The 124,902-nt window shown below is 39.5% G+C and overlaps 9 protein-coding genes across 27 annotated transcripts; 7 read left to right on the plus strand and 2 right to left on the minus strand.

The window, feature by feature from the left end:
* The first annotated feature begins 20,529 nt into the window (after window positions 1-20,529).
* LOC124299608 (uncharacterized) lies at window positions 20,530-30,060 on the plus strand. The gene is made up of 7 exons (XM_046752874.1): window positions 20,530-20,665; window positions 21,649-21,911; window positions 21,974-23,066; window positions 25,544-25,806; window positions 25,919-26,981; window positions 28,195-28,457; window positions 28,542-30,060. Exons 1-7 carry the CDS (start codon window positions 20,587-20,589, stop codon window positions 29,634-29,636), a joined length of 4,119 nt encoding a protein of 1,372 aa, XP_046608830.1. The 5' UTR covers window positions 20,530-20,586; the 3' UTR covers window positions 29,637-30,060.
* Window positions 25,261-42,964, plus strand: LOC124300056 (sugar transporter ERD6-like 4). Its single transcript, XM_046753691.1, has 4 exons — window positions 25,261-25,445; window positions 25,544-25,806; window positions 25,919-27,413; window positions 42,953-42,964. Exons 1-3 carry the CDS (start codon window positions 25,364-25,366, stop codon window positions 27,020-27,022), a joined length of 1,449 nt encoding a protein of 482 aa, XP_046609647.1. The 5' UTR covers window positions 25,261-25,363; the 3' UTR covers window positions 27,023-27,413; window positions 42,953-42,964.
* Window positions 34,218-36,520, plus strand: LOC124300057 (facilitated trehalose transporter Tret1-like). The gene is made up of 3 exons (XM_046753692.1): window positions 34,218-34,361; window positions 34,501-34,769; window positions 35,119-36,520. The coding sequence occupies exons 1-3, from the start codon at window positions 34,283-34,285 to the stop codon at window positions 36,214-36,216; spliced, it is 1,446 nt and encodes a 481-aa protein (XP_046609648.1). The 5' UTR covers window positions 34,218-34,282; the 3' UTR covers window positions 36,217-36,520.
* LOC124300058 (facilitated trehalose transporter Tret1-like) lies at window positions 37,361-40,156 on the plus strand. Of its 2 annotated transcripts, none has more exons than XM_046753693.1 (3): window positions 37,361-37,500; window positions 37,579-37,841; window positions 38,036-40,156. In XM_046753693.1, the coding sequence occupies exons 1-3, from the start codon at window positions 37,422-37,424 to the stop codon at window positions 39,131-39,133; spliced, it is 1,440 nt and encodes a 479-aa protein (XP_046609649.1). In that variant the 5' UTR covers window positions 37,361-37,421; the 3' UTR covers window positions 39,134-40,156. The 2 variants fall into 2 exon arrangements, with proteins under 2 accessions (XP_046609649.1, XP_046609650.1); XM_046753694.1 differs by having other exon boundaries at window positions 37,362-37,447.
* On the plus strand, window positions 42,708-45,698 carry LOC124300055 (FAST kinase domain-containing protein 5, mitochondrial-like). 2 transcript variants are annotated; one of them, XM_046753689.1, is made up of 7 exons: window positions 42,708-43,902; window positions 44,005-44,187; window positions 44,261-44,416; window positions 44,489-44,714; window positions 44,795-44,881; window positions 44,965-45,261; window positions 45,348-45,698. In XM_046753689.1, exons 1-7 carry the CDS (start codon window positions 42,878-42,880, stop codon window positions 45,423-45,425), a joined length of 2,052 nt encoding a protein of 683 aa, XP_046609645.1. In that variant the 5' UTR covers window positions 42,708-42,877; the 3' UTR covers window positions 45,426-45,698. The 2 variants fall into 2 exon arrangements, with proteins under 2 accessions (XP_046609645.1, XP_046609646.1); XM_046753690.1 differs by having other exon boundaries at window positions 44,026-44,187.
* A 21-nt stretch (window positions 45,699-45,719) lies between these two features.
* On the minus strand, window positions 45,720-55,433 carry LOC124299609 (uncharacterized). The gene is made up of 12 exons (XM_046752875.1): window positions 55,302-55,433; window positions 54,070-54,229; window positions 51,649-51,835; window positions 49,844-50,003; window positions 48,846-49,021; window positions 48,551-48,646; window positions 47,770-47,916; window positions 47,252-47,416; window positions 46,480-46,708; window positions 46,313-46,396; window positions 46,152-46,205; window positions 45,720-46,028 (listed from the first exon to the last, which is right to left on the minus strand). The coding sequence occupies exons 1-12, from the start codon at window positions 55,431-55,433 to the stop codon at window positions 45,720-45,722; spliced, it is 1,899 nt and encodes a 632-aa protein (XP_046608831.1).
* A 3,848-nt stretch (window positions 55,434-59,281) lies between these two features.
* Window positions 59,282-95,751, plus strand: LOC124300289 (titin). 3 transcript variants are annotated; one of them, XM_046754220.1, is made up of 5 exons: window positions 59,282-59,528; window positions 85,613-85,745; window positions 85,826-86,114; window positions 86,231-93,355; window positions 93,958-95,751. In XM_046754220.1, the coding sequence occupies exons 2-5, from the start codon at window positions 85,633-85,635 to the stop codon at window positions 94,420-94,422; spliced, it is 7,992 nt and encodes a 2,663-aa protein (XP_046610176.1). In that variant the 5' UTR covers window positions 59,282-59,528; window positions 85,613-85,632; the 3' UTR covers window positions 94,423-95,751. The 3 variants fall into 3 exon arrangements, with proteins under 3 accessions (XP_046610176.1, XP_046610175.1, XP_046610173.1); XM_046754219.1 differs by lacking the exon at window positions 59,282-59,528 and adding an exon at window positions 78,451-78,812; XM_046754217.1 differs by lacking the exon at window positions 59,282-59,528 and adding an exon at window positions 78,452-79,080.
* Window positions 95,752-96,891: 1,140 nt separating this feature from the next.
* On the plus strand, window positions 96,892-112,728 carry LOC124300871 (uncharacterized). Of its 14 annotated transcripts, none has more exons than XM_046755317.1 (7): window positions 96,892-97,281; window positions 99,786-99,848; window positions 101,669-102,020; window positions 105,198-105,313; window positions 107,145-107,420; window positions 110,218-110,863; window positions 111,230-112,728. In XM_046755317.1, coding segments are annotated over exons 3-7 (1,044 nt in total). In that variant the 5' UTR covers window positions 96,892-97,281; window positions 99,786-99,848; window positions 101,669-102,019; the 3' UTR covers window positions 111,235-112,728. The 14 variants fall into 14 exon arrangements, with proteins under 14 accessions (XP_046611273.1, XP_046611275.1, XP_046611277.1 ...); XM_046755318.1 differs by lacking the exon at window positions 96,892-97,281 and adding an exon at window positions 100,244-100,406 and having other exon boundaries at window positions 99,787-99,848; XM_046755319.1 differs by lacking the exon at window positions 105,198-105,313.
* On the minus strand, window positions 112,465-115,327 carry LOC124300870 (26S proteasome non-ATPase regulatory subunit 4). 2 transcript variants are annotated; one of them, XM_046755313.1, is made up of 6 exons: window positions 115,205-115,327; window positions 114,227-114,367; window positions 114,011-114,122; window positions 113,346-113,720; window positions 112,989-113,271; window positions 112,465-112,817 (listed from the first exon to the last, which is right to left on the minus strand). In XM_046755313.1, exons 1-6 carry the CDS (start codon window positions 115,228-115,230, stop codon window positions 112,627-112,629), a joined length of 1,128 nt encoding a protein of 375 aa, XP_046611269.1. In that variant the 5' UTR covers window positions 115,231-115,327; the 3' UTR covers window positions 112,465-112,626. The 2 variants fall into 2 exon arrangements, with proteins under 2 accessions (XP_046611269.1, XP_046611268.1); XM_046755312.1 differs by lacking the exon at window positions 115,205-115,327 and adding an exon at window positions 114,469-114,539.
* Between the last annotated feature and the right edge of the window lie 9,575 nt (window positions 115,328-124,902).

Raw genomic sequence — 124,902 nt, forward strand, 5'->3', positions numbered from 1 at the left:
CTCGTTTCTACGCGAAGGCAGGATACAGGCGGAACTAAAAACCACCAGGTCGAGGAACAGAGAAAAATCGAGCATGCATTTACGGTGGCTTGCAGGTTATTTACGCGAAGATTTGTCAAGTTTTAACATTCACCTATTCTTTACCCTTGCTGCAACTCGGGGAATTTAAACGATTGTTCTTCTTCTTCGTAATGTCAGAAAGGACCCCGCAGAATCCTTGTGGAAATTGGCTGTATTTTCGGTATGTTATAACGTACGTAGCACATATCCTCCCGTTCCAAAGTTGTCATAAACACAAGTCCCAAACATGTGTACTTTCTGAGATATAGGTTTCGGAAAGGGGGTGTAGGGGGATCTTTTTATACCAATGGATTACGCCTTTTTCACGAATTACGAAGCTTTGAGGGGGACTCGGAATCAGATATATCACTCAAAAACTGCACATGCGATTCGCAGAGACTCCGCGCACGCGTCAAAAACAGGACAGGTCGATTATTGCAAGAGTCGGAGGGTCTCGTTCTTCACGCGAGATCCGACGTTGCGCTTCCTTCAAGCGAAGCAGCGAGTTCATGGATGGAATTTATAATTCTTCTAATTTTACTTTATAATTCATGAAAATCACGAAATCCGTAGGTATAAAAAAATCTGGACACCTTGCTTCCGAAGCCTGTAACTCGGAAACTACTGATTTTTGAAACTTGTGTTCATGAGAATTTTTGATCACGAGCATGTGCACTGTGACGTACTGAAAATCCAACTAATTTGACCGGGAGCCAATTTCCATAAGGATTCTGCGGGGTCCTTTCGTTTCAATTTTTGTAATACTTAATTAAAATAAAATTGACTTTCAATCACGCCGGAAAAGTACCACATTCGATGGATTCTAGCGACGTTCGTGTATAATATCTAATTTCATATTTTCTTAATCTTGTAATATAACATAATATTCTCGACGTTTTCGTCCTCTACACCCTCACCTTTTGTTTATTGTATCGTCAGCAAATTTTTTGGAGATAATACCCTTAAAATCATCAATTTCTTGACTCGGAGAAGACGAAAATTGGTAATAATTATTGCACCTCAGAACGTTGTTAAAAACGAATCGGCCGCAGTGTTCGAATCTCAAGATCAAAAAAATAAAAAACCGTTTCAAATATCTTCAGTAATGGTGTTTGATATAATGGTGGTGAACATGAAAGAAACAACATCACTTTTGAGCGATAGAAATGATTCTGAGGAAATTCCCATAAGACATTCAAAGTCAACAATTTGACAAAAGCTTTTATAATTAAAACGATCAAAATCATTCGTCTCTAATTTCTTGCATACCGATTACAATGTTTTCAGGCTCAATTTCCGCGCCAACCAGATCCTCATAAATTGTCTGAAAAGAATTCAAGAAAACTTAGATTGCAGTATAACTATGCAGATATATATTTTTGTCCACGCTAGAGATAAATGTTCCTAAAAATCATCTCAGAGAATCTGTGCGGGAGATTTCTATGGTTAACAAAATAAGTCTCCAAACATTGAAATTGAATTCAAAACAGCGGAGTCGAATTATTCCAAACATTCTGATTTGCATATCTTTTCTCTTTTTGAAATAAATCTTTTCTGAAATTGTTATTATTATCTCACAGTTTATATTATTTTAATTTTCTCTAACCCCTCTTTTATTAGATAAAACTTGTGGCGTGTCATTCGCATTGAACATCATCGGAGCAAATAACATTGCTGGAGATTTTCGATAGAGCTTTTGCGCTTTTTTTTAACATCGTAAAAAATTGAAAATCGGGGTCATGAAGATTCTTGTGGTGAAATCACGCGCGCCGCTAGATATCCTTATGAATTTATTGATGAGGAAGGAACCCTCGTCAAAGTTTCAACGTCCGCAAGTTGACGTGGCTCTGATTCCCACGCCTCGACCTGGCCGCGAAAATTTCGCCCTCTGTTCGTAAAGCCAATTTGAAGGTTACACTGGCGTAATTAATGGAGCTTGAAATAATTCTTCCGGTAAAATTTTCACCCAGGATCGTTGTTCCCGGTATTGAAACAGTCGAAATCATCGCCGTGATTTGAAACGTACCTTTTTCCTCACGTCTCTTTAATTTTCCTTTATCTAAGTAAACGCCGATCCGCATTGTGAGCAGGTAAATCCGAGGACATGTCACTAGAGTTCCCATTTACATCCCAAACCATTTAGGAGTTCCGGACGCAATTTCCAAAGCCTCGGGATTTCGACCGCGTTAGATTCGATTCCGAGTCCGATTCTCGAATCGATTCACGATTTCGCGAGAAAACCGATCATCGGTTCGATTTCAACCAATTCTGGAATTCCGGATCGTGATTAGAAACTCTAACGTGGGATTCGAGACCTCGGCCCGGAATGCTAACCACGCGCTAGATAACTTAAGAGCTATCTGAATCATCCCTATCCCAGATAGCTATTAGGGATATTCGACAACTCGAAAATAATGCACCGGATGGTACGAAATGACCGAAATGATACGAGTTTCGCTTTCGAAGATAAAACGGACGAATTATCAAACCAAAAAAATGCGCTGTTGTTGCATAGCAAATGCAACGCAGTTTAAATTTAGGTATATTTCGATGGTTCTCTGTATTTTTCAATAACAATTAAACATCCGAAGTAAAATCATGAATTTACTGGCAACTATTATTCGAATTTACTTTGATTCAACATCCTTCTCAAGTCCCAGCACATTATTGTCATTATTTACACCTTTGATAAACAATTTAGTTGTTGTTATATAAGCATCAATATGAAGTAACTCTGCACGCAAAGACGGAACACCGAGTAAAATATCATCTGATTATAAGAAATTTTATACCTGACTGAGTATCCATTAGTTTTTCTTACAGATCACGATGAAGTAACTTTATTATTATCGTAACATGGAAAGTTTAACGGTCCTGTCACTTTTGTATCTGAGTGCTTGAAAAAAAAATTCTGTATAATATTTCCACGTCATGGATCTTTGAAACAGTTGTTGGAAAGTGATTTAAACCATAATTATCCAGTCGGTAAAAAGTGATCGAAGATGGACACAAGCGTTTCAATCACTTTTTTACTTTTTCATTTATTGGAAACTGATATTTCTCCGATAAATTGTACCTACAACTTTTTTCAAACAAGCCCGTAAAACTTACTTTTGTTTTACATTTTAAGAATTTATGTATTCACCTTAAAACAATTAGAATTGAGTTTTGCTGCTGCACAATAATAATGTACAAGAATTTAAGGAACATTAGTTATTGCAACCCGTCAATAAAGTGTTCATTCAATCAATGTTTGACATTCAATTTTGAACAAAGTCTTAATGAAATACCTTATACCTGAGTTACGAAGCGGGAAGTTCTCGGCCGACTTTATAATTGACTAGGCGATGACAATAATACGATAAAATATTCAAGTATAAGGGGCTGATGGAGGAAAAAGGCGGAAAAGGGAGAGAATGTTTTTCGCTGGTGTTATGAAGACAAATTTCCTCATAACGATCTCATAAAACCGTATCCCTCCTCTTTATTACATCCAGAGGCATAAGGTATTTTCGCACGTACATTTTTTTGTGAAATTGACAAAGCAAGTCCATTTAAAATCGTTTTGCAAAGCAACGAGCGTAATAATTTATTGGAATCCTCTGTAACACCCGTATCTCAATATTCACATCTACAAGCAGCCTATTGCTGACAAAGCATTTCATATGAAACCGCCGCCCGCGCCGTTGGTTAATAAGACGATGAAATTCTGTCAGGATTTGGTCTCGAGTCAAAAATTTTACCGATTCCTTTCCTCGCCCCTTTGAATCTACTTCTAATCCCTCTCTATTTACCTCGAATCAGGTTGAAGAGTTCAATTTTTTTATTTTTTATTTTATGCTACGATTTTTTAGGACTCAACGTGATGTTCACGTGCAACGAACACGCCGTGTTTATAAATTTTACCGCATCGATGACCCTTTTTAAAGTGATTCTATAGCTTTCTGTAATTTCCTTGAAAAACTCCAGTCTATCGTTTCTTTCTCTTGGCTTAGCTTAAAGACTGAGAACCTTTTCTCAGACCGACTATTTCTGGTAATTTACCCAGATAATTTTCAGTTCACAAAGTAAGCCAGTGTAAAATCATTTTTCGCGAAAGTCAATCAAAAAACTGTTCGCATAATATCTGGCAAAAAAAACTGTACCTGAGAAACGTATGGAAAAAAAAGATGTTTTGCCCAGAGAAATTTCGTACGATATGTGTCCCAAAAGTTACAAAAGAATGTGAAAAAAAAAAATTAACACATTTTATCAGTTGTAACGAAACAGTCTGTCCAAAACCGAAGAGGCAAATGCTCCAAGGTATCCAGGGACCGTACAAACGGGCCTACTTGACGTATCAGAGGGTGACGACTCTCTGGAACGAAGCATCCCCGCCTTTCTAACCTTTCCGTCGAGCACCAGGTCGGGTTTTTTATTCTGACACAGCCCCGAACCAAATTAGAAATCCGACAAGTAGCTCGACGTGACCCGAGAGTCGTGTGTCCGGTCACTGTAGCACGGCGAATTTTCATGGATAATCTCAAAGGTGTTTTTTAAGAAAAAGAAGAATAACGGAATCGGAGAGACAATAGATGACGGTGAGAAATCGAGAATTTGTTTCTTACCTTAATAATCTTTGAACGTTAATCCTCGACGAAATTCGTCTCTACGCTTCACTCCCCAACTCACAGACAACACTGACCTTATTTCGCACAACAGAAACGCGTCGTAATGCAACGGGTGTTATGATTTGACCGAATCAATGTAAAAACAAAACAAAAAGATAGACGACTGAAAGATTTGGCGCGTTTTTGAGAGATTTTTTTTCAACAGAGAAGCTCTCACGCGTTACTTATCGAATTGGAACGCTTCACGCATCTCATCACATACCAACCGTATTTAATCATGCGCTTTTCCAACGTGCGAACGCACACCGATCCGTGAACACCGAGCATCCGACGTACTTAAAGCTCGTTAAAGCTTTAAAGCGTCACTGCGGCTATAAGCAAAGCACGAAAGCAATTAGTTTCCATTTGCAATTCGCGGGGATATTTGATTTTCCCGACGGGCTCTGAAGAGGGTCCAATAACCGAGTGCCCGGTCGGGAGGCAGCTACTCTGGTCACGATGTTCAATATTTAAGGGGGTGCACTGGTCGATTTCGACGTTGACGTATATACCTGCAGGTATCACAATCCGCGTATCGCAAAAGCGAAAAAGGGCTTAACATTGCCTTCTATACACAATTCTGAACAAAAACATTCCAATAGATTTTCATTTGACGCAGAGATAAAAAAATTACATGCATTCTACGAATTTATTATTGTGATTTCGTAGAATCCGTGCCATTTCTTTATTTCCGTGTCAAATGAACATGTATGTGTTAGAATGGTTGGGAAAAAAAACGAGACTCCAATAATTCTATGAGTATATTTAATCTATAGAAATACGTTAGGACAAAATTTCAAATTTTCTAGACAACACCTGACATTCGTGGCGCTTTCTCTGCGATCTTGTTTTCGACTGTCTTTGACTCTAAATACATACATACGTGTAGGTCAGATTCGATTTCTTCAATGTCACTATACATTACAGAGTGATGTGTGTACAATATAAATGTATAGTACATACATCAACAGTATGAGATTGTTTTTGTTCGTAATTGCGTATAGAATGGGGCTGTTAAGCCCTTTCTGCGTTTGAGTGTACTTCGTGGACTTCGATATTTGGAGATATATATACGACAACGTCGAAATCGACCATGACACCCTCTTAAGCTCGTTAACAAAAAGAATTTTCATTTCAACTCACCGTTGAAGCGTTGCGCTTTCAGTCGTTTCAAACACTGCCAAACGATTACACAATCCTGTGTAAGTGAGCGACGGAACGTGGTTAGAAGTTGAAGAGAATTGTTTTTCACCCGGCTTCGCTATGGTATCTCATAAACTGGGCATACGTCACAGTAACGAATGAACGAAAACATCCCCCCCACTTCGCGCGCCAACAGCAGCGTATATTTAAGTCGCGTTTAATTTACACCCGGAACAGTTTATATCCCGGGTATAATGAAGTTCCTGAATAATTGCTCCAGAGTGTGAAATTCATTATAGCAGACACTCGTCGCCGTTCCCTGAGTCGCAGGATGAACCGGGAACTGCGACGATTCATCGGCTGCTGCGAGTTGCAGGTGAGAGCGAAAGAGGGAAAAGAACAACGCCGAAGGACGTTTCCTTCATTTCTTGGGTACAGAGAGGATCAATCGAGTATTATAAAAAATGAGGACGAGGCTGCCCCTTAACCGCCCCCTGAATCTCTCCGGCCGATGTTTACTCGCTGATTGACAAAACGCTTTTGCACGATGTACCGACGCCATGTTTGCCAGGGACGTATATTTACCGAGTGAGTTCGGTAGATAGTTAGGCCGTTTGGTCCGATGATACATTTGATTGTCTCATCCCCGACGTACAACGCAAGGACAACCAGGCTCCCCGTCATCGGCTTTGCCGTGTACCCGATGCAACGTGATCACCTTCCTCTGTCCCGCCTCGTATCAGTGTTTGTACAACCACGTATCCTAAGCCACCGGTCCGAAATTCGACGTAGTCTCATAGTCTAATAGTCAGCTGGCACATGCTGGGCGCAGTCGAACTCGGAAGAGATGATTAGCGCCACTGAAGGATGCGGGTGAAAATTAACAATGGTAAAAATCCAAATTAACCGTTACATCTCATCGGTAGGAAGCTAGTAAAAATCGAATCACTCTGATTTTCTTCACGTTTTATGAAAAGACCAGAATCAATTCCAATTATTTGTTGAAATTCGCCGGCATGAACTTTACTAAATAATATTTTTTTCGGCCAGTTCGGAAACTTGGCTTGAGATAGTGTTACATTGACGACAGATTACACTGATATCAGATTAAAAGTTTAAACTGACATCGGATTATAGCGTTAGATTAACATCAGATATTGTTACATTGACATCAGATTGAAATGTAAAATTGGCATCACATATTGTAGGATTGATGTCACAGAGTATTACATTGACATTAGATTGAAATGTCAAATTGGCATCACACAGTGTTGGATTGACATCAGATTATAGTGTCAAATGAATATTACATAACAGTAGATTAACATCAGATTGAAACGTCAAATTGGCATCACATATTGTTAGATGGACTCCGTATTGTAATCTAGTTAAAGATTCGAGCCTGTCACAGCGTTTTAATCAATACTAATTTTGTGGCCACTACTTCAAGTTCAACCTCTCAGTGACATTGGTGGCTTGTAAATTCTAAAAACGAACGATGATTATTTTTGAAAGATGACATAACATTAACGATGAAAATCAGTAAATCACCAATAACAGCACTAAAACCGATATAGGTGGAAAGCGCGCACAACCATGCATAAGTAATATCCATTATTGAAAAGTACGTAAAACAGTACCTAACCGAACTCGATAATCGACCGTAAGACGGCACACGTAGTTTAGTTCCAGCGTCACAGATCCCTCTTGCAATTCTATAGTGCTCGCCGAGCAGAGCGATAGATGAATAAAAAATAAGAAACGATTTAGAGAACGAGGGTCGTTTGGGGATAAACGTTTGTCTCTGGCTTCGCCGTAGTTCGGGAAAATCAGGAGGGACTTCTTTCTGCGGCCGAGTTTGCCGCGACGCGACGCGTCGGTTCGCCTCCATTTATTTCTCCCCTGAAATGGTAAGCTAGAGTTGTGTCGATGCCCAACGATTAGTCCCCAGGACAACCGATTCCGCGGAATCGGACTCACCCTGTTGCCACTGGTTACCATCCCCTTGCTTTGACGTAGATCAAAGGCAGCGCCAATGTCCATTCGGAGCGTCGCTGTGGCATGGACACGTTGATTAAGCCTCCTACCGACGAGAAAAATTGACTCACGTCAGTTCGTGCTTTTTTAGAATTATACATCGTCCGCCGTATTTGTTGTCGCCCTACCTTACGCTATGCGCCAAAGCGAAATGACGATCGATGTTCAAACCTTGCAGAAGACCCACTGACCCCAACACATAATCATTACGCTACTGTTCAAATTTCAACAGACTTTCAAAACGTGCTACCAAGTTCGAATATCAGTGAGGACCATGTATTCTACTCACTTTATTTCATATCTTTTGTTTGACGTGATTAGGAGATTTAGATTTTTCTATGGAAAGTAACTCGTCAATTCGTAGCCGGTGAAGTTCCTAAACCATCGGAACTCGTATACCGTCTGAAAAGTCGTAAAACGTGAAAAGTGACTTGCTAAATTTTTTCTAAAGCTCTTACGATCAATTCATAGTACTGATTGATAACCCGAATGGCACTTGGTCTCTATAAATGAAATAACCGATGAAACTGATATTCAGTAACCAATATTACGTTTTTTCGGGTAATTCCGTGGTACCGAATTTTCAGGTGCCATTGGGAAAACGATTGTTCTGCGCGAGATCATACGAATGGAATTTCACTGAAAGAAAACAGATAAGAGTGACGCAATGAAAAAAAAAAACCTGTAAATGTGAGCCGTGAGGCACTCGCGAGGTAGGCACTCATATTTTCGCTTCTTCACTACACTGCACGTGTCATTCATATTCATGAGCAGAGGACTAGGGGGGATGTAGTCTGTGAGAGTGGCTCAGCTTCGGCTTTCGTATCGGGTTCCTAATCCCCGACTGAAATGAGGACAGGGTTCCAAAACTGAAGAGTTTGCCGCCAGCAGAGGCAAAACTCAAACTCGTTAGGAATTTGTATCAGAGGAATTACCCTTCGCGTTTGATAATGGAAAATGTTTTGTTTGCCTGGATTTTATAGAATTGAAATTTTAAATCTATGGTACCACGTCTTCGCCACGTGTCTTTCAAATTAGGGGAACGAATCGAATCGAACGAACGACCGAAAAGGCTGGCTTGACTCACTCCGAGTGCAGACTGTGACTTGAATTTTGACCGACATTTTCCGCCCTTTCCTCTCGTCCTTATCTACCCTAGTCGGGTATCCCATCGGTATGGAGCTCTCAGAGTCTTCGACAACTTATGAGAGAAGATTCTCCGATACCGTAGGTCGAATTCGACGCAGGTATCCTGGTTGGCATCTTCAATAACCGTATTGCTGTGGGTGCCAAGGTAGAATAGTCACCGAAAGCTGATAAAAAAAAAGAACTCTTTTCGATTTTACCTCGATTTCCTCTTCCTTGTAAAAAAAAGGGGAAAAACACAGTTATGCTAATGATGACCTGCCCTGCGGTCCGCTAATTTTAACACAAGTCACCTGATGTCGTTTCAACTAATTTCCTGTACGAATATTATTTGACGCGTTCGCGGACTGCAGAACGACGAGATATTGAAGCCCTGTTTTTCGGTACAGAAAATGACGAGAAAAACGACATCAGACGTACGATGTAGCTAGAGTCAACACAGTTATTGTGCAAGATTTTACCGGTACAGTGGGATTAAGTTTGAATAGGGTTATATTTAGAATTGTGCAACCAAGTACACAGTGATAAATTCTCCCGTAAAGCTTTCCGATGTGCCTTCATCTTATCGGCGTTATCTCGATGATCCTATAGGGCTAAATCTCGTGTATAAAACAACGCGTTGCACAAGTGGTTAGTTAAGTCTTACAAAAACAGCACGCGACTACAACAGTGCACCCCAACGCTAGAACATTTATACCAGGATCATGGCCATGGACGCTGAGAAAGGGAGTTACAAATCACCCGACGGTTCCTACACTTGGGAATATCTGAGCACTTTCTGTTCTCAGGAGTACATAAAAACGATCGTGCAGACCGGAACTGATCAATTCAGATGAAGAATCCTATGAAGTTTAGCATAAATTTTCTCTATTGAGACACTTCAAGCAACCTACCGATGCTGTGCTTTGGTAACGTGGTAGGATGGAATTTTCTGAGTTTGGATGAACTCCGGGTCGGAGTTTTCATGACCAACGTGGTCCCATACTTGACAGTGCGAACATCGGTGTGCATGTGCAAGACTGAGGAAGCCGAAGGCGCGCTGGAAAAACTCCGTGGAAAGACAGACGTCTCGGAGGAAATGGAGCTGATGAAACTGACCCTGCTCCAGGGGGAAAAGCCCCTCGGTGGGTTAAAGGGGACGAGAAGTCGTCGATTGATACTCCAAAGAAGTTGAATGCCTTTCAGCAACTATACACGGTACCGGGAAGCCGAAAATATATGTATATAATGATGCCCTTCTCGATTTCCCACCATTTTGGAGGGTTCATAACGATCACGATATACGGATACATCGATTCACGGTCGTGGGAATCGGGATCGAGGCTCAGATATAATGTACCATGATTGCTGCCGGGCTTCGGTTCACCTTCCTCGTTGATCGACTAGGTCGTAAAGCGCCGATATGCGCCTCGGGCGTGGTCAGTAGCATCTGCCTCCTGATTATCGGCGCCTACTTTTACCTCATGGAGTACATGGAGATGGACGTAATGAATCACGCTATGATACCTTTCTCTGCGGTCTTCGTTATCTTTTTTGCTGCTAACTTGGACCTGATGCCCATACAGCACGTCGTACTGTCGGAGATATTTGACACGGATATAAAGACCCGTGTGACCTGCATATTCGGTGTACTTGGGGGGGCTTATAAATACGTTCACTGTCAACTCTTACCTCCTCGTAGCGACAGTCTGATGCTTTGGCCAATCCGTGGACTTCTTGTCCTTCTCCATTATAACTTCGTTCTGCACGGCGAGCCTCATGTGGATACTGCCTGAACCAAGGGTAAGGCGTTCCTGCACATACAAAAAGACATGAATGCATAAACGATGCATTGAACGAACTGAGTCAACATCACAGTTCTCAATACAAGTATTGATGCCCAAGGAGAAAAAGCAGATTTACGGTTGCTTCAGCCTTGAAGCATACTTGTGCTGAGAATAAACAAAACCACAAATACATACGGAGAGAAATTTTTAGTTTCGGTTACCGCTCTGTCATTAACTATTTTCATTTTTTACCACAATCGAAAAATATAGTTCTAGGCAGAAAATGAAAATTAGGTTTCTAGCTGTTACCAGAAAGTCTAGTATCCGTTACTATTCTTTCTCATTATCATCACTGTTACTATATTTTCTTGTAACTGTTGCGAAAAATTAATGCTTGTGCAAGAATAATTGATGTTAAAGCTTTGTTTAACTAAAAAAGTAGAATAAACCGAACAAACTGATTTTTCGTTGCAATTACCAAAAAAGGATCGACGATAGCGCAAAATGGTTACGCGTACCTCGTTTTTCGTAATCCCAACAGTATTCAAACAGTTTTTTTTTTAATGATGCCTATTTTACTGAATTCTTCTGATTACTGTAGCAAATGAAATTTTTCTCAGTACATATAAATGTAACGATTCAAATCTCATTTCGACAGAATTCAAACATCCATTTAACTAATATCGTTTTCACAACGGCATACTGTGTAACACACAATAGCCTATAAACACGGTAAGTCAAATGTATGAAAATTCGCTAGGTGCGAATGAGAAACAAAGAGGTAAGAGAACTGCTGACAACGCGACAAACAACTTCTGGTCGACGAACACGAAAATTGATAGACCTCTCAATGCATATACTTGCCGAAGTTTTGCAAATCCACGAGTCTCTTCACAAATTCAAAATCTACGAACCCTGTGGGGATTTTAATAATGAAAAACTTAACAAAATAACAGGAAGATGATTCGAGCTATGTGACCCGTGGAAGCCCTGAATCAATGATATAAGCTAAGTTAACATAATCTTGATATATTTACATACATTTCTAGTGAATAATCTTTATAAACTGATTTTATTTATACGAATTTATAGTTCAATACTAACTTTACCGTCGAATGAATGGTGACGGACGAATGTTATTCTGATTGAAATAGTGCTAGAATTTACCGGGATTAACAATTTCGTTTGTAAATCTGATGACGGGTTTCATTAACTTCTGGCGTTAATAAAATAAAAATCCTAAGTCTTTATAAACGAATCGGTTAAAACTGCGATGATCGGTAGTTGAAAAAGTCTCTAAATGGTATATTTAACCTACATGTCATAATCAATGCTGTCGCACAGTTTCACCCCGAGTACCTACACACATTACAGAATAAGTATTACATTTTTTCGAATTGAGTTATCTGGTATTCTGCTAATTCTAACTTCTTCTATTTATTCAGACACATTTTCCCGAGCAGAGTGCCTCTCTGGGATTATTTTTCTCGCCGCTGGAGAGGTACGTGTGTCAAAACATGTTAAACTACGTAAGTTGTATGATATTTGTATTGATATTTGTTGCATGGCACTGTTTCCTTGATTTTTTTGGATAACTTACCAAGTAACATACGGTCGATTTATATTTTACTCATTGCCCGCGGAAAATGAAGTGAACTAATCGAAGTGGGCGCATTTTAAGGCCAGAGTTGACTCCGTTTCAAACATACATTCACAAATGACTGCGAGGTTATCAATTTATATAAGTCAACTGTATGGAAGTCAACTCTAAATTGACTTGTCAGTAAAAAAATCGTCGAATAGATTTTGAAATTTGATGATTGGCAGATTTTTTTTTTTTGACTCTACGGCATTTTGATTTATCTCAAGTTTGAGTGAAAAATGATCAGCGTAACGAGTTGACAAGACTCACTATTAGGTAATAACACCAAATTGTTGGACTCTGTACCATTTCTATAGTTTCTTGCGGCGATAGCAAAAGTCTGACTCTTTGGTCTGACTAACAAACACTAGACGAAATCCCTAAATAAATAATAAACCGTTAATGGCACCAAGTACATACTGATGAGAGCTAACTAAGTCTGACAAATGCAGAATGTATATATAAGAGGCTATAAGAATGAATGGACAATTAGGTACGGTTTTTTGGATGCATATAGTGGTACAGTACCTACTCATAATTAGTGTTAGGTCAAGTTGCCGTACACCCTTTGCTATTGATCTGTGCAAAACGAGACACGTCACTGAATACATTCTCTTTTAAGAGTTAAAAGTTTGATCAAAAGTGTTTCCGATGATTTCTGATATTGTCTGTTACTTTTGTTTCCTATCAAACCCACTTCGTTTCCACTCGCTAACGATAAGTTGCAGACTTGGTCAGATTTAGCGGAACAAAGGGTCAGACTTCCCGAAGATTGAAAGACGTCTGAAAGTGCTGAAAGACTTGACAGCGACTACGCTTCGGATGGCTGTCGGAAACAGATTACTTACAGTTTTTATCTTTGCCATGATCGATCAGGAATCCGATCGAAGGTCACCAAAGTTCAGATATCGTGGCGCGGTTAGCATAAAAAAGACTCGTGTATGCGACACATCAACAGACGGCAATAATACTGTGAGAATTAGTCACTGCTGCACGCCGTCACGAAATAAAACTTTAATAGATGAAAAAGTCGGTTCGCTGGAAGCGTTTGAACCATCGTCACGTGTCTACTTCAATCCCAGATCTTGTACTCTTATTGCATAAGTCATAACTTTTGATAAACGTGGAAAATTGCTATCACTGATTATACAATAAAATTTTCCTTCCACAGATCGTAAATTATTTGTTCAAAATTATGCTCAACTTATTTCTTATCCGAGTCTTATCGGCATCGGCTTAACACAATTGGTTCCTCTGTGAAATGGGAAATATTCCACAGGGTATGGAAAGTTACCTAAAAAAGGTAAGCGGAAGATGTCTCATCATCCAAGTGGAAAAATGCATTGGCAAAATTTGACTCAAAATTGTAGCGCTGGCGTTTTTTGGAGGTGAAAAAAGTGAACAAACAATTTTCTGAGGTAGGGACGAGGGGTATTTTCATTCATAGATTGGATGACAAGCGATTGCAATGATTTCAAGCGATTTCAAGTGATTTGCGATTTCATGCCATTTCAAGTGATTGGACGTGTCTTCAAGTGATTTCACGCAATTTTACGCTATTACGTATGATTTCGACTGATTTCAAGTGATTTCAAGCGATTTCAAACGATTTTAAAGTGACTGCTTTCCAAAGTGATTTGTGATTTCAACAAGTGAATACACCCTCGGGTGGAGATCAATCTAAGTGCAACTAAATTTAGAACCAAACAACGCGTGATAAATATTTGCACTAAGTTTTTCGGTACGGTTTTAACTTATCGCCACTATTTGTTGGTTGTATGAAGTAGATTCTGAATAAAACAACGTCATTCCTCGTGATAACCTGAGGCTAAGGAAAACAACGCGCCACTATTAGAGCTTTGCTCTGGTGTTGAAACACCACCGACCTACTGATAACAGTCAAAAATACTGCCGAATAGTGGTACGAGAGACCCGTAGGAAATATACCTAATTTCGTTCCGCCATCTGCATGAATCAGTGAAAACTAACGGCAAAAATTAGCAAATCTTTGTAAGCTGCCACAAGCGGATGTCGACGTTAATCCATCCCTCGTCAATTCGTCCACGCTGAACGCCTTAAAGCGTCAGCAAAAATTTCTTACATAGAAGAACATACGTAAAGAAAAAAAAAAAAGAAAAGGTGATGAGATGTGAAGGTAGGTCGGATTGACTTGGACAACCCCATAAGCACCTTCGATATATTTTTACCTTCGCATGGTGGTAATCTAGATAGTTTCAGTCGTTCCGTTTTCGTGTTATTCTTCGTCATGATCATTTGAAAATTGTAAAAGTAGTTAAATTGAATTGGAAAATTTAGAAAGCCAGACAATTTCTTATCAACTAGAGAACAGTCGGAATAATAGACGAAAAGTCGTGCATACTGAAAATGTACACAGACAAATGATATTCTAACAATTGTAGTGCAAATAATATAGTTGAGCATCACATTTGGCGAATGAATGTAATTTACAGTAAATATGGATCACATACTTTGCTGCAAAAATAGTATACAACAAGGATTCTTTCAATGATTTTTGTTCTCATGGAAGATTTGTCATTTTTGTTCATAAAACAATTATTGGTTGTTCAATTCGCTATCATAATATATTCGCTGAATCATATCGGATGATGAGTGAATAGATAGAAAATCGACACACTTATTTACAAATAGACATCAGGCCTCGCCAGAAATGCAATTAATGTTTACTTTGAAACCAACTGCTGTGGATCGACGTCGTGATATGTAATTTTCAAAAATGTAACGAGATTACTGCTGGATTTTTCACTACAGCAGATAGAGATGATATTTTACGATTCTTGTTACTTTCATTTTAGTTCACATCGATTGTTTCCACTAAAACCTCACCTCCTCTATTTATCTGTCATCCATGCTGTACAATTTCGAATTTATTCAACTTCACACCAAATAATTACCCTCATAATTGTTCTTCTCTTTCTACTTATTCTAACCTTGCTGAAAGTGACTGATTGAGATATATATATATATATATATATATATATATATATTGTAACGGGTACGGTTTATCTTGAGGCCAGATCCTATGAGATAAACCCGTTATTGTGTGTTCTTTGTCACTTTATAATGAAAAAGTATGTTTATAATGGACCCCCTCTGATGGATTAAAAGCAAGATCAGCTTACCAAAAACCTTGAACAGTCGAACTATACGGACTTAGGTATCACCAAAGCCGCCTTGATATGTGAACAGGCCCGTTGCTCCCTTCGGAAAGACAAGGGCTTGTTCGGCCGTTGCTTACAGCTGGAGACAAGTGAAAGAGGCGTATGTCACCTATTCGGAAATACGGGCTCACCAGTACTCTCTTCTAATAGCGAACTCGGAATAAACAGAGTCGCCTGCCTATTTCTGTTGTGGTTTACTGACCCCAAACACTTCCAATCCTCCAGACCAGGGATTACCTTGGCTGGCTGTTGGTTTACTCCCCCTCCCTTTTCAAACTAATATGTTTGACAACGAGACAGACGAGTACATGTTTAGACAGTACGTAGTTTTCAATAGCAATAATTCCAAATACAATTGGTATCGTTCGTAGACGGCTATATGGTTTATAAAGTTAACCGTAGTGAACAAAAATAAAAATAAAAATAAAGAAACAATAATATTCAGAATTTATCGGTTCTGCTCCTAAACAATGGTTCCTACAGCTCAAACGTTCTAAGTACGCGGCTCCAATCTATTCTTTACTAACTCCCTTTAGAAGTCCCGGGCTGTCGTAGACTCTAATTTTACAGTACTTTTCTAATTTCGGACGAAGCTCTTTGCTTGAAATTCCTCTCTAAAATCGTGAAGCTAAATTCAATAACAATATGACGCAGCTCGGCGCTTTACCGGACAACTGGTACCCGCTCTTCGTGGTACTCCAGTTTCATACTCTTCCAGGGCTGTGGTCAGGTTATCTTGTTGACGTCATTTCCCTATTCGTGTGTCCTGTTATGGGTCATCGTCCTGGTATGCGTTGGTCCGTCGTCTTTGTTTATTATTTTGGGTTTATGTAGGTCACTATCGATGTCGATGGTGGTCTCGATCAGCTGTCCGTTACAGTTGTGTCGTGATTTGTGTATGTTACGGGCATTATTGATATATTGCGTTCTTGAACAGCTGTCCGCTACATTAAATATATATATATATTTAAATGATACCGCTTATTTTAGTTGTGATTTTGAGATCTTTGGTAATTGATACAAAATTTTATAAATTACACGAATTACACTTTATTTTGACTGTATCATAATCTACGTGAGGAAACCAGTGCAGCTGCCTTTCTAATAGCGAACCAAATTCACCCACAGCCACATTTCAATTTAATTAAATATGTACTCTTTAATACCTGACTAAAACATTTCATTGTCAACAATAGTTTTCATAAAATTCTTCTACATTACGCATGTTCTATCTCAATTTTATTATCATGATAATTAGTCTTGAATGAAAAGCTCATTGTGAATACCAGCTGACATTTCACATTTACAAATTGCACCGAAGCAATTTCAAGCAATTTCGAAGCAAGTTTATGAAAACGATAAACGATTAAATTACGCAACGCATTTTTTTCAATCATCTCATATTAGAATCGTTTACTGAGATACGACAGGATGGGTAGATTAATTGGATTAGCTCATTGTAAACGTGTTTTTTGATATGTATTTCACAGTGATCTAAAAATAATTGAAGTGACTTGCAACAATGCTGCGGTTTCTAAACTGTGTCAAAGTAATTCAAATTGAAACGATGCTGCGGATTTTTCGGTTAATTTTCAGACATTGGATACTTATTTCATTCTGCATTTTAATCATAAACTATTCATTACCTACACGAAACCTTTTAGCGGTTATCCAGTGCCGAATTTCGAGTTAGCGTCGCTCTAGGCTGAGAACATTTTGTCACGCCATACTCAAGTGGCTATATTTAAAAAGTATACGTATTCTTTCATTACCTGAAACTGTTTTTGGTATATTCATACTAACAACAACTTCTTTTATACCGATTTTTTTTAGTACTGACAAATGAGCGCATTATATGATAAATCAGAAAAATTGTTGTGCCCTGATTAAATATTCCAATAAAATAGCAAATGTAGATATTTTCAATATGATCAAAGGCTTCTCTATTCGAGGAATAGGGTCAGTATCACAGAAAGAAAAAATGATGGAATTAACAGCCGCTACTTTTTTCCTGACTACTTTTGATGTTTTCGCATTTTACTCACTTAAAGCTCGTATTGAAAGCATCAAATCTGAATTTTTTCAGATTTTCCTAACCAAGCATTTTCTTACCACAGCTAGTCGAAAAATCAGCTTTCGACGACTTCTCATTTTTTCAAGTCAACATAGTTTGAAATTCAGATGACATATGGAAAAATTTCCTATTCAAAAGTTTCGCATCTTTGTATGAAATTTCTATAAAGAATTTTGTGCGATTTTTCGTGCCCCGTTAAAGTATAGTTTTGATGAAAAATCTTCGATAATCTTCTGCATCAAAATAGTGCCCTAATCGAATTAGCCGAAATTTTGATACAGCATGTCCTTTTCAATACTACCAAAGATTGTCTATAAGTTTCGTAATGGGCGGAAAAGTAGTACAAAAGTTACAAGTAATAGTCTACGTGAAACTGCGAAATTTCTCATCCATACGTACCATAATGCGGCGGTACGAACGGTAAAAGTTATGCAGTCGGTATTACGATAAGCGATACATCTGTGAATTCTTACCTTGGATGAATACGCTTCAGAAATATTGTCCGGCAGTAAGGAACTAACGTATCGTGTCAGGAATCTTAATAAATAACAGACTGAAGTACGCTCCTCAAGAAAAAGTCGTCAACTGTTATAAACAACACGCGCAACAATTGACGATCGCGCTCGACTGCGCGGCAGCGCCACGCGCAGGGCAAGCAAATTGCTTGACGCGCGGCGAAGTTTGAACCGAATTCTCGCCACTGTGTTAATATTTCTTGATATATCTTCTGAACCACTGCACCGCCTAGGATGAAATTTTCAGACAACCTTCCGCATTGAAGAAGGCATGCTGTGTATAAATTGTAACCCATTCGATCAAGGCACTTTTCAGTTACGAATAATTTGCGCGCATTTTGTATCAAAACTACACTGAAACGGGGTGTGAAAAATCCGTAAAAATTACTCTCGAGAAGTTCATAAGAGAACCTAAAATTTTTGTGAAGGAACATTTTTCATATGTCCTCCAGGTTTTAAGCTATATAGGTGCGAAAAATCAATTTGTTGGATGAGTTCTGAAGAAATCATGCGTCGAAAAAATCTTAAAAAACTCGAAGTTAATCCTTTCAACATTTACTTTGATTATGTGAAAGCGCAATCGTATTAAAATGGGTCAGAGAGACCGACCGTATACATTTGATGCTCCACAAAAGAGGTCACGTCAAGTTATGATCTACCTGCCGTTGTTTAAGCACCGTTCAAGACACAAGATACAGAAGCATATTTTTTCGAGATTTTTTCCAGTCATCAATATTTTATTTAAAAACTAATGAAGACTGGATGTCACGAGCGGCATGATATATTATCTACGTTTGGCGCTAGCTCGTAGTGTTATTTTTTTTTTTTATACTACCCACAATTAATGTCGTCTAAGGCTCTAAAGTTGTGTAAAGTGACTGGTTTATGCGTCACAGGCAGAATTGTTACGCAGATATCTGAACTTCGAAGTGGTGAAGTTAAAAATGTGTCATTTTGAGCCAATGAGTCCACACTAATACATTGTTACTGTATCCGGATAATTTTTAATTTTCGTGACGAAATTAATTACAAAATGGCGGCGCGGCGCATATAAGTAGCGAACGACTCCTAATTCGAGGGCGTTTTGTGGTAACTTGTCACAGATGGAGAAATTTTTCCGAGTTCAAAACACCTTTTTGGGTTTGAGCACGGAGCCCAAATATTAAAAAAAAAATTGTAATCCATAGAATTATGACCAAAAAATTATTGAAAAAGAAATCTAGCTACGAGTTCGAATCGATAAACAAGTTTAAAGATTGTGTTAACATTTCAAGTTTATCGGATAAAAATTATCCAAGGAATCTGCGTCACCTAATTAAAAATGTGGTCGTTCGCTACTTATATGCCGCCATTTTGTTATTAATTAACAGTCAAAAAATTCTAATACGTTATTGAAACTATAAATAATAAAGCCCTCAAACTCAAATTGCTGTGTTTTCATTTTCCGTAAAAAAAAACTCTTAAAAATAGGTCGGATTTTATGCCCTCCAAGCATGTCGCTCCTAATTTTACCGCCCCGTGTAACGGAACTTGTGTTATTGAACAAATCCGTATTTGTATTTCTGATTCAGTACAGATTAGTTTCCAAATCTTTGTATTAATCAGAACCCAGTCCAACTGAGAGGATTCGATTATCCCTTTTCTGAAAGATTTGCATGACACCTTTACACCGCTACCACTTTACGTGATAGCTCCAATCAACTGATGGTAAGTAAATTACAATTAAGATGGAGTTAAAGAGTAGTGCTGACTCTACTCTACTCGTACTCTACTCAAAAATCCCAATCTCTGTAACTTATTTATTTATTATTTGGTTCACAAAAATCATTTGAACCATAATAAACGTCGAAAATATTGTTTCGATAATTTTTTTTACTCTAAAGATGGTTTCGTCGACATCCAACCGCCAATTATTACGTGCTGAGTGATTGAACACGATGAAAAAGTAATATGCCGTAAGAATACATTTTAAAAGCTGTAAAATATCGCACAAATCACATAAATTTAACCGAATTATTTGTACATGGTTAACTTTAACGCATGTTTCAATTTCCATATTTTTTCATCCATCAATTCATTTTGCGATAGAACTAGGTTAAAAAAATTCACTGAAGAACCACGAGATATAAAAAATTCGAGATATTGTGACATACATACCGATCTTTGCCGCACTCAACAACAGCTTACAAAATCTTGACTAATTCCTAACTATACAAGCAGATTTTATCGCACTATCACGCATCAAATTCATTTGTATATAATGAGACTCTTTCGCCGATTCGTAACAGTTGCTCGAAATTTTCTGCGACGGGTAGATAGCTCTTGTGTGAAAAGTCCAAATTCAACCGGACAAAATGGGAGACACTTCGAACAGAGGCAAATACACCAATCCCGAAGGCTCGGCTACGTGGGAGTACCTATCGACCGTGGGATGTGAGTGAAGAACACTAAAATTTCACTTTCGTGTAGCAGGGTGGGCTACAAATGTATTTTTTCAAAGGAGTAAAACGGTTTTATGATATGTACGACGAAGTATGCAAATTACAGTAGCTCTTGAACAATACCATTATACGCGCGCACAAGTCAGTGTAATTCCGAATAAAAACCGATTAAAAGAATGGTTTCGGATAGAATGCTGTTTTCTTTACGAAAAAAGCCGACTTACGATCATCTTTATATTTGTAACGGATTGGTTTATTAAGGCCCAAGATTTTTATTTTACATACAGGGAAAAAATGAATAAAGTCCGTCAACTGACTTACAAACGAGATTGTTGATCGCTTTTCTTTATTCTAGGAAACTGTAGCAATATTTCAATCACAATAACATTCATACGTCACCGTTCATTCGATACTGAAGTTAGTATTAAACTATGTATAAATAAAATCAATGTATAAATATTATTGACTAAAAATGTGTATAAATGTAACAAGATCGTGGTAACTTAGCTTATGTCAGCTTTATGTAATTGTCACTGATTCAGGGCTTCCACGGTTCACAAATCTTGAATCATCTTCCCGTTGTTTTGTTAAATTTTTCATTATTAAAATCCCCGCAGGGTTCGTAGATTTGGCTGAACAGTTTTGTTATCGTCACAGACTACGTAGTTTAAATCTTTTAATAATACTGAATATTGAATTTGCGGAAAGACCCGTGGATTTGCACAAATTCGGCAAGTATGTACTGAGATCTATCAATTTTCGTGTTCGTCAACCAAAGGATATTGTCGAGTTGTCAGCAGTTCTCTTATCTCTTTGCTGTTCATTCGCACCTAGCGAATGAGCGTCGCACATTGGGACTAATGGCGCTACATTTAGATTCCCGTGATTCCGGCCTATTGCCTGTTACATTTCGTACGTCTGAATTGATTACAAACCCACTTATTGTTAAAGCAATAACGTATTCGCTGATTACAGGTGCCCTCCTTACATTTTGTATCGGTTGCATATGCGGTTGGAGTTCACCGAGCTTGGCCATACTGAGGAAGCCCGATTCGCCAATCACCCTCAGTGACGAGGATGCGTCTACTATGTCAGCCTTAACTGCTATAGGTCACATGCTGGCGCCCGCAATAATCATTCTGACGACTGACAGACTTGGCCGAAGAATCAGCCTGCTGGCTTCTGGTCTCCCAATGTTGATCTGCTTCGGGCTCATCATAGTTGCCAAAGATTCTTCGGTAAGTCATGCTCACACTGCGACAATTTTCACTGTCAAACCAACCTCGTTTCTTTCCAACAGGTAATCTTGTTGGGAAGATTTTTCGGTGGTATTTCCCTTGGCTTCGGGACGGCCGTTGTACCGATGTATCTCGGTGAAATTGCGTCACCCAAGTTACGAGGGGCGATAGGAATCACCATAAGCACAACGATATCCGGCGGGACACTGTTCATGTCCATTATCGGGCCGTATCTGTCATTAAAAACTACGGCTTACGTGACATTGAGCTTCGGTATTGCCGCTTTGGGCGGCTTGTGGTTCGTTCCAGAGTCCCCGTACTTTCTTGTGATGGTTGGTAAGATGAAGCAAGCAGAGCGCACCCTGGAGAAGCTTCGCGGTAAGACGGATGTCTCGGAAGAGATGAACCTGATCAAGAAAACCATCGGTTTCGAGAATAACGCTGGGAAGGGGTGGGAAAGAAGAAGAAATAAGCCAAACCTAAATGTAATCAACGCCCTTAAGCAGCTCGTCACAGTGTCGAAAAATTTGAAAGCACTCATAATTAACTTTCTATTTATATTTGTATCGCATTTTGGTGGATGTACGGCCATATTGGTATACGGGCAGATAATATTCGCGGACATGAAAACTGCCATCCCCGGTCACGTATGCTATATCATACTTGGTATCCTCCAGTTCATCAGCACCTTTCTGGCTGTGTTCATCGTTGACAGAATTGGTCGGAGGCCTCTCATCTTTATCTCGGGCATAATTAGTGGCACTTGCTTCCTTATTGTCGGTGTCTACTTCTGGCTCATGGAGTACGGTCACATGGACGTTGTTTCGTACTCGATGATCCCTTTCTGCGCCTTGCTAGCTGGAATGGGTACTTTGAGCATTGGTATACTGCCAGTAACGTTAGTCGTACAGTCCGAAACGCTCGACACCGATATCAAGGCAATTGCAACCTCCTTGCTAGGTGTTGGCAGTGGATTGCTGGCGGCCATCACTTTAAAGTACTACCTCATGATTGCAACGGTCTGGAACTTCGGTCACTCGGTACCCTTCACTGTTTTTGCCTTATGCATCTGGTTCTCCACAGCATTCATACTAAAACTACTTCCTGAAACGAAAGGCCGAACCTTCCTCGAGATCCAAACAAACCTGGCCGCCTGATATGGCAATAGCTGTAGCTTCAACGGATACCGCAACAGCTTGCAGCTTTTGTCTTCATTTATAGTATCGACAAATTTAAGTCGGGATTGTCGGAGCGTAGACATTTTGGTGCAGATAAGGTCAAGAATATTCACTTTCGTGATATTTTGTGCAAAGTAATAATCTAACGATCGTTCACTGTCGAACATCGAATGACTTTCCGACATGTACTTTCACAAATATGAAAAACTGAAAAGGTTTATACGCCAAACTACGGCATAGACGTTTGACGGCGTGCTGAAGAACTCTTCCATCACGTAATCTCGAAAATACGTGTTAAACGAAAAATTATATGATTACCTCTTGTACATATAGCTCTACCCTCTGAATACCTGGATAAATTATAAAACAAAACCTAGGTTGCTTATACATTTATCATTTTTTATTTTCTGATAATATACCTAAATTTTAGTTACTCGCGGAAATACTGTTTTTTGATAATAAGTAAAGTGATTGTATAGAATCAATGACTGCAGAAAAACAATTTCGCCGTCGCAACACAGCTTCAAAAAATGATCTGTTGAGTGAGAATCAAAAAATCCAAAATTCATTATCAAGCTAATCATACCCGAAGTAAGATTTGTAAATAAATTTATTAACGCGTTTTCCAAATTAGTCAGACCATTTTTGATATTATCATCGAATTGAAAACAAAATGTTATATCTCCAAATTTAAATTCATGAGTCGTTAAATGAATTACAATATTTCTGGGTTGCAGCTCAGATGCAGCCGAACAATCTTGTTTCATTGTATTAGGGTAAGCTTCATCGCGCGAAATTCTGCTGGTAATGTACAAATCACCCCTAATTTCAAGGGGATCGTTGAAAATTTCGCTTATCCAAAATAGTGGATTCGTTACAGCAGAAACTACCACAGTAGCATAATTAGTTGTGCATTATTTTTCCCTGCAAAGATCATAAAACATTTCGTTATGCCGACGAAACGACCATCTTTTAATTTCGAATGATAACGTTTTGACACGACACGCGCAGAGCAGAGATCGAACAGGGATAGGCATAATGAACACGCGGAGTACACTCGTCTTGGGTTAACTTAGAAATAATTTCAAAAATGAGGACTGAAAATATAACTTATCAGACGTGACATGATCAAATAGTCTCTGTCAAAAAATACACAACAAAATATTCTTTCACGCTAAGAAATCACGGCAATCCGAGGAGGCTCGAAGGAGGTATACTCGAGCAAAATTGCAGAAAAAGCACACAAACCATAGCAAAATGCCAATAATATTGTAAAATTTCCCATGAAGTAGACGGCAGTTGTAAAAAAATGTCCATCTACTGCTTAACATAGAACTAGATATGACAATTTGTCGGCACTGTTGCGCTCACGTCCATTCTGTCATAGTTCGGTACAACGTCATCAAGGCAACTATATAAAAAAGCCGTCTTGTTCTTTAATTTGTGTGGTTATAACCATTATCGTGTACGGCATCTCAAAATGTGTGATTTCTTTGGAATTAGTGTATCATTGGCATTTGTTTTCAGCTTGTAAGCTTTCTTCAACTTTTTATGATAGGATAATGACTGTCATTATTATTTACAATTTTGGGTCATATAAAGATGCATGAGCATAACGGCGCGTCAAGTGTCAAACTGACAGACCACACACCGACCAATCAGAAGAACCATTAAAATGCCAACAATGCGCTCGATATATTTCAATAACTTTGAGATTCGATCGTCCCATCAAATTTTTAAGAGGATAACCCTGATCCTTCTTACTTAGTATACTGCACGAATCGATGAAGAAAGAAGAAAGTGTGAAAAAATGGGGGAAATCAATCTGACTCTGTTTAAAATAAAATAATATATAAATAAATTCCTAGTTTATAGAACGTACAATACAATGGTATTTAGATACAGTGTCGATGGGCTGCAAATATTATAATTAGGATTGTCTTCTGTATAATTGCTACAGCAAGATTTGCAAGTCAGACAGAACAATGTAAAAAGTGACTAACACAATCCACAAAAACCACAATATTTTACGTAACGTGAGACAAATACTGGTAAACGGGTAAAACGTAAAAATTTCTTCTCAGCACATCATAAAGTGATCTTCAATTCTTAATTACACATCTGGCTAGTCTTATCAGATGGAACTTGCCGCACGAATGTAGATACGTTTTGCGTATATAATAACAGAATATCGTCAACGAGTGTCAAATAGTTTCTTGAACGAAGAAAATCGGAGACCTTGCGCCGAACCAAACCAATATCACGCTAATTTCCATGATGAGCAGGGACTCGGACAGAGGGAGATACTCAACTCCTGAGGGGTCACCAATCTGGGAGTACTTCTCAACCGCATCTTGTAGGTCACGTATAAGAACAATCCGCATTGACCCGAATTTAACCTGTCCGAAGACATATCCGTCAACTTATTATAAATGTGATATTCTCTGTCGATAGGCGCCATGTTATTTTTTGCCATTGGATTTGTGCCAGGATGGAATGCACCGACCCTAAACATGCTTCAGAAACCGGGCTCTCCAATAACCATCAATGGTTCGGACGTATCTAATATATCAGCCGCAATGGGTTTCGGTTACATGTTTGCTCCTACACTCACCGTACTGATCACTGACAAGCTTGGCAAGAAAAAGTCTCTTCTAATTGCCATCGCAGTAACGAGCACCAACTGGGGGTTGATTGCAATCGCTCAAACCGTTAATGTGAGACATCTTTTCACCTGCCTCTGTACTCTGTCGCAATTGGGCCCTTATAGTATAGGAATTTCGATGACGAGAGAAACTCGAGATGTAAATCATTCCACTACCATTGCAGATTCTAATCGTGGCGAGATTCATCAGTGGTTTCGCGATGGGCATGATTCTGGGCATCGCACCTATGTACCTCGGGGAAGTAGCTTCAGTGAAAATTCGCGGAGCAATAGGAATGGTCTGCAGTGTGACGATGAACGCTGGCATACTATTCACCTTCGTTGTGGTACCGTACCTGTCCGTACGAATGGTAGCTTATATATCCCTGACTTTGATCACCTTGGCCGCGATGTGTATCCTGTTCATCCCCGAGTCCCCGTACTTTCTTGCAATGGTTGGCAGGATCGCGGAAGCCGAGGTCGTTCTGGAAAAGCTTCGCGGTAAATCGGACGTGACAGAGGAACTGGATCTGATAAAGAATACCGTCACCGATATGGACAAAGGTGCGAAGAAGCTGAATAAGGGCAACGAGCCAAGGGCACCAAAGACATTTGGCATCTTCGAGCAAATCAAGCAAATCGTGACTGTACCTGGTAACCGAAAAGCATTTTTTATCAACTTCTTGGTTATGACATGGATGGAGTTCGGTGGTTACATCGTTATCATGATATTTTGCACGTTTCTATTCGATGCGATGCACTCTAAGATTTCCTCCTATACGTCGACGATCATTCTCAGTGCGTGTCAACTCGTTTCCAATGTCTTCACGGCCTTCGTGATAGACAGAGTCGGGCGCAGGCCTCTGATCGGTATTTCAGGGGTTCTAAGCGGCGCTTGCCTCATGATCATCACTGTGTACTATTTCCTGATGGAATACACTGGAATAGACTCCTCTCCGTATTCAACTTTGGCCGTTTGCGCGATGTACGTCAACATAATCGTGTTGAGCATCGGTCTGGTACCACTGCAGACGATCCTCATGAGCGAGACAATTGCTTCTGAAGTTAAAACGCTGGTGAGCAATATAATCATCTCGATGGGCGGCCTACTCGGTTCCGCTGCGATGATGTTTTACAAACAGACTTCGGAAATCTGGGGATTAGGCAACTCTGTGCCTTTCTTTGTCTTTACCATCACTACTTGGTTCAGCACGATGGCCATCATGATGTTGCTACCCGAAACGAAAGGCAAGACTTTCTTGGAGATACAGAGAATACTTAACAAATAACAAATAATCATGAATGAGTCATAGATATGAAGCTGGTGCTCCCGATCGTTCAAAGTTGAAATTGTTTGTAAGTTATCGTGTTATTATAAGATTATAAGACTGTAAGTGAACTTGATGAGTGAAACTATACCGTGATTAATTGCTGAATTTCTGGTTGAACATCCTGCACTAGTGTTTGATCGTTGAACCGCAAGAATGTAAACCATTCGTACGCTCTGACGCTGTGTGAAATGAAGGATAAGCGTAACAAATAAGAAAGAGACATGTGCCTACGCTGATAACATCTGAAATAAAGCACCGTTATCATCGATAGTGAAGAGTCATGTTCTGTTTCCACAAGTCAGTCCGAAATACGTATAAATGAGATAATAGCACGAGCGTAAAAAGTCCTGTACACACATATAAAATTTGTATGCAAAAAAAAAATAAGAACATTCATGATTTGAAAACCATATTCACATTTTTCCCCTTGTCATTCTCTCCCAAGGCCGTGATATGAGCACGCTGTGCAAACCACACATGTATGACACAGAATAAAGTACACGTGGTGGTCCTAGAAACCTATAATATGCGATTTTATTAATCAAAATATGCTGGATTTACTGATCACGTCCTCGTAATGATACTGATTTCATTTTCTGATCGACAACTAGATTAGAAGGCGCTATGTGGCTAGCACTCGGTGGTGTAATGAAAGTAATTCCGTAGGCTTGTTCACATAAGTTTCATTTCCAAACAATAAGAATACTACGTCATTCACCGGTGATATATACATTACGAATTAATGGACAAAACGCAAGATCTAAGGAGTGGCACGTACATCCACAGGTGCCATCTCATAAATTCTTAGTAAATTCCAAAATACACAACTTGATCTTATCACCACTACGTAATAACCACAATGGAATACTCCTGCCGACCGAGGTGAGGGACGCAATAGTAATTGGTTAGGTCTTCAAAAAATTTACTTCATCTCAGAATATTGCTAACGACAACACACGATGGGCAAGGATTCCGAGAAAGGAAAGTACGCCTCTCCAGAGGGCTCGCACATCTGGGAATACATCATTTGTGCTTTCAGTGAGTAGCATTCATTCATTTTTGTTCCACATTACGTCAGAAACCAATTTATAAACATGTACTCAACCACTCTATGTATACCTTTCTTGCAGTTGCGACGTTGGCTTTCGTCTTTGGCCAAATGATGGGATGGAATGCGCCCAGCGTGGTGGAACTCAGGGCTCGAAATTCGACATTCCAAATAACAGATGAACAGGAATCCACTTTGGGGGCATCAATGGCGATAGGTCAATCAATAGCACCTCCATTCGGCATATTCATATTCGGCAGTATCGGCAGTAGAACTGGTATACTGATTTCTGCGATTCCAATAGCCGTAAGCTGGATGGTGATTCTACTGGCCAAAAATATTACGGTGAGTATTTCCAGTCCACTGTCAATAACGTGGCAATCTATTTTAGTCACGAGCTAATAATAAATAGCAATTTTTGTGCGCCAGGTCTTAATTGTGGCAAGGATAATAAGTGGATTCGGGGTGGGTCTATCGATGTGCGTGATTCCCATGTACACCGGTGAAGTTTTATCGAAACATTTACGCGGCACGCAGGGCACCATCACAATAGTCATGTACAACGTTGGGATGCTCTTCATTCTCGCAACCGGACCATACTTTGGAATTCAAATCTCGGCATTGATCGGCCTTATTTTGACTATAGCCTTCTTCGTTAGTTTCTGGTTTGCCCCGGAGTCCCCGTACTTTCTCGTCAAAGTTGGCAAGATTGAGGCAGCTGAAGCAGCCCTCGAAAAACTTCGCGGGAAAACGGACGTGACGGATGAGATTGCACTGATCAAAGCCACGATCGAGCATAAGGGAAAGACTTTGCGAGAAACAAACGTACGTGAGAAAAGTGTTTCTTCGAAAAAATTGAATGCGTTTCGGCAACTTTTCACAATTCGTGGGAATATCAAGGCGTTCGGTATTTCGATGACATTGTCGATAATGGTGCACTTCTCTGGAATTTCGGGGTTAACAAACTACTGTAACTATATTTTCACGGACATGGGTTCTAAGATGGATGTGAAAAATAGCGTTACATTGTTTGGTGTTATTCAAGTAATCAGCGGCATCGTAACTATAGCCATCGTCAATAGGATCGGGCGCAGGCCAATACTCTTTATCTCAGCCGCAATAAGCTCATTTTCTCTTCTTGTAATCGCCGGTTACTTTTTTCTCTTGGATCACATGGGACTGGACATGAAGCCATACTATATAATCCCGTTCGGCACTGTCTTCATCTACGTGATGGCTGTGAACGTCAGTGCCATCACTGTTCCCGGGATCATAATATCCGAGATATTCGCCACTGACGTCAAATCACTCGCCTCCTGCTTGTACTCCATGTTAGGTGGAATGATGGCATTTATTTCTCTCAAAGCCTACATGTTCATTTATAAGACTTTGGATCTGGGTCAGTCAGTGCCATTTTTCATTTACGCGTTGATGACAATCATCTGCTTAATACCTCTCGTGCGTCTGCTTCCCGAAACGAAAGGCAAGACTTTCTTAGAAATCCAAAAGAAACTGAACGCTTAATTCACCCGATGAATGACAACAAATAACAGTGGCCGAAGCAGGTTTCCTCGCTTTACAATGTATCAGCTGTACCTCGGAGTTCGTAATTATACTAAATTCACGATCGATCTGAAATAATATATTCGTTCACGCTGGAATGTATGATATCCTATGATTGAAACGACATCGATGGGCAATGTGAATTAATATTTGAAACAGAACTACGCCATTCCATTCGTCAAATTGTTAATACAAGCAATTGTGACCGGAGTGAAAAGAGGCCTAATAACAGATGAAATTACACATCAGTGCAAACTCAATATCTCAGGTCAAGGAAACAGCCCTGGAAGTTTAAGCAAAATCCATGATCGAGAGACATGTCACTCTCCTTGCGAGTTGACTTGGTTTTTACTTTCAATAAACTTGAAGCCTATTCGCCTCACTATTTTTATTTTCTTAATACCTGAGTCCTCTTCCAAGTATCTCTCCTGTTTCCTCCCTTCCCTCGACTCGCTCATCTGCTATGACAGCTGAAATAGCGAAAGGAATTTCAAAATTCATCGTCGATGTTAACCACGAGCCATAGGTTCGTGCGGTCTGAAAGCACGCTGTGAATTCCCATAGAGTACGACATCGCTTTGCGTTATTTTCGAGGTATTCGGTCTTCCGCTGCGTAGGCGCGCGGCGAAATCCGCAGAGCGGAGAGAAAGGTCGAAGTTCGGAACAGCGGTTGGAGATGGCGGAGATATTGCTGGAGGATGAGTGCTATCTCGAGCATGGAACGGGAAGCAAGCATCGTTTTCACCGAAAACCTCAGCCCACTAGAAACCTCTCGATCAAAACAGCGAGCAGGGATATATAGTTTCGAGTGCTCCGGGCTTCCCAAGCTAGTTAACCCATAACTCGGCGAAACGTGACGCCGTAAAACAGAACGCTAAGCGTTCCGACGGCCCTGTGCTACTTTTATAGCTCGCCTCGCCATTTCCGGGTTGTTCTTTATACACGGAGCGCGGCCGAAGTCTGTTAAAAAAGAGGCGAAAAGTACAGTGCGAAGAAAGCAGAGGGAGCAAAAATTTTCCCCATTTATTGCCCTGAAATAAATGCATCAACGGAATAGGCCCGCGAAGCTCTAAATCCGTCGAGCGCAAACTCGGCTAGAGCGTATAGTATAAAAGTTTCCCGACTTAACAGCTGAGAAACGCTATTCAGTCTTGCAGAAATTGCTATTGGCAGAACCATTAGAGGCTGAAATTAGTTTTGCGATCCTAGATATCGCCCCCGTGGTACTTACGATCTGCAGACCCCGACACGGACCACTTATCTCACTTTATATCGCGAATTAATCTCCTACTCAATCTCAAACCGCGGCTCCGGCCGCAACTTCGGGGTCACTTTTGTCCCCACGCTGCAACTGCCTCGAACGACATACTCCTCCTTTACACAAATCAGCATTTTGGATGTTTCAGGGTATTCGCTACTTTGAATTTCTATCTTTCGTTATGTTCTCGTGCGATAACGTGACCAAAATGGCGTAGAAGACGAGCGGTCAACCGATCGTTGAAGATTAATTGGTGCCAGCTGTTGGACCGTCGTTTGACACATCCCAGAACGACACTAAATAAGACCGTATGAAATATGTCCGCGATGTATACCCAAGGCTGAGAGTAAAAATTCCGTTTTCAAATTCTCCTGCACCGTGTGGCGTGTTCGCAGTCCGTAAGAAATGATAACACACGGGAAGCACGGTGCTGAATGTAGCGATGTACGATCCGCGAGATATTTATGCCCGTGGTTGGCGTGATCGCGAAGCATACCGCCACCAGAACTCTATGAGGCAGGTACAACATCCGTGCTCATAAATCAACGGATTACCATCGGATTGAGTAATTTGACTCTAATTGCACGCAGCCGATTCACCTGCAGCACCGTCCAATTCTTCGCCATATTTATGCTGCACGTGCCTGCGTGGGAAAGACGCTGACGGAGAATGCATGTTACACGAATCAGTACCAGAACGCGATTGTAGATTGTTCGAAGGAAAATCAAACAGGGATGTGTTCGAATAAAATACCTAATTTTGAACGAGCGGTATAAAGTGTGCAAAAATGAGCTTTGCTCAAGTAGCGCATAATCAGCGAAACGCTGGTAATATTAAACACTATTTTGCCGTTATATAAAGACAAATCGTGAAATTTTCTTAACCTGTAGACTATTCAAGACACGTGTCTACATGTACTCTTGAATCGCAGCCAATTTTGAATAACTGGAATTTATATAGGATAAATTTTCGCGCACTAAAAATGAGTGAGTCGTTCGTTCTATTTCCATTCAACGTTGTTAGAAAATTTCAAAAATTTATTCGCATATTTATTTGAGGGAAACTCTATCGATAATCATCGATTCTGTCCATAATAGTCGTACCATCGCATGAGATATTAGAACAGGCTCGACAATTGTTTCCAGATATTGTTGCTAACGAGGAGAGGTTACGCAATGGAACGAGCTGATTTCTGTAAATAAAATTTTTAAACACTCTCGGGCCCAAATAAAGAGACCCGCGTTCCAACGTTTCACCGAATGGACATTTCTTGCTGAGGAAAAAAAACATTGAAAACTTGACGTTGTTCGAAATGAAAATGCAAAATTATTTCTGTACAGATAAATTTGCACAATATCGATTAGGACATTTTGCCGACAAGATTGCATCTTCAGTCAATGATTATTATTTTGTGCCCGTTGTGTTGTTGCAATCACTACGAATACAAATGCTTGTATCCTATAGGACAAGCAGATATTATAGTTTGTTCCTTAAATATCTGTGGTACCTACATTGGGTGTAAAATATGAAGATAACATTAAGAAGTTGAAAGAAATTACCAGCACGTTTTGAGAAGACTCTCAGAAAAATAGAACATTTTTCGAAATATATCGAAAACAAGTTTCCAATTTTATTTCTTCTCGCAAACAAATGGCTGTTCAGTAAATCGTCCAAACGCGGGTCTCTTTATTCTTGCCTATAATATGTCAGAATCTCTTTGTTGAAACCGCTCTGTGCCATTCCGTGACCGTTCCCTGTTTAGCTTGAGTATGGTAAAAACCATTACGCCCATAAGGCAAGAGAAACATTTGCTGCAGCAGCCGGAAGATCTTGAAGAGAGCGAAAAATTAGGGCAAGAGTGATGTTCGAACTTCGCATGTGCAGGGTTTGTTCGGGCGGTAAAGGAATAAATTCGGTTAACGAAAGGCACTCGTACCGTTGGGTGAAACTAACGTTGAACTAAGACAATTACACGTAATTCCTATTTGTCGCCAAGTAACCTGTGAGTGAGCAACTTTATGCGGTAAGAATACGGGGAGTTTAACCGAACAAACTGGGTCAGCTCCATGGAGAGAAGTTCGGAAACGACGAAAGACCCGCGATCTATATCTGCTTCTCGATGCCTATGTACGTAGGTATATGTATGCAAGGGTGGCACGGATAGCCGTTGAACAGCTTCGTTATCAGCGTGAATACCAAACAAATTTCAAAGGACGGCATCCCGCACCTCCCAAAGGGACTCGTACTTCGTTTATACCCAAAAATCAGAGACAGAGATATGAAGTAAATTTTTCATTATTCCTTTGGCTCCAGAAAGCCATACGGAATCTGGTCGAAGCGATTTTTGTTGCCTACAAAATACGTGACTACAGAAATTGGCGAACCCGTTCGAACAATATTTATCGTATTCTTGAGAGACCCGATTTTTGTTTATCAGCTTAAAACGGAAACAAGATTGTCTCTCTGTTTTCTATAGAGATCATGATAATACTGCTGAATCGGGATTTCCATGTTTGCCTAATTAAAGTATCCCTTAAGACCGTAGTTGTTTGTTAGAAAATATGCGAAATTGAAACAGTAGCGTGAACGCTCACGTGGCGTAAATCCAACAGTGAGCAGCGCGTCAGAGAGGTAGATATGGAAACAAAAATCACCCAATAATAATCTTAATTCATATAGATAACACAAACACACATGCGTGTAGTTCATTATACAAGCGCACAAATTATTGCGATAGCGAGGAACAGGAGTTGCATTTTTCTTTCACATGATTACAATGAACTTCTGCACAAATATAAATATTTCGTTCGATGTATTTGCAGTCTGTAATTGTAGATAATTAGCACTACAATTCGTACTTTTAAAACCTTATCGCTTCTTTCTCATTCTGCGGCTGGTTGCGAATTCATTATACTTGGCTTGAGAATATTTGAATCTACTTCTTTCGTCAAAAATTTCAAATTTCATCTAATATTGAGTTACGATTAATCCACGTTAGTTCGATCATCTTTACTCTAAGCCGCAGAATGTTATTTTTCTTTCTGTTTTGCTGCGTTTAGCGCTATTTTCACTTCCAGAAAACTAATGCGCCGCTTCTAAGCAAGTAAACAGTGTGCTTTAATGAGTGAATGAAATGTAAAAAATTAAGAACACACTAAGCTTGATGGGCGAGTAAACGTTATAATTTTTTTTCAGAATGTCGTCTTTCACATTGTGTAAATTTCGGAGATAAAACAAATTATTCAAGATAATACTCCGGGCATTTCGGCTGATTCAACAACGAAATTGCGAACGCTTCGCGAACTGGAGCACTGGTTGGATCCGCGATTCAAACACAAGACCGTCGAAAATGGGAAAAGACGCCGAAAGAGGAAAATACGCGTCTCCCGAGGGCTCGCGGACCTGGGAATACCTCATCACTTTTTCATGTGAGTGCAACGCGTTGGTGGGAAGCTTCGAAATTGACCGATGAACGCCAGCTATCCTAGTTAAAATTCTGTTTGGCGCTGACGAAAGCGTACAAAATTATCAACCAGGGATATTAATTTTCTCAACTGTTGTCTGCAGGTGGGATCGGACTATCCTGCATTGGAAATCTGCAAGGATGGAGTTCGCCCACCATCACCGAGCTCAAGAGCCCGAATTCCCGAATCCAGATCACGAACCCGGCTAGCCAGTTATCATGGCTGGCAGCCGCGCTATCCACGGGACACATGGCCGCGCCCATATTCAGCCTCTTACTCATCGACAGGATCGGAAGGAAGAACAGTTTCCTGCTTTCCGCAGCGCCGCTGGTCCTCAGCTGGGCGCTGATTGTGGGGGCTGAACACATAAATGTGAGTTTCGATTGAATTATGCTTTGAGAAGGAGGCAGAGAAAAGATCGGTTTTTTGAGATACGTAGATACAATATTCGAACAGTGTTTTTTAACGATACCTGTTTTACTGAATTTTTCTAGTTACTGTAACAAATGAAATTTTTCTCGATGCAAGAAGTTAAAAATACGACGCTTATTCCGCTTGAAATTGTTTCAAACTTTTTTATTTCGAAATCACCGACAGAAGTCCCAAATTATTTAAGTTTGAACGGGATTGATATTTTGTTCTTGCAATATTCGTTCAGCTAAACGTTCCGATCCTTACATCCATTACGTAGATTACACGCGCCATTTCTCTCATACCGCAGGTACTCATCGCGGCAAGAGTGTTGGCTGGTTTCTCCATGGGCTTGATGATGTGCGTCTATCCGGTGTACTTCGGGGAAATTTTTTCGACGGAGTTGCGCGGTTTCTTGATGTGCATAACTATAGCTGCATACAACTTTGGGGTGCTCGCCATGTTCGCGGTGGCCCCGTACCTCGGCATTCGAACAACGGGAATCGTCTGCATGACCATAGCAGTAACCTTCCTGATTACCTTCTGGTTCATGCCCGAGTCGCCGTACTTCCTCATGATGGTCGGCAAGACGGATCAGGCCGAATCTGCACTCGAAAAGCTAAGGGGCAAAACGGACGTCTCGGACGAGCTTGAACTGGTCAAGGCCACCCTTCGCGAAAAGGGAAAGTCTCTGCTGGGTAGCAATGGTGCCGAAAAGAACGAAATGGAACCGGGGATGCTGAACACTCTCAAGCGACTTTTCACCATTCGTGGAAACCTCAAAGCGTTAATAATCACAATGTTGATCGCGTTGTTATCGCATTTCTGCGGATTTGGTTCACTCATGGCGTACTGCCACGTAATATTCACGGACATGAACGCTGGTATCGATGTTCAAATAACCACAATATTTTTTAGTTTACTTCAGCTGATTGCTTCTGTCGTTGGCACCATTTTCGTGGAGAAGGCCGGACGTAGGACCTTCATATTGGGCGCAGGCGTGTTGGCAGGATTTTTACTCACCATCGTCGCCGGGTATTTCTTCCTGATGGAACATACAACGGTCGACGTAAGCGCGTTCGCTTTGTTCGCGGTCTTCGTCATCTATAATTTCATCTTCGTGGCGCACATCGGAATACTGATGGTACCTGGGATCATAGTATCCGAGATATTCTCATCAGATATTAAAGTGCTGGCCTCCTGCATCGGCGGGATATTCGGCAGCGCGGTGGGAGTCGTCTCTACTAAATATTATTTCTTAATGGCCAAGTCTTGGGGTTTTGGACATTCGGTCCCGTTCTTCATATACGCGATAGTGACGTGGCTCAGCACGGCATGCATTGGGTATTTGCTTCCCGAAACGAAGGGCAAAACTCTGTACGAGATCCAAAAGATCCTGAACGCCTGATCAACGCTAGGCTTAAGTTCACATGGAAAGTACAACCATTTATGCAAATTCACTTATGCTCTGACTGTAAGCCATACGTCGGCTTTAACCTGGCGTCAATATCATCAGTAATAATTAAAAAAATATTTCACAGAAATCGATTTCTTTGAAGTTTTTATGATTATAAAACGTCACTCGTCGTTCGGTTGACTATTAACGGAATCCCTGTTATAGCAATTCAAACAAGTTGATTCCAGATAAGGCGACATCGGCTGTGTGTTGCTTTTCAACAATGTAAAGAGTATTTTGAATAGATAACAAGAGTGTGCGATAAGAAATTAAAATTCGAATGTTCACTGTCGACATGAATGTAATTAGGAGTTATTTTTTCTTACAGATTCTTTTATAACAAACATGAAAATATTTTTTGCCTTGAACTTCCCCGCGCCTCGTTCCAAGTCTTTATTTAACGTAAATGTGATATCATAAAGACTTATCATTTTTTATCAAGTTTTATACCGGGAGTTTTCGGTGTAATCGTGATACGAACGATGTTTCGGCAGCGAATAGGCAACCGATGTTCTATCGTGCATAAAGTAAGTGCCTAAAATGTAACTATGGTCTTCTATCTGCCTGCATAACATCGCGCTGGGACATTTCACCAGCAACTACAAGTTTTGGGAACAAACGTGGGAACGTGGCTAACTAATATAACGGCAGGAACTGCAGGCTGTCAGCAAGTTGCTTCAGGTCAATTTTTATGCAAGCTGTGAAGCTGCCAGGAATCGATGTACCGAAAAAATACAACGAAAGAAGTCTTTCAAAACGTGGTATAGCCCACTTGGAGTAACGCATTATTGTGCAACCAAATGTCACTGCGCCGTATTTTTGTTTCCAATATAAGATCCACCTGCGATACGGAAATCGCGATTCGAAGCAAACAAAATCCTCTTGGAAGTCCCCGGAACCCTGAACCATGCTTTCTAATTCAAATATGAGGAATCCATTAATTCCAGTATGATCGTGCCATAAATTTCGAGAGCAGAGCTAATTACACATTACAATCTTATCACATGTACTTCTCATCAGCAGCTGCGGCACAATACTATCTGCATAAAACAAGCTGTTGCTACATATATACTTCAACACCAGGCAGACAGTGACTCGAAGAGTTGCCTTGAAGGGATTCATACTCTGCAATTGGAATTAACGAAGACCATACGGGAATGGCCAAAGATGTCAAAAAGACCAAGTACGCTTCTCCGGAGGGCTCGCAAAAGTGGGAATATCTCTGCGCGTTTTTCTGTGTGTGATAATCTTCGAGTCTAATCTACAGTGAATTGGTCTCCTACAGCTGTCTCATAATCGTGTTATAATTACCAGGCGCGATCAGCTCAGCCTGCACCGGTAGCGTCCTAGGATGGAATTCGCCCACTTTAACCGAATTCGAGGCAGCAAATTCGCCGTTCTCGTTGAGTGTCCCGGAGGTGTCGACCCTGTCAGCCGCACCGTCATTCGGCAACGCAGTCTCTCCGATATTCTGCGTTCTCACCATAAACAGGATTGGCCGAAGAAATAGCCTCCTGCTTTCCATGATCCCAATGACCGTTAGCTGGGGTCTAATTCTCATCGCTGAAGACGCCAGGGTCAGTATCGCGCGAATTATCATGTATTTTACATTATACCGAGAGGATATGGTGACATTTAGCAGAAAGATCGTCCGAACGCGTATGCGGAAGCTTTGTCGGATTTTCATCTGCCGAAGACGCTGCGTCGAACACAACTTATGGACTTTACGTTGGAAACGCAAGTTTTCTTTATTTCTGTCTTGACCTTGCAGGTTCTGATCGCGGCAAGAATAATCGCCGGATTCGCAGCGGGCGTAATATTTTACACGATTCCAATATACAAGGGGGAAATTCTCTCGTCGCACTTGCGCGGACCTCTGTCATCCGTCGGCAGCATTACGTACAATATAGGCAATGTCTTCATGTTCGCGGTGGGTCCATATCTCGGGTTCCGAATCACGGCAGGCGTCTGCATGGCCGTGGGAATCTGCCTCCTGATTTCCTTCTGGGTCATCCCCGAGTCACCCTACTTCCTCATGATGGTCGGCAAGGAGGATCAGGCCGAAGGTGCGCTCGAAAAGCTTCGGGGCAAACCGGACGTCTCGGACGAGCTTGAGCAGATCAAAACTACCCTCCGCGAGAAGGGAAAGACTTTGATGAAATCGGAGAAAACAAGAAGCGAAGTACATCCGAAGAAGTGGAGCGATGCTCTCGTACAGCTCTTCACGATACGCGGCAACATAAGAGCCTTTTTCATCATAGTCATATTCTCCGTAATGATGCAGTTCTCCGGTCTGGGTAAAATCATTACTTACGGCCATATTATATTCAAGGATATGGGCTCTCCCGTTGAACCGGCCACAAGTACGACGATATTCGCCGTACTTCAATTGGTTTGCAACGTGTTGGGATTCGGGACGGTCACCAGATTCGGCCGCAGGCAGCTCGTCTTATTCTCGGGAGTATTATCCGGTATTTGCCTCATGATTATCGCCACTTACTTTTATCTCATAGAGCACACGAACATCGACGTTAAACGATTCGCTGTCATCCCTTTCTGCACCGTGTTTATTTTTATCTTAGTGCTAACTACCGGTTTCAATGTCGCATACGGTGTCATAATCACTGAAATATTTTCCACTGACATCAAGGCACTGGCTCTCTGCATTATAACAATATTCAGCAGTAGCATAAGCATGTTTTCCATCAAGTATTATTTACTAATGGTCAAGTCCTGGGGCTTTGGACATTCAGTACCATTCTTTATTTTCACGATCTCAATGTGGCTCGGTACCGCCCTCCTCTCGTGGTTGCTCCCTGAGACCAAAGGCAAGACCCTTCTAGAGATTCAAAGGAAACTCAACGACTGATAAACACGTCGATTAATGAACTCATAAATAATTTATTCGATAACCAACGTTTGATAAGCTAATGAAAATTAAATAGTTTTCTGAACGCAAAACACTTGGAAGATTTGATATGTGAAAGACTGTTTGCGACGACGATTGGATAATCACGTGCAGTTATGACTGACAGTGAATTTTATAATTTTTTTAATTATTTGAGAAGATGCATTTTTGCCTTGTGTTTTAGTAAGTAATAAAAACTCTGAAAGACTTTCGAATATAAGAACATAATAGGACACGTATTTCCTTGGAATAAACCAATGCCTAGCTATGCGGTTTAATTTTTTGTAATACTAGTTCACTAGTTGTATCATTTGTATCTGATATATATGTGAATAATCGATAAGATCAAGGTCTTGTTTTCCTTTATTTTTCCGAAAGCACGACGAGGGCACCTTATTTTCATCTTCACAATAGAACTTACTTCACTAACTGCAAATAGTTGTACAGTTTTTGATTACTACTCTCCTTACTGGCTGTCTGTCAAAAATTTGCCTCAAAGTTCCCATTTGCTAAAAGTTTCCGGTACCCTATATGACTTAATCTCAAATTTACTATTTTTTAATCGGTGATTAACCACTTGATTAAATGCCAAAGCGTCATAACGACATCAAGCGCGCCCGTGACATTAGTGCCAGAAATCGCGAAATGGCGTTATGAAATAATTCAATGTTTTTGGTGTCTCGGAGAGATATTTATTTTTAAAAGCATGGGTTTTGATTATATTTGATGTCAACGAATCCGATTACGACCATAAAAAGTGATTTTTTTCCGCGCAATCAAACACTTTTGAACTCTCAAAGTTGACGAATTTTTAATCGTTTTTTCAAAGGGCGTCATAGAACAAACTATCTTTTTTATTCGGGATGCATTTTTCCTTCGAAAAACACTGAATTATACTATTTTCGAGTTCAAATCCGCAATTTAAAAAATTACCGAGTTAATGTGATTTATTTTACACACTAGGAAGAGTCTTGTTACAGTGAACAGGACTTATGTACTATTAACAAATCGTATATTTGCATATATTTATACATTATATATTATATAATTGAGTATAATAAATATTTACCGCGCATTTGCATATACTTCTTTGTGTGAAATGAAGATTTGTCAATAGTTAATGAGTCATCTATTTCGTTAGAAACAGTATCCTGTTACATAAAACAACCGAACACAATGTTCAACTACTTAAATATTGATGCCGGATGAATATTTATTAATAATTAATCAATGATCCGTTTTATTGAAAATCCTATTTAGTGATGTCAAACTACGTACTTGTTGCTTAGTTACCGTAGTACGAATACATCCGCTGTCACTTTTTGCAAACCAACTCACTGTGAAACGATCAAAAAGCGCACGTCGTTCTTGGGGCATTGTGACGATGTATATATTTAGATCGACGAAAGTAAGAACCGAAGGTCGGATGGATCAGCGGATCAGCGGATCAGCCGATCGGCAAATTAGTAGGCCTACGACTTTAGAAGGAAAGAGTTGCGTATTGAGGTGTCAGGAAATTATAAAGTGTGAAATTAGCTCAAATCCTGATCAGGTAACGAATTCAATAAATAACTACGAACTAAAACAAGAAAGAAAGTCACACCATCCTAAAATTATAAATACGACACATCAAACACTCGCCCTTCACATACTTCGAATAATTGTTCCGCTCGATTTTATCTACACACACTTTTACCGTCCGTTTTTATGTTATTGTTACTATTGGTTTAATTCTTACTCGACTATTGTCTCATATATCTTTTAACTTATACACCTGTGCTGTCCACTTATAGTTATTTTAAACGATCAAACCACGTTTGTTGGGTTGCGACGTGCAGGGACTAGAAATTAGGGAGTTGTACTATCAAATTACCGTTTATTTTTAAACCAAACTGACCCCAAATACATGCATAATTTCCTCTCTGATCGTCAACACCCATTTCCCGTAATTGTTTATTTATTTCCCTTTCTTTTATATTTTTGACTTATGATCCACAAATAAAAATTCATTACAGCATGAACATTACCCATTGTACCCTGTGTTTGAATCGAATCGGTGAGACGAACGTCCGAAAGTCCCTGTGTGGTCGGAAATAAATCTTGTATCGCACGCACCTAACGTTAAACATAATTTCGCATACCCATGTCAGGAATTTATGAATAAAAACACACTGTACTAACATTTGAGTGTTGGAAGAAGCTCGGATAAGCCCCAAGATTGTAATATCAGCTCCATAACATTACTGTTGCACTGTCGAACTGGCTTTTATTATACATCAACCGCTCGGCCTACAAATTGCGTGCAAAATGTAAAGAGAACTTGCTTGAAACGTGCGATTGGTGGGTTTATGAACTTCGAATCTTCCAACAAGATTTTTCAACTTTTAATAAATCTTCATTTGGGACAAAATGGTGTGAAATTCCTTGCAATTAGTGCTAATTTTTTAGCAAACGAAAAAAATGGAATCCATTCTTGGTTTATCTCCCACAATTTTAAAGTATGTTTCAATAATTAATAGACGTATTTTAGTGAGAGGTTAATATTCTATTTGCCTCAAGTACTGTAAAATTTCGATTGCAGTTGTAACAACACGCATATTTATTACTCGTTAAAAAATGATTCTTGAAAAACGTCACCGAAATATATATTTACTTATTATAACAAGACCTTTTTCACAGTGCAGTATACGTATATTTTATATTAGAAAAATTACCCAGCGTTTATTGAAATTGTATATTTGGACTCAAAACTACGACAAACCAATGTTATTCAACAGAAAAATACATCGCGAAAAAAGAAGACGATTGTTCTATGACGCCATTTTGAAAAATGATTAAAACTTCGTCAACTTCAAGGGCTCAAAACTGCTCGGAGAAAATAAATTTTTACGGTGATAATCGTATTCCTTGTCCTCGAATATATTTCAAATACATACTTTCAAAAGTAAATATTCAACTGATACGCCAAAAACATTGAATTATTTCATGACGCCATTATGACGCCTTGCCACTTAAGTGGTTAACGTTTGAAGCTGAAAAACAATTTTCACACAAATCCTGCAAAGGTACTTACATTTTCAATTCTCAAAGATTTTTGACCACCTTGTCGTGCCTATTTCACCAATCTCCCAGAATCCATGTAAACAACACAGTTACAAGTAAACTACGAAAGAGAATGAATGATAAAATAATTGTAAATCGAAATCGGTGAATATTCGTCACCACGCACTCTTCTCCGTACTTTTCGCGAGGCCCCGAGCTTCCTGATTCATTTCATAAATCGACGCACGTCATTTGGGACTTGCGGCACTTTTTGAGCCACCTGCTAGCGACACCATACGGAATATTTTCGAACAACTGAGACGCCAATCGATAGATAACACTGGTTCAATATAGAATTCTGTGGGTTGAATTTAATTCTACCGAAGGCTGCCGCAACAGTAATCGAAGCACACGATTGGCTGCTTTCTAATTTATACTTGAAAGCCATTGGCGTATTGGCGTTTATTGTCGAACACGATTGGCAAACACAAGTCCATGGACCGCAGCGTTTAATATCAGCTGTGAAATGACATAACTGGACATAACCTCTCGGGTATTTAAAGCGCATCGTGCTCTGCGGGAATGTAGATAAAGTGAATAAATACTATGTCTATTAGTGTCGAAAACGCCGGCGTTTGGGTCGCATAATTAGATGGATTCATAATGCACAAATTCATTTTGTCATATCGGGGAATAAAGTTCCTGCGACAGTTTGGGGTTAGATTGGACTCAGCTCAGGATCTGAAGAGCCCACAGATTTTAGCAGCATGTACAACCAGTTGCAATTTGCCCCAGGTGCAGTTCTACAGCGCTTGGAAGAAGGCGAACGATGCGTCGATCAGAATATTTTACGAGTACGAAGAAGGATGCGACAGCGACGCAGACAACTCGCAGGCCAAGTGGGATAGCGTTGAAAACAGGTATGCGCACCGCATTCTGGAGCAGAGAAAAGCTTACAAAGCGACAATTGTCTATCCACCCAAGGGATTTGAAAACCAAATCATATCTACGGACGAGGTGGACAAGTTAACGCGGACGAATTGGAGGCTCGAGAGTATCGCGAAGCTGGTCGAGAGCTTCAGGAAAATATCTCAATACGCCTTTCAGAACAACGAGAACATATACGCTGAAAAGTACCAGCTCATCATGCTGACCCTGGCGACAAACTGCAAAATATTCAGCGACGAACAGCTCAGCCATGTCCTCCGCTCGCTCATGCTCTGGTTCATAGAATGCAGCGAACAGGATTCCAACTTTTCACATCTTTACAGAGTCCTTGACCAGGAATGCATGGCTCGAGCCGAAAATTGGTCTCATTCACAGCTCCTTCTGATCTCCGACCACTGGTACAGACTCAGATTGATACGAAAGTCAAATTTCATGAAACACGCTATAATCAACCTCGGCAACAATGTATCGGATCTTTCGCAATCTCATTTAGTGCAGCTTTTGTTCTACATCGGCATAGCTCGCAGCGGACTTGTTAACTTTAAGGAAATTCAAGTCAGGCTCAACCCCTTGGTGTACAATTTGGACGTCGACGAATTAGCCATCATTGCACTTGGGTTCTTCAAAAGCCAGACTCCGATTAGGGATCGTATGCTGCTCACAACCATGATTAAGAAAACGACTCAAAAAATTGACGTCATCGAGGACATCAGTTTGGCTGCTATGCTCAAAATCACTCGGTAGGTTCATTTTCGATGAACTTGTGAAATAAAAGAGGTAAATTTTTGAGCTTGAGAGCCAGGTAAATTCGAGAAATTTCATGTCCAATAAAATGATTCTAGTCTGTTTCGTGTGTTTTTCAGCTTTAGCATCCACCACAATGACCTCAGGCACCTCTGCAAATTATTGGAGTGCACGATACCCCAGATACCACGACTCTCGATGACCTGCTTGTCTCACGTTGTATTGGCTGCTGCGACTAAAAGCTTATTTTATGCAGAATTGTTGAATGCCGCCACAGTGAGGTGAGCGCGATAATTACAGTGCAATGACGTCAGTCTATTGCCTAACTATACCTGTACTATTTGATTTTTTTAGATTCTACAGGGAAATGTCCAAGGTCAGGATGAAGGATATAAATTCGTTAGTTTTTGCTCTTTCCTCGTTTCACTACGTTCCCGAAAAGCAACCGAACATCCTTAATGCGATCATAGATGAACTGAACGCATCTAAACGTGAGCCTGAAATGAAGAGGTGTGTGTTCGATTCATGTGCTCTTTGACGAAAAAGAAAATTGCCAATTCCTGATTGAAAACTTTTATACAGGTACCCGGACTGCCTTGCAAAGTGCCTGCATAGCCTTAGCTTACTTAACAAACACCCGAAAAATTTAATAGCCAGAGTGCTGGATCCTAAGAACATCGAAAAAGTGTACGGATCGAACGTGAACATAAGACGGGAAATATTTGCTCTAGACTTGGATGTCGAGACTGAAATTCCAGACTATAGCGGCCCGAGACTCGACATGCATTCGCGGGAAAGCATCGCCATGGTAAAAGCTCGCGGAAGACAAAACCTGAACCATTGTCTCCAGTTCCTTAAGTCGATGTACGAAGTTTTCGATTTTTTCAGATGATGACGGACCCTCTGCCGAATTTTAAGGGTCTGCAACTCAACTTTTCCGATTACTTGATGTTAGATGTGATAAGAATCTGCGAGGTACATGCTTCACTTTACTCAGTTTTCAAACCTTTCTTGTCATCAACTTGTCTAAAGTGAATGTTGTATTCATCTGTTCCAAGGAATACCTAGGCTCGAAGAAAATGGTCCACGTAGATCACGTACTGCCGCAATACTACCACCCAGACATAATCGTTTGCCTGGACGACAAGAAGCGTCCTGTTCCCATCAGCTCGGTGTTGTCAAAGATACCTTTTGGAAGCGTTAAACGGGCTCCAAAAATCGACGCAGATGGTACCAAATGGTTAGCTGTAGTGATAGGCACCCGAAATGCGCTTGCGAAAAATACTAACCGTGTACTAGGACATTTTTGCGCTAAGCAGAGGCAGCTTGAATATATCGGCTACGATCCTTTTTTGGTACGTTTCTACTGTAGATCGATATTCTCATAATGGTACTAATTTTGTGTAATAACTGTTTCTTCAATGTTGTGTTATTTTTACAGATATTTTGGCAGGACTGGAGCCAGCTCAAAAACGACGAACAGAAGTTCAAATACCTACAGTGCAAAGTTTTCTGCTAATCTGAACACTCATCGTCATCAGTATCGGTACGAATTTTATTGGGTAATTTTTTTCTCTTTTTTTCACCTTCCGTCATCATCGAGACACCTTTGAGTGTTCAAAATTTTGTCCGGGAGCACGATGCCGCCATTTGTATATATATACACACACATATATATATATATATTACATACATATATATATATATCTATATATATATAGAGAAATATAAAGTAATGTAAAGAAGTTTAAAAGTCTATCACGTACACTTAATAAACTTCGTTCGTAAATAATTAATATAAACAACATACTCGTTATATTACGTCGAAATAGTTTACTTTCGATCGTTGCGCGTTGTTCCGCTCCTTCACGATTATGAAGGGTCTGGAAGGCGAACAGATTTTCTTCTTATCCGATGACGCACTCTTTTTATCACCTATGCAGACTCGCGGCTTGCGTTCTTTCGCGGGTAAATTAACTGGCGATGCGGACGCTCCGCATGTCGATTTCTTGCATATTCGGGCCTTGAGTTTTTTGCACACTTTTCTGTCGCACACTTTCTTAACCAGGTAAACCGGCGACCTGGGCGGTTCTAATGCCGGTGAAAACAACAGGTCTCCAACCTGCAGGAGAACGTTATCGATACCAAAAATCGGTTGGTCAATTCATTGCAAAAAATTATCAGAATACAGGAGGATTCATGTTTTTTACAGTAGCCATAGTTTCCGAAAATATATAATACGTGCCTTTCGCTGAAGAAGCTGATCCGCGTTAGTGACGTCGGGACACGGCCGTTTTTTCTGTTGAGATAAAAAAAAAATGACAATTAGATTGTAACAAAATCGGCGCAAGACCCGAAAAATCTTGATTGCATCGATCAAAAAGAAGAGAGAAAAAGCCAACTCACAGGCAACTGCTTTTTGGGCCGAACTTTTTTAGAAATTTTTATGTTTCCAGTTCTCCTTCTGGAAACAGCTAACTTCCGTTTCTTCTGTAGAAGAACAGGGGGTTACTTTCCAGATATTTATAATACTATGTTCGGCATAAAATCGAGTCTGAATCTGTTTTCCTCACCCGTAACGACTTGGATTTCAAGTCGCCGAGGTCCTTGCTGGTCCTGAGAGCGTCAGAGTAAGAACGCCAGTCTTCAACCTCTTCGCCCTCTGCCGATTGCTTAACTTCAACGTAATGCGAGATATCGCTGTGATATGAGCTGAGATCCTTCGCCGAACCCCGATCACTTGTCAAACTGTCCTCGTCCTGTTCCCAGTAAATTCCCGCCCCCTCACCGTCGTCCGACATCCTGGGAAAAATCAACATCATTGCAAACTTTCATAAATTTCTGACAGCTTCTCGGATTTTCTGAAAAATCAGTGTCAAATTTCAATGATTTCTAGTCAAATTTTTGTTGTGATATCCCAATTTCTATGCAGGGAATGCATTTTGACAAATTCCAATCTCTCTCAACGAAATCTATCCGAGTATTTTATAACCCGCAGTACCATCAGAAAGAAAATATTACGCATAAATGCCAGAAATCTTTAGATTTGCGATGCAAAGTGAAATTCTGAGAAAAAATATGAATCTTCTCTTGAAATTCGTCCAAATGCCATCTATCACTCGGCTTGATGAGGATAAGCCTGAAAAATTAAAGCTCAGAATTTTTCAGGTTTTCAGCACAAAGTAAAAAAGTAACGAAGGAACGTGAGACTCTGTAGAATTTTTTAAAATTCGTATCACACTGTCAAAATAAGTCAAACTTTTTCAAAAGTGATGCAGAATTTTTCTTAAAACTGGCTGAAGCATGGTATACTTCTGAGCAATTAAAAAAAATCATTCTTTTCACCAGTCTGATGATCGTGATACCAAGCTCTCCAGAGTGCTTGCCGATCGTATCCTCCGCGTAATCGTGTAGGTTCCTTTCGGCGGAACGCAGACCGTCATCATCAGGTTGTCGGGATCCTCATCTTCGTATTCGCCCGACGACATTGGTTCACAGACGACTTCTCGACTTGAATAAAGAGCGAAAAATTATTCGGGTCTGAAGTTTGACAATATGGCGTCGACCCGAGTGAACAGCTGATCATTCTGGACGAAGCAAAGGCAAATTACAAGTATCTCAAACTATGGAGAACTTCATGCAAGCCGTTAAACTTCTGCTTTATCACATTCGTTGCAAATTGTAGCAAAAAAGTGGTTCAAACTAGTTTTATAATTAAATATGAGCTGCTTGATGCATGATCGTAGTTTCTGAAATCCGACGGCACCTTCGGAAACGTCGAATATCGATAGAAAATGGCGGCTCAATATCGTTAATTCGTCACGTAGACTTGAATTTAACTTTTAAACTTCACTGAATCTTACAAGACTGCCATCTCCGAGTCGCGGTCCCCTCCGCAGACGTCTAGGACACCACACACGGGTATCAGATTTTCTGCATCCGACTCTGCTTGAGGTCCGTATTCGCCTTGAGATTTGGAAACGCATATAGAGTATTCCGCCGGATCAGAACTGTGGGATAAAATGTTTTTAGGCTGGAAACCTGATTTTGAATATTAATGAGAATTTTTTTAGGTACGAACAAAATGAAATTTTTGCTTTCAAAAGAAGCATCCTGATATATATATATATACACTCATGAAAAAATAAACGCAAGTGTGACAAAGAAATTTCTGGCGCGTGATTTAAAAAAAATGATTGAAAAAGAGTCAAGTTGGTGTAGCTTCAAGAGTGAACCAACGAATTCGCCGATTATCGACGAAGTCTATAATGTTCACGATAGCTGCAGGTTACTCTTTTATTACATAGAATTAATTCGATCGTTGTATCCTTTGCCAGAGTTATTGAAAAATAGATGAAAATTTAGTTTATTTTTCACTGTCATCTAACAATCGACTTCCTTCTCCCTCAATCCTACGGCTACAAAGGCCCGTTGCAGCCCTGCAGCGTCCTATACGTATCGGTTATAATACCTTTACATAATTTTCCACTTAGTAATACTTTCTCGCAGTCGTAATAAAATTGTTTAGATTAAATTATCGACTGGTATAGAGGTATCTCGTAACATAGCCAGGTATACGAAGATTTTGGTTGTCGCTTCTCGATAATAATTACTATGCGTGCATGTATATAATGTGGGACCCACCTTCCTCCCAATTCCGTCTTGGCGTCTTCACTTTCCTTCGAAGATCGTCGCCTCGTGTCAAGGACGACGCTCGTATCTCTTTCGAAAGTGAAAATTCTGTGGGGGAAGCGAATGCGGGGTGGGAGGGAGAAAAGAAATAAATTAATGCAGGAATAAATAAATAGAAATAAAATCGAATAGAAAGTTCTTCTTCTTCCGTACGGCTGTTTAGCCGAGGAGAAAAGTCGTTTCTGGTACTTGGTCGAATTCCGTGAAAATTTGCGTTTTTTACTGGTAAACAAACCGACGGCCTCACCTTTTCCACCAACTCTCCGGCGAATCCGTCGACATTGGCAACCTGTACGGCAGCTCGGGAGGCTGCGACGACCAATTTTCATTGAGCCAAGGCTGGTATCCTGTCGGCTCCAATTCCCCCCTTCGACAGTATTTCATTATCCATTTGATCTCGTCTGCCGTTGGGATTCTGATTGTCTATATTAATTTTTGTGTTTCTTTATGCATTTATTTCGTACGTTTATGAATTTTCTTGTTCATTAGAACTCGGTATTGTTGAGATTTTTTTTCGAAAACTTATACATGTTTGCAAAAATATTTAAAATTAATCAGACGAATTTTTTGGATCTACTTCTGATAGCTTTTTTTCTTGTGATAATCTCTAATAAAGCGACAAGATCGAGGGACTTTTCCCTTCGAAATCGAATTGGTGATTCCAATTCACAAACATTCATCCCGATCAGTGATTTCTATCTTACTATGTGATTTTTATTAATTTCAAGTGTACCGAGTGATCATCGATGATATCCGAGCGTTCTAAGCGATTTTCAGCAATCAGCAAACTAGTTAGAATCACAAGTAGTTATAATGAATCACCATGAGTATCTTAGAATTGGTGAACTGGATCATCAATGAAAACGCGTAGTAAGATGGCAATCAATAGAATCTTAACGAATTGAAACCATTTGTCGTTTACCGCAAAACATCCAACGAATTTCATGATTTCCAACCCTATCATGAGATATTAAGTAATCCGCGATGATTTAGAATAGTTTCAGCTATCTCGATTGATCCCTAAGCATTTCAAAGATAAAGATAATTTTTTTTTAATTTACGATTTGATTTTAAAGTATTCAATTTATGACTTCCTTGACTGAATATTTCTCACCTTGGAGAAGATTTTTCGAAAAAAATATCATATAACGCTTATCGCGAATAGAAAGTAAGAAATTTATAAAGAACTTTTTAAAATAGTCTGCATCCGAGTAATACAGACAGCTTTGCCACGAAAAATATCACCTTTGAAGGCCTATCGAAATTCGTTACGCAGAGGGTCGAGGGATCGAAAATTCCATCGCCCGTGTCGTAACAGCCCGCAGGAATCACTTTGGTCGGTTGATGCTGCGTTTTTAGGGACCTTCCAGCCGGATTAAGGCCGTTCAATTTCGACTGATTGAATCTGTGAAAAATTTTTACCCGTCGTCAAATGTATCTGAATATGGTAACATGATTTTGTAAATTGGTACAAAAGACTTTTCGGATAGAAAAAAAAACTCTTTGAAGTTCGTAATTTCCTTCTTAATATTGAATCTACGTGACTACAAACTTTCTAAACATAAACGGAGAGTATAAATAAATGTTCACTTTATTTATAACTATCAAATTCCAAATTCGATTTAGCCGAGACGAAGTTTCTGGAATTTCATGGATATTAATCGTAAGCGTAATTTCTCAGGCTTGTTGAGAATTTAGTGAAAAAAGTAGCAGACGGAAAGGTGCGATTCTAAAAATTTCACAGAATCAAGAAAGGTTTTAACAGCGAGCATAATTTAAAATTCAGAACTCCACGGATATTATTCGTACAAGTTGCAGACATTTTTTTACCGACAATTAAAAAGTACATTGTGAAATGCAGCATGTGAGCATTTCGATTTAAACAATCACGAGCGATTTAAATACGCCAGCGATAAAATATGGCTCGCCTGAGAAATTGATCATCTTGAAATACATCGTAGAATAATTATCGGTAAATCATATTCAATGCGAAAGTAGTAGTGCTTTCGCCTGGACCGAGGAGCGCCGACCCTGAGGTCTCTTAGGGCAAAAATCAGGGGAATTTCTCTGCACGGAACGTGAAAGTCTCGTAATTCAACTTCCTCCTCCCCCCCCCCCCCCCCCCCTGGCCGCATAATTAATCTGTCAGTAGCGACGCGTTGATTAAACCAAACGACGATGAAGAACGAATTTTTGCGATGCAGTCGCGGGGCAATTTTGCAGACCCTTCGAAAGGTTCGCGATTGCTCAAATGCTGCGAAGAACGAAATAAAACAAGAAATTATGCCTCGCGATATTTCGATTTCTTTGAAGGTATTAGTCCGAAGAATTTGGTGCTCCATTTTTGTGCTAATTTTGAGTAGCGGCTATTCATACAAAGGTTTCTTAATAATCAACGATTATACGTTTGAACCATCCTGGTTTAATCTTGATTTTGAACTTAAAAATTCGAAACATGATCTGTTATTGTTAAACTCTGTATCTGCTTATTTTCCTCGAAACGTCGTTTTTCCAAACGTTTATTTTTATCTGATACTTAGTATTGAAATAAGATAAAATTACGAGAATCGTGGTGAAATAGTACATTATGTAACAAGGGAATAAAGTCGGAGATTATTCCCGCGGGTGAATTGCGCTCGGGCAGTAATCACCCAAGGGAATAGGGAAGAAAAAAAATAATATAAAAAATATAATAATATAAAAAAATAATAATAAAAAAAAAAGAAAATAATTTAAGGGAAGTAGACTTTTATTCCTGTGTTACGTATAGGACTTTATTTCCGACTCAACTCTGGCTGGAATATTTATTTGAAAATTTGGATTTTTAAATTGGGGCAATTGTCTGCTCCCGCTTCTTCTGGATTTGAATTCGCGAGAAATATGATCTCATATTTAGGAAAAAATATTCCACTTTCGTACCGCTTTTAAGGTCAAAAAATTTAACATTATGGTTGCGTCGAGAATAAAAGGAAATTATCACTTCTCTTAATCAATTGGTTAGAAGGAAAACAAATTTCAATTCGCGAAATATCGGCGTTCTAACGGCTCACCGACGATCCGGAAATTTGCAGTAGGCCCAGTTCTCCGCCTCGTATATCAAACCGTCGCTGAAAGTGTATCTCCACTTCTGAAGCTGACCACGACTCCAAACTCCGTCTATCTTCTGCTTTCCCGGATACTCGAGCCTCCCCTGACCATGCTGCATGCCATCCCACATTTCACCCTCGTACAGAACGTCTTGAGGGATTAAAATGCGGTTGAAAACTAGTCAAAATCAAGAATTTTTTCACGCGACAAACAAAATTGAAAGCATTTTTAAAATGAAGTTTGAGAAACATTTTCACTTGATTTTCACTGACGATTTTAATGATAAATTGCGGAGCCTGGTCTTGCAAGCGAAAGTGGAAGTAATTTTTATATTTTTATAGTTTTTTTTTTTATAGATTTTTATTTATTGAAACCGAGAAAAATATTTTAAAAAATTCCATCACTTAAGGTTTTTTCTTCAACTCGTGTTTGTAGTTTCATTCAGAGTGAAACTCCCGTTTAAATCGAAATGTGATATCCTATTCTTGATTCTAAAAATTCTATGCAAAAGTGATTACTTATTTTCATTTAATATGTATTAGAGTGAGACTCGAGAATATATAGAAACAGGGAAACAGAAGTGTTCGGAGAAGTATCAAAGAGAAGAAGAAAAGGTTTCACAGGCAAAAAGGATGAACACTGAATGTTGAATACATTTCAGGAAGAAATTATTTGTTTAATTTTATAAGAAATATTCTTTATTTCATTGTAATTTAATGGTGGTTTTTTTCACTATTGTTATCCTTTTTTTATGCAAACACCTTGTACTCCGCAAAAATACTGTACGTGATGGAGGGAAATGGAAGTCATAATATTTACCAAAAACATCCCATAAAGCTGAAGTAAAATATTTTTTGTGCAGACTTGCGTAATGAAACCAACTTGTGACACAGATTTACAGTAATAATGTTTTCAGAAGTAAATATACAGTCTTTTACATGTTAAATGAATTTTTGGTAGATCAAACGAAACGAATAGCCAAATTTTCTCCCTCGTTAAAACCTCTGATATCATTTCTATTTATATACCTTTGAATAAAAATGTTGCAAACCGATAAAAGATCGATAATTATCTCGAGCGAAAGAACAAAGTTCTCTAAATCCTATTGCATCGTTTCATCTCTATAATTCAATCATGCGATTCGATCCGTGAATACAGTCAGTCGCACAAAATTTATTTTGCAAGGTTCGAAAAAGTTAAAGTAAAGCAAACAACGATAGAATTCCCGCCGCCGATCCTTAATCCAGGATCAGCGATTAATAATGTTTCGAGTGAGACTTTTCTTGTCATTTCTTCATGATTTGAACAGGTAGCAGCGTAAGATGAATTGTAGCGAACGTTTTGTTGAATAATTATAGAGATCAAATTTATTTTTATCTCCTCAAACAAAACATGTTGTGATTGTAATTAGTAAATAGTTGATAAACTGAATATCTGATCTGGCTGTAAATAAAAATTGTGTAAGAAAAACAGTCTCAGTGACCAAGGTAAGCTGTATAGTTTATTATCACACGTGAAAATGATTTTATGAAAGAGTTTTTCAACAAATTTTAATCAACAAAGTTTCACCTATTATAACTTCTAACATTGCAATTGGGTTTGAATTATGTATTAATAATTTATTATACCCTCACGTTTAGTGATTCGATGATTGATGGTATTTGATTTTTTTTTTTTTTATTTCACATTGAATCCTGACAGAATTTTTTATTTGCCATATTGTTGAAATCAAGTGAAATATTTTTTCCAGCGGAATTTAACAACATATAAATTCACGCTGAGCGTATTTTTTAAAAAGTTTTATTCGCTTAACCGTTAACTGTTACAGTCAAGTATTTTGAATTTCTTAATTCGTCGATCATAAATTAAGGCGATTTCCTGTATCAGTGGCACGTTTAGACAATATAACCGTTATTTGCAAACATACCATAAAACTAATTCGTTTAACAAAATATGTATCCGCAACGTATGAGTTTATCCGAATTAATTAACATCTCGTATTGATATATGCGTAAGGATATGTTTCATAAGCGCTGCGGTTTTGACATGGGTATAAATTCTTTTCGGCTCTAAAGTAGAAGGAAGAAATTAATTACAGAATTAAAAACCGTACGTGAACGTGACTGCGCGGCTTAACTCGCGAAGCATGAAGTTTGTACAAAAAACTTATCAACTCTCCGGCGTGGAAATTAGAACAGCTCGCTATCCGATTTAAAAAAAAGACAACAAATTTGCAATATTCAGACGTTAGCGAAAACTTTTGCACAAAAAAACTAGAAGAGCCAGCACTTTCGGGTTTGCCCGCGTCCAAACGATCGCGATGACATAATTTTTATTTATCTTACACAATTAATCAACCTTGACGGCGGGTTCAACTTTCTTACCGTGCGGCATTCGGTATCTTCCGACTCCTGCCATGCCCAGAGCATCCCAAGTTCCCTTGTATCGAGATCCATCGACAAAAATCGCCTCGCCTTTTACCTCCCTCAAATCACCGACGAACTTGCGACTAGTCTCAATCGGTTCCCAGTTATAGTTGGAACTCTTTTGAAAACAAGGATTCAAAATTGAAAACTCGTATTTACCCTTGGGAATTTTTGTAAAAAAAAATAATGTACCTCCTGATAATTCAAATGATTATGATTCGTGTCCACAGATTGGAATTTTTTTTTAACGTCACTATTGCCGATTATTTGTAAAAACTCTGCAGAGAATTCTGCAAACAATTTTGCTATAATTTATAAATTTATATCGTTTATGATGTATGTATGAAATTCTTAGTTATCGTTAACTCTTCTATGATATTCTGTTAACATTGTTCCATCAATTCTCCGAATTCTTCGAAGCTTCTTTTTCATGCGATAGCTTATTTCTGAAATAAGTACACTGAGAGAAAGTTTTAGTTCCGGTTACCGCTCGGTCCTTAACTATTTTCATTTTTTACCACAATCGAAAAATATAGTTCTATGTACAAAATGAAAATTAGTTTTGTAAATGTTACCAGAAAGTCTAGTATCCGTTACTATTCTTTCTCATTACCATCACTGTTACTATATTTTCATGTAACTGTTGCGAAAATTTAATGCTTGCTCAACAATAAATTGACGTTAAAGCCTTGTTTAACTAAAAAAGTAGAGTAAACCGAACAAACTGATTTTGCGTTGCAATTACCAAAAAGAATCGACAATAGCGCAAAATGGTTACGCGTACCTCGTTTTTCGCAATTCCAACAATATTCAAACAGTTTTTTCAACGATACCTGTTTTACTGAATTTTTTTAGTCACTGTAATAAACGAAATTTTTCTCATTGTATCAATGTTTGTGAATTTTCGCAGGGAAATCATGCGCGATTCGCCGTCAAACTTTCAGTCCTGGGTAATTTTTGAGAATCCCTGAACTGCTGTTCCTTCCTTTTCAAAATTGAAACTCATATAATTTCGCAGAATCATAGAATAAAAAAAGTCCTAATTGCGTTAACGAAGCTGCAACGAAACCACAAAACCTTTTGCAAAAATTTTCCCTTACGGAGACTTTAGTGGATATTTGTATATGAATAGTATAAATGATCTTAAAGATCGAATAACTCAAGACAACCATCTCAATTTTTTTTCTTACTCGGTCCGACGAGTTCCTCTGCGAATTCTCCTCATACTCGAATCCATCCGAAATTCGTAAGTCATAACTCAATTCCCCGTTTGGCTCACGACTCGATTCCCAACTCGTGTTCGAATTTTGGCCTGGTTTCATTTTCTCCGGCTTTTCGAAGCGAAAATCGCGGTCCTCTACATCTGTAACTGTAAAATCTGAAGATAATTCACTCGACTCGTGGTAAAATATTTCGAGTATTGACCTCTGCTGGGAAGAAAAATTCCCCGATAAGTTTTAGCGAATTATTTCGCCCAGATTTTCTCATCGTAAAATAAATGTAGGTGGGGCAAATCGTATCGACAAAAATAACGCAATCATTGATTTCATTTTAAATTCAACTACATGTCAACAGAGCGTTAAAAAATTTTGAATGTCGTTTTAGTCGTCGAAAATTAATTTTAAAGAGAAAATCGATATTCCGATAACACGAACATTTTTGGCTAAAAAGTTGGGTTTCACGAAAATCTTTGAAACGGTAAAAAACTTGAAGTGCTTACTCGAAGCAGTATCTTCAATGGCATACAAGTTGAAAATTCTTTAGAAAGAATCAAAAGTCAAAACGGTATTATTTTTCACTGAGAATTTCGGATAATGAATATTTTATAATTTTTTGTGCATAATTTCCAGTAGCTACGACACAGCTTTTTTACCGACGAGTGAATTCAATTCCAATGAATCCAAAATACCGTAGCGTACCGACTAAAAATTATTCAACAAACGATAAGACAATCGTTTTTTCGAATTCTAAGAGAAAAGTAATGAGGTTTTGTAAAACACATTACTCTGTAAAAAATTTATAACTTCCAAATCATTTAAAACGCCTTGTTGAGTAAGTGCTTGAAATTTTTGACGTTCGTTAACAGATTTTTAGGGAAGACATTTAAGAAATTAAAGATGTCCAAATTGTCGAAACATCGATTTTTCTCTTTCAAAGTAATTTTGGTTACAGAAAACGTGATTCACAAATACCGTTTTCTTGATACCGAACCGTTGGATTCGGAACAAATCCAATGTTCACGTTATTTGTATTCATGTAACTTTCCAAGATATCGTCGATTGAAATTCTTGGATTGCACGAATTACCAAATCTTTCATACTAAGAATTCCAAAACGGGAATCCGAAAAATTTTGAAAAAATCAGGGAATTTAGTCTCACGTAGTACTCGAAATATCGGAAAGAAAAAAAAATCGAAATTATGATGTCTAGAAAGCGATCGAGCTGAGATGGATCCTCCCATATAAATATATCATTTAATGTCACCGTTTAACAGACGATGTAGAAAATTATCTTATCGGTTTACGGACGCATGTTACTAAAAATAAAACTGATTCGGATATGAACGTGGTGGAAAAATTATTTAGCCAACAGAAACTTGAAAATATTCAGTAGATTTAATCAATCGGTAGAATCGCTTGTTCTTTTAATCAAAATTCACAATCAGGTGAAAATTATTTCATTCAAACACACTGAAGAAACAGAAACTGTTTGGTTTTTTAGGCAGACTGATCCCCGAGAGGTTAAGAAAGAAGTACAGAAATTGTTTGTTAATTAAAAGACAAGCGTATAAACTTGCCCATTATATCTTCGATTATCGTAAATCGATGTGTAACTACGCATCCAGAATTAATGTCGTTCAAAAGTTTGTGACATAGTTATTTTCCTGGCTCTCACATCTACATTGACTGTCGCACATTAAATGTCACTTTATTATATACTTTTATCAGTAACATTCTTTTATTCCATCGTTACGATTATACGGCATTAGATCCCGACGCTCACTCGATCTGCGATCAGTGTTCCCCATCATCTTTCAACATCGTCTGATTTTTCACTTCCTTTATTATTAAAATTGACAATCAATGAATGAGGAAAAATTATGCCTTGATATATATATATTTTTTTTAATTGTATTCGATTACATTTTTCAAGTGGTTTAGAAAAATTCATAACTTTTTTCGATTGGAAAACCAGTTTCGACTCTGCGCATATAATTTCATTCCACTCGATGTTAGTTCGACATCCTAGCCTGATGCTTATTACTGTTCACCGGTCGAGATATATTATGCATATATGCGTAAATAATTTGAAAAAGGGAACCCACAAACTTCCCTAATTGGAATTAAGTGTTCTCCATTAATAGCTGCATAATTAATTGACCGGGTCGGCGCCTGCAGTAGATCTTCGAGTAGGCATGCATGCACTGTCGAAGCGTAAGCTTCATTTTGTGTACAGTCTCTGATACTTGAGCTGTAAATTATTCATACACTCATCCACGGCTAAACTGCATATTTTTATTTAGTCATTTTTCTGTCAGGGTCAAATTATTTTCACGAAAGATTGTATTTTTAATGAATTGCATGTGTGTATATACGTGCAAATATGTACTGACTTAGAAGAAAAAAAATTGAATATTTTTATATTTATTTACTTTTTTTTTTTTTTAATTTTTTTAAGAACAGAGTTCGGTTCGAAGTTTGTTAAAATTCGTTAATTTGGCCAAAATCGCCATGATAAACGTACGCTTCCATTTTCAAAACAAATTTTTTCATCAAAAATCACTTTTTATCCGGACAGTGATTTCGTAACGCGCTAATAGATAATACAGCTTAGCCGTACAACGAATAATGAGTATCGCATAAAGTCGAAAAATTTTTTGCTAGATTTTCTCACTCGATAAAATAAAAATAAGTACAAAAATATTGAATTGGATTCTTGGCTAATTACATCCGATTCAAAATTTGAGGATGCGAAAAAGCCGCGGTAAGCGATATTTTGAATAAATAAAATGAATAGTAAAAAAAAAACAACTGAAAAACACTTCAATCGAGAAAGTACATCAATGACCGTACACTTTCCGATTTATTCTTTTTTTTTTATTCTCCTATTTTCATTTTTCTACTTGCTGGACGTTTTTTGCCTATTTTCGTTTACATTCCGGTTTCGATGGACGCATATTATAACGGTTCGATAACTGTGAACACATGCGGTAATATTGTATGAATATATGCGTGTTTGAAGATTTAAGAAAGCTGCTGGGATGAATCGTGAACCGATTTGAATAACTACGAGGCAAGAAAAATAAAACACAGCCATTTGTTTTTTTTTTTTTTTTTTTAATCTTTTTTTCGTTATTTCACTCATTCCGAAACGTTTATTTTATTTTCGAATCCGTTTCCGGTACGGTTTCAGGATTAGAAAATATTTTCACAAAACGTCACCGTGGAGAGAAATTTGTCAAGATTTCACACGCACAGTTCCAGTTTGGGAATCGAACGCTTTTCTACGCCTCTATTTATTCATGCGCGTGTAAAGATACAAGATACAACATCTGCAGCTGCGGTTAATAACAACGAACATCATGCGATTGACTGTTAAAAAAATGTTACACTCAAGCACGCGAACAATTAATTATTAACAAGTTAATCGGTAAAGGAGAGGAGAAAAACGAATGAAATAAGAAAGTAAAAATCGAAGAGAGCGGGAAAGAAATTTAAAAAAATTATCCAACGCCAATTAGCGGTACAACAAACACATCTTTGAGCTGATCGTTTATTTTTTATTTCCTGTCGTTAGATACTCTTATACATTTTTCTCTAGCGTTGACGAAAAACGGTGTAAAAAAAAATTATTTTACCGTCGTGACGTTTTTTTTTTTTTTTTTTTCTTTTACGTATCGTGCAAGTTCTTTATATTTTTTAATCTCTTGTTTTTCGGCGAGGACACGTCTGTTCAACGGTAAAATACATAATAGCTCTTGCACCGAGCTACGCGTGTAACAGACAACTTTATACGCATCTATATTCAAAAAGGCAGGTGAGTATGATCAGTAAAAAAATTTATAGCGAGGTCGTATATGTACATATAGTAATGGTAGGGGTTATAAAAGACATACAGATACTGTTGTGAGAGGAGCTCAGTAACACCGCGCAAGCCAAACTGTACGTACACCCATCATTCAAATCGGGGTGCAGGGATTAATAATAGTCGCAATTTTTATCGATGGTATTTAGTCATCGATCGATCGGTGCCACGACCGAATTAACAATCTGATTCAGTGATTGAAACAACCCTACGTAAATATATTGACTGAAAATAATTAATCGCGCATAATTATTCAGATAGTGTGAGAGGTACGGTGCAAGTGTGTGAAATTTTTACGGGCATTCGCATCGATCGCACAAAAGAGAGTTCAGGTAGGACGTTTTTGTTTTTTTTTTATTAATTACATGCATTTTTCATCGGTGAAAGGGATTTCCGTACAGTTATTGCAAAGGTTTACTTGTGGTACGGTTGTTTTCAAAATTCTGTAGAAGAATCGTAAGACTGGGAATGCCGGAGAATTGTGGAATTTTAGCGAAAGGTGATAATTGCTGAAATTTCATTTTTCTTCTCCGAGTTTTGAAAATTCCTGAATTTTGATTGTTTCGAATTTGAATAATTTTTATTGATGTTCGTGTGTAAGTAGACTCATCCGCAACAGCGTGACAGTTATACGTGAAATTTAAGTGACGAAAGTCTGCGTCGTTTCAATTTTTCCAACCGTAGTCGAAGAAATTAAATTAATGGCGGAACAAAACTTGACGATGATTATTCATTACTTCCGTATTCTACTTATGTCAATTTTACATAATTTTCTATATAAAAATAGTTTCAGTTTTCTAAAAAATTCTTAATTGGATTTTTGACTTGTTCAAATGTGTATTAGAGAAAAAAATTCTGGGCCTCGGGGTGTTCCTGCCATTTCAAGATCACGTTATGGGTGATTGATAATTCAATCGAGTTCTAAATCGGTTTAAACTTAGTCGAAGAGGATTCGGACGGGAAATCGCTTAATTCCAACTCTGCGTCTACTGTTTGAACATCGTTCACAGTGTCATTTTAGATAACAACCAGTTACGAAAACTTTCGATTCAAGCGCTGTTTCGAAGATATATTTTTTGTAAATCAGATTTTAACCATCACTTTATAATAATAAGTATCGATAATAATTGCTCGGAGCCAAAAACACTGGAAACATTTTCTTTCCTTCGTCGCGTTAAAAACTCTCAATTTGTTTGTGAATCTTTATACCGGACGATCGGAAAAATTGTGTGAAATGTAAGGAAAAACATATCACGTGCTAATTCTTCATACAATTTCGAAGTAAAAAATGAAACAAGTGCAAAATGACAATAAATCTATATATTTTTATTTACCGTCTGAAATTTCTTGATCATTTTCTCTTTTCACTCCGAAATAATATCAGAGCAGTGACTCTAAAAAACAAAGATAACACAAAATGAATAGCGATAAATTTGGAAGAAAAATAATTGGACTAAAAGCAGCCTATAAGAATTTCAAAATCTATAAATAAAAATCACACATTGTATTCTGAGGCAGTGTATTATACCTACAACGTAGCGAGTTGTCGCATAAAAAATTGGCTCAGTTAACGAACCGTGTGAAACAAATGTTGAAGAAAAAAAAACGGCGATACAGGAATGAAAAAATTGAATAAAGCGGAAAAAATTAACTTTTTTTATTTTTTATTTATTTTATTTCTTACTTTCATGCAGTAAATGGGGGAGATACGAATACGCATACACAGACAATTATATCACACGACTCGACTGTTTACTAAATTTAACCGAGAACACAATGGCAACAATACACGAAACGAGGCGGGAACCGACGCTGCGAACTGCTGTTAGCGTAATTGAAACTCACGTTATTACTTAATAGCGGATTCCGGTCGGGGTTGGTATGCGTGTTATACCTGTGTTCTACCCATTGAGCGCGCGGCGCTAAGTCGCGAGTCAGCCAGCACCTTATTAACTCTCCATTTATAAGTCGCGGTAATTAATTTCATTAGACAGAATCCGGGGTGATTACAAACAGATTTTCATCCACTTTAATTCACGTCTATTTTGTAAGATTTTCTGCACCGTCTAACCCTTATTCTCACCGCGATACTGATACCGAGAGAAAACGGTGAAACTTATCGGTCTGGGTGACCGACCGCGCATGCGCAAAACAATTGAATTCTATTGGTCGGCGTGATCGCAGCGCGACAATATCTTCGTCTGTCGGGCAGGGCAGCCAACTTAAGTGAAACGGGGCGTGAGATGTCCAAACTCACGCGCGTCACGTGACTACTTGAAATTAATTTGTTACGATGACTCGTAGCAGTGATGAGTCATCAGTCAGTTGACAGTAAAAGTCGGCCAAGCCTTCTCGAATCGATACAAGTATTTGAGATGTGTTAAATATGAAAAAAATTTGCCTTACCAATATAACCTCCATAAGCTGCATTAAACAGTTGAAGCTCAGGATGTCCGCTAAGTTTCACCGTTTCTTATCGGTATGTTTACCGATTAATTCGATTTCAAACAATAAGATTTTTCACTTTTTTGTTTGTAATCGTAATGTTTTATGCATTTACATCATCTGCCTAATTACCTTCCTTCATTTTAAAACTAACCGTTATTTCAGTTTAGGAGTTGAATAATATTCAGAAGTAAAAAACACGGAACGCAATTATATGCATGCACGGTAGGGACAAGTAGCAGGCAAACGTTGCTTGCATTTAAAAAATGAATTACAGTTATATTTCCTCGGGGTCTCGAGTTATACTGGAATCGTTATACGATCGGAAGGTATTTAGGTATTTCTGAAAACATTTTCAACGTTCAGGCTACATCCGCTCGATTTTATCGAAGGTAAAATTTGTAGCAATTAATCAGATCTACGTATCTAATTATAGTTAACATTTATTCATTGACAATCGTTTCAAAATTATTAATTTATCTTATTTTTCGTCAATTTCTCAGCACGATGTTACGTATACGTGATCGATGAACATACACGCATGTTTATGCATGTTTCAGCAATTTCTCCCAGTGAAAGTTTTTGAGCAAAGCGAAACATAAAAAAAAAAAAAAACAAGAAGAGAATCCCGATAAATTATCAAAGATCAGGAAAGTTAACAGCTTCGCATAAGCAAATTATGTGCCAGATCGCAGTGAATTACAGCCTGAATTTCGAATCAAAATTTGGATTTATGGCATCGCCGAGAAAGGTCGAGCCATTTTTGTTTATAGTGGAAGTTGTAATCCTCACCGTTACATATGTACTACCGATGTTGATGAAAAACATAAACAAACATTCACGTCAACTCCTCTTGTAGTCAGAAATCGAATGAGAAGCACCAACCGGCTTTGCTTCAGTTTCACTCCACAGTATTCGCGGAGCGGCAAGTTGTTGTGAAATATTGAGTGTATTCTGGTTTCCTTGCGGGTTTGGGATACCAGGATATTTTCCGGACAATAGCTACACACGTAACCGTGAGACAGACATGCCGCCTTGTTCTCAAGTTCATTAGTTTCGTTACTAATTGTTAATTGGACTCTTTGTTGCGTTCTCCTAAGCATGACATGTACAATGCCTATAACTACGATGCAGCATTGACGCCCGGAACCAGGAACGTAATCGCCTAGTGAAAGGTTTCCAAAATATACCGTAAGTAAAGTTATTTCCACGTCGAGAATTTTGATGCAAAAGAATTTCTCAGAATTTTTATTACGTTACAAATTGATTTATAATTTGGAAAACTCATATCGTTTGGATAATTACGTACTTGGCCAGCTGTGATTCAACGTATTATATGCCTACAAGTAAATTAGAATGTAGAAATTGCCGGGCCCTTTTTTCCATACGCATATACGTATACCCTTTCGCTTTCTTCATTGCATCACATCTTTATCAACTCTAGGTACAAACATTGATTACCTACAAATACGACAATCGCAACCGATTTCATGCGAGGAAATAAAATTGCGTAAAATTATTGCATATTATCTCCAGGTTGCGCCTGATTCGGCGATAGAGAAACGAATTTGTGTAATATCTGATGAAATTTTTTGAGGATAGCGTGACTCCCGAACACGAGATGTATTAATCGGTAAAAAAAATGAATTTCTAATGTCGCAATTGAAGTTTCTGCGCGATCATTAACGATTACCCTTTCGATAATGTAGCCAATAATAAATTACCGCGTTACATGTGAGTAATTGTTATTACACGCGAAAGTGTGTGTAGTCATTTTTTATTGTTTGTTTTGTACATCTTGTAACGATAGAATGCTCGTTAAGAAGATGAAGCTTGCAGTAAATTTTTATTGTCGAACCCACGTGACTAATTGCAAACATCAGAACGAAAGAAAGTTGCGTTAATTATTTTTTTTACGATCATTCGTAAGCCCGCCTTTAGCCTCCAAATTTTGCAATTTTTTCCCGTCGCAAATTGCTGCGCGTGATTGTATAAGCGGCGTAAAAGTTTTTATCTTTATTTATTTATATGCATTTTAGCGATTGTCGTGACTGTTAACGTTATCCACTGTCGTCAAACGTAAGACTACAATATTATAATACAGGCGTCGCGTGACAGTGACGCGAAACCTGAGAATCTATTGTAATCGAATGATCTATAAGTACACACTGGTAAGTGCATCGTCATAACATCCGATTTGCTGTAGGCATAATCGCGCAGTGCAGTGCAGCAAAACCCCCATAGGATAAATTACATGTAAGTAATTACTTACTCAGAAACCTCAAGTAGGGAAATTTTCAAATTTTGATTACAATTTTTTCTGGTTTTGGATGAATTTTTTTGTCACTCATCAGTCTCGGAAATGACAACGAGTTATACTGAGAAAAATTTCATTTGTTATAGTAACTAGAAAAATTCTGCAAAACAGGTATTGACAAAAAAAAAGCTGTTTGAATATTGTTGGAATTACGAAAAACGAGGTACGCGTAACTATTTTGCGCTATTGTCGATTCTTTTTTGAAGATTGCAACGCAAAATCAGTTTATTCGGTTTACTCTACTTTTTTAGTTAAACAAGGCTTTAACATCAATTTATTGTTGCACGAGCATTAAATTTTCGCAACAGTCACAAGAAAATATAGTAACAGTGGTCGTAATGAGAAAGAATAGTAAGAGATACTCGACTTTCTGGTAACAGCTAGAAAACTAATTTTCATTTTGTACCTAGAAATGTATATTTTTCGATCGTCGTAAAAAATGAAAATAGTTTAACTAAAAATTTCCTTCAGTGTACGGTAAATGGCTAAAGCTTTCAAATAAATCTCATCACATGCAATACGGAAACTGATGTATCATATTTTTTTTTCGTTTCCCAACTTGTTTGACGACTAATGATTCAAATTGCCCTTCCCAACAAGTCTTGCTGCAAAATGACGTACGTCAGTATTTTTTGTTCTCACTAGCAGAGATGATTGTAATTTTTTCTGTTTTTCCATTCTACGTTTCTGTAACGTCCGATTACTATTGCAGCCATCATTTAATATCTACAATCACACCATGAGTTTTCTACGAAATTTCCCGCTCGACGCCAGGAAACACGCAACCAAACATTTATAACAATACAAATATGACATCGGTTGCCTATCTGCTGGCGTGGACTGGCCAGTTTCACAGAATACTGACGTAACGTCTAACATAATTATATAAGTTCCTTAAGACGACCGGGTTGAAGAACAATGATGAGTAAGAATGACAAAAAAATGGCAAACATTTTTCTTAATCATCAGAGATCAGAGCTGAAAATAACGGAACCGATCGCTCTGTCTTTAGCTACCTCTGCCTATCCCCTTCCATTAAGCGATCTCCGATAAAAAATGATATGTGACACGGGTAAAAAGAGGACAACATTTCTTAGCATATCGTACAGGGGACAGAGAGTTACTTAAGTGTGTGCGTGTAATGAAAGGAGGAGACGGAGGTGAAGCGCGTGGTGAACGATGATCATTTGCATTATGATACGTGTTTGCGATCCGAGCCGTCTGCCCGCAAGGTGTCGATATCACGGGCGCGTCGAAGATCGGTATGCCCATAGAGTCTAGACCCACGCCCGTTATGTAGGAACAATTGCATGCAAAGAAAGTTCATTCAAAGTCCCCAGAGTTGCCGAAGCTGAGGGAGCTCCTAGCTGGTGAGGCGCTCTGGAACTCGGCACGAACGCACGATAAAAACTGGGGCAGATCATGATCTGGTGCTCAAAGATGCTCTTACGAATGCCAATTGTCGAGCGTCGATGATCGCTCGTGTTCTTCCTATTTTTTTTTTTTTTTTTTTTCACTTCTCCCTCTTCCGAAGCTATCGGGTACAAAATTACGCACGCGTTACGCCGTTGGAATTGAATTAAACTCAATTTTACGTTTTTCAGACGTCAATTTAACACATTCGGTAGATCTGAATTGAAGAAGCAAATTTTCAATCGTACGAGGTTTCAAAGATCCTTTGTTAAGAATGTACCGGCTACACATTCTCGACCAAAAGTGAATCTCGTCGACGATACTGAATACTTTACGATAAGATAAGAATCGGAAAAAACATCAAGCACGATAAAGAGGGTAAGAAAATTAAATTTGAATAATAGTAATAATGACCGAAAGTTATCAATAAATTGTTTAACAAATTTCTACGGAATTTTTTCTTGTGTAAAATGAATTCGTTGATTTTTATGAATACATGTAAATTTTTATAGAATTCTCTTATTCTTTTGAAATTTCCATTTTCGAAAATTTGTTGAGGCTGTATTTAGGAAACTATTCGTTCAAAGCCCCGGAAATTTCTTAATTTTATGTACAACGTTTTTACGAAAACGTATCCAAAATTCACGATCTTTCCGCCATTTATCAAAATTTAAAATTCCTGAAAACGGAAATTTCAAAATAACGAGAAAATTCATTAAAACTTCATGTGTAATCAGAATAATTCTCTGCAAATTTGTTGAACAACGTTTTAATTGAGCAATTTATTCATAACTTTCAGGCATTATTGTTATTGACATTCAATTTTCTTATCATCTTTATTGCGGTTGATTTTTTTCCGATTTTTATCTTACCATGAAGTATTCAATATCGTCGACGAGACTCAATTTCAGTTCAGGATGTATATCTAGTACATCCTTAAAAGGGATTCACTTTGCAGTAGGATCGATGATTTTCAACTATTACAATATCAGTTTATTTCGAGGTTAGGCGATATCTGAATGTTCGCACCTCTATTTACGAATATATTTCAGCTAGCTTGTACGTAGGTATTTCTTGCGCGAAGATGTAGCTCCTGTCCAAATTTGAAGGGATTTGAAAAAAATTTCACAGAGATATAACCGAAAGTGCTTCTAAATACGGGATAATCCAATATCGTTCTGTAAGTCACTAAATCGTTTTCAAAACTTGCGAGAATAAATTTCGATTGAAATATTTACTTCAATTTGTACTTCAAATACACCTGTATCATAAAATTGTCAAAAAAAAAAAAAAGGATCAGGCAAAACAATAACAGATAACAAACGATACGGAAGCATGAGAGCGATGATAATGAGGTAGGCGTATTAATAACGGATGGGAGATAGAGAAAAAGTATTGAGAGGGGAAGAAATAAATTGAGAGACAAACGCGAACGTGGAGATACCTATAAGCGAGTAGTGGACGACTTTCGTGGGAACATAGTACCGACATAACGGTCCCTCCCCGCGGTCCCAGCGCAGCAGCAGCAACAGCAGCAATCCGAGTTGCCAGGCGAACCCGCAGCTCGGTTCTCGGCTAATTCTTAGCTCGGCTCTGTCTCTGCCCTTCGCTGAAGGTATTTTCATCGGTCCCCGACACCAGACAGTCGCACATGCCCCTCAATTCCTCGGGGCGTTGGGGCCTTGGGCCCCGCGAGTCCCCGATGTCGACGCGCCGGAGAAAATCCCATTCATATTTATACCGCGAGGAGGAATAACGTGCGGGAAGAACGAACGAACGAAAGAACAAAGTTTGTTTAGGTCAGGCCACCGGGCTTCGCGACGCGTCGCTAATCGGCTCGTGTCAGGTCAATCGGCCACCGAGACGCGCTCCAGCGTCCGGGGGCCTCAGCCGATCTTTGCCGAGGGGACCGATCTTGAAAGGAGAGGTCGTGCGATAGAACCGACCGATTTTAACGAAAATTTTTGCTGCCTACTCTTAGGCATGAATAAAGACACCTGTGTCTCGGCGTTTTACTCAATGGGTATTTAATTGCGGGGAAAAAAAAATATCGAAAACCTGTTTTTTTCACCGGACAGATACAAACTGAATTCCTAACGACCGAATGGCCTGTCGTTTGCTGAAATTGAGAGCGTACGCGCTACGATTCGAGAGAGGTTGTTGCCAGGGCGACCAACCGTCAGAAATGTGAGTTCAAAAATTTTGACAGTCGTCCCTAGCAGTTGTGCTCAACACCATTGTTTAGAATTAACTCTCTATATGTAATTTATACGTACACATGCGTAATGTTATAAAAAATTCGAAATCGAGAACAGTTGTTGGTCCGTTTGAAAGAATAGGGAGGATACGGATTATAATATGGTGTAATTGTCTTCTGAATTTGAAGCAATTATGTTTCTAGAGCGATGTGGAAAATCAGTGACAATTCGGGCGTTCGAAATACGAGTTTAGCGGAAGCTTCAATTCGATTCCAAACAGTTTCAATTTCATCTTGAAAACATGGAAATCTTGGAAGTAAGTCGGTTAAAAAAGTATCGTTAAAATACACATCATAATCATGTGATTATAAAGATTTCCTCTTATACTGATTTAGGAACCCTGAAAACTGATAGCAGACCAAAAATCGTTTTTGAGACCTTATGATAACATGTATCCGTTATTTGTTGAAAAATGGCAGTTTGATCCTGTTCGTACAATCACACAGGCTATCGTATGAAAAATTTTTGAGCCTCGTTTTCAATCGAATGACTTTTTATTATTTATTTCCCGTATCTTGAACTCCGAAGTGTCCGCATTTTCCTTCCATCACATCTGGTCTTTCTACAAAATTAAAAAAATTTCTGGGGTATGTTTTTTAAATAAAATCAATTTAATTAGTTAAAAATATACTTATTCAAGCATTTACAAAGAAAACATCAATGACAATTATTACATTTCGATTTTTCTGAGTGATATCTTTCGCGTTTTTCCATAAAATTCTTATTGATTTTATCTGGAACATCTCGTTTTAATGACCAACAGTAATCAGCCATCGTATTTACATTCCATCGACCTTGTTATCTTGTTCCCATCGTTCTGGTGTCTTGGAATTGTTCTCCTTGTTCTTCACTAAAATCACCAAGACTTTCAGAAAAAAATCTCTCTTCGGATGTGAATCTAAGAATCTAAGTCAAGTTTTATACACATTCCGCGTCCTAATTTTTAATATTTATCTAACAACGTCGTCGTCATATTTTTTTTACCCAAAAAATTATGTGCAACATTTTTGAACGCAAGCCAAGCTTCTAATTAAGAAATAATTATTGGTAGTACATAGCAAAATGTAGCGGTAACTGAAAATTATATTGACTTTATTGAAAACCTGATGTGATACGATAAAACGAGTAGTGAATTCGTAATCAGTGTCACCGAATTAGTGAGAAAAGTTAACAACATTTCAGCAAATAAAAATCTCGACGGCCTGTGTTATCGTCAAATACAGGTTATCAATAATCTAATTTAAGTTTCGGCGAGCTTCATAAGCCTCATGCATAACGCCGAATTTTTGCATTATATTCTCGAAACTTCAATTAGGCAGACAATTGTTGAAATGAAACTGATTTTTCGATAGATGGTACGACAACGGTATTGAGTAAGAAAAAAAATAATACATTATAGGTGGTTAAGATCGACGGACAGTCACTTGCATGCTTTTTATTTCATTTTACTTCTAAAATCTAGACTAAAAAACTAAAATCATGGTCGATAAAATTCGATTCACTTCGTCTCTGTATCGCCGTAAAAACATCGGCAGGTCACGCCTCATGAACGCGAAGTTCGAGTTACATTATTGGCAAATCAGAAAAAGAATCTAATTTACGACAAAATTGTCGCCTGAAAATCATTTGAATAGCGTTCCATAGATATTAGATAATTAGGTTGACAACGACTATTCCGTATTAATCTATCGAACCGTTGGACTTGAAATATCAGTAGAAGCATTATAACACGATTAAGCTTCTAGACTGACCCGATTTACGATCCCAGTCTCACATTTTTTCGTCAAACTCCAGTCAGCTTACGAGACAAAAACGTTGGTACAGCAAACAAGTTTAAAGCCGTTAATTACAGTTATCTATAATATTGAAAATTTAAGCTAATCGGATTATCGTTTATCCTAGAATCTCACTCATCGCCTTGTGGAAAATGGATGATTCTAGGCGATGGCAAACATTTCGTATTTTCCGTTTCGGCGTGAAGTGCATAGTCAATTTTTTCCCAAAAAATCGACCACTTTCATAAGCTCGCGAGCACCAACGCGGTTTAAAATATTCTGCAACTGCCGCAACGACATTGGAATTGTAATTTCGTTTTACACACGCGCAATGCATCAGCTGGCCTTCGAGATACCCGTGCAAAGCAATCATACGTGCATCAACAATCTGGGTAAGGTAACGAGTATAAACCGCGGCGGTAGTGAGAATCTAGGGTGTAATTTGTGCCCCGCGTATAATGCCAAAGATTCCAGGAACGAATTACGACCTGATGATCCTGATGCAGGGGCCCCCTTAGAAATGTGCAGGAGCAGACATCTTGAGTGACGTGCGGAAAAGAAAAGAGAATGATAAAAGCAAAGCACCAAGAACAACAAAAATCACACGCGTTCGATACACTTTAATAACGATCAGCGAAGACTGTCCGCGAAAGAAAAAATTATGCCTTTACTTCTGCCTGCTGCACGCGAGATAAGAGATGATCCCTCCGGGATACGAGAAACACGTTGCACGACACCGTCACGCATTGGTCGGGACCCTGCCGTAACCAGATTTTGCTTCGTCGTTCTTTTAATGGTGTATAAATAGCCTTGGCTAAAATACATAAGCCGCCGATCGAGTCGCGCGAAACTTGCGGGAAAAATTTCAAAAACACTTTAATTGGTTCGCGTCGAAAATTGGAATAAAGAAAGTTTTCCGTATCTCGTTGGAATTTTTTTTTTCCCCCTCCAAATTCGACGCAAAATCTGTTCTACAGTTTTTCAGGTTGCCCTAATCTTTTGGTTGACTGTTTTATAATATTTTTAAAAATGTCGTTGATCGTAGATATTTCTAAAATACTCCGTGATTTTCTAACACAATTTCGGGGCTGTTAGTTGCAATACTTTAAGAATCTAGTCAAGTTATTTGAACTAACGAATTAGTTCGATTAAAGCGAAGTAAAAATTTTCAGAATTTTCTGAATGATTAATAGAACTTACCGTAATCATTTGATCAGAAGAATCGAAGAAGCATCGTTAGAAAAAGTTCAAATCAGGCAACTTTTTCTAGATATGCAAAACCGCAAGAGGAGTCAAAAATAAAGAGGAAGGAATTAAAAATTGAATTTCATAATAAAAAATGACACTTTATGAAAATATAGATACCCATTTCTAAAATAATATATTGTATAAGAATTAAAGGAGACAAACTCGGTCTTTTCGAACCGAGCGTAAGTTTGCAACCTGAGTCGTAGGTGAGCCGAAAACGAATATTGCAAACACGCGAAGCGAAAAGACCGTTGCCTCGATGTTGCACACGATTCTTTGCGTAACAAAAGTATGTTGCGCGTTTTTTCACGAAGCATGAAATCGAGGTTAGGGTTTCGTAATATCATATTTGTTCACGAACGCGCATGCGCGCAGTACGGAAAATACAACTTTTAACTCTTCAGAGTTGAAAGTGGTCTTTTCCGTACTCCGCGCATGCGCATTCGCAGACTCGCTCTACCGTCATAGAAACGGATAGTTTGCGCATGAAAAACCGCGTAAAACATGCCCGCGTTATATAAAAACGTATTTCACAATCGCGAAGAGAAATTTACGGATGATAAATTCACCACAGGAATGCCTTGCAAAATGGTCTAGGTATGGGAATCCATCCCACATCGTCGTTTCCACGTACCCTGAACACGCCTGGAGCAAGCGGCATTTATTTTCCTCCAGGTCTCGATAGCTATGCGGGTCGCGTATCCCGCCGACCTATTCGATGGAATAAAATTACCTCTTCAGGGTCTGGGTGACCGGGTCAGAAGCTGTTCGCGATTGGCAATACTCGCCGCGTGCTAAGAGGCGTCGAGAAATGCGCTGCAAGGAGAAGGAGTCGGATGCATTTTCGAGCCGATCCACGACGCGGTTTCCACGGACGCTCGTCTAACGCGCGGTTAAGGATTCGCGGGACGTACAGTCGGGTCGAAAAACTGGTTGAAGCAAAAACGCGACGAAACAAAGGCTCGGAAGGCTGCTCACTTAATGCTAGTTACGTGTAACTGAAAAGGTCTTCCTGACGTAGATGAGAATTTTTTAATTCCAGATTTCGAATATGAACACCTCGTCACGTTGAGAATATCAAATAAATTCATAGCATTGTTCTGTCATTGTTTTACCAAAAAACATCCGCATCGATTGTTCGATTCTCATTAAAATTAGCCTGTTTTATTCGTCGATAAATTCTTCTTTTATTTCAGGTAACAATAACGTATTTTCTGATTAATCACAGGTTTATCATCTATAAATTACAACCATTGTACGTGTCGGAATTATTCTAACATCCGACGCGTTCGAGAGAATAATTTATATCGGAAGATTTTTATTGTATTCATTTGTGAATGAAATATGCTGTTGTTCAATCAAATTCCGACAAGCTGTATAGATTTTTGGGTAAAATATAATTGAATAATGTGATTTCTCTGACGTTGTTAGTGAAAGGTTGTTTTGAGTTGAAATTCAATGTTTAAACTTTTTTCTACTCGTTAAATTATCATATTCGTAGCTTAGGAGTAGCTGTTTAGAATTGTACAAAAATTAGAGATACTGGAATATTTAAAAAAAAGCTTAAATATCGATACTTCACTTCACATCACTTCCAAATAATCCAAATTCTAATTAATTCGTTTGATTTCACTCATCGATGGCTCATTTTATTCGAGACATTATTTTCTACGAAGTAACTAAAAGCAGATTTTTTTCAGTAGGCAATTCAATATTGTCCTTTGTCGATTTTAATCAATATCGGTGCAATCAAGTAAAATTGAATATCACCGATGCCAAGGTGAAAAAGAAAAAATTCATCTACGAAGACGTATTAATTTTTTTAACGATTCTGAAGCGGTTTAAAATGAAACATCGATATAATCTAATCGTAATCCTTTGTTTATAATTCCAGAATTTTCGATTCTAGTATTTTTAAATACATCTTAGCTGACTGCGGATATAACGATTCGATAAATACTCAATGCACGACTATGTCGTAATGAAATAGACAAGTAGTATCGATTTTTATAGAACCAACCTCGTTAATCCCAACAACTGTGCAGTGTCGCCTGGAAAGAACAGTTAGACGCGTTATGCTCTCGCCACGATCGAGGAGTGCGCAAATATTAGCACAAGCAGGTGAAACGGGGAAATAAATTGGCACGGTACATCGAAGAGTGTGTTGTCCTCCTCTGATCTCCGCTCTCCTCGCATCTCGCACTTCATCTTTCTGCTTCTGTTTGAATAACAAATTGCCGGTTCCTATCCAACCTCCGCAAACGCCAGATTAGGATTCGTACACACGGGTTTGCATGTTGGCACTGTACGCGTTTACAGAACCGCGTTGACTGTAATTTTGCCTAACTGTACAGATATCTCTGGTAAATTAAACCTGCATTCGGACTCTCAGGGTACTAAAATTCGTAGGCATCTGAATATAATCTCCTCGATGACTGGTTCCTGGAATTCTCTTTTCTGATCTATTTTACTTACAGAAATAAAAAGTTCTATACTAATTATTGGTATAGGATACTTGTCAATTAAGAAGTTATCGTAAGAATCGTACGACGAATGTGTCTTAGAAATCTCATTTACAGCTAACAATAATTTGAATTTGAAACTCGTCGTATAATCGCGGTATAAAAAATCTCTACATGCAATTATGAGAATACCATTTACGAATACTATAAAGTTTAGCAACTTCGATATGAGCTTTCTTATTAGTAATAATTTTGACTATTCATCAATTATAGGTTGATATAAGAATACATTTTTTTTTTCTCATTTCAACCAAATCTTTACGTTTTCTGGCCTCTGTAATGCTATTCCAAAACACCGCGTTACCCGAAAGATGGCCCAAAAACTTCTCGTAATGAGGTAGAAATTCACGCAATGACGCGCGTGAAAAATTGAATTTTTTTTGTTAGGTGATGACAAATGTCGTCAAAAAAAAAAAGATTATTCTTACGGCGTGTTTCAAAACGACTCGTCAACACTAATCGCACTGGGCGTGATTTCGTCTTCTTTGGAGAATTTCGTGTCGATATTTGAACAACGAATCGCTTGTCCTCGATCTTACACTGCTACTAAACTTGACTCGTTGTGGTTCAACATCAGATAAGGGCGGGGTTGAAATTCCGAATTTGAAAAGTTTCAAAAGCGCCAAGTTCCGATTTTTTCGGCGGCGAAACTTAAAGTAAAGAAATCAAACTTTGACAAAACATCAGAGTTTCGAATAGTTCCAAAGTTCCGAACGGACAAAATACCGAAAGGGCAAAACTCCGACAAGTCAAAGTTCCGAAAGTGCGAAAATGATAAAATTTAAAAATCTAAAACATCGAAATTCCGAATGATCGAAGATTTTCATTTCTTTTAATCACTGGCTTGGTGAAATTTCGCCACTTTGATCTTTATTAGTTTTCGACTTTCGACATTTTTACGCTCGGAATCCTGGTCATACTGATTTTACACACCCACTCGTCGAGTTAAACTACGCTGCGTGAGCATATGTTTCAACTTTCAGAATTTTACTCTATCGAAAGTTAATTTTTCGGAATTTCGCTCCATCAGAACTTGAATTTACGGAATCCTCCAAGTTTGAAAAATTTGATTTCCTTACTTCAAGTTTCTCCAGCAAATAATTCGGAATCGGACGGTTTCGAAACTTTTTTTGTTTTCAAAAAATTTGGAACTTCAACCCCGCCCCATCAGATCGACATGTTTTCTTCTGTAACCGAGTGAATTGCAGGAGAGTAAACGCGTGTTTCGCAGGGGCTGAGGAGCTCCTTAACCCGCGATGACGACGCGAGCTCATCGCCGTCACGGATGATCGGGCTGGCATGACATTCCAGATTACGTCTTCGCGGGCGGATGCAAGAGCAATGCCCTAACCGGGTAGTGCCGGCAGACTCTATTCAACCTGCAGACGACTCGGCTTATAACTTTTCCGGTTTTGTACCATCAGGTTTCACGGTTGAATCTTACAGTCCCACCGTTTAATCGTTCCTACGCCATTGAAATGTATAATTACGGATACGCGACAGCTGGAACAACACCAAATCATCGTTTATCGGAAACGATGTAAGATCGCACGTCGCAGGTTCCTTCAGAAAGTAATGGACATTTTTTTGCAACAAATTGTTTTCCCCGCAAATTTAAAGAATGTCCGTGAGTCATTCGTTTAAAGTAACAGCGCAGAAATTGATCGATTCGCGTAAATTTTAAAATATTTATATCGACCAAAGTCAAGGTTGTAATTGTAAAAGAATTCTACGGTTTCTTCGTATCCTTTTCCTGCTTCTCCGGGAAAGAGGAGACTCCTGAATTTTATTTTCACTGCACGAATTTTCCCAGTAAAGGATCGAAGTGCATGAATGCTCCCGATCTTCTTAATCAAGGTGAAGGCGATCGGCGACCGCGAAATGGGAATACCGAGTGCGATCGTTTGCCAGGTGATCGGGAGTCGGTGGTTCTCCTCACGGAGTTAGATCAAGCGTGAACTTCGGTATACCTAGCTGTGAATAATTCAGAAGTGTGAAGGTGGCGTAAATCATTCGGCCAAAGCGGAGCGGTCGCTTTTTGAATTTCAATTAAGGAACGACGTCGTCACCCGCGTCACCATCCGATCGAATCTCACGTATCTAATCGTCCATGCATCTCAACGAATTCACCGTTAAAACGACGACCTTCGAATGCTCTTTGCTCCAAATACTGCAATTGCTGCACTTGTAGAAAAAAAACGCAGTTGGAAATTGAGATGATAAACACAAAATCGTCGATCGTTTCAATCGGTCGTCTCTTCCCGTTCTTCAAGTGCTCAACAATTAAGCTAGACCGGGAGTTGGTTTACGGCTTTTAAAGGAAACTTAAATTGAGAGGAATAAGGAGACCAGGAAATGGAGCTATCATTTTTTTACCACCGATCCAAGCCTTGCGTCAAGAAAAGTCAAGAAGAGATCACTCTCTGTGAAACGATACGAAATGAGGCTGAATTGAGGACTGGAGAATTATGCGCGGATCATGACTGAACCGAATTTTAAAACTGTCGGATAAAGGCCGAAATGATTAGAGTAAGCACGCATGTGCAACGGTTACCAACATCATCATCGGCATTACAGTGTCCGGTAAGAATATGGTCTCTCTCTTTCTCTCTCGTAAAACGGCGACGCGTGGCATGCAAAACTCGTACAAGTGACGCAACGTGACATTAACTTTGCTGGAAACGATCACGCCTCTCCAACAACCGAGGTCTACAACCTCGGATTAACTTTTTCGAAAGAAATTCAAGAAGGTTTGTTCAAACGCAGCTGTGCTCGCCGTCTCCACACGCGCATACACCGAAAATTAGACAAAAAGAATGGACCAAGTGTAAATGGCCCGGGTACCGTGTGTTTTTATCTTTTGGCTTTCTTCCTTGTTCCACACTGTCTATCCTCCGGATCCCTGCAGCTTCCTGTTATACACACAGTGTTTTATCAAAAGAGAATAACGAATAAAACACCGGCCTCTAACTCTCGGCCAACTACTTCGACCGCTCACCACCATTGTCGTAGAGACTCGGATCTACGAAGATAACGTCGCGTCGTTACAAACTATGTACCTAGATATGCGATCATTCCGGTACGCGGTGTGGATAATTGTGTGTAAACTGAGAAAACTGTTCTATTCGTTATGCGCCCGCGGAGGGATAATTTCTCGTTTCAAGTCCAACCAGGTGAAGATGTTTTTGTTAACTTAACGGAAATGTTCAACGAGTGCCGGGTATCCTGCAGGGTGACTTCAATTAAACCAGCGGTAACCCATATTCGGTCTTGTTCGTCGCATTAACGAGGTAACGGAAATCGGAGATTTTAGGGAAACACTTAGCGACGCTTGGATAGCGTTGAAATTGGCGAAATTCTGCTGGATTTACCGTTCAAACATACACTTCAAGTATAATTGACATAGATGCACGATCAATGTGAGATCCACTTGGCGAAAACGTGTTAATTTTAGCAACCGAAACTTTAAACGTTAACGTTTGAATTTTTTTTTTTTTTTTTTGTCGAGTATCATCAATGGCGAATTTCGGTTACTACAAATTGTTTGCATAGTTTAAAGTACACCCGGTCATTTCGACCGAGTAATTTTACTTCTCAGCGCGCGTAGTCAGACAATTTTTGTCTCGCTGTTCTGGCATAACGGGTAATGTGAAGTCAGTTCTCACGACGCTTACACGATGTCGTGACAGTGGGATTGTCGTGAAGAATAAGATTCAAAATTCCCGGACTCGTCCGTCGAGACCTTCAGAATCGACTTTTTGTTTTTCCCCGCATTATTTGAAAATGGGGAATTGGGATCGAACAGTAAAATGAGCACAAAATAAAACAATTGTCACGATATCGAATTATCCATTCACCCGAATAGCTGATTCGTGGAATTTCAAAACAGAGAAAAACGTGAAGTTAGTAAAAGTTATAAGATATACGAAGAAAAATCTTATCTTGTCACAATTCCTAGAACAATCTAGTAAAATGAGTTTCGATAGAATAAAGATTTAAATATCGTTGAAATTACAAGAAAATTTGGTATTAGTAACTATTTGCTAAAATTAAATTTGCCGATCACTGCAAAGTTGAATCGTTTTGTATGGTTTGTTACATGTTTTTATTCAAATAAGGCTATAAAATTAATTTATTCTTGTACCAATATCAAATTTTGAAGGAGGATTTCGGTGCAGACCTGTGTAATAGAAATATCGAAGAGTCGAGATATAGAAGGATAATTAAAGCACGGAAACCAAAAATAGAATCATCAGACTTTCTATATTCTTCTTCATTCTTACGATTCTACATTGTGGTTTTCCGGACTCTAACCATTCCAGATTTTGATTTCTATATACTTCACCTTTCTACATTTCGATTCTCGTATACTTCGCCCTTCCATACTTTGCAATTCTATGAAACAGATGTTCGCGTTTTTGACAATTCGGCATTGTCACCCTGCGATCCATTCCACTTTCTTACCCCCACTCGAGGATTAGTATATTTGAGGGACCATAAACTGAGAAAAATTTCATTTGTTACAGTAACTAAAAAAATTCAGTAAAACAGGTATCGTTAAAAAAACTGTTTGAATATTGTTGGAATTACGAAAAACGCGGTACGCCTAACCAATTCGCGCTATTGTCGATCCTTTTTTAGTAATTCCAACGCAAAATCAGTTTGTTCGGTTTACTCTACTTTGTTAGTTAAACAGGGCTTTAACGTCAATTTATCGTTGCACAAGGATTAAATCTTCGCAACAGTTGCAAGAAAATATAGCAACGGTGATCGTAATGAGAAAGAACAGTAACGGATACTAGACTTTCCGATAACGGCTAGAAAACTAATTTTCATTTCGTACCTAGAACTATGTTTTTCGATTGTGGTAAAAAATGAAAATAGTTACGAACCGAGCGGTAACCGGAACTAAAAATTTCTCTCAGTGTACGCTTGGAATCGCGATATTCGCCCATTCGACGGAAAAACCCCCGACAAGTTCAGTTTCGCCGGAAGCCCGGCTTCCACGGATTCGTCGATACGACACGTAAACTCGTGCATCGTACGTACGTCCCGTTTCCGTGGGTCGAAGAGAGGGCCACCAAATCGCTTGGATCGGAAGAAGCCGGGGACAATAATCGCGCTCCTTTCACGCGACGGGCCATCACCGTCCTCCGGAGTTCCGGGGGGCCGAAGAAGGGGGCAGCGAGATGGGCATTCGGACGTAGTAGAGGGCGGCGGAGGCGCACCTGTAATGGCCCGAGGACTCCGGGGGATCCGCCAGGGAGGTCCGAAGCTCTCTTTGTGGAGGTAAGTGCCCGCCACTCGCCACGGTTAAGCCGGGCAACGTGCAGGTGTGTGATACCAGTCAGCGAGCTGCCGTGATCCAGGACGGCCGCTTCTTCTCCCGTTCTTATTAAGAGGACCTCAGGGAGGCCGAGAGGCTCGTATATATAGACGGTGAAACGGTCTGCCAGAAGGCTGGATAAACAGCGGCGTGAGGAGTGCAGGAAAATAGCCGGGGCCGCTCTTCTCTGTCTCTTTATACGCCGCGGCGAGGAGGCTGCAGGGAGGCAAAAACTATCCGAGGGAAATAAGCAAAAGGAAGAAGAAGACGAAGAAGAAGGTCACTACCCTTCCGAGAGCGGCAAGGCCAGCGGTGAGATTACACGGATTGCATCGCTACAACGGACACTTGAAAACTCTGTCACAATTTTGCCCGGACGAAGATTGAGTCGTACACGCTAGTAGAAACGCACGCACGCACGCCTGAACGCATGTAATTCTCCTTAACGGAGGTTCGGACCTTCTGTGATTATTTGTGTCCGCATATCCGAAGTCTGCCTGAAATCTATATCGCGAGTACGATCCGACAGGATCGGCCTTCTTTCTTGGCCCTTTACCGCAACGGCATCGCTGAGTCAGCTGTAAGTTTTGCAACCTCTGTTTGTTATAACCTATAAGTCGTTATTGGTGCACCATACGCATCGTTCGTGCTCAGACGCGATTCGCCGTTTAGTCCTTTCTCCTTTCTCATACGCAATTTTTTTAATCTCTTCCCCGAACGATGACAACTATTCTCGTTTGCGTCATAGCGATTTTACCGCAGCTCGTTTCACGCTTCGTTTTATGCAATTCCAACGATGAGTTCTAAGGATATTTCCGTATTTCAATACGGTTAGCGATTCGAATTAATTCTGTTGTTTCATCGATTTACAAAATATCAACTTGTGAGGCAATTTGGTGCAACGCGTCATCAACAGATGTCACCGAGAGCTCGGCGTTCCCGCGACAAAAGAAGTTCGAAAATTTAACATAACCTCTAACAACGATCGTTAATTACTACGAGTCCGCGCGATCTTTGACGTACTGGCCACTACATGACTTCGACTTCAAAGATTACTGCTTTTGTAACAGATTTTCGAAGGGTAAAAAAAACTCGCAAAATATCTCATTGCATTATCAAATCCAAGTATCAAATCACGTCATACGCGCTCCTTTGGTCACGGTGCGATTCATCATCGATTTTCATCCTCGTCGTATCTCATCTCCGAGTCCATCGACCTTTACTTGAATCTTAGGAAACCTATTTTGCTGGTTTTACCGTATTATTATTTAAAAAAAAAAAAAAAAAAACAACAAGAGGAAGCAGAGGTCGAAGGAATTCCGAGTGCCGATTATGTAGATCCGAAACTGATCGCGTTCATTGGGTGGTGAAATTAACTCGCCCAGTCCGTTCGACTTGACGTCACAATATCTCCACTGATCAATACGGTATAAAAACACCCAGCGACGCGTAGCGGCTTGTATCTTTTTAACGGGGGTTTCTCGAATGGTGTGAAAACCGAGCTCGAGCTTCCGAGAATCTCACTTGAACGATGTCAGTTTTACCTGAAATAACTTTCGCCCGAACGATTCGTACAGCGTTTCCCAATCGAGTCTGAACCCTAAATCGTAGACTCGTACAATTTTCCGATTTTCCGCTTTTTTCCTGGCATCGCGGTAAATTGTCCCACCAAGTATATAATGTTATGCATCCGAGAGTCCGAAGTCTCGTGGTGGTCAAGGCCATCAGCTCGGGCAAGAAGAGGGAACGCGCGAGTTCCAGAACTTCTGGTCCAGTATTTTCCTGCCGAACTACTTCCACTCTGTTTTACATGCAGAATCGAAACCAATATTCCGCCAGCTCTGCCCACTTCCGGTAAATTATTCAACCACGTTGGCCGTTCGCTTCGCCATGTCGATCCTGAAATACGAGAATATATGTATCTACAAATGTGCAAAACAACCTTCTCAACTTCGAATATATTCACTTGAATTGTACCGGCTCACTTCGAAAAGCTGTGCGAAAAAAAACCGGTTTCTAAGTTATAGTTTGAAGTAAATCAATGAGAAAGAGCTGTTTAAAAATTTGTCGAAAAGTAAACTATCGTTCGCTTTTTCTGCCGTGCCACATTCTCGCGAAATTTAAACCTGATTCTGCGAAGATGTTGAGCTTGATCTGTGCCAAAAGAGTATAAGATACCGACATAAAATGTAACGCTGCTACGCGGGGAACCAGTTTTTGAAAACACGTGTGCATTTGCTACAGATTTTCAAGTGATACTCCGCATTTGAACAAAAGTTTTTAACGTCTTCGTGTATTGTGATTCGCTGAAACAAAGTGTGAACATATTCTACAAGAAGTACGAAACTTTTGTTGCGGGAATTCGATTGGCAGGAAATTTTTTGAATGTTTGAAAATTGTGGACATAGAAATTTGCCGCAAACATGGCCGCGCCTACGAGTAATCCGTATAGACTCGGTTTTGGGATATCGCCTAGAATCTGGAATATGCTGACGAGTGACCAGTGACCGGTGACCAACGCGGTATATGACTGGACCGTTCATAATACCGTTACACTCTTCCATTCAGCGGGTGTCTAGGATTACGCGAGAGAGAAAGAGAAAGAGAAAGAGAAGAGTTCGACCAGCAAATGAGTCCGTGGTTGGAAACGATGCTGCTGTTTGACTGCATCGCGCGCAATTAATAATCGCCCGGAAATAGCGCGCGAAACCTAACGCGTTGAGAAAACTGCGAATTCCGCAGCGTAACTTCCAACAACGCGATTACATAGTTGGTTGTTGTAATTTTGTAACCGATCTGGCGAGGCGTTTCGTGATACGGGGGCGTAAAAAGCGAGAGGAAACTTTCGACGCGGTCTCCGATCAATCAGAGCATACGATTTTTTACCAAAATACGTCGTCGCGTGCTGGTTTGCCGATATCCGAAGACACGTATTTCAGTTCAATCACACCCGATCACCGAGTTGTCACGGTCAGGCCGCGCCGTTGCTCGAGGGTTAAATTTCCCGCCGACTTTCGTTATTCCGTTATGTACTTTCGACCGCGATCGTTCACTCCGAAATATTTCAATTCCTAGTGTTTTCGTTGATGCCGCCCGGAGCATCGATCAAGCGATTCCACCGCGGCCGCGCGAAAGCGGCCTTGAACAAAAGTACTCGTACTTTTAAGTGTTCGGAACTCGGCGACGGCCACGGTCATGTGCGTTACTGTCATTCGGATTGAAGCAAATAACGAAAATACAAACAAAAATGGGCAAGAGTCACTCGCCTCGCGCTCTCTCGACGAACGTTCACCGCTATCGGCCGATCGCAGCCCACCAAACTCGCTTTACGGTCCTGCGGTTATTTCTGTTCATTACAGTTACTTCGATCTTGCACAGAACGCGGCTACGTCTTTGTGACACACTTTCGGCCATCGCCCGGCCCGATTCTATAGCCACGACCTCGCCCACGTGGAATTCCAAATATTGTGCGAACACTGACCGCGAGTGAGGGCCACGTTTCTTCATTGCGGAACCAGGCAGCTTCCGGGATGTGCGGGTCATGATTCAATCGAAATTTATACGCGAAATATAGGTGCATGACTAAAAAGAGAGATTGCATTTTTTTATTTGTAACCGGAGACAGTTATCAGCGGTTACAATTATTTTGAACAATTGTTCTCAGAATCAAGGATCCACGTAATCACATGTTATTTGAAAGTAAGGAAAACTAATTTCAATAATTACTGATTATTATCAGAGCCTAGGATGTGGTTGAAGTTAGCAACGTCACTCTAACAACGCATGTTTAGGTGAACTCGTTACTTTGCAACTCTAGGATCGTCTGAAATTTTATAAAGTATGACGAACAAAACATACTCACATCTTTAAAAGCCAACTCCTTGAAAGTTTTTCAGAAATTGCACAGTAATTATATTTTGCCTGATGTTTAGTTATGTTAACGTTACTAACTTCAGCCTCGTAGCTTAGGCATATTCTTCTACTCCGTAGTTCATCCTTTTTGAAACCAAAACCGTTGAAATCACATTATTGTTATAAAGTTATCTAAATATTAATTCAAGGTTAATAATTTTTATAAGTTTTTGGCAGTTTTCACTACATTTCTTGCAAACCTTAATTCACCAAGCCATTTCTATAATAATCCTGAGGATTTTTGATGTGACCTGGTTGACTAATCCAAGATTTGATATAAATTCGAAAACAGAGGATTTTCGACGGACAAGTTTCGGTTAACTTTCTAAACAACCTTTATAAGATGATTCTTTCGATCGGGATCTAAACGAATTTCTGTACACTCAAATCAGTCAATTTTTGTATATTCCAATCTATCGGTAATAAAAATGAATTATTTTTTTCGAGATCCGCACTAAAATTGTTCCTGGTGATTGCTTATGGTCTGTATAAATATTAAATTAAATTTTACAATTTAGCAATTACAATTTAAAGTAAGTATTTTTCAAAACGAAAGACGATTTTTCCCGCATTATAGTTGCCCCGTTATAATTTCTAAACATCGCGAAGTTCTAATCTCGAAGTCTGGAAACATCTGACATCATGTGTCGATCGTAAAGATTTTCAACGCCCAGCGACAAACCTGCGGTAAAAAGAAAAAAAAAAAATTTTAATGAGGTAACGGTGTAGCGCGGGAATAGTCCAAGGTAACTGTATAACCAGTCGATCGCAAATCATTCATCACCGATCGACCCTGTACCGTTTTCGGTATTTCCCTCGTCCTGGTATTCACTCTTGACCGAAACCAAGAACCCATACACGCATAATGAAGTGTACTATTTTCCGCCTTGGTTATGTGCAACAGCAACAGCAGCAGAAGCAGCAACAGCAACGTGTGCAATACTCAACTGGATGTTAAAAAGTAACGGGGGTTGACGACGCGTTGTAAATCGGCTTCGCGTGGCCCCGTGCCCTCTTATAAGCCCTCTCTCGGTTTGAACATTAGCAACTGCTCGAAAATGAGTCACGAATATTTGCGAAGTCTCTCACGGCCCGCTATACTTGGCGATATTATTTACCCACAGGTGTAGAAATCCCGAACGCGTTGTTAATTCGTCGATAAAAAAGTCATTGTAACCGGTACGATACGCCGGCGCGAACAGCGGGGCAACCGGTCCTAACTTGTCCAAGCCAGACTTTTTTTCTCACCAATTTTTGGGGGCCTCAACCAGCGATCGGTCAACGTCCAGCCCGCGGCCTCACCGCGAGCTTCGGCTTTGGGTCAGTAGTGCCTCACGGAAGCCGCATGCGTTCCAAATCAGACTCCCACATCAGTCGGTAACCTGCACGTCATGTTTTACGAATTCGATATATTGACTCGCATCATTCGGAGACGTCTTCGATACTTCTGACAAGTCGGTGAATTCTGTAGTACCCGTTGCGTTAAGCGATCTGAAATTTTTCCAGGCTCTTGAACCCGACCGTTTCGGAAATGGACTTTGTCTTTAGAGTTCAAGTGCCGTGCAAATCGAGTTACGTAACCGAAGCATAGGGATAAATGTTCGAGAAATACGGCCTTGGTTTTTACTTCTTTCTCATCGTTTTCAGGGTGATTTTAATTTTAACTTTATGATCGATGATCTTGGCCGTTCGAAACCAGAGATGCTTGCAATGTACGACACGATGGTTGTGGATTACTGTACAATAATTTTTGTGGGCCATTCGAAAATTCAACATCAGATGGGGTTAAATTCATACCAAATTACAGTCTTTACAAGTGAATGCTCAATTTTTCTTAACGGTGTGTGAAAAATATTTTCGTTTCGTCCAATTCGTCACCTTGGACACTTTTGGAATACGAAACCGAAATAAGCGATAAATCGATCATTGCTAGATTATTGGAGAGAATCTCATTGGACCGAACGATAGTTATAAAACCGAAAGAGATCACGTGGGTCGAAAAAGTAATGATTTCCTAATGATAATTTACTAACGGACGTGACAGGCGGTGAGCCGACGTGAGCAATTAGCTAGGCGGGAATTAGAATTCTTCCGACAATCGAGTCGATTGGGAAGCCTAACTATTATACGTGTTAGGCTGCCGCCCCTGATCCAAGTTTGCATTTGAAATGACTAGGCAGACGTTGGCACCCACCTACTTTCTTTTCAGCGTAATTGTTAGAGTCGTCGGGTGTATCCCACGCCAGGTGAATAAAAATCACACCTCAAGCCGCGGCTCACCTATCCGTACCTGCCTACGTATGTGCGTCAAATGCATACGACCGGCTCACTGGGTCGCTTTTGAGAAACGTGGTCAGAGTTTATTAGCCTCTTACAAATTTACGAGACGAGAACCAATTCGGAGCATGTCAGCCACGTACCGACTGCTAATTGCCGGCGCGGTCGTTGGATTGTCGACCATCAACAACTCCGATTTAGTTAATTACAAGGTTCATCAACTCAGAGCTCAAGATTTGAATTAAGATGACATTAACAAATGTTGAATTATATTTTTTAAATATTGTGCAAATTGACAAAACAGGTGAGGGGTCCGATCACTTTTCAAATACGCGAGTTTTTGTGAACAACTCTTTCGAATTCCGATGGAATCCTTGAGAAATCCTGTAAAAGCCAAAGTGCACAATATTTAAAAGTGAATATTCCCTCGTGAGATGGTAAAAACATGTCTTCAAATCCAAGTAGTAGATAATGCCAAATAATATTCAACTAGTTAGAAGAGACTTATAGTGGACATGGAAAACTCGCAGGATTTGCACAACCTTGCCGATAATGGATCTGCTTGCCAATTGATCCGACAAAGACTGAAACTGGTCCTGAATTTGACATTCTGTCTAATTCATGTTAACGAATGCTTAGGAAAAAAAAACATCAAAACACTTAACCTTCTTCAATTCATCTGTGACATGAAAGCTAATGACACTCAACAAATTTCTCAGTGACTGTGGTGTACTTTGACAAATTCAAGAGACATTGGCGCACTTGTATAAATTATTATACTAGTTAACTAACAGCATAAATGTATATTTTTATCGACTGTCATCATTACAATCAATTTCCCGTCACTGGTTATTCTTCACATTACAACACAATCAAGGTCAATTGAACACTCACTTAAACGTTTATTTTCTTTCCGTTTCAAGGTTAATCGAAACCGCTGAAAATGAGGTGGGTCTGGAGATGGCTGCTGTTATTAGTGGCCTTAGGGGCGATGACGAGTGGACTTCCGGTTCCCGACGAGAACGTGGACACGTCAACGGAGGTGCTGGGTTCCAGGTAAGTGATCGCAGGTCAAATCGTACATGAGTGAACGATTAGGCTGCAATAAATTTTTAAATTTTATCCATTGATCGTAGCGTCGTCACCTCCGTATCCGTGGTAATGGGAGATGAAAACGGCAGTTCTGAGAAAGGTACTGATAAATCAGGAACCAAGAAGGTGACCAACGACCTCCCCGCTTCTACTATCGACATGCTGAAGCCCGACGGTTTCCAGTTTTACACAGTCGATGAAAAGGGCCAACTGATCACCCGCCAAATGACCGACTCCGAGATACAGAGCATCATCGCTGCCGGGGGTGGACCATTTCCAATTGAGACTCAAGACCCTGAGAAGACCGGAGAAAACATAACTGGAGAAATGAAGGTAGGAGGTCAAGGCCTAGCTTGGATAGACGACGGATTTATTCCATCGTGATACGCACTCTTCAGACATTGTATGTACGTGATACGTAACCATCATTATTTTTTCCTGTATTGAAGGTTGCTGACGTCGTTCAAAACGTGCAGAACGTGCTGAAGGAGGAGCTCAACAAGCCAGCGACGGTCATGGGTACCATGCCGACGATACCTGGTCACGCGAACGCCGAATGGAGCAGCATTCTACCCTCAATACTAGGAGGAGAGGCTGACTCAGCGCCCATGACGGTACCAGAAGCCGATATGCCTGTGCTTTCCGTCCTTCCTGACCCAGAAACTGAGTCGAATGTCAGCACGGTTGTGAAAAAGCCAGAAACCCCGGAAGCCTCTGCGGTAGCCAAGCCTCAGGAAGAGACTGCAAACCCAGCAGATGACAAGAAGCAGTCTCCTGCTTCACCTTTGACTACTGAAGATGCTGCAAAACCTGTCAAGGAGGATTCTACATCGCCCAAAAAACCAGAAGCGGCGAAAGAGCCTCAGCCAGTCCAGGAAAAACCCTCAGAGAAACCGGAAGAAAACCCAGAAAGGCCCATGATCCCAGTGCCTGTGATAACGGCCGATAGTGTCCACTCGACACCGGAAGCCCCGTCGACTACTGAGTCGAAGCCAGTGTACCAAATACTGAACACGCTGTCAGCCGACGAAGTGAAACACGAAGCCGAAAAGATTGAACCCAGCACTGTTTCCGAGAAGGAATCTGAAATTCCGAAAGGTGAACCGAAGAAGCCTGAAGTTCTTGAAAGATTACCTGCCGCTGACATGCCGAGCATGACGACGCCGAAAACCATCGAGATGGAAGTGACGTCAAGCTTCGTCTCTGTACCACAAAAAGACTCTGAGAAACCGATGACTGCTTCAGATGTCAAAGTAGTTGAAGAAGTGGCGGATTCCAGGCCGATTAGCACGCCTCAAGGAATACCCTCGATCACTCTTGAAGCTCCTGCAGTCGTCCCGGAAGTACCTATCAAAATTATGGAGTCTGTTGAAAAACCTGAACAAAATATTCCAGTGAAAATTATGGAGACTGTTGGACAGCCTGCACAAAATGTTCCCGTAAAAGTTACGGAGCCTGTTGAACAACCTGCACAAGATGTTCCCATAAAAGTTACGGAGCCTGTTGAACAACCTGCAAAAGATGTTCCAGTAAAAATTATGGAGCCTGTTGAAACACCTATGCGAGATGTTCCCGTAAAAGTTATGGAGCCTGTCGAACAACCTACACAAGATGTTCCGGTAAAAATCATGGACCCTGTCGAACAACCTACGCAAGATGTTCCCGTAAAAATTATGGAGACTGTCGAAAAACCTACGCAAGATGTTCCCGTAAAAATTATGGAGCCTGTTGAACAGCCTGTACAAGATATTCCAGTAAAAACTGTGGAGCCTGTTGAACAACCTACGCAAGAAGTTCCAGTAAAAACTATGGAGCCTGTTGAAAAACCTACGCAAGATGTTCCCGTAAAAATTATGGAGCCTGCCGAAAAACCTACGCAAGATGTTCCCGTAAAAATTGTGGAGCCTGTTGAACAACCTACACAAGATATTCCAGTAAAAACTATGGAGCCCGTTGAAAAACCTACGCAAGATGTTCCGGTAAAAATTATAGAGGCTGTCGAAAAACCTATGCAAGATGTTCCCGTGAAAATTATGGAGACTGTTGAAAAACCTACCCAAGATGTTCCCGTAAAAATTATGGAGCCTGCCCAGGAATCTGTACAAGATACCCCAGTGAAAGTTATAGAGCCTGTTGTAGAACCAGCACAAGATGTTCCCGTCAAAATTATGGAACCTGTCGAAGAACCTGCACAGTATGTTCCCGTTAAAGTTGCCGAGCCTGTTGAAAAGCCATCAATAGAGTCTGATAACAAGGAGCCCCTTTCCACTCCTGAAGCAACAACTTCAGCTATGACTATGGAGCAAGAGATGGTGAACATGCTCCCTCAGTCGATAGACACCATAGTTAAAGAGCTCATTTCAGAGAATACGAATGATATGACGAAGGGGACAACTGATAGCCTTGAACCTGAAAAATTATCTGATTCTGCAACTGTTCCTGCTCACGCGAAACTCCCTGCTCCTAAACCAGTTATAATTGAAGATACGAAGATGGAAGAAGCTGATATGAAGGACACCACATCAACTGACAAAGTTCAAGGGACTGCTGATTCAGCTACAAAGAAACCTGAAACTTCTGGAGAGGCAAAAATAACTTTGGCCACAGAATCGAAACCAGAAACAGTCTTCCAAATGCTACCCGAAATAACTCCCGAACCTACAACTACGAAAATCGAACCTGAATCTCCGGCACCTGCCGAAAAAGTTGAAGACGTTGAGCCTGCAAAAACGAAGACTCATTCTGAAATTTCGGAAACCACCAAGAAAACTGAGAATTTACTTTCTGTTGAGTTAGTGGCACCGGCAACAGTCCAGCTGGATGCTGAAGCAACTGAAAAAGTCGATACCGTTGCTACTTCCGGTGACGCGAATAATGATCTCGTAACTAAAACACCGATGGAGACTGGGGTAAAAACTGAGCCAACTGCAGCTGCGGAGAAAAAACCAGAAACTATGTTGAACGAATTAGCGGACTCTGTATCGAGCATGATATCCCAGATTTCGGAAACCATGAATTCCATGGTCCCGATTCCTGAGCAATCGGAGAACAAGGATGAGCCTGTGAAGCGAGTCGAGGATGGAATGAAGGAGGAAGCCACTATGGTGAAGGTCGAGATGCCGGAGTCGATGGCTACAGTGACGAGCGAAGAAACTAAACCTGCAGTTCTAGATTCATCGAACAAAGAAGATATCGTAAAAACTGAGACAACCGAAACTGAAATTAAAATTGCAGCCAGTAACCCACCGACAACCTCCGAGGTAGCATCCACTGAACCCGACCTGAAAATCGATTCGCAAAAGCCAGAGATTCCAGTAAACAACATGGTTTTACCTGTAGTTGATGATACTAAATCTGCTAGCCCTGACGCACCTAAAGCAGAAACAATTTTTGAAGGTGGTACCAACCCCAACAGAGCCGAGGCTGCATCTGTAGTGGACGATAAAACAGAAATAGTAAAAACTTCTGTAGAGGATCCTGAACCCATAGCGATTAAACCAGAAGCAGAGGATGTGATGACCGGGCAGGCAGTGTCGAATCCTGTGGAGAAATCTAAGCCAGAAGTTGTCGTAGACAAAATGGAAGTTACAATGAATGATGAAAGTAAAAAAGAAACTGCAACCGAATCCAATGGACCCTCGGACACAGAGACGCCGATAGTAAGGATTGACATTGATGAAGCAAAGCCGACAAATTCATTGATCATGGACAGTCCAAGCCCAACCGAGTCACCAGTTGTGAGGATTCAGATGATGAATCCCGTCACTACGATCAATCAGATGATCGACGCAGCACCTGCACAGGATCCCTCAATTGTCAACGTCGAGCCGATTTCTTTCAACGACAAAGACATGCAGACTTCTTCACCTCAAAACGTTGGAAGTGATTTAATCGCGGGTCCTCAACCAACGAATCCAACCGAAGTAACAAAGCCTGAAGTTTCATCCAAACCGGAAGTTGTACCCGTAGTAAATCAGCTGCCTGAAAACACAGTGTCAACTGATCAGGAGAACACCAAGTCTGAGCTTGAAATTACTTCCTCTGTCATTTCGAAACCCAATGCCGAAATTAAACCGATGAAAACCGGTGACTCTGACGCCGTGCAAGCAGAAGGTAAGCCTCTACAGGCAGACAAAAATGAGAAACCTGGAGCGGAGACACTAAAAACAACTGAGGAATCGACAGAAATGAAGCCAGAGATTCAGGTCACGGAAGATACTGCAGCTTCCAACGAAGACGTAACAAAATTGGAAGCTCCCATGGAACCGGTTCTCATGACTGAATCTTCAGAAAATACTCCTGAAAAATTGGCCCAAGAAAATGTTCCGACTGTTAGCACGGAAACTTCTGCTATGGTACCACCAGAAGTTGTTATTTCTACGACCGTCGAGGTGGAGCCAATTAAAGATTTGCCTGAAACTAAACCTGAGTTAATGAAAGACAATGCTGCAAAACCACAGGTGCCTGAAGTGAAGCCTGAAATGAGTGCTGATTCAACTGAAACTGCAACTGACACAATTAAAACCACATCTGAAATTAAAACCGATTTTCTTTCAGACAAAACTGAAAGTAGACCGGAAGCAGTTGAAGCTCCCGAAACCACGACAAAAACCATCGACAGTCCTAGTGACCCGGCTCAACATATGATGATCGTTGAAGGGGCTACATCTACTGCTACACAAGTCAATGCACAAAAGCCTGGCGATAGTTCTGATGTTTCTACGCTGGTAACAGCGAATGGCGATAAAATGCCCGAAAACGCCGAGTTCGATGGTTCGAACGAGAAAATTGAGATGCTGACCACACCAGCAAGCAAACCACTAGCAGTCGAAGCTTCCGCTGCCGAGACTGTTGATGTAAAAAAAGACTCCGAAATGTCCGAGGTCAAAGTGACCGACGATTTACCCGCTGGACCTCAAAGCAGTGACGCGGTACAGGATATGAAAGAATCTAGCAAGCCTTTGGCCAAGCCTGAGTTAGTTGAAACCCCGGAGCAGAAGCCTTCATCTGATGAATTGCAGAATTCTAAGCCAACTCTAGAAAAAAAACCGGCATCAAGCGAATTAGAAAATCCTGTGCTTATCGCAACTATAGAGAAGGAGCCTTCATCAAGCAAATTAGACAATTCTGAAAATGTTCTAATTGCAGAGAAAAAGCCTTCATCGAATGAATCGGATAATCCTGTGCTGATTGCAACTCCTGAAAACATACCTCTTTCAAGTGAATCAGATAAATTTGAGCCAGTATCGACACTGGACGAGAAACCATCGTCAAGTGACAAAGATGTTTCCGACGATACAAGCCCTATGCAAGCGAATGTCGAAAAAATTTCAGTTCCGGCAGTATCCCCTGAAAAACCTGAGGAGAAACCCGTTGTTACTGAAGCCGTAAATGAACAGGACTCTACAAAGCCTACGGATCTCTTAGTGAAAATTGACGTTACTCCTGAAAAGAGTAAACCTGAAGTCCCTACGGTTACTGACTCGTCTATGGCCATGCCTGCTACAGAGAAGTTAGAGACGACATCTGAAACCACAAAAGTTGATGATAAGAAGACTGCAGAGAATCCTGAAAAAATAGCTGTGGCTCCAGAAACTACAGTTGCCGCAATGAATTCGCCCGAAAAACCCCAAAGCGATTCCGCAGTGAAACATACTGACACTCAGCCTGCAGAAGCAGTAAGTACAATTTTGTCGGATTCGTTGTCCAAGGCTCCAGCAAACCCAGAAATTCAGATGGATAAGGTTGAGACACCTGCGGTATCGAAACCACAAGTACCGAAAGAAGACGAAGTGAAGAAAACGGCGAACAAAGTTGAAACTAAACTTCCGGAAGTAGCCACAAGTCCAGTAGTAAAAGTTGAAGCTCCAGAAACGATGAAACCCGTAATGAAGATCGAAACAACTCCTCAAGCTACCCCGGAAAATAGCCCCATGAAAACACAGGAGGTTCGTGTTCAAGTAAATGAGACCGCAGTACGAGTAACAAAACGTCCAGTTTCGCAAGAAGATTCAAAGGTATCTGAAAATGAAAAGGAAAAAGTTAAGCCTACGAGTACTCCGGACTCGGTGATTACAACAGTTGAAGTTGTGAGCCAGCCAATTGAAGCTACAAAGGCACCGAGTGTTGAGAAGCCTGCCTCGGTCACCGAATCGCAACAAAAACCGCAGGAGAGTGATGAAAAGAATCAGGTAACTGATACCGCAACCAGTCAGGACGTGCCGAAGATTGATGAGAAAGTGAAAGATTCCGAGTTAGGATCTGTGCAGAAGAAACCGGTAGCAGATCCTTACGTCAAGCTTGGTGAAGCACAGAAACAAAAACCTGGCAATAACGCCAAACCAACGAATCTAGACAACAAAAAAGGAGAGACCGAGGATAAATGGAGTCTGATACCACAAAGCACACCGTATCCCATCCTTGAACAAACTGCAAAACCGATTATGGCAGAAGCCGCGTCGAACAACAAAAACGACGACGAATCACAGCATGTTTCTGTGGCACTGGAAGCGCATCAAAGCGCCGTGAGTCTAGATGAGAGTACTCGGCAATTGGACAACGACGTCAGGATGTTTTCAACCCTCTGCAATGAGCTTTCGTTCAGCTTCTGGACCGCGACTAACAAAGGTCTGAGCACAGCCCGATCCCTGGCTCTGTCCCCATTCGGTATGACGAGCATGCTCGCCATGATGTTCCTTGGGGCCAGGGGCCCAACGTCTGGCCAGATGAACGACATCTTGAAGCTCGATGACGTGGTGACGTTCAACCCTCATCTCGTATTTCAGAACGTGACCGATAGCGTGAACCTCGCAAGAGGCCAGGGCATCGCAAACGCTGCCTTCGTCAGGGAACTCTTCGCGGACCGAACAAAGGCCGGGAGGCTTCTGCCCTTCTACAAAGAGCGAGCCCAGCAGTTCTACGATGGACACATCGAGGAGGTGAACTTCGCAGCCATCAGCGACCTCGTCAGGCGCAGAACGAATCTGCTGATCAGACGCCAGACTGGAGGACGGATCCGCGACTTTGTCAAGGGCAACGTCATGCCCCTCAGGTCACCGCTCGCTGCCCTCTCTGCCAACGTCTTCCAGACCGACTGTACTGGCGCCAGTTCCGAAGGCAGAGACGGCGAAATGTACTTCGCAGTTCTGCCTGCGGTGAGACAGAGGAAGCTCATTCCGGTACCCGCGACAGTCTGGAGGTCGGGAGTACTCGCTGGATACGAACCGGGACTTGATGCTACCGTCGTGTCCATCGGTGGTGTCAGCGACTTGGTCTCCACAATCTTCCTTCTGCCTGGCCAACAGGGTCTCGCCGCACCCGGCGACAGTCTTGATCACCTCGAGCGAAGACTTATTGAAGGGGCTTTCACAAAGGGGACGTGGAACAGACTACTCAAGGTCCTCATACCTAGGATGGGTCTTGAGGTTCAGGTTCCGAAGTTTAGTCACCGTTCCATCGTCAACGCCACGGCTGCCCTCAAACGCATGGGGCTCGACGAACTTTTCTCCACAAACGCTGACCTTAAAGGCATTAATGGAGTTGGGAACGATCTCCATCTTGCTGATATGCTTCAAGTAAGGGTTTGCTGTTATGTTCAAAGGCTAGTTTTACCTATTAGGAGCTCGCAGTTTAATGGGATTCCAGAGGTTGCACACACTTAGAATATGTTTTACGAGATTCGTAAAAGGATAAAAAAATTATAGAGTATATGCAGTATGCACCATTTGTGATGTTCTTTATAAAATTTTATATAACCCTTGATTTTTAAGCTCTTAGATTACTCGATTCATGACTAAAAACCGACTTTCAGGAGGTTTTGACGAGAATCCTGTAATACTTAAGGTACACTTATTTATTCGAAAACGATTGTTTGCCCAGATCAAATCACGTCTGTATCATTAGTGGCTAAACCTCAAATTAGACCTTATAAATATGGCCACGACTGGTACTTGGGTGAGGCAAAACCAGTACATCTACACTCTGTCATGAATAATAAATCGAATCTGAAAGAAATTCTGATTCTGTCAAAGTAATTCATGAACTGATTTGAGGATCTTAATGTACTGTGTAGGAGATCAAAAATATTTACACCCGGTATTTTTATAAGATTACACTTCTGCAATCCTGAATATATTGAGATCGTTCATTAAGTAACCGCACCTAATTCCTCCCGCAGATCAATTTGTTCAGCACCTGCGGTGACGAGGCAATAAACGGTGGTCGTCATCACATTGAAATATACCCAGCCGGTCCGTTGCGAGGAGCTCGCATCGTGAAAAACAACACCGAAAGCAGGCCAGAGGATCATGAAGTCGAGTTAAATCCAAGCGAGGATGAAGCCGAGCATGAAACGCGATCCAGGAGAAGCGTAAGCGTGGCGGAATACGTCCAGGAATTCCACAACATGGAGAAGAGGTCGGTGTCTCAGTCGAACGAGGAAGAATTGCTAGCAGGCAACGAGAACTCCGAGGAAAGGTCGGAACGTGCCTCGAGTAAACTGAGAGAGCCACTAGGAAGCAAGGCGAAACAATCTAGTAGACCACTGCTCAAATTGGACAGACCGTTCTTGTACTTTGTGAGACATAATCCAACGGGGATGATCCTTCACATGGGACGCTTCAATCCACGCCTAATGCCCTAGGAATGGAGAAATGTTTCACACGGTTTGCAGTGAGGAACGTACAGTTTAAATTGTAGTACGTTCACCGTCGTTATTTTATATTGTGGATATATATAGTATAAAAAGGACACGGACGGACAGACGGACGGAATGATCCTAGATTCGAGGTCTGCCCGAACGAAGGCAATTAAACCGATGCTCATACTCGGGGCTCGATTTTTGCAACGTGAGAACTTGCAGACAGGACGAATAATCATTTGTAAATATATATAAAATTATTATATATTGTATGCAGATAATCGACTCGCTCAAGAGTTTGCAGGTTATGGTACTACTAGTTGTATTTATTCATTGACGCAGAACTAGGATGGGATATCGTTTTTTTATAATTATAATTCATAGCAAATTTAACGATAATTGAACGTTTCCCCCCAGTTCCGTGTCGATACATACGCACGTCTCAGACAAGATCAAAACCTAAATCTTAATCACGGTCCAAACTACGAAACAATTTTATATGATACGACTGTAATTAACTGTTCCATTTTTGGTGTTTTTTATTTATTTTATTTTTTTTTTTCTATTTCTTGTGTTGTATTTATTTACAAATGAGCAATCCTATCGAATTCATATCGCACTAAACGACAAGAGTGATAGTTGAAAATTTTTTGTATTTCTTTTTGTGCTTGGGCTCTGATTGACATTGTTATACATACGTACATTATATATACATATAGTATAAAATATAAATATACATTCTATGACTAACAAAGAAGAATAAAATGATAATAAATACCTATAGTATAAACTTGAAGCATACTTATTATCGATAATTAGTATACGCACTTACATTATAGCCTACTTATACATACATGTATTTAACCGCAAAGTATTAACATGAATGCAGATGATCACGCGCTGTGTATTTGTATATTGCATTTTGATACGGATATGCAGTGCACATATAATCAACTATACTCGCACGACTTTGAAATTCAAGTACCTACTCAATACGCACGCGCATTACGTTTTTATTCGAAACACAGTGTTACTTGGAAATTGAAAAATGAAAAAAATGCACGAAATTGCGATACCGCTGCTCGTAACATTACTTTACGCTACAGCAGCGGACTCTGTTTTCCTTCCTTCCTACTCGCTATTTGTATTATCTTTTTATACCATCGCATCGCCGATAAACACGATGATACGGAATCGCGTGAAACTCGGTCAGATAAATGTAACAAGTAAAATAAAATCGTGTACCAAAATATTACCCGTATACAACGGTCTATGTGAAGTGGTAATGATAATGAAATTGATAATAATCACAATAAACACTTTCTCAGATCGATCTCATGACATCAATAAACTTAATATCCCTGTCAACGACGCACCCATTCGGTCATGAAATACCAACTAATGAATAAGCATGTGTAATACCTATAAATAACCAGATATAGATTTAGTCGCAGTGTAATCACGATGCAATTGGTGTAACACCAGTGCCGAATAACAGCCATGAAAATTGGAGGGCAAAATAAGTACGAGTAATAATAACGATAGCATCGAGTAAGTGCAATTTCATTAAGCAGATCAGCCGCTCAATTATCACCTGCAGACATTGTTTTTAAAAATATATTTATCCGACGCTACCGCGTGCAAAGGGTGGATAAACCGCTTGGGGGGGAGGGGGGGGGGGGGTGTGCAAAAATTGATCGACCAAATCGTCTTAATAAACAGGCTTATATTGAAGACTTTGTTAATCATTACTCCAATTATTATCATCGTCGTTTCACTTGTTTTGGTCGTATTATCTACAACGTCGGACTGCCATTAAATTTCGAACAATTCAGTCAAAGATTGATATTTTATACTTTTCCATCTAAGATCTATTAAATAAAAAAAAAAAATATAATAAAACTTTGTTTCAAAATTCTGAAGTGTACCGAACCATGAACTCGACATGATTTAGCAAATTTTAACACACAATAATTGAAGTGACGTTGCCACGAAGCAAAAAACAATCAAAGTTTGTAAACCACGAGGAGAATTTGTCAGTTTATCACATCGAACAATGATTTACGTTAAATTTTTTTTTGTTTTTTTGTTTTTTTTTTTTTTTCAAATTTCAAGCAAACAAATTTAATTTTTAACATTACGCAACATTGCAATCACACTTAAGTGCGATAAGATTCCGTGATTGAACGGAACGGTTAAAGAGACGTTGAAAAAAATGTTCATATTATGCAATTTGTCACAGCGTCGGAGAAAAAAAGAAAAAATTAACATACGTACAATAACGGTAAGACAGCGGATTATAGTAAGTGACAAACACGCGCATTGGAATAGCCGCCGGGAGCTGATAGCGACGTTTCTGGTGCGATGGGTAAATGTGCTGGAGGGGGGTTGGAGGGGGGGCGGTGAGCGGCGCAGGGAGAGGGGGGTGGGGGGAGGCTCTTATCGCGTTGAATATCGCACTTGTGTTCCGCACGCCGGCTAGTATCGGTTAAACAGGTGACAGAAGTGCCTAATAGCCAACCACGTTTGGTGCTATTTAGTTTCATCAGACTTTAGTGTACGTGCGCAGATGCGTGTATCCTACCTGCGATTTTCACGATTTTCACCCTCACCTTCACATCGTATACCTACTCGCAGTGATAAACGAGATGTGAACCAAGGCACGAGACCGCTCTAATCCAACTGGTAATATCAACAGGGACGCGGTGCGGATGCGGTAATTATTTTCATATATTTTAACGAGAAATGTGTTGCAAAATTACACCTGGCGAGGTTCACAAATCCAGCTACAACGCGCTACTAGCCAGGATCGACAACATTCCGGATTATTGCATCCGAGTAAGGAAGAGAAAAGGCGTACGTGTAAGTAATGCCCGCTTGTATGTTCTCTAATATTTGCAGACATTTTGTGCGCAAAATGTTTGGACATTTTTCCATGTGTGCGCGCGCGGTCATATCTTCAGATGTATCTTTCGCTTGCTCACTTCATTTAACTCGCACACGTCTGTTACCTAAATAATGCGAAGCCTTATATTTTATCTATATACCTGTAATGCCTAATTAAGAGCCGTCTTATACGACGTACGATGATTATTTTTACTGCTACTGATTGCGAGATGACGAAAAGAGTTGTTTGAATTCTCGTTTTTTTTTTCTTTTCTCTTTGACGCATTTCCATTTTCTTCTTTTCTCTTTTTAATCCCTGTCACACAGACTCGCTTTTGCGCCAACTTCACGGCTTGTGATTATAGACGTTCCTTATTCGCGGGCTACGCCATGAAATATACGAGAGAACGAAAAATAATTATTATACGTAGGAGGATACAAATGTGATGAACTTTTAGAAAATTCCCCAAGTTTCCACATAAGGACAAGTTGGAACTGTGCTATCCATAGATTATGGCATCTTCTCAGAGCACGTATCATATTCTGTTCGATGCTGATTTGAAAACATTTTCGTGACTTCGTTAAGCCGCACGGAACGGTAGAGATAAGATTAATTTTTATCTTCATAAATGGTTACGATAAACATTTTCGGACACGAAGAGTTCGTGTAATAATAAAAATAATAATAATAAGAAAAAGAAGAGGAAAAAGAACACAAACAACAACAACAAAACAAATCAACAATGATGATATCGGTATTGATACAATCAGCTCACAGATATAACTCGTTGACGCTGACGGCAAACACGAGCTTCTTTCTAAAAATCTCGGTGCATTCCTTATACCTGTATGTTTGACAGATCGAGGAAATCCAGATGCGATCAAAGTTTAATTACTGTCTGGAGAAATTATGTTTTTTTTAATACCGATGAAGAGGATAAATCCATGATGTGCAGAAAAAAAGTCGCAAAAACCGCGAAACACGTTTTAATTTCTTGTCGATAAGTTCTGTAATTAATGACTTACCCAGAAATTGGAGAAATGTAATGTTACCCGAGAGAACTTTCTTTTCGTTGGACTCCAAATCGTTCGTTGGTCCGAATAAGTATACATGTTGTAATTTACCCAATATTCGATTTTAGAGGAATAAAGCTGATGCTTACATAATAATTCCGACGATGATTACAAAATTCGAACGCCGTTCAAAAGCAACGTCAAATGTGCAATGAGAAGAAGAAGAAAAAAAAAACCGTTTCCCCGGATTTCATCCGTTTGTACGAAATAACGGAGGCAACCTTCTACCGCAAAATCGGTAGGAATAAAATTACCCGTTTCGCGATATTCTCGCAAATTTTTCACGCTAAAATATTTAATCACGAAAATAATCGACTAATCGCAAAATCGAAGTTTGTGTTTTAGATAATGTATCTGTGAGTACGGCGTCCAAATTTTGAATCAATCGCTTATGACGTAGTTATCTCACAGCTAAAGATAATAAAGTTTCCTTGAATATAAAAAAAAAAAATGTAATAATTTTTTTGATTATCAAATATCCATTTTTGTGGCTTTTTTCGGTGCATATTTTCTGCGAACGAAATAAAGTTACCTGCGAGAGTGAAGTGGCCTAATCAAACTTGATTAAAAAAAAAAACAAATTAAAAACAACAGTTAGAAATTTTAGCGACGTTTTCCGCGATATAAGAACGCGCGCCTTCGCGTTAAATAACTATCGTCTTCGTCCCTGAATATAATGCGATTTGCATGCCAAGGTCAGGGTAATCGCCGTCTCTTCCGCGACTCCATTGACAACGACTTTCATTCATTGTAATCTCTGATACGGTATCGATGCGAGCGCTTTTGGAGGGGGGAATAAGAGCAGCGAGTGCGCGGCGCCGCATGGATTAGAAACGGAGACGAACGGATTCCGCGTGATTATGCACTCGTGAATTAGCGAGGCGGGCTTATTATCGAGGGAAGAAAGGCCAAGCGAATATTGAAAAACGGCTCGATCATGCGCGGAGGATATTCTGGGTGAGAAGATACGCGTTTAAAATAATAAAAACTAAACACGAGGTGCATGTGTGCTTTGGTGTGAATGCAGAATAAAAGCGCTGACGTGAAAACGTCCTTACCGTGAATTATATCAGTTGCCAAGACTCAGATCCACCGAGAAGATAACAAGAGAGATTATTTCCTTTATTGCCGCGGTCCGCAATTCCATTTATTAGATGTGCAAACACAGGTAAACCGTGTGTATCGGGCAGAACAAGAGGGCTGAAAAATTCTTGCGAATAATGCGCGAAGAGATGTCAAAAATTACTTGCCATGCACAGTGAAGGTATTCGCATATTTTTCAAATTCCCTCGCAGACGTAACTCGTCCAATCTTAAGACAGCCCGTTAATTTTCACTTACAGACAAGATAATGTAACCTCGATCGATTATAATAATTTCTCAATTCATTTCTTTGTACCGTTTCAGAGAGAAGAATATTGATCACTAAACCCAGGCTCTGCAAGAATGCTCCTGTACTGGCTGCTAGTGGTAAGTTTGACTATAATAAGTAGACGAATAATAAAATACGACTAGGTGAAAAACAGTGCAAAAAATTAGTTACAAGTGCATTACAAGTATATTTCACAATTCACGTATAAACGTTCAATCAATCATTTAACCGACAAGTATTAAGGATGTAGACATGCTGACTGTTATATCTCTACACACGAGTTGCCTGATATATTACAATAATAATAAAAATAATAATAATAACAACAGCAATAACTAACGCTGAGAAGGGAACCATAAAAATAAAATACATCGCTGTTACCATGTTATTGTTCTTAGTAACGTCTTAATCACTTTTCTTTTTCCATATATTTATTTTTTCCCCTCTCTCTACCTCTCTCTCTCTCTCTCTCTCTCTCTCTCTCTTTGAGAAGTATACTGCAGGGGGCTCAATTATTATCGCGAAATAAACTTCGCTAATCTGTACATACGTCGTGGATATATATATTTATACAGACCGATATATGTATAGAATGTACTGGGTATAGAACAATTCTATGTATTTTATCGTTGGTATTTTTACTACAATATAGACAAGTAGGTACATGTACAATATGACGCGGCCTCTTGTAGGTCGGCACGTAGAATAATCTATCGTTCGAAACGTTCACGCATGCGGATAAAGGCGGGGCTGATTGACGACGTCGAGGTTTCGGTTTTAAAAAAATTCTGTCACTATTATTCGATCCGAAGTGGATGTCCCAATTTCGGTAAACTTAACGGTAGGTGCTGGTTGCAATTTTTACGTGACTCTTTCAATCATATTAGATACATTCGAAACGCGATGGTTTTTGTATCAATTTACGTGAATTGCGTATTGGTGCTTTGAAATTTGTCGCTGAAATATTCCGACGATATGAGAAATTAATTAATGCAAATATTCCAATGCCTGATCTCCCAGAAACGTGACCCGCAAACAATTTTCAATCCACTATAATTAGTATACGTATAGTGTTTATATAACAAAAACATTCTTGCAAGTGCTCAATCATTCGTTATATCGCATTATATTTGTAAAGTCTGAACAAATGAACTGTGGAAGTCGAAGAAAATTGCAAAACAAAGTTTTAAAAGCTGTGACTCATATGAGTCGAGCTTAATTTGATAACGGATTATCTCCTTAGCATGAAAAAATCAAGAAGCCGACAACCTTCAGCTATAAAAGCCCAGTGATTAATAACGTCGCCAATTATATTAATGCATAATTTTTGCACAGTAGAAACGTGTCGTATATTCTTCAAAATTTTAAAAATTCACGCCCAATTTACCTGTCAACGAATTCACTAAGAATTAACGAAAGTAAATCTTGTCCTTAGGTTCTGATTCGACCTCAAGAATTTAATTTGCAAAATTGTTATGGGATATAATTCATAAGCTTATGTACTTTTTCGAAACAATATATTAACGTTGCCAAGAATTGACGTCAAGTGATTCGTGACGGATTCATTCTGGCAAAATTAATCCGATTTTTCTAAACTTACAATTAACAACCGAATTCCTTACATTTAAATTCTCAGTTTAAAATTTTTTCTATCCGCGATCAAAGGGAGAAGAGGTTTTTTTCTATAAGACTCGACGTTATTGCTCGGTACTAAACTAAGAGGAAATTGGGGCAGCCGTCTTGCATCGGAAACTTTGCCAACTAAACAAACATAATGCGCGTTAGGCAGAAGGATAAAAGACAAACAATTGCTCATGGTTCGAAAATAATTTTCGAAGAAATCGCTTTCGTCAACGTGGCCGCCTTTCTCCGCTTGTAAAATATCTTTGTTGATGAAAACCCAGATTACGTTTCAAAGGTTGGACAGAACTAGCGGAGCATCGAAGATCAGGAGACTCTCTATCTCTAGGGTCTCGCGCCAAGTGCAGAGTGAAATTGGTACTTTACGGAAAAAGTGAGGGTGAAAAATACCGAGCAAATAGATAAAAAGAGAGTGAATTAATTTGAGGGAGAAGAGAAGTGCGGAGGAGGCTCTAGGCGATTGAGGAAAGCATAGAATCTACAGTGAAAATTTGTGCCAGGTATAAAGAAGCGTGTAAATGCCTGCGCCTGCTTACATTATTCAACACACTTACCTCCGCGCTGAAGCAGCCATGCCACGTCGGAGACCCGTTTCGATGATGAACAGCCGATTGGAAGATGACATGAGAGTACGTTCTCCACCGTATTAACAACCCCCGTTCAATCACCCCACGTTAATATCTGTCTAAAATTTATTTTCCAACGCTTAACATATTCGTCTCGAGCGTGCCGCCCGCGCGTGGAAATTTTTTTCACCTTAATGCGATTGCTTCTTAGTCGCAAAAACAATCATCGCGCTTACCTTTCATATTGGCAGTACAGCGAGAGAGAAAATTTGGAAATTTTTATCCCGTGTGCCTACATAATTTTGTTAAGAAAATGATATTTCTCCAAAGCTTCTGAAGTATTACAAAGAAAAAGAGACAAAAATTTTCGCTATTTTTTATTCGGAACCCGGTTTCGCGTTTTTTTTAAACTATATCCTCAAAGTACACGATAAGACTTGGCAGATTTAGCAAATCACTGCGCATGCGCGAGCTTTGTCGTATTTTCGCGCAGGTTGGTCACCTTAAGCTTCGGCTGTCAAACGCGACTTACGGAGATTATGTAGTACGACGAGAATTCTTTCAGGTTAAACGGATCTCAAATAGTTGATGTAGCGGTTTCGGAAAGCCTGGTAAACTTTTATTGTCAACCGACGGATGACCGATGACTGTTACGAGTCATAGTAACAATATTATTTAAATTTGCCACTTGGCGCGGGACAGTTTGACATCACATTCCCATTTCCGAGTATGTAACTTGGCGCCCCTGTCTTGCAGACGAAAATATTTCCGCGGTACGATCTCGCTGACCAACAGAATTCGATTGTTGTACGCATGCGCAGTCGATCGATCAGCCTGCCAAGTTTCACCGTGTTCTTTCCGCATGCGTGTATCCTAGAAAATTTCACAAAATCGGAAAATTTTCATCCCTTTAATTTGAAACCTTTCGTATCTTGTTAGAATTATTAAGTCCAAAAACATTGTGAAAAATTTTTCCACGCAGTGTTCGCAGATTGAAGAGCTGAATTAATCGCAACACTAATCGATCGATGAATAGATAAAACAGCGTTACCTCACCGTTAACTAAAGATGTATCTATAAAGACTGCTAGCACTGAGTTATTTTTCGTAATCGTTTGTCTAATCTGGGCGAGTTTTGGGCTAATTCTACTGCCCTGTAAGGTAAGTGTCCCAGTTATTTACCCGGTCCCAATTATTGACCATTTTTGGTTGTATATGGTTGACCCTTCGTTCTAAAATTACCAAAAAATCAATCTGTAGTGTCTAACCCTGAAGCAATTCGTTTTGATCAGGGAGAAATTCGCACTTTGTGGCGTACAATTATAATTTTGGAAAATTAAAGGGTCAATAATTGCGTTTAAACGTGTCAATAACTGGTATACTTACCTTAGTCATCGACTCGTCTTACGGGATCCCAATGTAAAATCGAGTTTGGACAATAGAACGCTGCAATTTTTGCCTCCGCCTTTCAGCCCCCTTACCCTCACCGTAAAATCCACAACCCCATCAGTCACATATTTTTCCACTCCATATTTTGGCCTAAGTTAGGTTACTCCGGGGGTTTTTGGGGTCGCTGATGACAAATCTGAAGTCGGAATTTGATAATTTCTAAATACAAGATAACGGATCCCATATGGCGGGTGTAAAATCAAAAAAAAAAAACTATCGAAATTCGATGATTTTTACCGAAACTTTTTGCTCGGGGGCTCAGAAAGTCATGCGAAGTAACCGAGATAGTTTAAAGGTGTGAATAAGCTGTGATAAGGCTGAACCATGAAAATTTTTGAGGCTGAACGCTGAGCATTCCACTGTGACTGAAAGGGATAAGGCTAGCAGTCTTTATTTAAGAATCTCAGGGCTGATGGAAGTTACCTGTCTCGTATAATTACCCTAGATTCTTCTTATTGCTAACTTCATTTTTTATAGACCTAGCTTCTGCTTATTCAAGAATTTCGACACCACGAACCTTACGTGCCTGCGGTTAATTCAGCTAGTCAATAAATCATATCAACAATATCATTACGTGCGATTTCATAATTGGAGCACCGCATACGCGTACGCGTTTTGAGCATGCAGTAGTCTGTTGTTCGTTAGTCGTTGTAGCACAAACGCACTGATCTGCTTCCATGTAAATAATATGTAGTTTTTGGCGAACGGTTATAAAGTTCGATTGGAAATCGGAGTTGAATTGTGGATGTACGTGCAGGTAGACCTCACCGCATTTGTCCATGCTTAGTAAGCACCGCAATAATTCGATAAAGTTATGCATAGTCAACAGAAAGACAAAATTGTTTTTTGCTCATGGAAGACACAGAAATTTATACAGCCATTTATTTTTCTAACTGTAATTTGAGTGAAGGTGCAGAACGTACACGAGGACTCGAATCGTGATCTGGTTGTTTCGAAAGAATCACTCCTCTCGATTCACGTCGCACATATCTTACACGTCACACCTCTTGGTCATCCCGTCCTTCGCCCTAGAATGCAAGATTGCAAGAAGGATCGAAAGACAAAATCGTGACTTTTGTGTAGAAAATTACACAATACTAAATTGCGGGATTCATTGTGTATGTGCCCATAAATGAAAGTAACTGATGGTGTAATGATCCTGATCCTCAACAATATCTCATTATTATTTTGAACGGTTTGTCCGTACAGAAGATATTATATATTAAACGAGTCGTCGACTGTGTGTGTATTAGAGTGGTCCTTAATATGGTTGTGATCAATTTTCGTTGCTCTCATCGGCAAAATGTTTCGAAACATGTATATATTTTTTTTTTAATTCAGCGAATTCCCCAAACTCCTATATCAATTCTAAATTCTGCCCAAAAAACTTGGACTTTTTTTCGTATCTATGTCTTGTTTAAAGATATTTGTGGTAAATTTCTTATCCGTATAGCCGTAGAGATTCGATTAAAATTTTAGCGATTATAGAAAACGTATTAGACGCAAAGTGTGAAAAAAATTTGAGGTTTAAATGGAAAAATTCTAGGATTTGAAAGTAAAGTTTTGTTTCCAAAAACCTGTAAGATTTCCAACGAATGGCTGTAGGTAAGAAATATACCATGTATAAAATTTTTTGACTTGACGCAACCATAGGAAAAAAAATTGTTATACGAATGGGCGACTTCAAGGGCTTCGCAGTGGCAGGATTGAATTAGGGGCCTTTAGTTTTAGCAAAATTAAAATATTCTATAAAAAATTATTCCGAGAACGGCCATATTAAGGACCGTCCTAGTGTGTATATTTTCAGAAACATTAAAAATGCGAGGATCAGAAGCTACGTTGGCATCCCGTGAAGGATTATACCAGCCAAGACAGATGGACGACAGTATCATCCCGTATGACCTCAAAGTACGTCAAAAGAAATAAAAAAAAAAAAAAGATATGAGAACGACCTCGTAGTTGCTGAAGCTGAAATAGCGAAAAAAAGGCAAATCTTAACTTTATGTCTCGAATTCAAAGGTTTAAAAAAAAAAGAGATAGAGAAAGAGATGGAACCCACAGCTTGTTTTTCTGAACTTGCAATTGTCACGCACTTTATAATTATTTTATCAATTGTGCGCTCGCACCTGTTGATCAGCTTTTTGCAAGCTCAGTGTAACACGCTTAATGTATACTGCTGGAAGCTTGGCAAATATATGTATGCATGTGAAAATTAAGTACACAGGAACGAAAGAGTCCCGTGTGTGTATAACCGTTCTAACGAAGCGTTTCAACAAATTGTTACCTGCATAAAACGTACACGCAAATAACGCTCGCTTATCTAATCAGAACGATATTCCGAAAAATGTGGAAGGTTGTCGCTACAAAAGTTTCACCTCTACTCTGGTTTGTCATTCCTCAACTTTTATCCCGTGTTATGATACCTTGCCTAGCCTTGCCTGCACTTATTTACTCAATGCAAATACTTATGTATCACAACGGGTGTGTATTTACATGCATACTATCCTTGCAATAATTTATTTTCATCGGTTCACCGCTCTCACGGCTTACTCATTACGGAACGACGATATTTCCAATCGGTATAAGCTGGTCTGCCTGCACGTCTGCATCTCTGAAATGCGACACTTTCGTCGACATTCGGTGTATTATTGGTGTCAGTGTCATATTCAGTCGTAACTTTTGTGTCACCGTTGAGATGGAATTCTTCTCCTCTCTTTATTTCTTTCCTTTTCTTTTGCGAAAAACACAAGCGAACTGCTGACATTCGGTAACAATAACTTGGCGTAACTCCCTCGATGATGTGCCTGCGGTAGAATGCATAAAAATTCATTTGTTCAATGTAATGTATAAAACATGTAGCATGGACAGCACATTCTGATTTGACAGTTTCGTTGTTCTCTTCTACGTATGTACAATGCACTGATTTTCGGAACGTTTTGCACGAAGCCGATCAGCTGGGATTTTTATTTATTTATTTTTTTTTTTTTGGAATTTATGATGCAGGTGAGCCTCGAGAAATTTCGTGAAACTCACCGCAAATAGGCAACCGCAGATACATTTTGTATTCCTGCGTATTCAAAATGTACTTACGATTGCCTACTTTCTGGCGGTGAGTGTCGAATTTTACAAAAGACCCCGGTTATGTAATTGTTTCCAGGTTAAAAATTCGTGTTAAATTTTATAAAAAAAAAATACGATTTGTATTTCCGTTCCTTGTGTCAAATTGTTTCACATTATGTGCAGGCTTGAAAAGTACTCTATATTTATTGACAAATTCTAAATTTCAGAAATATCGATCAATGAAGTATTTTTAAAAAAATTGACATTTACGAAATTGAAAATTTCTCAAACAAATCCCTCTCGAATTCTATAAAATTCGATCCAACGTTACTGCGACTGCAGGAACTAACGATGTGTAACGAATTATTGATAAGAAAATCTTGTTAAAATTTTCCATTTTGTATAACTCGATGAATGTCACTGCACAGTAGTAAGGTCCCTTTCGAATGACACTTCAACATTACGAGGCCCATCGACATACAAAATCAAAACAATATATTGGTAACGTGACTGATCAGGCTGATGTTAAATGTACCGTGCCCCGTATCAGTAATCACGCAATTACCTATTTCGCAAAGTTGTGCAACAGCCCAAGTTTGTGAAAAATCTAGGCGTTGCGTTGCCTATCACCTGCCATCGCTTATTCCGCAATTAACAATTAACAAAAATGAAATTGAAGGAGGCCGACTGCTCGGGTCGAGCTCTGGCTACTCTCGTCGTCGCCTGGGTCGGTGCAGCCTTGGTAGCCTCGGTGCTCCTTAAATGGACACACATGTGGGTGGCCCTCGCTGTTCTGACCCTGCTTTTCCTCGCCGCTTGCGGCTATGCAGCTTGCGACGCCCGAAGGACCCACGAACGGGCCTTGGCAAGGGAGGAACAACGGCAACTCGAACGTCGACGCCGGAGGGAACAGCAACTGGAGTCCGTCGGCGGGGGGATCGACAATTATCCAGAGGTGGGTGCGATACGCCGAGACATCGACGTATCCAAACATTTTTTATCGCATCTGCATTAAAAGTGGGGCTTTGCGTGGCAGTTTAGCGGGATGTAATTGTAGGCAATTGCATCTCAGTGTTGCAAAGATAGGTTCGCGCATGCGCAGTTTACGATTGGTTCACTTTCGTTCCTAGGAAGATCGCTTTTGTTCCTAGGGAGAGGAAATTGACCACTCGCGTGCCGTAAAACTACAACGCAAAACTACATTACTTTTAATTCACTCGTTAGAAAGACTGTAGTAATTTTCTATTGTCATCTCAAGGGTGGTGGTCACTCTTTCCGTATAAGTGGCAGCTATTCAAAGTTGACTTAAGAATTGAGTACGAAAGACTGACCACCCCTCAAAGACTTTATACCAAAAACATTTATCGTTCGTCGCCACTGCAACATCTTTGTCTCACTGACCAAAGGTTTTACATACTTCGCTCCCCGGCGACAAGGGTGGAACAACTAAAAAATTGGGATATTTCAGTAGGAGCAAATAACTGTGAGTGACGGATAATTTTTCAACTACAGAAATGTCACTTTTCAAGCTTATAGGTTCGAAGTTTGCAAATTCAAATATGGTCTCAACTCAAAAATGCCAATTTTTGAGTTGTGTTACTCTTGTCGCCGGGGTGCGACTTGTTTTTAATACTGTACACCTATATCATGGTTGAATTAATAACAGAAACGTATACTTTACAGAAAATTTTAAGCAAAACTTTTTAATAAGTAATTGTATAAAATTCAAGTTTTTCAACGGTCAAAGCTGATCAAACATTTCCGTGCCATTTGTGGCCAGCCTTCATTCGTGTGCAAGTGATGTGGACATGAATGGATCAATGAATAGCCAGCCGCGGGACTAATTAGGTCTCAAAAACGCTACGACTACTCTGCATTGATTTTCTCTGCTGCGGTCGATTTATCGTTTATTTGTCCGATATAATGCAGTAAATACACATCAATTTCAAAGTTAAATGTGATATGATAAATTTTTTCAAAAGTAGTACAATTGATTATGTTGTTTGAAATATAAATTATAAGTTTTTCATTAATTCTATGAACAAATTTAAAAGACGCGTTTGTGTTTCTATCTTTCATTTGTAATATAGATAGTTAAACCGTATCTCACGATTCCACGACATTGTGTTATCAAAGATTATATTTATACTAAGTTTTTTCTCCAAAGATCGTATACATACAAAAGTAGGCAAAAAAAACCCGAATCATCGAGACAAAACAATGTCTTTGAAGTTGACAAGTTAAAGTCATTATAATTAACAATTTGGAGCAGCTTTAACCGAGATGATATTTCAGAAGTTTATTTGAGTACACATCCCTCTGGTTAAGAATGAAAGTTCAGTCTGTGACATTAGTTTGCTTTTCTTTTTCCGCCTTTTCTTTTGTTGTAGCATCCATGAAATACTTACTTCTATTTGCTCAACTTACGATTGCACAAGTCTGCATCAATAAAGCCAATGGAAAATGTTTCAAATTTCTAAATATACTTATTACAACCATTCTCGTTAGCATATATTTTATAGCTTCCGATACTAATTTTATTGGCGCATGAACGGTTTAAATGGGTGATCGGGTACATATCCCCTACTTATTTTTGTTCTTGCAAATGCAATTAATTGCATTCAAATACCTGTGAGCAATAGTTTTCTAGTTATAAATAGCTTATAACTTTCAACCTTTATAATTTTTGACCATTCTAAACCCGACTCAATCGGACAGAATGCATTTTTCATTATTAGCCATGAGAATTATCTTCCAATTCGTTTCATTCGAATATCTCAACATGCGAAACTGCAAAACTACCACTGGAGATACCCAACTTTGGGGATTGATTTCATCGCTTTAAACCGTTTATGCGCCAATAAAAAAAAGACGTGTCACTTAGATTTCGATAAAGAATAATATATCCTAAAATGAACAAAATCGGCACGGGACACCTCGAGACCTTTCCTTGTCAGTCCGTCCATTTATCCGAATTACCCGGATACTTCAACGATTCGAATACTCGAACTATCCAGTTTCGAAGTTTCATATCTGACGATTCGAAGTAATTGATCGGATATCCGAATATCCGAATAACTCGGATCCACGATTAAGCACTACCTCCTACGGACATATCAAATAATCATTTTCTCGGAATTGGAATATTTTATTTCATTGTGTCACGAGAAGAAATGGCGAAACTTAGCAGGCTTAGTGACTGCGCATGTGTAAAATAATTGAACTCTATCGGTCGGCAAGATGAAGGATCGTTCAGTATCAATATTTCCTTCGCAAGGCAGGGGTACCACCAGATACTCGAAATGGAGAATGAGATGTTAAATTTCTCCAAAGATCTCAAAATAATGCCGTTACGTTGACTCGCAGCAGTCATCATTCAGTTGAAAATAAATGTTTCCTCAGCCATCCCGAATCGCTAGAACAACTATTTGAGATTTATATAGCTTAAAAATTTTGCATAGGTTAAATAACTTTCACAAGTCTCGTTTGACAGCTGTGGCTTGAGGTGGCAGACCTGCATGAAAATTTTCCAAAGCTCACACATGCGCAGTCGGAGGCTCGACCTGCTTAGATTTAAATGTTTTCCTCTCGCCTCTCGATACAATATCCCGACATTTCCTGAGATGGCTCGGCTCCAAAAGCCCGCTGCCGGGAAGTTACGGAGAGACTACCGCATACGAACTCGAAGAGCATACCCACCATCAGAGCATCTCTATCACCATTTAATATCGCTCGATCATTATTTTTCACAGATAATAAACCCGCCGGAATATCAAACGTACTGGGTATCGGACCTGCCACCCTCGTACAACATGGCGGTGAATACGACGGGCAGCGTCGGCGGAGCAACAACGGGACCGGAAGTTGATACCGAGGCGCAGTCGATCACAGCACCGAGGCTGTCGAACCCGCCGCCATACGCTGTCGCGATACAGGCAGAGCCGCTGCTTCTGCCGATCCAAAATGCACTCCAGAGCGGGATGTGCGGGGGGGGAATCCAGCCAGCGGTACACGGGGGGTCCCAAAATTCGGGCCCCCAAACGGCACAGGAAGGCGGGCAGACCAGCTCACACAGCGGGAATTCCGGCCTCCAAAACAACCAAAGCATGAATACGGCCCCCCGGTTTCTGGCGCCTCCGCCCCCGGTCGTCGGGGACGAAGACAAGGTCGGCGAGGGGCCCGAGAGTGGGCAGAACACAGGCAGCGTAGCTCAGACACGAACCCAGTATCTGGCGTCCATCATAAACTCAACCTTCGGCAGGAGCAGGAGGGTCAACAACGGAGACCAGAATATTTCCCTGGGAAACGGGCAGACCGAGAGCCAAAATAATCGTAACAATATTAACAACAACAACAACGTCACCGGACAACCACCCCAATACCCTGCACGGCTATCAGGTAGTTTCTCCAGTAATGTCGTTGACTCGACATAGTATTTTTCAGTAGCAAAAGACGGAAGGAGGCGCAAAAAACTTAAAGATTTTTAGTTTATTACAAATTATGTGGTGAAAGATATTTCGGTGAATTTTTAAAAAAAAATCTAACATTTTTAGGAAACTTGGAAGACGATCGTAGTTTTTGAATAGAATTTTTCGTAGAATTTTGTGATTCTTCTTACGATCAGATGGATTTTCATGCCTCGGTTCAACTAGTATGTATTCGGAAAATCGGGGAAATATCGTGATAGGGGTCTGGCAAACTTGGAAGTCAGGGAAATTCAATATGTCAAACGAATCGCTGTGTAACAAATACTTTTGTTTTTAGACTGATGAGACGAACAACACGTATTCAATCGCCGTGCACAGTCGATTCCCGGGTACGGGGTTGCCGAGAAATTGAAGCAGGATTGTTTAATTGGACCTCACGAGTTTTTAAATAATATGTATAAATACTACATACCTGCAACATGGACGTCGGAAAGTGGATATTTATAGGCATTCAGTTGCAAGTAAGCGGATAAATGCGACTATATGTAACTGAATTCAAGAGTCACCGAGTTCCTTCATTCGCGCAATGTTTACACTATAATCGGTATACATCTTTGCGTTAAAGTATTTTTTAAACTTGTTTAAGCCCTAAACGTAAGATATCGTATGAACGAGACTTATGTAAATAATAACTCTTGATACGTATACTATAACAAAGAAGAGAGAAACAAATTCAATGTCTCGTCAAAAATATATATTCATATGTGCAATTTTTCAATCAACCATTTAGATTTTTATACACTTACCTAAGTCACCATCGATTACCTGCTGTGCCTTAAAATAAATCTCATTTACATTAAGGACGCCCCGGCAAGAAAAATTGTATTACGTCTATATTACTAGAAATTTTCAATTTATAAACTTCAAGGGAATAGCTTTATTTCAGACCTGTGGTCTTTATTGGACGAGAATACATGTAATGTTCCTTGATTCACTTTTCCCTCGTATGCCTATCTTAGCCATAACAGCTTTGATGAAGGCATAATTTCTTACGAAACTTCTATTGATTTAATAAAAACAATAATTCTATAATTAATTTCATAGAACAATGATAGTAAAATTTTCAAAATAGATCTTCTTGTGCTTAAAACCTTGTTCACATGGTCTTTACCAAATATTGCCGTTTTGAGTTAAGAAGATTATCCTGGTAACAATACGAATAAAATGAACCAACGTCTTAGAAATTTGACTAGTTTAAATTTACTCCGTATATTTCTGTAATATTTAGTTGCCCTATAACTGGTGATTGGCTACGTGCATAAATTCGATATTTATAAACTTGTTTATTGAAATCACGTGCTATTTAAGACTATAGGTAATGACAACACGCGATAGATGATTATAAATGTATCCCATTGTTTATGCTCAATTTTTTAAAACAAACATGAACTTATAATTCACTTGAGACTGGTACTGTTGTTATCATTATTGTTCTAATAACGATTCTTTAGTTTACTCAAACTTTTATTTTTTTACCAGCAATTCGAAAAAATAACGAAAAAGGTGATAATGTTATTTCCACAAAGTCGATGATGTGTATTTCATTATCATATCGAAGCTTCCACAATAAACCATTACACAGTGGCTTAACGAGTATCAAATAATCTTAAATGAACTTTTCATTATAGTAGTTAGGTAAGTATTATTATATTTATTTCATCTAAGCAGTATCCCTCATTTCTTCTCCTTATCTTGTTTATCCTTGTTTTGTTGCAAGGAACCGACTGCCTGACGAACTGCCTCCGACTGTGGATCGACTCCGGGTAAATTTTCAAGTACGGATTGCAAAAACGCTGGATCCGACATTACTGCTGCATAATCCTCTTCCACATCCATGGCCTCGTCCTTTCCTGTTTCAGGCTCCTCTGAAAATATTCGCATATTGAATAACATTTTCTTCTCCGTCATTCGTCACTTTTAAAAACAAAATAAAACTTTAACAGTGCAAAATATTTCTCGCCGAATTCGAATGAACAAAATATGAAATGACTTGAAAAAGAACCGCGTAGTAAGCGCTCAAACAATGCAATGCTCACGTTGATCCTGCATCGACATTTGCATGGCAAAAGCAATCTGCTCCTCCTCACTCATGTGCGCGAAGTCGGGAACGTTTCCTGTAGTCGTTACAACGGCTTCTGCCGGTGAGCTTGTATCTTCGGCCCCTTCAAGGGACATTGCCAAGGCGCGTTTGAGCATCGCTTCCTCGTTAGGAGCCTCTTTGATGGTCTCTGGCTGCTTAGCAGGTGTGTCAGTCGCCTGAGCTCGCCGAGCCTCGTCCTCCTGCCTCTGTCGCTGCTCCTCCATAGATACACGAAGTGCCTGATACCAGAAAATAAAGTGGATAACGAATGAACTAAAAAAACCCATTTTTGATTGTAGCTTCTAACGCGTACCAACGCCAGTTCAGGATCTTCGTTGGGGTCCACACCAAATTCGAATGCTGCACCGCCCATCCCAGCTGCCCCCATTCCATCCTCTCCCTGGATTATTGGTGAGGATATCAAAGCGTCTGAGAGGTGGGGTCCAGGTGGAACGGTTACCAAGTGACTGCCAGTGCCGTCCTTGCCGTTCAAAGCATTTATGAACGAAGTCAAGACCTCGTTGTTGATCGTTTCTTCGCCAAAGCTTATTATGTCTACGTTCACTTTCTCTTTTTTTAAACGCTTGGCAAGCTTTACTAACTCCTTTTCATCCAACTGAATTGGACTTCCAACAAATGCGACTATTCGCATTTTATGGTTCTTTCCTTGGCGATGCTTCAGAGCCAGCTAAAAAATGGTATACAAACTTGAGACCAAGAAATTGGGCTGTTTTGTAAGTACAATAATTCAGTAAAATACTTTTTTTTCACAATGATTTTGTGAGAATTACTTTTGCAAATGGCTAGACTTGTGTGTTGGAGTTGCGTTATGTGCAAACTGCAGAAAATACTCTATTTAGGTTCTCAACTAGTGGAGCATTATCCTATTATTTTTTCATATCCATTAGATAAGACAAAATATGGAATGAATCTATGTTTTTCAAGTGGCAAAAAACACAATCTGAAAGAATAGCTTACATGAGCAATTCTGATGCCAGTGATCAGACTCAAGTTTCCATTAGGCTGTACTTGATGAAGTTTGGATAGAATACGTCCCACATCGCTGGTCAGCGTGGCTAATACTTCAACACTAGACAAAGGCAAACCAAGAAATTTTGTAGGAAAGGCAGATAATCAATGGTTGATGAGGAATAAAACAAGGATAAATTTTTTTTCTAGTTGCACTTTACTTACTTAGCAAGAGTTATAAGTCCTACGTTGTTTTCAGGGTTGGATCGGGTCTTGGAATGGCATACTAAGTTGACGGCATCTTGCTGAGCCTGCAAGCGGGTCGGAAGAAAATCTCCATTTCTCATGTAGTCGCTGTTGTCGACACTGGAAAGAATGTATCACCGATATTAAATATAAAATCAATAAGTCAAGTCGCACATTTTTCGCAAACTGCGAAGTACTCTTGTATAAAAATGGAGAATGACCAGATAAAACTAAAGATCTGACAATGGGTTACAGCTGTATCGGGTTGTTGGGACATGATTCTTCAAATTTAATTAATCTAGGTTTTCATCCACTTCAAATAATGAAAATCCCTGAAAGTAGTTCAATGAATGCTAGCCAAATAAACTGCAGGAAAAGTGTGGATATCCTATTCTATTGTATTTACATATCATTTCATCTTGCTGATTGGTTGCTTTCTTACTTAATGTCACAGTTGTTTGTACAAAGTAAATAAAATTTGATTCACATCTACTCATCGCTGTCGAGATGAGATAAAAATAACGGATCAAGAAAAGTGTTGAAACCAATAGACGACTGTAAATTAGGCCAAAGTCACGCCTGGTCAAATTGTTCGTTTGAGAGAATAAGATAACCTAAAAAGGTAGATTGGTGAGGAAAAAAAATGGATCAGTGGGATTTCCGAATAAATTGCAGCGCGGTTAATTGTAGGGTAAAAATTTGTAAGAATTTGCGTGAAGTCATAGAAGGGTGAATTGCAGAAGCCTTTTATATACGGCGACACGAAGCCGTTCAACTTTGCATTGTCACTCCGAAAAACACCGAACGAACAAGGCGCCGCTCATCCGACTTATAAGCTCAATTTGAACATAATGCACATTTTCAAAACCGGCGTCCAACTAGTTTTCAAAGGTGTCAATCAAACCCCATCAGATATTTCGGTAGTTATCTTTAATTCGTTAATATTTGGCCGCTCACCATATCATCGTACTTTCAAGCACCATCTTGAATATACTGGTCCGTATTCCAACGTTCCCGTTGTCATACAGCGATCCGCATTACTTGCGCTGATATAAAATATAGGTATATTCAGTGATTGACACTGCTGTAGCATCCGACCTTGGAACATGTACTACTGGTAGCTACCCATGCCATCAACCTCGTGAAAACTGTGGCCGTAGTGATAAGAGAGGGAGATATGTATTCCCGGGCTACCCTGAATGTTCCGTCTCACTCACTCTGGATCTGATCGGCCGATTGTGAGAGGAAACGGATCGGCCTGCCAGGTTGTAGAGCGAGAGAAACAAGTTGTATATGGCGTAAATGCTCTTACTCCATGAATCCTCATTTCATTCCTCCGCCACACTTTCCGCATACGCGAGGTTACCTCGGGTAATACATGCTTTCCTTTCTATTTCATAACCCTCGTTAACCACGCCTAACTTCAGTACGAAAATCTAGTGATAAACCAAAGGGTACTAGATAACGCCCACTCCAATCTAACTATACATCGCAAAATTCCAAATAGATTTCTGAGCGCCGAGCAGCATCAGTCGTTTCCGAGCGATCGGAGCGAAATCACGCGTTCTCAGCATCGGTTCAACATTTAGACCGCGTTGTTCAGGTTGTGTCACCTTGTTCGATCAGTGTATTTCCACCTTTCTCATCTGTGAATAATACACGAGGAGCAGCGTGTAACCTGAAGAAAAACCGAGTAACTGCAATATAAATAACTCGCGAACGTCAAAGGTGCATTTCGTATCCGGAGTTTTCATTGTTTTGTGTGACTTCAGATTTCAGTGATGTGTATTTTGTCTCTGTGCGGCGCGTGTCAGTTTTATTATTTTTTTTTTGGCTTCTTTTCGGCAAATGCGCAGTTGCATTGTTGGCACGATTATTCAGTCGGTTCAAACCATTATATGGTTCAAACAGACAGCAACAGCACAAAAAGTGAGTGTAGAATCTGTGAGTGTTATTGTGGTGTGGATTTTTAGATTATAAAAGACTAGTGAAGATCTGTATGATGTAAAAAGTGCGTCGCTTCACCAATAAACCTGAGATGCCACAAGAACTACTACGTGTAAACGTGTGGAGCAGCCCAGATTCCAGGTAAAAATACTTATTTTAATTATTGATTGATAATTCAAGGTGGTCATTTAGAGCCGAACTTTTGTTCTTGCATGACATGCGATGCATAAATATGAAAATAGACAGCAATTAATCTGAAAAGTGAAAAGCCTATTTGCTAAATTAATTCAAGTGTCTTGTTTTGTTTTTTTACAGATTTAAGCAGAGACTTCCAAGTAACTTTTCCATTTCTCGGCAACGTTGGTGAGTTTGCATGTGTTAGGTTATGGGTATTTCCCTGGGATTCCTTTGTCACGTGGCGTGGCGGTAACAATTGTTACACAAATCATCGATTTTTTAGCTGCATGGATAGGCTCATTCACGATCGCAACGTGCTTGACTTTCAGTCGGATCATTTTTTTTTTCGCAATGCAATTTAACGTAGCTTACTTAAAGTTAGACGTTTTAGACGTTGCTAAAAGTGGAATGAGCATCGCGACAGGTAACCATCGCTTACTCGGCACTCGCGAGATCGAATTGTGTTTCGTAACTTACGTTATAATCTACGTTTGAATTTACGGATGATGCCGTTTAAGCGGTGGATTCACCTGAGGTTTGACCATATTCAATTATTCACGTTATTGTTGAATTGATAAAATTACAAAGTCTGGCATAACGCAACGTAATCAAATTGCATTTTATATTATATATCATTTTCAATCTTTTAACAGCAACATGTATTGATCAACTGCAGGTTTAGCTCGCTTAGAAAAATGCTAATTGGCATACAGGATGTATTTAATCAATTTTACAAAAGGTTAATGTACCGATAGTCTGCCAACATTTACTAAAATAATAAATGCAATATTGGAGTTGGCGGGATACAACCGCGATACTGTATTCTGAAAAGGCAGACTACGATACAAAAACATTTTGCTCCCAACAGGTAACCAACGAAAATGTAAGTCAGTGACCACGGCGCAAATGATGAAGACTGATGTGTGTTGGAAAAAATGGAGAATCGTTTAGATCGAATATAGGTATCCGGGTAGGTAGGTGGACGTTTTGGGATCCGTCGCGGGATTTATGCATGTGTGTGTGTGTGAATCTCTCTTTTCCGTTGGGTGGCTTCGTTGGGAAACAGGCGAGGGTAGGAAGGTCGCGATATACCGTGATGTTACTAACTTTTGTAATCCACAGCGTCAAACGATCACAGAAATTTTTTCCCAAAAGACTCCGTATTCAACTCTCGCGACTATTTATAAGCATTTGAATATTAACGAGATTGAATCTTCCATTTCTTGTGACTCTGCAATTAGTTTTCAATCGTTATGCATTTCATTATTTAGTCATTACCGATCGTTATTCCATTCAATTGATCTCTGTGATCGTCTGAATGGGCAAAACGCATCTCTGGACCATCTATCGCGTTCCGTGGTACGCTAGATGGGGAGAGATGCTGAGTTCGAAGACTTCGCGTCGAAGAGGACCGCCGACCGTCACGCCACACAATAATGCATGCCCTCCAACCTCCCTCCCGATTTCAATTCGATTTGTAATCTGAGAACAACAATCCGCATAGCAATGTATCTGATTCAAAAAGATGCAGATGTGGATTGGATTTCTACAGAACTTTTGGGACAAGTCCCAGATAATACACATTTTTTCACAGTTTAATCTGTCGCGCCTTGTGGCGCGTAGATTAATCACGAGAATTGGACGCAGCCTTTTGCGCGTAAATTAATAACAGGAATCGGTCACGTTTTTTTGCGCATTGATTTTGCATACAATATATGGATTTTTCTTTTACAAACCGAACAGATTTGGACAAAAATTGACCGACACATTTTTGATTCACCCGAATTTTTTTTACGGGTTCTGTATTGAAAAAAAGAGATATGTATTCGAGGATTTTTGTTTTTGATGTATTTTGGAAAATAGAGGGAGTCGAAAATTTCAGAATCTGGCGATTTTCGGCTTGGAAACCCATTTTCACAAATTCCCAACTGCGCTTGTAATTGAGCTAGGAACTTCTTTTTTTTCATTTTAAAGCGAAAAGAATGAATTATAATATAAAAATTGTCTCATTAAAAATTATTCACCAATTCATATTGTTACAAACAAATGAAATGTTTAAATCCATTTTTAACAATTGCCCCCAACTCGTAGCGAGTTGTTATTATAACCATCGTATTCTACATTAAATTTCCTATCAAAAACGTATTTTGAAATGATGGGCATATCATCATTACTATTGGGAAAAAATTAATTTATCTAGAGCCGCGCGTCACATCGGCGCGCGAGTTCCTTTGCACGCCTCATTTTCGTGCCTCGTATCATTTTTCTCTGTAATATAAGTGATTATTCTATATTTTTAATAAAATAATATTATTTGTTGGTAAATAAGACTTTATAAAAAATCGCTGAATCAAAAATGTGTCGGTCAATTTTTGTCCAAATTTGTTCGGTTTGTAAAAGAAAGTCCCGTATAAAAGAGTTGCGTACTCTCGATGTACTGATTTTTCAGCTCTTCGGTCAATTTTTTGACGAATAATAAAGTTTTCAAGTTCAATGGTGCCTTTTCCGCGTGGACTTAATACCTTTCAATTATGAGAGAAAGCGCGGCATTTAAAAACCGGCGCTCAACGCGCAGGAACAAAAATCTCGGTAGTGTATATTGATAGTGGAAAATCTTGGCGTAAGTATTTATGAAAAGTATCTGAAATGTACAAAAATACTTGATTAACTGATCGCATTATTTTTTTTTCAGGGCAACAAACCCAATTTTTAACAAATGCACTGAGAACTATAGAATGTTCACTTGAAAAAGATATTCACTTTAATAACTCAAAGCAGAAAGAGATGTCGATTCAAAAATTGAGAATGTTTTTTTTTCATCAATAAAATTAATAATCGACGCAAGAAATATTAAAGCATATATCACGTTGGGCTCGACCCATTTTTTGTCAGTGTATGAACTAATGTGATTGTACTAACTGTACCTTCGTCTGTTTCAGCTGATAAAATTTTTCCTTGTTTCAGATCATCGCTCCTTTGTTCGATCTAGCTAATCGAACGTTTATGTGTTTTAGTTAATTAAACCGTTATCTGTTTCACCTAATAAAACCTTTGTCTGTTTCAGCTAACCAAATTTTTTGTCTGTTGCAGCTAATCAAACTTTTTGTCTGTTTCAGCTAATCAAATCTTCTGTCTCTTTCAACTAATTAATTTGTCTCTTTTTTTCGTTGATTAAATTTCCACTTATCTAAGCTAAGTATATTTTTTTCTGTATCGCCATGTGTCACTAATTGTATTTTCATCCAGTCCAGGTAACTGAGTTTAATTGACTGTACTGAAAAATTAACGTTTCATTTTCTAGAATTAGGTCCGGTTTAGGGCTGGCTCAGGGTCAGTCATCTTGTTTTCACGGATACATAGATTGAGCGGTGTAGTTCAGAATCATCATAATCACAAAATGTAGTAAAATTTATTCAGCAGTAGTTTTTTTTTAATGGTTTTACGGTCTTTTATTGCGATCGTTCTAGTGTCAGAGTTCTCTCTTGTCGTGTCGCTCGTAGGTCATGTTCAGTTTGTATTTAACTGTAGAATTATCTGTTGTATTTTGGTGGTTCTGCTTATTCTACTCCGATTTGTTCCCATTTCTTCAAAAATTCCCGCATCATCATCCGATAGGCAAATGCCAACGACTTACAGCGATTCGTGTTTTCCGTCCGGGTTTGGTTGTTGATTGTTTTTCGTATTCACCAGGTTCCCCATTTTAGTGATTATCTCATACCTCATAAGAAAAAAGCCCGTGCGCGAGCATCCAAAGTCATTCGCCGTTCGCATATAAGATAAAAACAATCTCCCTTCATCCATAATTAAAACAACTATCTTTCATCCACAATTAAAACAGTTATCTTTCATCAATAATCGATAGTCAGCGGGTTGTAAGAACTGAAAAACTTTGAACAAACTGCGAATATACGCGAGTATAAATTGATTATGTTTCACATCCTTTGCATCAAGAAAAGGTTGCCAACTCTGTTAACAGTAAAGCAAGTGCATGATTATTGTGTATCTATGTAGATAACATTATTTTTGTCGATTCGATGGAGTTAGATTAACATTGCTGAATTTGGCTGAAATGAATTTGCATATTCAAAAGGCATACCGCGTCGTTACGAGGTTATACGAAAATTTCAGTCGGTTCCAGTTCGTCATTCTATATGCATAACAATATTCGACTCTGTATTATCTGGGCACACGCGGTGAGCGATGGTAACATCAGTTCTTGTCGTCTTTACGTACCGACCGCTTGTCGGATTGAGTTTCGCGTGGTAGTCAACGTTGCGCGCAAGGTATAATGAAGAGGGCGCTGCATGTCGATGAATTTATCTCGTCCATTTTCGATTACGAAAAGTCCCATAAGGCTATCAGTCTATATATTTCAGTCAACGCAAGTTGTGTTGAAAATGGTCGAAAAGTAAACTCATGATTTAAAAACCCTGGCGCTCATTCGACGGTCGAAGCCAGTACCGGCCAATTTGGCTTGAATTCAATATATCGAACTTCGATAGTTAAAAATAAAAATTATTTAAAAAAAATACTCTCCTGAATGTCCATACACACAAAGGACGTAGAATTGCTAACAAGTTATTTCGACAATCCTGTTACATCAGGTTATGGACCCAGGAACATGAAGTTAATACGAACAAAAAAAAACTGTCGTGCGCGAAGGACAGCGTAGATTTTTTTGCAACAGTCATGTGAAGCAAAAAAAAATTAAAAATACGAGGCCTGGGTAAGCTAACCTCGAAAGTGACACAATTTTTTTACCTCTCAATGTGTGAGAAATACGTGTGAAAGCCTTCTGTTATTTCTCAGAATTAATCTGCGATTCGCTGCGAACAAACGTCATTTCCGTAAAAAATGTCGAACTCAAACCAAACACTACTCGTCGAGAAGCTGAAAGGAAGACATAATTTCCCAACATGAAAATTCGCGATGGAACCATGGCTAGAACACGATGACCTGTGGAGGCGCGTGATCGGTACAGAAGAGTACATAGCTGACAAGAAAAAGGCTACAAAGGCTGAGTCAAAGTTTATCTTATCTGTAGACCCCATAAATTACGTGGATATTCAGGAGTGTGCCACTGCAAAAGAGGTATGGGAAAAAATTCAAACTATTTTCGAAGACTCGGGATTGACGCGCAAGCTCAGCCTCTTAAGGACCTTGGTAACTACTCAATTACGAAAATGTAAAGACGTTGAAGAATACGTAAACTTTGTAATTACAATAGCTCACAAACTCAACAGCATAGGATTTAAGGTACCGGACGAGTGGGTAGGAACGCTACTCCTGGCAGGAATACCAGAAGGATATCGCCCAATGATTATGGGTCTGGAAAACTCTGGAACAGCAATAACGGCAGATTCAGTGAAGAAGAAACTGCTGCAAAACATCAAGAATATGAAGATGGCTATAAGTGTGAATAGTTGATACAGCATTTTACACAAATGAAACAAAACCATAGTTGAAAAACATGCAATGTTTTTGGTATAAGTGCACAGGACACTTTGCCAACAGATGCAAAGCAAAGCTAATCGAACAACTAAGTACAGACAAACAAAGCGAAAAATAGAAAGCGTCTACTCAAGGTAACTCGTATTGGACTTTTCTATCGTCGATGGCAATCAATGGTAGAAACTGGTTTGGCGACCCATGTACGTCGCACCATATTTCGGCAAAGGATGAGGCATTAAAAAACACGAGGAAATGCTCAGTAGAAAAAGTTCCTATGGCGAACAAGCAAGGTATGTCAGCAGGGTCAACCTAAGATATCAGCCTATAGGTTCCCGCAAGTACAGGTAAACAGGAGGTTACAGCATACAATGTGCTCCACGTACCGGAAAGCTCAGTTGACCTGCTTTCGATAAGTCAAATGGTTAAAAGGAGTTTATCTGTACATTTTTCTCTAAAGATCACAGAGATCTGCGATGAGGAGGGATCAACCTAGGCACAATGTCATTAGAAGAACTTTGGCATAGGAGACTAGGTCATCTTCATTACTAAGGCATATCACAACTCAGTAATGATTGAGCAACAGGAATAAAGCAAAGTAACATTGGAGAAAAATTTTGTATTCCATACATCAAGGGTATGATTGCAAAAAAACCGCTTCCAAAAGAAAGGAAATGTACCAAAGAAATACTTGAGATAATACATACAGATTTATGTGGACCGATAGATAGCGCATCTATTGGAGGATCGAGATATTTCATAACCTTAATAGATGGCTTCAATCGTAAAGCGTTTATCGATTGCTTTAAAAAAAAAGGGTCAAGCCAAAGACGTTATCGTGGAGTTCAAAACGTTTGTGGAAAAACAGACCGGGAGAGAAATAAAATCCATCTGATCCGACAACGGAGGTGAATTCATGAATCAAGAGCTGAAAGGGATCCTGAGGAAATCTGGAATCAGACATCAGCGAACAGTCCCACATTGGTCAGAACAGAATGGTTTATTTGAAAAAATGAACCACACTATCATTGAGAGAGAAAAAAAGCATGCTTTTTTGAAGCTGACCTACCAAAACAGTTCTGGGGAGAGGCGGTAGCTATGACTGTCTAACTAATTAACAGATCTCCAGCCAGAGGAATCAATGGGAAGACTCCAGAAAAAATATGGACTGGACTAAAATCCGATTTGAGAAATTTGAAAGTTTTTAGGTGCAAGGCAATGACGCAGGTTCCAAAGAGACGACACCAAAAATGGGATTTTAAGGCAGAAAAACTAATCTTTGTAAGCTATGACGATAACACTAAAGGGTATCGACTAATAGACCTGAACATGTATAAGATACACGAATGAAGAAATGTAGTATTCCTGGAAGAAAAGCGAGAAACAGCCAATGACGGATGTAGAAGCGAGTGAAACGAGAAAAATTCCCAACAAGGAAGCTGTAGGCAGTATACTTTATGTAAGCCAAGGAACAAGACCGCATATCGCATACGCGTTAGGTCTAGCTAGCCGATTCTGTCGAGGAATCTGTTCTGAAAGGAACTCTCTCTACCAAACTAGTCTTTAATATACAAACTCATCGAGAAATTGAGAGCTACAGTGACTCGGACTGGGCAAACGAAGCCGACAACAGGCACTCAGTACCAAAAGTATCTTTCTGTTCCAAGGAGGGTTCATATCTTGGCAAAACAAAAAACAGCGCACAATAGCACTATCCACAATGGAGTCTGAATACATGGCACTATCCTCAACGGGGCAAGAAACGTTGTGGTTACGTGCAATAACCAAAGAGTTAGACCCTGACGCCGTCTCATCGGAGGTCACAATTTTTTGTGACGACAAAGGAGCTTCAGATCTGGCCAAAAATGCTGGATATCGTCCAAGGACAAAGCACATAGACACCAGGAATCACTTCGGGAATGTGTCGAGAAGATAGAAGTTAAAATATAATTTGTTCCAACAGAGGAGATGGTACCAGACCTCCTGACTAAGGGGCTATCACGACCAAAGCTGCAAAACTTAAAAAAAAAAGTAGTATGAGAAAATACAGAATAGTTTCATTTTTTTTTTCATAGTTTCGTTTATGCGAGATCGCACAGCACAGATCGCTATCTGAATTCCGAAACCTCGCACAAGGGCCGTGAAGTTTGCCAGTTACATCTACTACTAGACCGAGAGCCCATAAGCATTTTTTGGATGTAACAGCCTACCGCTCACAAATATCTAAAATTGTAGAGTCCTATTAAAAAAAAAAAAATTGGACGGAAGACAACGCCGAACGTATAGGATGGCTTTATGGGGACATTAACGCTGCAAGCTTTTGTAAAAAAAAATTGATTCAAAGAATTATTGTAACCTACTGTTCGGCGTTTCATTAATTTCTCTTAATCATTCACTAAAATTCAAGGTAATACGATCGCCGAACATTTTGATTGGCTAGGGGCTACCCACATTTCCGTATTTCCGGTGTTCCTATATATGACACCATAGCTTACCGTTCGGCATTGATTTTGAAACATTTATGATATAAAATAAAAATACAAAATATATATGTTGAACAAATTAACCAGATGCAAATTTTTTGCACCAATTTTTAGAGATAAAAAAATAGTTTAATTCATTTTTATTATTCTAGAATCGTGCACTCGTTCATAATTAAGATGCCTTTGCATACGTTTATTATCGCATAGTTCACACTGAAAATATTGCGGTATGTCCAGGGCCTTCTGAACAATAGACAATAATAGAAGAGATATCAATAGTTGATTCGTTACAATGCATTCCCAAACAGCACACAGCTCCAAAGAAGCAATTTTTTAGCTCCTTTGTAACTCATTTCCTCTGAAAATACTGCGAGCTATAGATATGTATGTCACCTACTTGTAACATATTTTTCATCATTCGTTGAGAATGTTTTATGTGAAATCCTTTAATTTTTTATCCGTCAATAATTCTTTTCCATGTTAATACTACAAATTGACACAAATATAACATCCATTTATGTTTTTTAAAATCCGAATTGTATAAATATTCATTCCTAAATCTTTGAGTACACTTGAGGATTTTTACAACAATTCACGTAC

Source organism: Neodiprion virginianus, chromosome 3 (genome assembly GCF_021901495.1).
Source record: "Neodiprion virginianus isolate iyNeoVirg1 chromosome 3, iyNeoVirg1.1, whole genome shotgun sequence".
In the NCBI taxonomy this organism is placed as follows: domain Eukaryota; kingdom Metazoa; phylum Arthropoda; class Insecta; order Hymenoptera; family Diprionidae; genus Neodiprion; species Neodiprion virginianus.

Coding starts and splice junctions, on each gene's coding strand:
- LOC124299609 (XM_046752875.1), bottom strand. CDS start 55,433: ATGAAACCAGGCCAAAATTCGAACACGAGTTGGGAATCGAGTCGTGAG. Junction 47,917..48,550: donor AAGACGGAATTGGGAGGAAG/GTGGGTCCCACA, acceptor TTTATCCCACAG/TTCTGATCCGGCGGAATACT. Junction 46,397..46,479: donor TGAAATCCAAGTCGTTACGG/GTGAGGAAAACA, acceptor GTTCTTCTACAG/AAGAAACGGAAGTTAGCTGT.
- LOC124300871 (XM_046755314.1), top strand. CDS start 100,483: ATGCGGATAAAGGCGGGGCTGATTGACGACGTCGAGGTTTCGGTTTTA. Junction 100,592..105,212: donor CAATTTCGGTAAACTTAACG/GTAGGTGCTGGT, acceptor GTATATTTTCAG/AAACATTAAAAATGCGAGGA. Junction 107,421..110,217: donor GGATCGACAATTATCCAGAG/GTGGGTGCGATA, acceptor TATTTTTCACAG/ATAATAAACCCGCCGGAATA.
- LOC124300870 (XM_046755312.1), bottom strand. CDS start 114,524: ATGTCCCAACAACCCGATACAGCTGTAACCCATTGTCAGATCTTTAGT. Junction 114,368..114,468: donor CAGATCTTTAGTTTTATCTG/GTCATTCTCCAT, acceptor CATTCTTTCCAG/TGTCGACAACAGCGACTACA. Junction 112,818..112,988: donor AATGTCGATGCAGGATCAAC/GTGAGCATTGCA, acceptor GAATATTTTCAG/AGGAGCCTGAAACAGGAAAG.
- LOC124300055 (XM_046753689.1), top strand. CDS start 42,878: ATGCACAAATTCATTTTGTCATATCGGGGAATAAAGTTCCTGCGACAG. Junction 44,188..44,260: donor TTGAATGCCGCCACAGTGAG/GTGAGCGCGATA, acceptor TGATTTTTTTAG/ATTCTACAGGGAAATGTCCA. Junction 45,262..45,347: donor TCGGCTACGATCCTTTTTTG/GTACGTTTCTAC, acceptor TTATTTTTACAG/ATATTTTGGCAGGACTGGAG.
- LOC124300058 (XM_046753693.1), top strand. CDS start 37,422: ATGGCCAAAGATGTCAAAAAGACCAAGTACGCTTCTCCGGAGGGCTCG. Junction 37,501..37,578: donor ATATCTCTGCGCGTTTTTCT/GTGTGTGATAAT, acceptor TATAATTACCAG/GCGCGATCAGCTCAGCCTGC. Junction 37,842..38,035: donor TCATCGCTGAAGACGCCAGG/GTCAGTATCGCG, acceptor TTGACCTTGCAG/GTTCTGATCGCGGCAAGAAT.
- LOC124300056 (XM_046753691.1), top strand. CDS start 25,364: ATGATGAGCAGGGACTCGGACAGAGGGAGATACTCAACTCCTGAGGGG. Junction 25,446..25,543: donor GTACTTCTCAACCGCATCTT/GTAGGTCACGTA, acceptor CTCTGTCGATAG/GCGCCATGTTATTTTTTGCC. Junction 25,807..25,918: donor CAATCGCTCAAACCGTTAAT/GTGAGACATCTT, acceptor CTACCATTGCAG/ATTCTAATCGTGGCGAGATT.
- LOC124299608 (XM_046752874.1), top strand. CDS start 20,587: ATGGGAGACACTTCGAACAGAGGCAAATACACCAATCCCGAAGGCTCG. Junction 21,912..21,973: donor TAGTTGCCAAAGATTCTTCG/GTAAGTCATGCT, acceptor TCTTTCCAACAG/GTAATCTTGTTGGGAAGATT. Junction 25,807..25,918: donor CAATCGCTCAAACCGTTAAT/GTGAGACATCTT, acceptor CTACCATTGCAG/ATTCTAATCGTGGCGAGATT.
- LOC124300057 (XM_046753692.1), top strand. CDS start 34,283: ATGGGAAAAGACGCCGAAAGAGGAAAATACGCGTCTCCCGAGGGCTCG. Junction 34,362..34,500: donor ATACCTCATCACTTTTTCAT/GTGAGTGCAACG, acceptor TGTTGTCTGCAG/GTGGGATCGGACTATCCTGC. Junction 34,770..35,118: donor TGGGGGCTGAACACATAAAT/GTGAGTTTCGAT, acceptor CTCATACCGCAG/GTACTCATCGCGGCAAGAGT.
- LOC124300289 (XM_046754220.1), top strand. CDS start 85,633: ATGAGGTGGGTCTGGAGATGGCTGCTGTTATTAGTGGCCTTAGGGGCG. Junction 85,746..85,825: donor ACGGAGGTGCTGGGTTCCAG/GTAAGTGATCGC, acceptor CATTGATCGTAG/CGTCGTCACCTCCGTATCCG. Junction 93,356..93,957: donor ATCTTGCTGATATGCTTCAA/GTAAGGGTTTGC, acceptor TTCCTCCCGCAG/ATCAATTTGTTCAGCACCTG.